Source organism: Lithobates pipiens, unplaced genomic scaffold (assembly GCF_037356315.1).
Source record: "Lithobates pipiens isolate NorthernLeopardFrog02 unplaced genomic scaffold, aLitPip1_a1.2 Scaffold_13, whole genome shotgun sequence".
Classification (NCBI taxonomy): Eukaryota; Metazoa; Chordata; class Amphibia; order Anura; family Ranidae; genus Lithobates; species Lithobates pipiens.
In genome coordinates, this window is record NW_027507718.1 from 178,081,265 (window position 1) to 178,225,443 (window position 144,179).

Genomic DNA, 144,179 nt, shown 5'->3' on the forward strand with positions numbered 1-144,179 from the left:
CCCACCACCTCAGAATCCTTTGTTTAGTTTCCTTGCCCCGGGCTAGCCAGCCCCGAGACATTAAAGTCGGGTGGATCCGCACCCAGGCCATAGCCTTCCTGGGGGCTGATCAGGAGGACCAGGACCATGAAATCAGCACCTCATTCTGGAACCCCGAACCACGTGACGGCCGCATCTTAAATACCCTCTCCCAGAAAGCACAGCAAGAGCGCCACTCCCACTGGCCGGGCTCCGAGAGAGAGTAACTTAAACACCTAACCAGACCATAATTCCATGCCTGCCAGAAGAGACAGTGCCCCCTGTGGCCAGGCTGAACATCTCACAGTCCAGTCAGACTGATTCTGAGGCCCAATTTAGATAATTGTACCCAAATCAAACTGCAGTTTAGGCAACTTTAACTTTAAAGCATAGCGCGTGCTCGTCAGGAGCCGCTGCTACATATGTATTTGTATAATTCTCCTTTAATGGGGAGTGGCAGGGTGTGTGTCTTATGCCTACATAATTTTGCTAATAGGTGTCCCTCGTCCCCATCTCAAAAAGTTGGGAGGTATGCATTACTACAAGTTTAGATAAGGAGCTCCCTAGATTCAGGGTTCAGATACAAAGACATTTGGTGATTGATTTACTAAATCCGGAGAGTGCAAAATCTGATGTGGCTGTGCATGGTAGTCAGCTTCTAATGCTGTGTACACATGACCAGTTTTCCCATCGGAATAAACTCTGAAGGTTTTTCCAATTTAGTTCCGACGGAATTCCGCTGAAACTGTCTTGTATACACACGATCACACCCAAGTCCGACCGTCAAGAACGTGGTGACGTACAACACGTACGACAGGACTAGAAAAAGGAATTTCAAGACCCAGTGCACCACTTTGGGCTCCTTCTGGTAATCTCATGTTTATCTTGTGTTAGTAGAAGTTTGGTTAGAGACAATTCACACTTTTCAGACTCTCGTTTTTCAGATCTTTCGAACTGCTGTTCAGTTGTGCTTGTGGGTTTGTATCTGTTCTTCAGTGCATGCAGTCAGTTCGTATCTGTTTTTCAGTGCGTTCTTGTCCACTCGTTGCTGATTTTCAGCTCGCTCTTCACAGGCCTTGCTGTTCTTCAGTGCATTCTGTTTAGTTCATTCTGACCAGCCAACCATTTTGAAATCATGTTGCGGTTACATACTCGTACAGTTTGTGCTGTGTGGGGGCTTGGTGTTGGGGTTCATACTTTGACCTAAGCCTAGTCCATGAAAAGGGGCAAGGAGGAGTTCATGGACCAAGAATTGGTTACTCCAGTGTGACCAATTCTCTCATATGCCTCTGCTGCGTGAGATCCAGGAGAATAATCCTGATGATTTCAGGAATTTTCTCCAGATGACGGACCCCGTTTTTCACCATCTGTTGGCTTTGCTTACCCCTTATATTACGAAGCAGGACACCTGCATTCGGCAAGCCATCACTCCGGAGGAGAGGCTCGTAGTCACATTTCGGTACTTGGCGACTGGGAGAAGTCTACAGGGCCTCAAATTCTCGACACGGCATCCCCCTGAGGCTCTGGGGATCATTATTCCAGAGACCTGTTCTGCCACCCTTCAGGTCCTGCAGAAGGACTATATTAGGGTAAGTTTTATCCTTTAACATCACATTATATGTATTTAATGTTTGGTAATGTATTGTATTTATTTCATTGTTCTCTAATTACCATGATTGGAATATACTGTGAATGTCCCTTTTATCCTCATGCATGCCGTAAGCTTTTAAAATGCTCCTTTTCTGGCCTACATGCATATTTGCCTTCACTAACCTCCCCAGCATGCTATCCTGGGCCCATATACACCTATAGCCTAGTGCCTTAACAATGTATTTTGTCAGCTCCGTTGTAGTGCTTTACCCAAAACACCCCTTAAAATGTATACAAATGTTATGTGTGTCCTCAAATTCAGACAGAGTGCCAAAGGCTTTTTTTGGGTCCCAAACACAGCTCAACCCCCCCCCCTAAAATTTTTACAATGGGCCATCAGAGGGGGTGAGGAATCTGATAAGTGGACCTTAGATTTTTGTCTTGAAATACTCATTAAAATAAATGTTATACTGATGTCGACCAAGTTTGTGTCTAATCTGCTTGCAATGTTATGTGCAAAGGTACGTATCTTTTTTTTTCTGTTTTGACTCCACAGTTTCCTTCAATGCTACAGGAATTGCAGACTGTGGCATCCCATTTTGCCGACCGTTGGGACTTTCCCAACTGTGGAGGGGCTATAGATGGGAAGCACGTCTACATCGTGCCACCATCCCATTCGGGGTCTTACTATTATAACTATAAGGGGTTTAATAGTGTAGTATTAATGGCGGTGGTGTCGGCACAATATGAGTTCCTCTATGTGGACGTGGGGAAGAATGGCCGGATGTCGGAATGGAGGAGTCTTTGCCCAGACGGAGTTTTACCAACATCTCCAGACTGGTGGCCTGGCATTGCCACCTGATCTGGACAACATGTAAGGACTGCCGTTCGTATTTATTGCTGATGAAGTGTTCGGTCTGGGAATCACCTGATGAGGCCATTTCCCCAAAGGACCCTCACCCCAGAGAGGAGGGTTTTTAACTACCGGCTGGCCAGAGCGAGGGCAGTCGTTGAGAATACATTTGGGATAATGGCCAGCCGGTTCCGCCTGTTTCTGACAGCAATCCATATGGTGGAGTACAAAATCAACCACATCATCTTATCCTGCTGCATATTGCTTAATTTTTTTAAGGAAAAATGCCCAAAATTATATTGCCTCAGTTGGGCCTGAGGCAGGACTTCCTGACAATCCCCTGATGGGCCTGGATACTGGCTAGAAATATGTAAATTATTTTACGAGTAGGGGGGCCATTGCTATGCCAGACAATGTGTAAATATTTTTTTCATTGAAAAAAAAAAAAATTGATAAAATCTTGAATTTTCTTTATTGCTTGTGTTTGTTTTTGGCTGTCTCCTAGGTTCTCCTAGTGCACTTGTAGTGCCAAATGGATTTTCATTTAGTAAATAAGCCCCATTGTCACTGTAAACACAAAATTACTTCAAAAACTGGTATTGATTATTGAAAGAAGAAGCCACACATTGTTGATTAGCAAAGTTTTTACTCACTTACTAGAATTTTGAATTAAAATATTTTTTTTTCTCAAGTTTTTTTACAACTTTTTTTTTTTTTGGTATAAACATGCATGTTTAGAAACATAACATACAAAACTCTGGAACTTACAAAGTTCAACGTAGAAAAACTGAAGGCAATATCAGACATTATAGTGTCAAAAATGTCTTGATATTGCCTTCATCAGATGGGGTGATGTCACCACTGTAAAAGCCAAATTTTGAAGATGCACACAATTTGGGAGTCAAAATGGGTCTTTCCCTCCTGATCCCATGCCTTATGTCAAAATGTGCTATCTCCCATCATTGGGGGATCAATGGACGTGTTTTGGGGGTGCAACCCCTTCCTCTCACTTACTAGAGTTACTAGGAAGTGGTTGCACCCTCAAAACGTGTACATTGATATCCCCTGATGGCAGATAGCACATGTTGACACGCTGTGTGCATCTTCAAAATGTGGCTTTTAAAATTTAAAAAAAAAGTTTTAGGAAAGTCCACATAAAGTAAAAATGGTGGCATTTGGAAGAAATTCAGATTCTACCCAACACATCAATCATGTTCTTCATTTGTTGTTCCATAACATCGAGTTTCTTCCTTATGCTGTCAATTTCCCGATTCGACACCATGATGTCATTGATTAGCCTTTGTGTACTTGCACTTTTGAAATGTTCAGCTTGCTCTTCAACAACCAGCACATGTAAAACCCCTAAAAATGTATGTAAAAACATGTATTTAGAAATATGCAGGCATACATATTATAGTAGTACCTGAAGCTGGGGTGTCAGACACTCACCTGTTGTGGTGACAATCTCACCGACTTCCTCCACCTCTCCTTCCTCCAGATCCTCGGGGTGTGTTTTTTTTTCGGAGTTCCCCTTCTTTCTCATGTGGGGGGTTCCTGGTGTCCTCTGAGTGGTGTCCTCCGAGTATTTTCTCTCCTATGAGAATGAAACAAAAGGTATACTTAGCACACAGATACTTGAGTCCAGAAATATGAAACATTGCTGGGAAGTGGGGTACAATTGTCTGTTTTGGGTAGAGTTCCAAGCTGAAGACCTGTTGTTTTTACCTTACCCCAGCTGGAATACTTACCTTTTTCTGTCAATTTTCACAGATGGAGACACCACAGTTATCCACTGGAGCACCTGTGTGGGATGCCTTCAAAAGTTTGTTCTTGTGTCCCACACTAGTGCTCCTGAGTCCAGATGTGTAAACTGTTGAGTGTCCTCTCCTTGCATTACACTGAATCAAGCTTGCATTTCATTCAAGTTACAAACACATCTACACATCAATGTCCCAAACTTATTTTTAGACAAATAGGTATGACCAAATGTATTTAACCTGTATCTGCCCAAAACATTGTCATTAATGAATGAACAATGTTTCCTAAGAGCGATTAATGTGCCCACGAACATGAAAGTCACCATTTTAAACTGTACAACAGTAACGAAAATAACATGGCGCAGCATGCAAGTAATAATAATAATCAGAACACATGACAACTACTTACTTTTTAGAAGAACTTTCTTGATCCTTCTATACTGATCCTGCTCCCTCAGTTTCAGGTCTGACCATCATTTCCTTATTTGCTCCTTTGATCGTTGTACCCCAAAATTTGTGTGCAGACTCTTCACAACTTTCGTCATGATTTTGTCCTTTCTCACATCCGGGTTGGTATACAGTTCTTGCCATCATAGTCATTGCTCCTCAAGATTTCCACCACCTCAAGAAAGGCCATATTTGAAGCCTTAAATCTTCGTCTCCAGGATCAGGTGGGTCCAGGGCCTCTCTCCATTGGGTATGGGTTGTAAGAGGCCCACTGGAAGGTGTCATGGAGTCTTAGGCCGCGTACACACGGGCGGACTGTCTGTCCAACTTAGTCCGCTGAAACGTGTTTCAGCGGACAATCCGCTCGTGTGTGGGCTTCAGCGGACTTTTTCAGCGGACAGTCTGGCGGACTAAGTCTTTCGGAATTTCCGTAATACAGTCCGTCCAAACTTGGTTTCAGCGGACAGTCCGCTCGTGAGTAGGCAAGTTGGACGGACTAAGTATGGCGCATGCTCAGAAAGGATTTACACGGCCGAAGGTTGCATTGCAGTGTATTGGACGTCGTATTTCTAGTCCCGTCGTACGTGCTGTACACGTCATCGCGCAAGCTTTCAGCGGACTGTCTGTTCATCGTGTGTGGTCAAGTCTGTTCATTCAAAAGTAGGACGGACTGTCTGTCGGATTGTCTGACGAACTTAGTTGGCCAGACAATCCGCCCGTGTGTACGCGGCCTTACTCTGAGCACACATGGAACGGGCAGATACGTAGGCGGTTACCTCAGCACGTAGACTAGGCCACCAGAATTGCTGGGAAATGGCCCAAAAGAGTTGATTCTTCCCAGGGTGGCCAGCAGCCTTGGTAGAATGGTAAGTTTGGAGCACGGCAGTACAGAGACTCTCTGGGACAAAGCAGCAGTCACAAGGTTTCTCAGGAGGAGCATGGACCTGAGAAGCCAGAATTTTGTCACCCAAAGTAGAAGTGAGACTGATGCGAACTGTAGCCAGAATATGATCAGAAGGAATCACAGGAACCGGAACCGACTCCATCTTGGAAGTGGAGGAAAATCATTGTGAAAAAGCATCAGCCCATACATTATTAGTACTGGGTAAGAATGAAACAATGTAATTGAAACTAGACAAGAAAAGAGCCCATTGCTCCCTTCTGGGAGAGAGTTGTTTAGCCTCAGACAAGAATGTAAGATTCTTATGGTCAGTAAGGCCGCGTACACACGGGCGGACTGTCTGCCCAACTTAGTCCGTTGAACAGTGTTTCAGCGGACAATCCGCTCGTGTGTGGGCTTCAGCGGACTTTTTCAGCGGACAGTCTGACGAACAAAGTCTTACGGAATAGTTGGCAAAGCCAAGAAAACGCTGTGGAGGATGTAAACCCATGATTCGGGGCCACTGTAGGACTGCTGAAAGTTTCTCTGGGTCCATGGAAAAAACAGCAGTGGAAATTACATAACCCAGGAATGTAACTTGTTCACGATGGAATTCACAGTTCTCCAATTTACAATAGAAATTGTTCTCACTTTGTTTCTGAAGCACACGACAGATTTCTGTGTGGTAGCTCTCCAGGGACTTGGAAAATATGAGAATATCGTCGATAAACGACCACACATAACTGCAACAAATCTCGGATTACATTGTTAATAAATTCCTGGAAAACTGCTGGGGCATTACAAAGGCCAAAAGGTATTACAAGGTACGCATAATGGCCTGTTATCCTATTAAATGCAGTTTTCCACTTGTCGCCCTCATTAATCCTCATGAGATTGTATGCCCCTCTTAAATCAAGCTTCATGAAAACCGTTGCTCCCTTGAGGAGGTCAAATAACTCTGTAATCAATAGAATCGGATAGGCATTCTTAATCGTGAAATGATTGAGACCTCTATAATCAATACAAGGTCTCACTTCACCACTCATCTTCACAAAGAAGAAATCAGCACCAGCAGGAGACAAGGATTTGAGGATGAAACCTTGAGAAAGTGCGTCTGCAACATACTCCTCTATGACCTTATCCTCTAAGACCTGCAAAAGGTAATCCCTGCCACGAGAGGGGGTATGGCACCAGGTTGAAGGTCAATTGTGCAATCATACGACCGGTGTGAAGGCAAACTACCTGCTAAAATTGTGGTAATCCTTAGCAGGGAGGAGAGTGAAGAGGTGCACAGGACCTTGGCTACCTTCTGGAAGCATGTCTTACTGCACTGTGGTGACCAGGAGAGAACCTCAGCATGGAGCCAATCAAAGAGGGGTTGTGCCTCTGGAACCAAGGATAACCAATAACCAGTGGAAACTTAGGTAATAAATAAATAAATAAATTGGAATTGGATTATCTCATAGTGAAGAGCCCCTATGGCCATGGACAACGAAACAATTTCATGAGTCACATGGGCAGGCTGTAGAGGTCTTCCGTCAAGAGCCTCAATGGCAAGAGAAGTGTCACGCAGCTGCAGTGGAATCGAGTGCTTCGATACAAAGGCAGCATCAATGAACAGGTCTACAGGCCCAAAACTGATTAGAGCCTGTATCTCAACAGATGACTCAACTCAAGAAAGGGTAACCAAAACCAGGGGCTTATATGAAACAACGCTACCTAAGGTCTGTCCATGTTAGGACCTCAAGGTTCGGGCGTTCCCTGGATGGGTAGGACAAGACTTCAAAAAGTGACCTGCCTGGCCACAATAAAGGCACAATCTCTCCCTCCTCCTAAGGGTTCTCTCATCCGCAGAGAGATGCGTGAAGCCCAAGTGCATGGGTTCATCGTCACAGATCGACTCGGTACCAGGAGGCATGGAAGGTGAAGGAGACAAGGATGGGACTGCAAAGTTCGGAGACAAATGTACAGGAGGGTTCAGCAAGCGCTCCTAAAAGGAAGTCTTTCTCTGAGTCTGGAGGAAAGGGTGGGACTTCAACGTTTTTTTATTTATTTATTTTTCCAAATTTTCAAAATATTTATATAATAAGAAATAAAAAAAAAGTGGTGGTCAAATACCACCAAAAGGAAGCTCTATTTGCATGAAAGAAATTATCTAAAGTTTGGGTACAGCACTGTTTTACTGCACAATTACCAGCTCAGTCTAGGTTCATATCTATGTGGTTGCATTTGATGCATTTTTCAGGAGCGTTTACAGTAAGTTTTTTGTTTTTAAACCCACATTTTTTTTAACAGATAGAAACCTGCATTTTTAATGTGTTTTTGCATGCAGTTTTTATGCATTTTTCTTTTTTTTTCTTTTTATCCACTTCAGCTCCGGAATAATTTACCCACTTCCTGATCAGGCCATAAACATAAACAAAAAAAAGAGCGACAAATTTGAAAAGAAACCAACATTTTTTAATTTCTGCTATAAAACATTTACAATAAAAAAATGTAAAAAAACAAATGTATTCATCAGTTTAAGCCAATATGTATTCTGCTACATATTTTTGGTAAAAAAATATCCCAACAAGCATATATTGATTGGTTTACGCAAAAGTTATCACGTCTACAAAATGGGGAATAGATTTATGGCATTTTTATTATTTTTTTTACTAGTAATGGGGGTGATAATTTTTTACACTTTTTTGGGAACCAGTGACATTATTACAGTAATCAGTGCTAAAAATATGCACTGTTATTGTACTAATGACACTGACAGGGAAGGGGTTAACATCAGGTGTGATCAAGGGGTTAAATATGTTCCCTTCAGGTGTTTTATAACTGTCTGGGGGACTGTGTGACTGGGAAAACACACAGATCCATCTCCCTGCTTAGCAGAAAGACAGGATCTGTGTGATCTCCCCTGTCAGAACGGAGATCTGCTTTGTTTAAACATTGCAGGGAATCATCGCGCTGACCACTGATTGGCTCCCCCTCTGGCCAATAGAAGCGCGGATATGCCCACAAAACCGTGTTTCCAAGTCAACATACACCTACGGGGATTTGTGGGATCCTGCCACCTTGCCACAGTATAATGACGGCGCCTGGTCGGCAAGCACTTAAAAACACTGTATATAGCTGGCTGCGAAGGAGCGGGACAGGAAGCTGGCCAACGCATTCTTTACAACCAATGAGTCATCATCTGTCAGCGAGCCCTGAATGAAAAGAATTGCCGGCAATTTAAAAAAAACTGGTGTGGGGCCCGCCCCTAAATCCACACCAGGCCCTTATCTGAGCTTGCAGCCAACAGGTCAAGAAAAGGAGGGGACGAGCGAGTGCTGAACCATACCAGGCCACATGCCCTCAACATTGGGGGGGCTGATTTGGGGCAGGGGGGCCCCCTGCCCCCACCCCAAAGCACTTTGTCCCAATGTTAATCCCTCCCATGTGAATAAAGTGAATTAAGACAGTAAAAGAGTTTCTGTCAGGTCTTTTATTTAAAACTAAATAAACAATGTGCCCTAATATAGATCCATCATCAATCACGATGAAAAAAAAATCTTTGCTCCCTACAAACGCACCCGCGATCTTCCTGTTTTGCCATGTGACATTTCTTAACCACTTCAGCCCCGGAAGAATTTACCCCCTTCCTGACCAGAGCACTTTTTGCAATTCGGCACTGTGTCATTTTAACTGACAATTGCGTGGTCGTGCAAACAAAATTGACGTCCTTTTTTTTCCCACAAAGAGAGTTTCTTTTGTTGGTATTTGATCACCCCTGCGGTTTTTATTTTTTGCGCTATAAACAAAAAAAAATAGCGACAATTATGAAAAAAACGCATTATTTTTTACTTTTTGCTATAACCAATAACCCCCAAAAATATATAAAAAAAAAATTCTTTCCTCAGTTTAGGCCGATACGTATTCTTCTACGTATCATGACTGTAACATTATGGCAGACACTTCAGACATTTTTGACACATTTTTAGGACCATTGCCATTTATACAGAAATCAGTGCTATACAAATGCATTCCTGTGTAAATGACACTGGCAGTGAAGGGGTTAACCACAAGGTGGCAGTGTAGGGGTTAAGTGTGTCCTGGGGCGTGTTTCTAACTAAGGGGGGGTGGCTGTGTGTGACACATCACTGATCTCTGCTCCGATCACAGGGAGCAGAGATCAGTGACACTGTCACTAGGCAGAACGGGGAGATGCTAATGTAAACAAGCATCTCCCCATTCTTCCACCCCGTGAGGTGATCGCGGGTATCCCGTGACCCCACTCAAGGAGCTAGGCGGCGCGTGTGCTGGTCACCTCTTAAAGGGCAATGTACAGGTATGTGATTCGGGTTGTAGGAGCCCTTCTGCCGACATATATCGGCGTGAGATGTTTGGCAAGCAGTTAAATAGCTAAGGGGCAGGGCAGCCCGGCGACATCACCGGATGGCACCACCCCGTGACCAGTGCATACTGGGCCCTTAATGTCACAGGGGACGGTGCCACCAGGTGACATCGCCCTGCCCCTTAGCTATTTAAGAAATGTCACACGATGGAGCAGGCAGACTATTTTTATTTTTTTACAATACTTTTTTTTTTTTTACATTCAGCTGTCAGTGGGGAATCTTGCTGACAGCTGATGACTCATTGGTTGTTAAGGATGCAGCATCTGGCTTCCCGGCCCGCTCCTTACTAACCAGCTATATACAGTGTTTTTAAAGAAAAGGCAAAACACATTAAAAACGCAACACTTGCATTTTTGGTGTGACTCCATTGAAGTCTATTACACGCAAAATGCAATCTGCTGTGAAAAAAAAAGTCCCTGACCCTTTTTAAAAAATACAGCACTGCATCAACTACATAAAAAGCAAACCATGTTAAATGGACTTTAGTGCATTTCTGCAAAATGCAAAAAGCACCAAAAAGCACATATGTGTGAATGTAGGGTAAAGTAGCGCAATGCTCAATAGCAAAAAATGGACAGGTCATGAAAGGAGTAAAACCTTCTGAAGCTCAAGTAGGGAAAAGAACATACAGTATATATTATTTTTCAACTATGTACAGTGGTGCCATATAATATTGTATACATATGTATACCAGAATAGCACTTCTCCTGTATATGAATGTAAAGCTGTCCATACACCATACAATTTTCTTATTCAGTTTCCTTTAGATTTGCCTTCAACTGTGTAGTACAAGGGTCTGCCTGATTGCATACAAATTGAAAGTGTTTATATTTGACCTCATATTATATGGTTTTGGTAAATCTAAAGGAAATCTATAGATGAAAATTGTATAATATATGGCCAGCCTTAGATTATTCTGAAGTATAACTGCACCATCACAAAAAAAAAAGTACTTGTCCCAGTAGCCCTTTATAACAACATGATAGCACAATGATGGGTTACCTTAAAGGTCATTCCCATTTTTCAGAGCAGGTCTTCTGTTTTCAAACAGCATCCTTTATATTTGAAGTGCTTCTCTTGCACCCAAAAATGGGTACAAATGCATAGTCATGCCATGCTGTTTGAAGCTGTATTTCTCTTAAAGTGGTATTATATGCACGTTGGAATTTATTAGAACAGTCAAACAGGAGCATTCAGGAGCATTCTAAAAAGCATTCTAAAAAAGCTATGCACATTCCACACTGCAAACACTCAACTAAGATTTTAGCAACTTTGCATACAGTGAAAAAAATTGTCCACAGTATTTCTACCATCCCTAGATTTAGTCACATATTCCTTATGTATCATCTTTATGTTTTCCTTTAGATAATTATTAACTGTCACAGAAAACTTTGACCCCTCAGCCTACACTTGCTGATGGTTTTTTGCCATTGTCAGCTCAAACCACAAAGAGCAAAACTTTTTTATTAAGAACTTATTTACTGGATTAACTAAACCCTTGTACACACGGTCGGAAATTCCGACGGAAAACGTCTGATCGGACCGTGTTGTCGGATAATCCGACCATGTGTGGGCTCCATCTGACTTTTTCCGTCGGAAATGTCTGACCAACAAAGTTTGAGAGCTGGATATAAAATTTTCCGACAACATGATCCGATCAGACGAAGTCTGATCGTTTGTATAGAATTCCGATCGGACAAAGTGCCACGCATGCTCAAATCAAATTACGAGACCAAAGATATTAGCTACTAGGCTGAATGTAGTCCCGTCGGAACAAACGAATGCCATCACGTTCCGAACGATCGGATTTTCCGACAACTTTGTCTGACCATGTGTATGCAACACCAGTTTCGGCCAAAATCCGTCGGAAAAATCTGACGCATTTTGTGGTCGGAATCTCCGATTTAATATGAAAAACTTTCGGATATGGAAAAAATGGAGCCAGGCAACACTGGATGGCAAAGAACATTCAAGACAAATTGAACAGGAGATATTGGACTTGGGTACACCAATTTGGGTTAAGCAAAGTACAGTTTCATAAATGGAGTCCATTGCGGATTTGATGTAAAAAGAGCACTGTAACCTCTTCTAGCTAGCGGGAGGGGAGTATTGCAAAGTGGATTGCAGATCAGTGGTAGATGAATTGTGAAAACAACACTATTAGGTATAACTGAAGAGTCTCGAAGTGTCTTTGTGCATTTTGAGATCCATACCCTTTCCTCAGAGTCCTTGCACCCTTGCATCTCATTTTCATAAATACAAGGCAGCAAGGATTGACAAAGAATGGTGAACATTGCCATTACTGTCTGAGCACATTCATCTTTTTACTATCCTTATTCTGGGTTTATTAAAAGGTTAAATAGAAACAACTATATTGTTATAAAGGAAAACTTTTAAATTCACAGTTGCAGATTTCCTTGAACTGCCGTTATGTGCAGATCGAAGGAAAATACTTTCTTTAGCATATATGCACTAACAAATATGTTTGGTGTTATGATACCATTGTGAGTGAAGTTTTCAGCCACTGTTTCCAGGTTTCATTTATACAAGAGTTGCTGTCTGTACTCCCGATACAAAGAGTGGAACCCATTGTCAAACTGAGCCACTCTCCTGGTGCAACTTCTGTAAGAGGCATGTCCAGGGCCCCAGCTGCACCCACTGCCTGGCCTTGGTATAACAGCCTGCTGATATGTTACAAGAGCCTCTTTGAAAATGCTGATGTAACAGAAGAGACTTTAAAACAACATCATGTTTAGATGTTGTGAATATCTGGAATGGCGCAGTGAATACTCATTTGTAGCAACTTATGAGATAGAAGACAATGATAGAGAGCTAAGGAAGGTTGGGGATGTGATATGGCTACATAAGCTACCGTCCTGGATTATGCAAATCTTTGATCATCTTTATTTTGCCACCTCTAGCAATGCTTTTTTGTTTCATGAGATCTAGTTGTTGGCAGGTGGAACTGTGTAAATGTTATCACTCTCTCTGCTTTGGGTAATTTCCTGTGAGCAGACCCCTCCTCTTGCCTACAAAAGGTTTGGGAAAAGTCTATTCCTAGGGAAGCCAGCAGTGTAAGTAGAGGACTGAAGTTGTAGAAAACTGGGCAATGACTAAGGCCTTATAGGCTGAAACGCGTCAACTGATTTTATCTGCGTTTGCACATTGTGTCTTTCCAATGAAATTAAGATTTCTTAAGAGCAACAAAGGGTGTGCGGATCATCTTTTCTACTTTATTCTACTCAGCTAATGACTGTGGATCAAACACCCGGGAGCTCTGTCATTGATTTGCTATATGGATGGTAGCACTGTTTTTTCTTTTTGCACAGAAGACTGAAGTTGCCTCTCAGCGGGATGATTGGGGGGATGCCAGAGGAAGGACCAGTGGAGGCTTATAGTCTTACTAGAATATTGGCAGCATTCCCTGGAAGAGTAAGTACACTACAGCACTCCTCTTAGACTGTACGAGAATTGTGTAAAGCCTAAAAGAATCATTCAAAACAAGTTGTGCCCCTTGTTTAGCCAATGCCTGAATTTTAACCTTTAGTACCAAAACCTTTGAACCTTGGAACCTTTGACTAAAACTGTGGATGTCTGTAATCTGTTTACTACAAGTTGATGAGGTTCAGGTAAAGAAAAGGAATTCCTGGCCTCATTAGTGTCTCAGTAAAGTGAAGTATTGCATTACAGAAGATGGGAAAGCCATTTTGTATGTTGCCATGGTAAGTAGTTTTGCTCTCTTTTTTTTCAAATATTTTATTTAACCACTTTCAGACCGGACCATTTTGCTGGTCAATGACCAGAGGTCTTTTTACAGTTTGGCACTGCGCTGCTTTAAATGGTAATTGCGCGATCATGCAATGTTGTACCCAAACAAAATTTGCGTCCTTTTTTTCCCACAAATAGAGCTTTCTTTTAAAGGTATTTGACTGACTCTGCGATTTTTATTTTTTGCGATATAAACGTAAAAAGACCGCAAATTTTGAAAAAAAATGATATTTTCTACTTTTTGTTATTAGAAAAATCCAATAAACTCAATTTTAGTCATACATTTAGGCCAAAATGTATTCAGCCACATGTCTTTGGTAAAAAAAAGTCAATAACTGTATATTTATTGGTTTGCGCAAAAGTTGTCACATCTACAAACTAAGGTACATTTTCTGGAATTTTCTCATTTCTTGAGGTGCTAAAATGGCAGGGCAGTACAAAACCCCCCCAAATGACCCCATTTTGGAAAGTAGACACCCTAAGGAAATTGATAAGAGGCATGTTGAGCCCATTGAATATTTTATTTTTTTGCCTCAAGCGATTGAATAATGACAAAAAAATGTATTTATTTTTTTTACACAAAGTTGTCACTAAATGATATATTGCTCACACATGCCATGGTTATATGTGGAATTGTACCCCAAAATACATTCTGCTGCTTCTCCTGAGTACGGGGATACCACATGTGGTCGACTTTTTGTAAGCCTAGCCGCGTACGGGGCCCCGAAAGCCAAGCACCGCCTTCAGGATTTCTAAGGGCATACATTTGTAATTTCACTCTTCACTACCTATCACAGTTTTGAAGGCCATAAAATGCCAAGATGGCACAAAACACCCACAAATGACCCCATTTTAGAAAGTAGACACCCCAAGCTATTTGCTGAGAGGCATGTTGAGTCCATGGAATATTTTATATTTTGCCACAAGTTGCGGGAAAATTACAAACTTTATTTATTTTTCACAAAGTTGTCACTAAATGATGTATTGCTCACACATGCTATGGGCATATGTGAAATGACACAAAATAAATTCTGCTGCTTCTCCTGAGTACAGGGATACCACATGTGTGGGACTTTTTGGGAGCCTAGCCGCGTACGGGGCCCCGAAAACCAAGCAACGCCTTCAGGCTTTCTAAGGGTGTAAATTTTTGATTTCACTCCTCACTACCTATTACAGTTTTGAAGGCCATAAAATGCCAAGATGGCACAAAACCCCCACAATTGACCCCATTTTAGAAAGTAGACACCCCAAGCTATTTACTGAGAGGCATGTTGAGTCCATGGAATATTTTATATTTTGCCACAAGTTGCGGGAAAATTACAAACTTTTATTTATTTATTTATTTTTTCACAAAGTTGTCACTAAATGATATATTGCTCACACATGCCATGGGCATATGTGAAATGACACCCCAAAATAAATTCTGCTGCTTCTCCTGAGTACGGGGATACCACATGTGTGGGACTTTTTGGGAGCCTAGCCACATAAAGGGCCCTGAAAACCAAGCACCGCCTTCAGGATTTCTAAGGGTGTAAATTTCTGATTTCACTCCTCACTACCTATTACAGTTTTGAAGGCCATAAAATGCCAAGATGGCACAAAACCCCCACAAATGACTCCATTTTAGAAAGTAGACACCCCAAGCTATTTGCTGCGAGGCATGTTGAGTCCATGGAATATTTTATATTTTGCCACAAGTTGCGGGAAAATTACAAACTTTTATTTATTTATTTATTTTTTTCACAAAGTTGTCACTAAATGATATATTGCTCACACATGCCATGGGCATATGTGAAATGACACCCCAAAATAAATTCTGCTGCTTCTCCTGAGTACGAGGATACCACATGTGTGGGACTTTTTGGGAGCCTAGCCGCGTACGGGGCCCCGAAATCCAAGCACCGCCTTCAGGATTTCTAAGGGTGTAAATTTTTGATTTCACTCCTCACTACCTATCGCAGTTTTGAAGGCCATAAAATGCCAAAATAACACAAAACCCCCCCAAATGACCCCATTTTGGAAAGTAGACACCCCTAAATTTAGGGGTACACTAGTGAGACTCACAGGTAAAAAAGCACCTAGGCTGTCAGCGACTGTATCAAAACGCTACAAAAAAAACTGTTAGCGATCGCAGGGATCAGGCCTGACTCTGGGAACGCTGCAGTTATGTGTGTTGTGTTTTGATCGATCGATACTGCACTTGGGTGGGCTGGGCTGGGCTGGGCTTGGTGGAGGGGCTAAACGCAGGTGCTAGCAGGTATCTGGGCTGATCCCGCTAACAATGCGTTTTGGGAAACCTAAACTGCTGGCGACGCTAATATAGATCTGATCAGATACTATATTACTAAGGGAGGTGTATGCTTTGCGCGTGGGTGTTAGCGGTACTGGCACTAACCTGCCGCTGCCTGGGGCGACGCAGACCTTATCTGACCCTCAAACTTATATCACCCGCCGGGTGATCAGGGGGTTAAACCTTTATTAGGTAATAAATGGCGGGTGCCCTGAAACTATAAAAAAATAACTAATCAACCAGCGTCACCTGTAACAGTTATATGGTGATCACTGGTGAAAGGGTTAACTAGGGGGCAATCAGGGGGCTTTATGCGGTAGTATATGGGGGTCCCTGGCGCTATAAAAAGCTGCGGCGAACCTAAATACCTACCTGCCTAACTAGCGTCACCTGTGACACTAATACAGCGATCAGAAAAACGATCGCTTATTAGGCTTGGTTCATACTGGAGCGATGTGGGAACGCCGCGAATCCGTGGCGGGTTCCCGCATCGCATGCCTCCCGGCGGCAGTTCACACTGCCCTATGCGAACTGCAGGGAGTGTCAGTGAAATGTTAATGACACCCCCAGATCAGTTCGCATATCGCAGTGCGATCTGCAAACTCGGACAGGAATCGGATCGCATGGTGTGAACACCCATGCGATCCGATTCTGCTGCCGACCAAAAAAAGGGTCCCGTGCGAGTTTGCGGCGGGTGCGATGCAAATTCAGCCATACTATCTGTATGGCTGAACTCGCATCGCACAGAGATTGGATGTGATTTGCACTGCAGTGCAGTGCGAATCACATCCATTCTCATAAACCGCTGCAATGTGAACCCAGCCTTAGTGACACTGGCGACGGGGGGTGATCACGGGGTTAAACCTTTATTGGGGGTTAGGGGGTACCCTAGAGCTAAAGGGGGCTAACCCTAACTGCCCTAACAGTTATTGCAGTCACAAATGACACCAATGCAATAATAAAAAAAATAAAAAATGCAATTGGTGTCACTGTGACTGGGGGTGCAGGGGTGATTGGGGGGGTGATCGGGGGGTGAAGGGGGGGTGAAAGTGTGCCTGGCGTGTTCTACTGTATAGTGTAGTGTTTGTGCAACTCACCGATCCTCTCTCCTCGGTGCCGGAACGAAAAATACCGACACGGAGGAGAGATTACATCACTTCCTCTGCCTGTGTTTACATTACAGGAGAGGAAGTGATGTCATGCTGCAATTCCATTCGTCAGGAGCGATCGCGAGGGGGTGGCCATGAATGAATGGCCGCCCCCTCATCCCAGATCGCTCCTGCACGGAATCCGACCGCCGCTGGCACCGGGGGGGCCCCCCACCCGCGGGTAGGCAGGGACGTACATGTACGCCCATATGCCTGCCCGTGCCATTCTGTCGACGTACATCGTCGTGCGGCGGTCGGCAAGTGGTTAAACCATGAAAGTCAGTTCCAAGATATTACAGCAATAACATTCAATATACAACACGTTCCAATAAATTGCATGTGACATCTCTAAACCGTGAAGTCAAAGAGAACTATAAAGAACAACGACAGAATGTTGTTCCAGTCCAAAATAACACTTTTAACCTCTGAACATAAAAATGAAAGCTGCTTACTTCTATTTGCATTTTCACAGTAAAGAGAGAGTAGAGGAGAAAAAACGAAAGGATTAAAATAGATAAGATGCAAGGAGGGGAAAGGTGGAGGGTTAGAAGAAGGGAAAAAAAAACACAACTAAATCTTGGGAAAATTCACTACCACCAAAGCTAATTATCATGTACCAGACTGGAGGGTGAGGTGACGAAAGGGCTCCCCTTGCAGCTGAGTGCACAGTACCTCTGGAGTTGGTGACAGAAGATGCTATGCCCAGAGATACACGGGTTGCATGCAGATGAAGTTGCCTGATAGTTCCAGATGCGGGAAACCCTGGAGCAGAGAAGGTGGTCACAGCCAATGATTCCCTGGAGAAACTGGCGGATCTTTTTTTTTAATCAATAGTTTTTATTAAAGTTTAAATTTTTATCAAGACAAATGACAGAAATTATGACTAAATAACAGATCAGTCACAGTATTTAGATACATAGATAATAGTATCCAAAAATAGTAAAAAATATAATATAAAGAAACCCATATTAATTATCTCAATTATAATAGGGATAATAAAGATAACGATTGGGAGGTTATTAATACATCCATTGTGGAGACAATACACAAAAGTAATATAAATATTATCTTCATATATTTATATACTGCCAATTCAAGTAATTCAAAGATGATGAACCTAAATATATTCCCGAACACCCCTATGGGTGCTAAACTGTGTTCGGGACAGTAATAGTAACCTGTCATTTAATAGATACAAAACAAAGATTAAAATATTAGAGCGGGGTAAGCAATTTTTTAATTCAAGTTATCTAGGAACAAAGAACTCATGCAATGTTTTGGGGACTAGCCCATTTTAACCATGGCTGCCATATTTTATGAGTATGTTCTTTTTTGTGAGGCCGAAGAGTTTGAAAGACATATTAATATATATCAAAATTAGATGTTACTATAATTCTATATATTCCTAAAAGAATATTCTCTAGTTTCTATAACGCTTAAACTAAATATCTAAGTATTTATTATATGATCAGTTCACAGTTACTACCGTGTTTCCCCGAAAGTAAGACAGTGTCTTACTTTCTTTTTATCCCCAAAAGCCCCACTATGTCTTACTTTCGGGGTATGTCTTATATTGGAAAAAAATTGTCGAATTTTTTGTTTTAACCATAAAATTAACATCCTATGCCTGGCACCCCCCCCCCCCCCCCACCTTAAAATGTAAAAACACCTCACTACAAGTCCCAGCAAGCAAGGCTGCACTGCATTACAGAGGACTACAATTCCCAGAATGCAAGGCTGCACTATGGAGGACTACAAGTCCAAGCATACAAAGCTGCTATGCTCAGCAGAGGAGAACTGTAAGCCCACACAGCCCGGTATGTTGGGACTTGTAGTCCTCCTCAGATGCATCTTGCGGTTACATACCGGTAATACCGTAAGAGTTGCAGAGAATCTCTTCACACCCCCCCTCCCCCTCCCCCTCCTTGGTCTCTCTCTGTATCAGCACTGACCTGTACCGGGAGGACACAGAGCCAGTGACACCTGTCGTCAGTGATCCGGGACCTGGCGCAATAATCCCCTTCTCTGTGGTTGCGTCGCGCCGTTCTGATCAGTCTCGGGCAGCAGCTGTCACTCACAGCCGAGCAGAGTGAAGCCACCTCCCCATCCTCTTGTATGGCTACACAGTGCTGTGTATGGAGGAGGAGGAGGAGGGGGAGGCGGCTTCAGTGAAGCCGCCTCCCCCTCCTTCTCCTTTATGGACAGCACTGTGTAGCCATACAAGAGGAGGGGGAGGCGGCTTCACTCTGCTCGGCTGTGAGTAACAGCTGCTGCCCGAGACTGATCAGAACGGCGCTGTCTCTTCAGTCGGAGGGGGAGGGCGCTGGCCTGGCACCCCCCCCAGGGTGTGGCACCCTGTGCGGCCTGCACCCCCCGTCCCACTCTTAGTACGCCACTGGAGGCAGCAATACCCCCGTGTTTCCCCGAAAGTAAGACATACGTCTTACTTTCGGGGTACGGCTTATATTAGCCGACCCCTCTGAAACTCCCGATACGTCTTACAATCGGGGGTGTCTTACTTTCGGGGAAACACGGTATTAAATCATGCACACAACAATGTAGATTTTTTTTTTTTGCAAACCTATGAAAAAACAAGTTATTACTCTATTAGTAGTTATTTGGCAATATATATAGCAACAGGAAAAAATAAATAAATAAATAAATAAAATTAATAAAAAAAATAAAAAAAAAGGAGAGAAGAAAAAAAATAAAAATAAAAGAGTAAAGAAAAAAAGATTTTCCAAGAGTCAGCAGTAATCCACTCAAAGGTATTGAGCATCAAACCAGACCGTATATGTCAGTAATGCATTTAACAGGCAGGAGTAGTTCATTTGTATTTAATTCTATTTTGTTCACGTTTTTGTCCAAAGTGGAAAAAATTAGGTTTTTCCTTCAAGGCAGGGGTGTTATGTGGAAGATCAACTATAATACCCCATGTTTGGAGTAATTGCATGCCATCTTCAATGGTAGATATAGCAAAATGTTTCCCGTGGTAAGTGGTCAAGATAGTGGCTGGATGTCTCCATTTGTATGTGATCTTATGATTAGATAATGCCTTTGTTACAGTTTTGAGCTGTCTTCTCATTTGTAGTGTAAATTGCGAGAGATTGGCGAATAATTGTATATCTGAGTATGGTGGTGGCAGAGTAGTTAGCTCCCTCGCTTTGGAGAGAATTTGCTCTTTAGCTTGATAAAAATGAATTTGCAGAATAACATTTCTGGGAATTGATTCTTCTAGATGTTTTGGTTTGGGAATTCTATGAATACGATCGATTGTAAGTTCAATCGGCGATAATTCTGGCAATAATGTAGAAAATAGTGTATTTGCATAGTTACGTAAGTCCATAGGTAGAACTGACTCTGGTATTCCTCTCATTTTAATGTTGTTTCGACGTGAGTGGTCCTCGAGATCTGCCAATTTCATCTTGACCCACATGGAATCATCTTTTTGTTCTGTACATGCATCCACTAGCTCATTTACTGTTTCAGTGCATTCCTCCATTTTGTTTTCAACGTATTGCAGTCTATCATCCATATGTTTCATATCAAGAGAATGAATTAATGAATGAATGAAATACTTGTATAGCGCACAATGCGAACTGAATCGCCTCTAGGCGCTGTGGCGAGCTTTGATCATCTGCTAAAAGAGGAAGGTCTTGAGTTTTTTCCTAAAAGCCAGGTGATTTTCTTCCAGGCGAATGTTGATTGGTAGAGCATTCCATAGCCGAGGCCCTTGGACAGCGAATCTCCGATCCCCCTTGGATTTATACCGGGCTTTGGGCACGAGGAGGAGGTTTTTGTTGGCTGATCGAAGACTGCGGTTTGGTGTGTAATGATTTATTTTCTCCACAAGAGAGAATTTATGAAACATGGAGGATAGATTAGCTATAATAGATGATTGTAATGACACAAGCATTTCTTTCAGTGTGGTATCTAGTACTGGCTGACCTGATGTTGGGAAAGCAGCTATAGATGTCTGTAATGAGGACATAGCATTATCACTATGCAGAGCTGTGTTCAAAGTATCAGCTGCCTGACAAGATGAATCCAGCTTCATCCGCGATTTTGCGGGTCCCTGAGATGTTGGAGATAGTTGAGAGGAGCCATTAGAATATGAGGATGATAATTCCTCATCCATTTCAGGTAGATGGCTATCAGAAAGGTTTGTGTGAGTTTTATTATTTTTCCTCACAGCTAGGGCGGCGCCATCTTGGATTTTAGTCAGCTCACTGCTCTGTTTAAATGTAAATGATGACAGCTTTTTTGGTCCCCTTTCTTGTCCTCTTTTGCGAGACATTATTGCCCCTACTGTCCCAGGAGTACTGCAGAATATTTAGGTATGTTTTTAGTGGAAAATACCTGCCTGTTTTTTGCTGTTAAACGGCCGGCTGTGGAGAGCTCTAGGCTTAAGCAGCCATCTTCTTCAGCGCGCAAGCCACGCCCCCTGAAAACTGGCGGATCTTGACAGATGGGTAAGCGGAAAGCAACGCCAGATGCAGGCTGAGGGTCAAACACTGGTAGTCAGTCAGGAGGAGAGGCAGGAAGCGTAGTCGGGATCAAGCCAGGGTCAAACACAGGATGTCAATCTGGAACAGGCAGAAGCAGGTCCGTGAATCAAGCCAAGTTCAGAGCCAGGAGAGAAGCCAGAGCATGTCAGGGGTAGTGATGGCCGAACGGTTCGCCCGGCGGTCGTTTCGCGGCGAATTTCCGACTTTCGCCGTCCGCGGGTTCGAACGCCTTTTTCCGTCGTTCGCCCCGGCGGACTTACGTGTTTAATGTATACAAGAACTTTAACCTTTCGTGACACGTTTATCATGTGTTACAGGACAACCAATTGAGACATGACAGCTCATGGACACTTGGACATTCCCCCTAACCTATAAATACACCCGATCCGGTGGCCATTTTACATTCTTTCTTCTGTCACTGTAGGGAAAGGATCCTGTGTGGAGTAGGGACAGAGAAAACGCTAGCTATTTGGTACACAAAAGTTCTTTTCAGGACTGGTATAGGTGTTAGGTCAGCAGCCTGAGTTTCTTTTGTCAGTTTAGATAAAGGGACAGAGCGCTGTATGCTGCTATTTTAGGGACAGCTCAGCCAGATTAGTCTTTCTTCATCATCATCATCATCATCATCATTAGCTGTTACTATCAGGTCCACAAAAGAGCTGTTCCAGCTAATCGTTCCAGCCTACTCTTTTTTGCCAATTTGTATAGGGACAGGCAGGAAGCAGTGTTGTCAGGCAGTGAGGATAATTTTAAAGACTTGCTGTTACTATTAGTTCCACAAAGGTTCTTTTCAGGACTGGTATCAGTGGTACGGTAATAGGCTTGTACACGTATAATATTCTTTCTTCCAAATATAGAAAGAATATTATACTTGACTGCTGCCCTTCTGCTGCAGTCTGCTAATCATTCACAACTCACTTGTTCCACAAAGCTCTTTATCAGGACTGGTAACTTGGTCTGTCTAGGGTGCTACGGTACATAGGCTTGGGTGCGGTACAGTCTGCTGTTCTGTAAGGACCGCTATCGGTCCACAATAGATAGGGTTGCCGTGCACTACTGCTGACCGCTGCCCTATACTGCAGCAGTCCTTCAGCGGTATAGGGACTGACGCACAGTCTGCTAAACACTAATACACAACCTGCTTGGTCCACAAAAGTTCTTATAAGGACTGGTAACTTGGTATAGGGTGCTACGGTACATAGGCCTGAGTGCGTTACAGTCTGCTGTTCTGTAAGGACCGCTATCGGTCCACAATACATAGGGTTGCCGTGCACTACTGCTGACCGCTGCCCTATACTGCAGCAGTCCTTCATTGGTATAGGGACTGACGTACAGTCTGCTAATCACTAACACACAACCTGCTTGGTCCACAAAAGTTCTTATAAGGACTGGTAACTTGGTATAGGGTGCTACGGTACATAGGCCTGAGTGCAGTACAGTCTGCTGTTCTGTAAGGACCGCTATCGGTCCACAATACATAGGGTTGCCGTGCACTACTGCTGACCGCTGCCCTATACTGCAGCAGTCCTTCATTGGTATAGGGACTGACGTACAGTCTGCTAATCACTAACACACAACCTGCTTGGTCCACAAAAGTTCTTATAAGGACTGGTAACTTGGTATAGGGTGCTACGGTACATAGGCCTGAGTGCGTTACAGTCTGCTGTTCTGTAAGGACCGCTATCGGTCCACAATACATAGGGTTGCCGTGCACTACTGCTGACCGCTGCCCTATACTGCAGCAGTCCTTCATTGGTATAGGGACTGACGTACAGTCTGCTAATCACTAACACACAACCTGCTTGGTCCACAAAAGTTCTTATAAGGACTGGTAACTTGGTATAGGGTGCTACGGTACATAGGCCTGAGTGCAGTACAGTCTGCTGTTCTGTAAGGACCGCTATCGGTCCACAATACATAGGGTTGCCGTGCACTACTGCTGACCGCTGCCCTATACTGCAGCAGTCCTTCAGCGGTATAGGGACTGACGCACAGTCTGCTAATCACTAACACACAACCTGCTTGGTCCACAAAAGTTCTTATAAGGACTGGTAACTTGGTATAGGGTGCTACGGTACATAGGCCTGAGTGCGTTACAGTCTGCTGTTCTGTAAGGACCGCTATCGGTCCACAATACATAGGGTTGCCGTGCACTACTGCTGACCGCTGCCCTATACTGCAGCAGTCCTTCAGCGGTATAGGGACTGACGCACAGTCTGCTAATCACTAACACACAACCTGCTTGGTCCACAAAAGTTCTTATAAGGACTGGTAACTTGGTATAGGGTGCTACGGTACATAGGCCTGAGTGCGTTACAGTCTGCTGTTCTGTAAGGACCGCTATCGGTCCACAATACATAGGGTTGCCGTGCACTACTGCTGACCGCTGCCCTATACTGCAGCAGTCCTTCAGCGGTATAGGGACTGACGCACAGTCTGCTAATCACTAACACACAACCTGCTTGGTCCACAAAAGTTCTTATAAGGACTGGTAACTTGGTATAGGGTGCTACGGTACATAGGCCTGAGTGCAGTACAGTCTGCTGTTCTGTAAGGACCGCTATCGGTCCACAATACATAGGGTTGACGTGCACTACTGCTGACCGCTGCCCTATACTGCAGCAGTCCTTCAGCGGTATAGGGACTGACGCACAGTCTGCTAATCACTAACACACAACCTGCTTGGTCCACAAAAGTTCTTATAAGGACTGGTAACTTGGTATAGGGTGCTACGGTACATAGGCCTGAGTGCGTTACAGTCTGCTGTTCTGTAAGGACCGCTATCGGTCCACAATACATAGGGTTGCCGTGCACTACTGCTGACCGCTGCCCTATACTGCAGCAGTCCTTCATTGGTATAGGGACTGACGTACAGTCTGCTAATCACTAACACACAACCTGCTTGGTCCACAAAAGTTCTTATAAGGACTGGTAACTTGGTATAGGGTGCTACGGTACATAGGCCTGAGTGCGTTACAGTCTGCTGTTCTGTAAGGACCGCTATCGGTCCACAATACATAGGGTTGCCGTGCACTACTGCTGACCGCTGCCCTATACTGCAGCAGTCCTTCATTGGTATAGGGACTGACGTACAGTCTGCTAATCACTAACACACAACCTGCTTGGTCCACAAAAGTTCTTATAAGGACTGGTAACTTGGTATAGGGTGCTACGGTACATAGGCCTGAGTGCAGTACAGTCTGCTGTTCTGTAAGGACCGCTATCGGTCCACAATACATAGGGTTGCCGTGCACTACTGCTGACCGCTGCCCTATACTGCAGCAGTCCTTCAGCGGTATAGGGACTGACGCACAGTCTGCTAATCACTAACACACAACCTGCTTGGTCCACAAAAGTTCTTATAAGGACTGGTAACTTGGTATAGGGTGCTACGGTACATAGGCCTGAGTGCGTTACAGTCTGCTGTTCTGTAAGGACCGCTATCGGTCCACAATACATAGGGTTGCCGTGCACTACTGCTGACCGCTGCCCTATACTGCAGCAGTCCTTCATTGGTATAGGGACTGACGTACAGTCTGCTAATCACTAACACACAACCTGCTTGGTCCACAAAAGTTCTTATAAGGACTGGTAACTTGGTATAGGGTGCTACGGTACATAGGCCTGAGTGCAGTACAGTCTGCTGTTCTGTAAGGACCGCTATCGGTCCACAATACATAGGGTTGACGTGCACTACTGCTGACCGCTGCCCTATACTGCAGCAGTCCTTCAGCGGTATAGGGACTGACGCACAGTCTGCTAATCACTAACACACAACCTGCTTGGTCCACAAAAGTTCTTATAAGGACTGGTAACTTGGTATAGGGTGCTACGGTACATAGGCCTGAGTGCGTTACAGTCTGCTGTTCTGTAAGGACCGCTATCGGTCCACAATACATAGGGTTGCCGTGCACTACTGCTGACCGCTGCCCTATACTGCAGCAGTCCTTCATTGGTATAGGGACTGACGTACAGTCTGCTAATCACTAACACACAACCTGCTTGGTCCACAAAAGTTCTTATAAGGACTGGTAACTTGGTATAGGGTGCTACGGTACATAGGCCTGAGTGCGTTACAGTCTGCTGTTCTGTAAGGACCGCTATCGGTCCACAATACATAGGGTTGCCGTGCACTACTGCTGACCGCTGCCCTATACTGCAGCAGTCCTTCATTGGTATAGGGACTGACGTACAGTCTGCTAATCACTAACACACAACCTGCTTGGTCCACAAAAGTTCTTATAAGGACTGGTAACTTGGTATAGGGTGCTACGGTACATAGGCCTGAGTGCAGTACAGTCTGCTGTTCTGTAAGGACCGCTATCGGTCCACAATACATAGGGTTGACGTGCACTACTGCTGACCGCTGCCCTATACTGCAGCAGTCCTTCAGCGGTATAGGGACTGACGCACAGTCTGCTAATCACTAACACACAACCTGCTTGGTCCACAAAAGTTCTTATAAGGACTGGTAACTTGGTATAGGGTGCTACGGTACATAGGCCTGAGTGCGTTACAGTCTGCTGTTCTGTAAGGACCGCTATCGGTCCACAATACATAGGGTTGCCGTGCACTACTGCTGACCGCTGCCCTATACTGCAGCAGTCCTTCATTGGTATAGGGACTGACGTACAGTCTGCTAATCACTAACACACAACCTGCTTGGTCCACAAAAGTTCTTATAAGGACTGGTAACTTGGTATAGGGTGCTACGGTACATAGGCCTGAGTGCAGTACAGTCTGCTGTTCTGTAAGGACCGCTATTGGTCCACAATACATAGGGTTGACGTGCACTACTGCTGACCGCTGCCCTATACTGCAGCAGTCCTTCAGCGGTATAGGGACTGACGTACAGTCTGCTAATCACTAACACACAACCTGCTTGGTCCACAAAAGTTCTTATAAGGACTGGTAACTTGGTATAGGGTGCTACGGTACATAGGCCTGAGTGCGTTACAGTCTGCTGTTCTGTAAGGACCGCTATCGGTCCACAATACATAGGGTTGCCGTGCACTACTGCTGACCGCTGCCCTATACTGCAGCAGTCCTTCATTGGTATAGGGACTGACGTACAGTCTGCTAATCACTAACACACAACCTGCTTGGTCCACAAAAGTTCTTATAAGGACTGGTAACTTGGTATAGGGTGCTACGGTACATAGGCCTGAGTGCAGTACAGTCTGCTGTTCTGTAAGGACCGCTATCGGTCCACAATACATAGGGTTGACGTGCACTACTGCTGACCGCTGCCCTATACTGCAGCAGTCCTTCAGCGGTATAGGGACTGACGTACAGTCTGCTAATCACTAACACACAACCTGCTTGGTCCACAAAAGTTCTTATAAGGACTGGTAACTTGGTATAGGGTGCTACGGTACATAGGCCTGAGTGCGTTACAGTCTGCTGTTCTGTAAGGACCGCTATCGGTCCACAATACATAGGGTTGCCGTGCACTACTGCTGACCGCTGCCCTATACTGCAGCAGTCCTTCATTGGTATAGGGACTGACGTACAGTCTGCTAATCACTAACACACAACCTGCTTGGTCCACAAAAGTTCTTATAAGGACTGGTAACTTGGTATAGGGTGCTACGGTACATAGGCCTGAGTGCGTTACAGTCTGCTGTTCTGTAAGGACCGCTATCGGTCCACAATACATAGGGTTGCCGTGCACTACTGCTGACCGCTGCCCTATACTGCAGCAGTCCTTCAGCGGTATAGGGACTAAGAGTTTTGTCACAGGGTGATTTAAAAAATGACAGGCAGAGGAAGAGGCAGGCCCTTCCGCAGGGGTGGTAGGGGTAGGGCAGGAGCAACAGCCTTGAGCCAAAGTGGGAAGTTGCAGAAGGTGCGTTCAATTACTTTAAAGGACGCACCAGACTTGGTTGAGTGGCTCACTCAGCCTTATTCTTCTGCACCCTCCTCATCCTCTCGATCTGCACCCTCTTCTTCACTCTCTGCTATGTGCACCCCCAAAGACACTACCACCAACAACACCACCACCACCACATACCTTCCGCTTGAGTGCAAATGGGGGCCTTCATGCTCCAGTGTTTTAATAGGGACCCCCGTATAAAAAGCATGAGGGTCAAGGACCAGTACTGGGTGGCAACGTACTTAGATCCCCGGTACAAACACAAAATGGCGGAAATGTTACCGCCGTCGCAGAGGGCTGTCAGAATGCAGCACTTCCAGGCCTTGCTTCGAGAAATGCTGCATTCTGCTTTTGCGTGCGCTGGCAGAGGAGCAATTCCCACTCCCAGAGAAGGATTTGCGGGTACCAATCCAACAGCGCCTGCAAGAAGAGGCCGGTTTGAAGATGTGTTGGTGACTTCGGATATGAGGTCATTCTTTCAGCCGACCCATCGACAGGTGTCATCCGGATCCAGCATCAGGGAACGCCTAGACCGTCAGGTGTCCGACTACATTGGGTTAACGGCCGATGTGGACGCTCTGAGGAGTGATGAACCCCTAGACTACTGGGTGGGCAGGCTTGACCTCTGGCCAGAGCTTGCCCAATTTGCAATCGAACTGTTGGCTTGCCCCTCATCCAGTGTCCTGTCCGAAAGGACGTTCAGCGCAGCAGGGGGGATTGTGACCGATAAGCGTACTCGCCTAGCTCACCACAGTGTTAACTACCTCACATTTCTAAAAATGAATGAGGCATGGATCTCGGAGGAATTCAACACATGTGATCAGTAGACCATGTATATGTCTATAAACAATTTTTGGAATCAAGCACACAGACCTTCTTAATTCATTTGGCTCACTTCCCTGACCCAAAAAAGCACACCGTACTATATGCCCCTACCCTCCTCTTTGAAGAGGTTGAGCGGTGTCATATTTCTACTGGGGCTGCTTATTATGAGGGGTTCCCACCATCCCTGTGCTGTGCTGACTTCCTCCTGGGTGTTCTTATTATGAGGGGCTCCCACCATCCCTGTGCTGTGCTGACTTCCTCCTGGGGGTTCTTATTATGAGGGGCTCCCACCATCCCTGTGCTGTGCTGACTTCCTCCTGGGGGTTCTTATTATGAGGGGATCACACCATCCCTGTGCTGTGCTGACTTCCTCCAGGGGCTGCTTACGGTGCTGCTGTCAGCGCTGTATGTCACGGAGCTGCTGTCAGCGCTGTATGTCACGGAGCTGCTGTCAGCGCTGTATGTCACGGAGCTGCTGTCAGCGCTGTATGTCACGGAGCTGCTGTCAGCGCTGTATGTCACGGAGCTGCTGTCAGCGCTGTATGTCACGGAGCTGCTGTCAGCGCTGTATGTCACGGAGCTGCTGTCAGCGCTGTATGTCACGGAGCTGCTGTCAGCGCTGTATGTCACGGAGCTGCTGTCAGCGCTGTATGTCACGGTGCTGCTGTCAGCGCTGTATGTCACGGAGCTGCTGTCAGCGCTGTATGTCACGGAGCTGCTGTCAGCGCTGTATGTCACGGTGCTGCTGTCAGCGCTGTATGTCACGGAGCTGCTGTCAGCGCTGTATGTCACGGAGCTGCTGTCAGCGCTGTATGTCACGGAGCTGCTGTCAGCGCTGTATGTCACGGAGCTGCTGTCAGCGCTGTATGTCACGGAGCTGCTGTCAGCGCTGTATGTCACGGTGCTGCTGTCAGCGCTGTATGTCACGGAGCTGCTGTCAGCGCTGTATGTCACGGAGCTGCTGTCAGTGCTGTATGTCACGGAGCTGCTGTCAGCGCTGTATGTCACGGTGCTGCTGTCAGCGCTGTATGTCACGGAGCTGCTGTCAGCGCTGTATGTCACGGAGCTGCTGTCAGCGCTGTATGTCACGGTGCTGCTGTCAGCGCTGTATGTCACGGAGCTGCTGTCAGCGCTGTATGTCACGGAGCTGCTGTCAGCGCTGTATGTCACGGAGCTGCTGTCAGCGCTGTATGTCACGGAGCTGCTGTCAGCGCTGTATGTCACGGAGCTGCTGTCAGCGCTGTATGTCACGGTGCTGCTGTCAGCGCTGTATGTCACGGAGCTGCTGTCAGCGCTGTATGTCACGGAGCTGCTGTCAGTGCTGTATGTCACGGAGCTGCTGTCAGCGCTGTATGTCACGGAGCTGCTGTCAGCGCTGTATGTCACGGAGCTGCTGTCAGCGCTGTATGTCACGGTGCTGCTGTCAGCGCTGTATGTCACGGAGCTGCTGTCAGCGCTGTATGTCACGGAGCTGCTGTCAGTGCTGTATGTCACGGAGCTGCTGTCAGCGCTGTATGTCACGGAGCTGCTGTCAGCGCTGTATGTCACGGAGCTGCTGTCAGCGCTGTATGTCACGGTGCTGCTGTCAGCGCTGTATGTCACGGAGCTACTGTCAGCGCTGTATGTCACGGAGCTGCTGTCAGCGCTGTATGTCACGGAGCTGCTGTCAGCGCTGTATGTCACGGAGCTGCTGTCAGCGCTGTATGTCACGGAGCTGCTGTCAGCGCTGTATGTCACGGTGCTGATGTCAGTGCTCTGTATTACGGTGCTGCTGTCAGTGCTCTGTATCTCCTGCACCCTCTTGTTTGCCTACCCTGGTCCCTGACCTTCCCTCTCCTCCATTGCCTTCATTAGCTCCATAGTCCTGAATTGTCAGAACAATTTCCCAAATAAAAAAAAAATGCTTGTAGTTATCGATCCCAAATTCACCTCATACATGTATTATGCTATTGTCCAGGTGGTGGGACTACGTGCTACCCCCTAATAATTACCCCGTGGCCGCAAATTCGACCTAAAGGTTTGCGAAATTCGCCTCCCATTGAAGTCAATGGAGCCCGCGGCGAACGGTCGTTTTCGCGAACGTTTGTGCCCGTTCGCGTTTCGCGTTCGCGAAACGTCCCGTCGGAAGTTCGTCCATCACTAGTCAGGGGTAAGCCGGGTCGGTAACAGGTAATCAAACAGGAGCACAAGGCACAGGAACACAGGATGCAAGGCTGATAATAATCCAGCAATTTGTGAGAGACACTGGTGTCCTTATATAGGCCAGTATACACGGGTAATTAGCACGCTTTGCGTACGCGCATTCACAGTCGCCTGACGAAGTGCGAATTAGTCTCCACATCTTGGACTACTTTTCGTGTTGGTGCTGTGTAGAGAGTAGATCCTCCATCTTATTTATTTTCTCTACTTTACGTAGCCAGCAGTTGATAGTTGGATCCTGTGGATTCTTACAATTGAGGGGTATGCACGATTTAGCAGCGTTTAGTAGGTGACGTACAATAGTTTTTTTGTGGGATGGACGTAGCATGTAACAAGAAAAAGTTAATTGTTGAATCATTTTCCCAACTTCCTTCTAGAAGTGTGTTTGGGCATGACCAGAAAATCTGTAACATTGTTCCCTCTTCCTGCTGACACTGCCAGCATCGGCCATCCACATTGGGGTAAAGTTTATGTACCAACTGAGAAATACGATACCACCTCGTCAGAATTTTAAAATTGGTTTCTTGCATTTTGGTACAGATGGGTTTTGCTCTCTTTTAAATGTTTTTTTATATATGGGATACTAGATCCCATGAATGTTTATGTTGAGTACAGATCAGCCAGAGCTGGGCAATAGCCTCCTACCACCAGGGTCATAGCTCAAATAGGCAGATTTTTCGATACAACCCATTCCATCTTTACAGTTGCCTGTAAGGGTGTTATCTGTTACAAAATGAAAGTTACTGGTAGAATTGCAGAAACTGAGAATCAAATGTAAGCACAGGAGAGGTATTATTCGAGAGGCCTGTTCCATTTGTATGCATCACTTTGACAATGTTTGCCTGCACCAGTCTTGAACTCTTGTCATAGCCAAGTAATATAAAAGTGGTTCAGAGTTCCATTTCCACAGACCCTGTCTTATTCTTGTGAGAAATAGACACGTGCACGGCCGAAAAATTTGTAAGTTTTCATTTCGTTCGTTTTTTGTGTTTTTTCCGGAAATTCGAAGATTCGGAAATTCGAAAGTTAGAAATCCAAAAATTTGAAAGAACAAAAATCCAAAAAATCTAAATAATAACTAACAATCTAACTAATAATAACTAATTATTAAATTATAGGTATTGGAATTTCCTTTCAAATGTGGCTGGTAGTGAACATAACGAATACACATTTATCTGAAATTACGAATTACCCGAAATAACCAATGCCGCATCTAAAGAAATGGAACATAACGAAATAATAATAAATAATAATACATTTTTATTATTATTATTATTGTTATTTATTATTATTATTAATTTGTTACGTTACATTTGTTTAGATACAGCATTCGTTATTACAGATAATTCATAACTTCAGATATATTCCTATTCATTACATTCACAGCCAAATTTGAAAGGAAATTCCAATACCTATAATTTAATAGTTAGTAATAGTTAAGTAATTATATGTTAGTTATTATTTTAAATTTTCAAATTTTCGGGTTTTTTGAATTTTCTGATTTTCGAATTTCCGAATTTTTGAATGTCGAATTCCTGAATTTTCAAATATTCGGAAACATTCGGAAATTCTAATATTTCCGAATTAACGAATTTGCCAAAACGAATTCGGACCTGATACCAGTGCTGGATCATCTTCAGCTTGTTCCTGAGATTCCTGACCACTGTTGTACCTGTTACCTTGTTCCTGATTACCCAGGCTTGCTTGACTACTCTTCTGAATCATCCCTGCTTACTACTTACCTAGATTTATTATGCTAACCTCGGCTTGGATCTTCCTTCTGTTCCTGTACCTCCTTGCCAGCCAGTTGCCAACCTTGCCTGTTTCTGACGTGCAGTATTCCTACATACCTGCTTGGCTTCCGCTGAACACCTTCGGTGACCAATCTACACTTCGTCCTCCGTGAGGATCCAGTGTCTTCAAGTCTCAATCTTCAACCTGCAGGCACCTGCACACTTTTGCTGCCTCAGCACTCCCTGTCCTCACTTCCAGGGGTGTTGTGACCGGAACCGTGCAAGAGGCCACCCCCAAAGTATATGCCTCTATAGTGTGTACTTGTCTCAATAAAGAGTAAGTGTATAAGTGTAATTTCAGTCTGCTGCTTTATTCCTCTGCTATCAGCATGAATCACTTCAACAAGTTTTCTTGAGACCAAGAGAAAAAAGGTGACAGGGGAGGAAGCTCCAGCTGATTGACAGCTCTGTTCCTGTGTGAAGGGGGTGTGTTCCGTTCCCTCCAATCATCTCTCAGAGCTTTCTTCACTGAGCTCTGCAGTGTGTCATTTCAGCTCTCTTCTCTTTCTGACAGCTCAGACAAGCTTTATATTCTGCACTTTGAATATATGTAGAAAAGTAAGGATTTCTGATGTAGGAGGATTTGTTTCATCTCTGTGTATCACCTGAGGCTAGTCACTTCACTGGGTATTTGTAAGGGTTTACAACCACTTTAAAGTGTTTGTTACCCCATCATTTCATATTCCTGGTATGTGTCTGTTGTACCATATACTTGTATTAAAAAGTATCCTGTTCTTATTACATTGCTTCCTTTGTGTGAAATACCTGGTGATCCTGCTGGTCCCCTTCCCCTAGGCATGAAAGCTCAATTTTCAGCTTTCAGCACTCTTACAGTTTGAATGACAAACTGACCTTTCTAGGCATGGAAGCTCAACCATCCCAGCATGGTCAGTTTTCTGGCTGTCCTGGGAGTTCATCTTGCCTGTCCTCTAATGGCCAAAACTTGTGCTGACACGTCCCCCTGCACAGCGCTTCACTGGGAAAATCAGTCCTGTTCTGTGGAGTACTTGACAGATCTGTAAGATATGCGACTGTGAGACCACGACTTGGATAATATCCCCCTTCTTGGAGGGGATACGTGCCTGCTGGTAGAGCACCTTGTCCTGAGATTCTAGACAGTCTTAATGTCTCAAGATAGCTCGAGCAACAGGGGCCAACTTCTGACACTCTCGGGAAACGGGCCTGTACTTTCCGGGAGAGGTATCACTGTACCTGTATCAGGTCTTCGTCTTTCTGCTGGATCAGTGCCCACTCTTCTCGACTTTAAAGTTCAGCAACCTTGGTTGGTGGGTCCCTGTCTTATTCCTTGATGTCCTCTCGATTACAGTCTGTGTCTTCCCTGGGTGCTCCACCAGGAACTGGGGCAAGGCATAGGCGTGCCCATTAGGCTTCCCTGGCTCCAATATTTTTTTCGCTACCTTCAGCTACAGCATGCTTATCTGTCACAATTTCGTGCCTTGTCAGTCGAGCCTCAATCTTCAGTTTTGGAAAGCTTTCTGCTGGATGACTCACTGTCTAAGTATTGTGCCAAGCGAGAGAATACCCCATACAGATGTTTAAACCTGTTCTTCAAATGTCCTGAAAAAGATGACGATATCATCGAGATAAACTAACACAGTCTCGAAGTCCCCATGTCACGGTCGTTCCACCACCCCGGTCACCCAAGTAAGACTTACCCGCAGGTTCCCGGTATGAGGGGATCGTCGGTGCCTTCGGACGCGGGTTGGCGCTAACGAACGCACGCGAGTGCACATAGTCCCCAACAGGCGCACGCGGGTGCGCGTTGACACGAGCGGGCGCACGCGGGTGCGCGACGAGCCGAACGGGCGTACGCGGGTACGCGGGGTCACGAACGGGAGCACGGTCACCCGCGGGGATACGTAGACGTACCGTGCGACCGTTCTTGGCGCCCAGTTGCCTACTTAAGGGACCTGCTCCTGCTCCTCTGTGCTGTCCCGTCTGCAGCTTTCCCGTGACTCCTGCTATCTGTTCCTGTGTGTGTGTTCCTGATTCTGTACCCGGCCTGTTCCTGGACTTTGCCTGTTTGCCGCCTGCCTCCGACCCTTTTGCCTGATTGACCACGCTTCTGCCTTCTGCCTTGTACCTCTGCTGCCCGATTGTTGCCGACCCAGCTCGTCCCTGACTACTTCTGCCAGTCTGCCTACGCACCTGCTCTGACTACTACTTCCGCAGCTCCTGCCTGCTCACCTGTGCCTGCCGTCCAGCAGTTCCTGTCCGGCATCCTGCGCTGGTTGCACCCTCTGCTCCGGTCCACCATCTGCTCCGGTCTTCTCTACCAGCTGACCAGTCTGGCACTTGTGCCCTCTGGACTCCTGAATCCCTGTTCCCATCTCCAGGGGCTCTCGAGCCGGGGCTTACGAGGCGCCGCTCCCTGCACGCTTGGGCTCTCCAACCAGGTACGGGACAGTACGGGACAGCCATGTCCGAGCCCTCGCAGGGAGCGTCTCCGATGGATGAACTGTGCCACCATCTAGCCGGCCTCACCCAGGCCGTGAAGAACCTGCAAGAGGGTTATGGTCGTTTGGAGGAACGGGTTCAAGCCCTATCTGCTGCAGCTCCAGTTGCCTCGGGATCTCCAGGTCCCCCTTCAGTGGTCATGTTGCCGCCAGAGCCAAGGGTCCCTACACCAGACCGTTTTTCCGGCAACCGGAATAAATTTAGGGCCTTCCGGAATTCCTGCGAGCTCTTCTTCGCCCTTCAGCCCCGGACCTTTTCTCTTGAGGCTACGAAAGTAGGGTTCGTTATCTCCTTACTTACCGACGAACCCCAGGCCTGGGCACATCGCCTCCTTGAACGAAAAGACCCCTGTCTGGACTCCTTAGATGTCTTCTTCCAAGCCATGTCTCGTCTTTATGAGGACCCCCAGCTCGCAGCCACCGCAGAAGCAGCTTTGCATGCACTCCAGCAAGGTCGCAGGCCAGTAGAGGACTATGTGTCTGAGTTCAGGCGCTGGAGCGCCGACACAGAGTGGAACAGCTCAGCTCTCCGTTACCAGTTCCGCATGGGACTCTCGGAGGCTTTGAAGGACGAACTGGCCCGTGTAGGAACTCCTGAGACCCTGGAAGCGCTCATCGACCTCTCTGTCCAGATCGATAGGCGGTTAAGAGAGCGTCGTCTGGAGCGCTCTTCTTCCACCTCGCGCCCAGTCTGGATGATGCCACGGGTTCCAAGTGCCAATCCACCGGTTCTTCCTGATCCTTCTTCTCCGGATTTATCGGAACCCATGCAGCTGGGATTACTACGTTCACCTCTGACCCCCGAAGAGCGCCAACGCCGAAGATCTGGTAACCTGTGCCTCTACTGCGGAGGATCTGGACATTATGTTCGCACTTGCCCCGCCAAGTCGCGTAAGTGCCTGCTTATACCTCCCGCCTCTCCTCCTACTACGCCTAGTACCAGTACCATCTCTCACCTGGCTGTGCCTCTTCTTTTACAGTTCTCCGGCAAGACTATCCGCGTCAACGCGATCATTGACTCTGGGGCCTGTAGCGGTTTTATGGACCTATCCTTCGCCCTGAAGAACAACATTCCCCTTCGGCCCAGGGCCAAGGAACTTCCAATCTATTTGGCCGACGGTTCCTCTCTGAGATCCGGACCTGTAACCCAGGAAACATCTCCCCTTCTTGCCACCATCACGGGGGACCACCAGGAGCACCTGTGTCTGGACATTATCGAGTCTCCCCTCTTTCCCATAATCCTTGGCATACCCTGGTTGAAGGCCCACAATACCCTGATAAACTGGTTCACTGGAAAAATCGAGTTTCCATCTGCCTACTGTCATCAGTATTGCCTTCCAGCCATCAAGACGGACCCTCCTTCCCTGCTCTGCTTGGAGACAGACACCGAAACCCGACTGGCAGTGCCCGAAGTCTATCACCAATTTTTGGATGTTTTTAGTAAGAAGGGCGCAGAGACTCTACCTCCCCACAGACTATATGATTGCCCGATAGACTTGCTTCCGGGAGCGGAGATTCCCTTCGGGAGAATCTTTCCCCTATCTGAGACCGAGCTGGGAGCTCTAAAGACCTACCTGGACGATAATTTAAAGAAGGGCTTTATCCAACCTTCCACTTCCCCGGCAGGTGCAGGGATTTTCTTCGTCCAGAAGAAGGATCACTCCCTACGACCATGCGTAGACTACCGGGCACTCAATAAGGTTACTGTAAAAAACCGCTACCCTCTACCGTTGGTGCCTGAATTGTTCCAGAGACTGGGGTCGGCTAAGGTGTTCTCCAAACTGGATCTGCGGGGCGCCTACAACCTGGTCTGTATCCGCAAAGGCGATGAGTGGAAGACCGCGTTTCGTACCCGCTTCGGGCATTATGAGTATCTCGTCATGCCCTTTGGACTCTGTAATGCCCCTGCTACATTCCAGCATTTCGTCAATGATGTCTTCAGAGAGTACTTAGACCTGTTTGTTGTTATATACCTTGACGATATACTAATCTTTTCTTCCTCCTTAGCCGAACACCGGGAGCATGTGAAGATTGTCCTGGCTCGTCTCCGTCTCCATGGCCTGTACGCCAAACCGGAGAAGTGCGTCTTCGAGCAACAGAGCATTCAATTCTTGGGCTTGATCATTTCCGTAGACGGAATAGAAATGGACCCCCAGAAAGTCTCAGCCATCCTAGTCTGGCCCGCTCCCTCGGACCGGAAAGGGGTCCAACGGTTCGTGGGATTTGCCAATTTCTATAGAAAGTTTATCAGAGGATTTTCATCCATTATCTCCCCCATCACGGAGCTGACCAAACAGGGTCAAAGATTCCTATGGACTCCCAAGGCGCAAGAAGCCTTTGAAACCCTGAAGAAACTATTTGTTTCAGCTTCGATCCTGAGACACCCCGACGCTACGCTGCCCTATATCCTGGAGGTGGATGCCTCGGAAGTAGCCGTTGGGGCGGTATTATCCCAGAGACAGGGGCCTAAGTCACTTTTGTACCCAGTGGCCTTTTTCTCCCGCAAACTCTCAGAAGCTGAGCGGAACTATGACGTCGGAGACCGGGAATTACTGGCAATCAAGGCGGCGTTGGAGGAATGGCGCTACCTCCTTGAAGGTGCTTCCCACCCGATCCTGGTTTATACGGACCACAAGAACCTGGAGTATCTTAAATCTGCCAAACGACTGAAGCCAAGACAGGCCCGGTGGGCACTTTTCTTTTCCAGGTTCGTGTTCCATATCACGTACAGGCCCGGGTCGAAGAACGTGAAGCCTGATGCTCTTTCCCGGATGTACAATGAGCCAGTGTTATCTCCTACGCCAGACACCATTCTTCCCCCAGGAAACTTTCTCCTGCTCCATGAAGATCTCTTGTCCCGAATTAAACAGGCCTCCAGTGATCCGGCTCTATCTTCTGACACCTCTTTAACCCCCAAGGACGGTCTTCTCTGGCACCAGGATAGAATCTTTGTCCCCCAGGAGTTACGTACTGCGGTCCTCAGCTCCTGCCATGACCACCCATTGGCCGGTCACTTTGGAGCATTCAAAACCTTAGACTTACTTCAACGTACGTTTTGGTGGCCCCAGATGAAGAAACACTGCAGGGAATATGTAGAAGCGTGTACAACCTGCATTAGGAATAAGGGGAGTAAGTCGAAGGTTTGGGGCTTGCTGAGACCATTACCCATCCCGGATAGGCCGTGGAGAATGATATCCATGGATTTTATCGTGGAACTGCCCCCCTCTGAAGACTTTTCCTCGATCCTGGTGGTAGTGGACAGATTTACTAAAATGGCTCACTTCTTACCCATGAAGGGGACTCCATCGGCCACAGAGATGGCCAGGACTTTTATTAAAGAAGTAGTAAGGCTCCACGGCATTCCTGCTGACATCACCTCTGACAGGGGTGTTCAATTCACGTCCAGGTTTTGGAAGGCTCTCTGTGGGGCCCTGAAAATCGAGCTTCGCCTATCTTCGGCCTACCACCCTCAAACTAACGGCCAGACCGAGAGAACCAACCAAACGCTGGAGCAGTATCTGCGTTGCTTCTCTTCCTTCTCCCAGGACGATTGGGTATCGCTTCTACCTTTAGCGGAATTCGCATATAATAATTCCGTCCATTTGGCCACCAAACAGTCCCCCTTCTTTGCAAACTTCGGTTTCCACCCACTTTTTCTGCCCAGTAATCTTCCTGAGTGTTCGGTACCGGCGGTCCAGGAGGACCTTAACTTCTTCAGGAATAATAACAGGATTCTTCAAGAAACGCTGGCTAAAACCCAGGAACACTATAAGGAAGTCTTCGATAGGAAGAGAAGGGGCGAACTTAACCTCCAGGTCGGGGACCAGGTCTGGCTGTCTACGTTAAACTTGAAGTTGGCCTGCCCTTCCAGGAAGCTGGGCCCGAAGTTTGTGGGTCCATTCCCCATTCTGAGGAAACTAAATGAAGTAGCCTTTGAGCTGAAACTCCCGGGGTCATTCCGGATCCACCCGTTTTTTCACGTTTCATTACTCAAGCCCGCGGTTCCGGACCCCTTTGCCGACCGGAGTACCAACCCCCCAGAACCCGTGATGATTGATGGGGAATTGGAATTCGAGGTTGAAGCTATCTTGGATTGCAGGAGGAGACGTAACCAGACCCAGTTTCTGGTTAAATGGAGGGGATATGGCCCTGAGGAGAATTCATGGAAACCGGAGTCCAACCTGCATGCCGAAAGACTAATCCAGGCCTTCAAAAGAACTCACCCGGATAAGATGGCACAGTTGGGCATCCGGAGGTTGCCCCTTGGGGGGGGGTAATGTCACGGTCGTTCCACCACCCCGGTCACCCAAGTAAGACTTACCCGCAGGTTCCTGGTACGAGGGGATCGTCGGTGCCTTCGGACGCGGGTTGGCGCTAACGAACGCACGCGAGTGCACATAGTCCCCAACAGGCGCATGCGGGTGCGCGTTGACACGAGCGGGCGCACGCGGGTGCGCGACGAGCCGAACGGGCGTACGCGGGTACGCGGGGTCACGAACGGGAGCACGGTCACCCGCGGGGATACGTAGACGTACCGTGCGACCGTTCTTGGCGCCCAGTTGCCTACTTAAGGGACCTGCTCCTGCTCCTCTGTGCTGTCCCGTCTGCAGCTTTCCCGTGACTCCTGCTATCTGTTCCTGTGTGTGTGTTCCTGATTCTGTACCCGGCCTGTTCCTGGACTTTGCCTGTTTGCCGCCTGCCTCCGACCCTTTTGCCTGATTGACCACGCTTCTGCCTTCTGCCTTGTACCTCTGCTGCCCGATTGTTGCCGACCCAGCTCGTCCCTGACTACTTCTGCCAGTCTGCCTACGGACCTGCTCTGACTACTACTTCCGCAGCTCCTGCCTGCTCACCTGTGCCTGCCGTCCAGCAGTTCCTGTCCAGCATCCTGCGCTGGTTGCACCCTCTGCTCCGGTCCACCATCTGCTCCGGTCTTCTCTACCAGCTGACCAGTCTGGCACTTGTGCCCTCCGGACTCCTGAATCCCTGTTCCCATCTCCAGGGGCTCTCGAGCCGGGGCTTACGAGGCGCCGCTCCCTGCACGCTTGGGCTCTCCAACCAGGTACGTGACACCCCAAGACATCTCTCCATTAAGCGCTGGAAGGCGATAGGGGTGTTACTGAGGCCAAAGGGCATGCAATTAAATTAGAATATTCCCAAGGGTGTGGTGAAGGTGATCTTCTCTCTGTCCTAGTCCTGCACCAGAAGTTGCCAGTAGCCACTGGCCAGATCCAGGGTGGAGAAGAACTTGGCTTGTCCTCAAGGGCCATCAGAGATTCCCTGACCCAAGGAAATGAGTAGGCATTCTGGGGTGCATGCATTTAGCTTACAGTAGTCCACACAGAATCGTAGACTTCTTTCTCACCAGGACAACAGGAGCGACCCATGGACTGTGGCTTTTCTTTGATCACTCCACTCTGAAGCATGTTTTTAAAAAAAAAACTCTTTAACCACCTCAATACAGTGTACTTACACCCCCTTCCTGCCCAGACCAATTTTCAGCTTTCAGCGCTCTTACAGTTTGAATGACAATTACTCAGTCATGCAACACTGTACCCATATTAAACTTGCGTCCTTTTTTTCACACAAATAGAGCTTTCTTTTGGTGGTATTTAATCACTAGTGGGTTTTGATTTTTTGTGCTATAAATAAAAAAAGACCATACATTTTGTGAAAAAATGCTTTTTTCTTTGTTTCTGTCATAAAATTGTGCTAATTAGTAATTTTCCTTCATAAATTTTGGCCAAAATGTATACTGCTACATATCTTTGGTAAAAATAACCCAGATTAGTGCATATTATTTGGTCTTTGTGAACGTTATAGAGTCTACAAACCATGGTGCCAATCACTGAAAATTGATCACATCCAGTGGCGTAACTAGAACCTTCAGGGCCCCCATGCAAGAAACCATGAAGGGCCCCCCTGAACCCCAGCCAGGGCCCTTCCCTCCGAGTCCGGCGGTGGAACTCCAGGGCGTGGTCACATGTATGACCTTTGTGAGCCCTGTAGTTCCACCACTGATATCAGTAGTTTTTATTTAATTTATTTTTTTACATTTTTAGGTGCCCCATTGGGGGACTGTCCTTAGGCAGGATGGGGTCCCCGTCCCCAGAAGAGATGAGGTCCTTTTCTCCAGGGCAGATGAAGTGGAGGGGGGCTGGCAGACAAGCCTGCAGTGTCCTCCGGGGGGCTCTCATAGGGCTGCACTGCATCTGTGTGCTTAAAGTTTGTTTACCCGGGAGAAGTATGCAGTGCAGTGTGGGCCGGTCTCGGGGGGGGGGGGGAGGCGAGACTCTGGCTGGGGAGAACAGACATCGGACTGAGCGGCAATGCATGGAGCAGGAGAGGGGTACTCTCAGGAGCCGGCCGAGGACACAGGTCATGTGGGGAATGCACAACTGAAGAGCAGCCAGTGCTATAGTCGAGCATGGAGCTCTGCTAGTCATCCTCCACCTCCAGCCACCTGTGTGCATGGTGCACTGGTACCCCTAGCTGCCTATGCTGCTCCCCGGCCATATGTAGAGGGAGCTGCATGGGCCCCCTGCATCACAGGGCCCAGTTGCGGTCGCGACTGCTGCACCCCCTATAGTTACGCCCCTGATCACATCTGATCAGGCCTTCAGTACATCAGGGGTATCTCATTTCTTGAGACACTAACAAGTCAAGAAAGTACAAATACCCCCCAAATGACCCCCTTTTAGAAAGTAGACATTCCAAGGTATTAAGTAAGTAGCATGGTGAGTTTTTTTAAGTTGTAATTGTTTCCCATAATTCTTTGCAAAATTAAGATTTTTTTTATTGATTTTTTTTATAAAATTGTCATATTATCAGGTTATTTCTCACACACAGCATATGCATACAACAAATTACACCCCAAAATACATTCTGCTACTCTTCCCGAGTATGGCAATACCACATGTGTGAGACTTTTACACAACCTGGCCACATACAAAGGCCCAAAATTGAAGTGGCACTTTCAGGCGTTCTAGGAGCATAAATTACATCTCATTTCTCAACCACCTATTACACTTTTGAAGGCCCTGAAGCACCAGGACAATGGAATTGCCCACAAAATTACCCCATTTTGGAAAGCAAACACCCCAACGTAATCTATGAGGCAGAATGAGTCTTTTGAACGGTTCATTTTTTTTCTAGAAGTTTTTGGAAAACGTGGAAAAAAATGAAAATGCATTTTTTTTTTACACAAAGTTGTCAATTTATAAGATATTTCCAACAAATAGCATGTATATAGCAAAAATGACACCCCAGAACACGTTCTGCTACTCTTCATGAGTATGGCGATACCACATGTGTTAGACTTTTACACAGCCTGGCCACATACAGAGGATCAACATTGAAGTGGTACCTTCAGGCGTTCTAGGAGCATAAATTACACATCTCATTTCATTCCTACCCATCACACTTTTGAAGGTCCTTGAGCACCAGCCCAGTGGAATTACCCACAAAATGACCCCATTTTGGAAAGCAAACAACCCAATGTATATTCTATGAGGCATGGGCTGCAAATAGGTACTCGGCTACTCTGATGGGCTGGTGACAGGTACTTGGTTACTCTGATGGGCTGGTGGCAGGTACTCGGGTACTCTGATGGGCTGGTGACAGGTACTCGGGTACTCTGATGGGCTGGTGACAGGTACTCGTGTACTCTGATGGGCTGGTGACAAGTACTCGGGTACTCTGATGGCCTATTGACAGGTACTCGGTTACTCTGATGGCCTGGTGACAGGTACTCGGGTACTCTGATTGTGACAGGTCCTCGGGTACTCTGATGGACTGTGACAGGTACTCAGATGAACTGTGACAGATACTTTGATGGGTGGTGACAGGTCCTCTTTGTTGGGGGGGGGGGCAATCGGTGTGTGTTGGCGTACACTGTAGGCGGTAACGAGATGTTACCGCAATCTCCTTCTCACACACGATCAGTGTGTGATGAGGAGAACTCGGTAACATCTCGTTACCGCGGTTTGTTGACATTTAGTGATCGGCTGTGAAAGGATCACAGCCAATCACGTGGTAAACAGCCACCGGCCAATGGCTGTTTACCACCATCGGTGACAAGCAGTGTTTCCGGGAACACGCCTCCATCGACGTACACGCCCAGCACGCTCCCGATCACGCGCATGTGCCGTGCAAAGAGGGGCGGTACCACCTGCGATTGGCTGTGACTTAATCACGGCCAATCATGTGGTAAACAGCCATGCCCAATGACTGTTCACCCCCTTGGTGGCGAGTGGTGTCTTAGTGACACGCAACCACTGAAGGAACAGGGATGCGCTCTCACATTCGCGCGCATTCCCTGTTTAAATGGGAGGCCGTCATATGACACCCTCCCAGAACGAGAGCCACGCCGCCTGTCCGTCATATGACAGCCGATGGACGGCAAGCGGTTAAACTCTTGGTACAGTGCTGGGGAAATCTGATTGTACCGCTCCCAGATGGCTACCCCATGTGCATGGTGTGGTCGATGGCTTCAGTGAACCCACAAGGATTCTTCACAGTGAGGCCGCGTACACACGGGCGGATTGTCTGCCCAACTAAGTTCGTCAGACAATCCGACAGACAGTCCGTCCAAATTTTGAATGAACGGACTTGACCACGCACGATGAACAGACAGTCCGCTGAAAACTTGCGTGATGACGTGTACAGCACGTACGACGGGACTAGAAAAACGACGTCCAATACACTGCAATGCAACCTTCGGCCGTGTAAATCCTTTCTGAGCATGCGCCATACTTAGTCCGTCCAACTTGCCTACACACGAGCGGACTGTCTGCTGAAACCAAGTTTGGACGGACAAAACCAAGTTTGGACGGACAAAATTACGGAAATTCCGAAAGACTAAGTCCGTCAGATTGTCCGCTGAAAAAGTCCGCTGAAGCCCACACACGAGCGGATTGTCCGCTGAAACACGGTTCAGCGGACTAAGTTGGGCAGACAATCCGCCCGTGTGTACGCGGCCTAAGAGCTGTGAAACTGTGGCATAGACTCCCTCCAGAAGTGGTTCTGGCCAGCTCAGTAGATTTCTTTAAAAAAGGCCTGGATTCTTTCCTAAATGTACATAATATAACTGGGTACTAACATTTATAGGTAAAATTGATCCAGGGAATATCCAATTGCCTCTTGGAGGATCAGAAAGGAATTTTTTCCCCGACTGTAGAAAAGTGGATTATGGTTTGCTTGGGTTTTCGGCCTTCCTCTGGGTATAGAATTGTGTATATAAGAATGGATGTTTTTATTTTTTTATTTTATTGATTGAACTAGATAGACTTGTTTCTTTTTTCAACCTGATTAACCATGTAACTATATAATCCTCTGGACTGGTAGCAAAGTGTTTTTCTAGCAGCTTATGGAGCAATCTCTGTTGGGGCAGGGAAAAGGCTTTGAAGGGAATGTCCAGCTGCTCTAGCAGGAGCCTGTACTGGGTTTCGTCCCAGGAGGCCATAATTGCCTGTAGAGGGGCACAGATCGCCTCCACCCCTGGTTGGGCATCAGAGATACGGTGGTGAAGCACTGCGTAGAGATTAGCCTACATGGCATATCTGGGTAGCAATTTTGGTGTAGTTCCTAGGTTGACAAGTTGCACCAAGACTCTTCCTCAATGAATCTTAGATAGAGTACGGCCGACCAGCCACTCTCCTGATGTCACGCGATCCTTGTGGGGTTTGACCATAAAAGTAGCCTGTTGTAAATTTTGGTGGGCCCCAACAGGGAGTGACCAGACCACTTCTTATAAGGGTGCCAAGAGTAGCTTTACTTGTATGGACTAAACCTACTTGCTCCGGTTGCTTCTTGGTTGCCCTGCACATGTCTTCCTAGGTCTGGAGTGCTTGAAACTACATAGCTTAAAGGCTGAAGCCACGCGCTCGCCGAGTGTCAGGGCTGGGCTCAGCCTTTCCTTCTCTAAGCTGGCTGCTCAGCTGTTGGCAATTGCCAGCTCCTATCTCTCCCCAGTGGTTCACCTGTTGATGATATCCTGTTTGTCAGTCCTGCCTACTTAAGCCCCAGCCCAGCCCAGATGATCTCTGACTTCGCCTTGGTCACATCTCTAGAGACACTCTCCTGTGTTCCTGTTAAAAACTTGCTTGGCTGAGATTCCTTCTGGCTCTACTACATTCATCTCTGGCTCCCTGGCGTTTTGACGTGTCTGACTATGCATTCTGGTTCCTGAACTCTGGCTATGTTTTGACTATGTTTACTCTGTTTACCTTTTTTTTATTATTATTAAACAAGTATGATTTAACTGTACTTCTGTCTCAGTCTGATTCATGGTTTCTGACACCGAGTCCAGGTCTTTCAAGACATTCATGCCGAACATGACAGGCAGTACTGGGTTGACTGGGCCAAGGGTCACCACTACCCCTACCTGCGCCACCTGGTTTTCAATTAGAGTCCATACCTAGGTGAAGCCTTGGACCAAGATGGGTAGATTATTGGCTGCTCTGATGGAGAGCCAGCACGGGTCCAACTACTCCAGACCTCTGCACATAGAAATCATACTCCTTGACCTCTGACCCGGTGTCAGCAGGGCATTGGACTTCTTGCCCATTAACTAGGGCAATTACCACTGGGCTCAGTTCAACTATGTCCTCTGACTTGCAGGAACTTTTGGTTGTTCGTCCATCAGGTCGTCCCTCTGCCCGAGGAGTCAGGTGGCCTGGAGGGGTTCCTGAATCCAGACCGCCTACAGTTCTTGGATATATGTCCGTATCGCCAGCATTTCTGGTCCTCTTCAGGGTCCCTGCACAGTGGGTTTTCACTCCTATGGGATTGGGATGAGTCCTTCTTAGAAGAGGTTATCTACTGTTTCAAGGCGGCCACATCCTGAACAAGATTAATCAGAGTGGTTTGCATGGCTGAAAGGGGGGGAGGTGCCAGGGCCCCCTTTTGAAGTATTCAGGTTCAAATATCTTGGTCACTGCTACCGTTGCATCTGTTTTTTCCTGTTCCTGTGCAGCTGCAGTTGCAGCCGCATCCACATTCACCATCCTATTGTGGAAGGAGGTGTATGATTGCGCCTTAACTTTCTCTTGCAGGGCCTGCTATGAACTGATCCCTTAATATGTAGTCTGATTCTCGCCCTTCTGTTGCTTCCATAGGAAGAACCTTAGCCTCAGCTCTGGAAGCGGTATCTTCTCCCCAAACAGGCCCTACAAGTGTGACACAATCTGCTCTAAGGTAGCTCGCTTGTGTTCTGGCAGCGCTATTACCGCATGGCAGGCTTCATCCTCTAGGCGTTAGTAACTAGTTCTGCTACCAGCTGTGCTGGAACCTGATACAGGCACGTGGCACTCTCCAGTTTCTCCTCCCATTCTTCCAAGGGAATTCTAGAGCCATTGAAGTCAGAACCAATCCTAGCAGAGCTAGTACTATGGAGTACTGTGAGTAACTTTTAAGTACTGTGAGCAACTGGTAAGTACTGTGGGTAACTGGTGAGTATTTTGGGTAACTGGTGAAATATTGCGAGTAGCTGGTGAGAATTGTAACTAACTGTGTACTGAGTACTGTGAGTAACCAGAGAATAGCCATTTGCAACTGGATGTTCACTCAAGTTGGACAGTCCTTCTCTCACAAGGCCTAGCAGCCATCAAGGTGCTTACTCAGGAACAAGTCTCAGCCACAGACGTTGTTGTACAACATACAAGATAATGTCTCTGCCACAGATGTTGTTGTAGAACACGTAGGGAAACTAAACTTGAAGAACACTCTTAGGATACCTGGTTCTTTCAGCAAGCTTGGCAATATCCACGAGACCGGATTCTCTTGGGTACCTCAGCCCTTCCAGGCTCTTACTAAGAAACCAACCCGTATGTGGTCTTCTTCTTAAGAGTCCTCTCCTGGAATGCTTGAAGTCACTGGGTCTCTCCCAAACCAGAGATGGCACCCAACCACCTCAGAATCCTCCTTTAGTTTCCTTGCCTCGGGCTAGCCAGCCCCGAGACATCAAAAGCGGGTGGATCCGCACCCCAGGCCATAGCCTTCCTGGGGGCTGGTCAGGAGGACCAGGACCATGAAGTCAGTACATCCTTCTGGACCGGAACCCTGAACCGCGTGACCTCCGCATCTTAAATACCCTCTCCCAGAAAGCACAGCGAGAACGCCCCTCCCCTGGGCGGGCTCAGAGAGAGAGTAACTTAAGCACCTAACCAGACCATAGTTCCATGCCTGCCAGAAGAGACAGTGCCCCTTGTGGCCAGGCTGAACATCTCACAGTCCAGTCAGACTGATGCTGAAGTCTAATTTAGATAATTGTACCCACACCAAACTGCAGTTTAGGTATAACCTTAACTTTGAAAAACACATAGTGCATGCTCTTCAGGAGCTGCCGCTACATATAGGTAAGCTTTATTATAAGCATATCTTCAGGTACAAGTGTACATAGCTCCCAACTGTCCCTGACTTGGATCAATGTCCCTCTTTCCTCCTCATTTGTCCCTCATTTTGGTCTGATCTATATAGATGTATATAAAATGCCCTTTTTATCTATCAAAAAGTGTTTCCCAGTGCTAAACCTTTCATCCAAACTCGAAATCGCTGCATTTGTAAATTTTAAAAGCCAATATAAAGGAATAGTAGTGGTAAAAACAAGCCATTGTGGATTTAATTAACCTTTTTTTGGTTAATTCTCCTTAAAGGGGGTGCGGCAGGAGGCGTGTCCTATGCCTAGTTAGTGTCCCTCATTCCCATCTCAAAATATTGGGAGGTGTGCAAGTGTACACTGGGAGTTCATTACCGCTTTAACATCCCAGTCTGTGGGAAGACGAAAGGCCAATCCGAGCATGTAACTTTATAAGGATACTTATTATTATTGTCAGGTGACACCAGCATGCCTTGCTCCATACCCTGAAGATACAGAGGAGGAGGAGGCAGAGCGCCTCTGTTTGTTTACACTGGAGGTGACAGCTGACGGAGCCGAGTCAGTGGGCGGGACTAGCTGGGATCGCCCAATCTGAATGCAGCACGAGGCAGCCAATGAGACCTCTCTTTACATGGGAAACCAGGAAGTACAGGAAGATTGCCGGTGGCTGCTGCATGGTGGGGAAAAGCAGCTGAAAATGAGCAAGGATGTCCCCGAGTCCCATGGGAGCCAGCCGAACTCGGTAATGTGGTGTGCCTGCTGTGGGGGCGGCGTGTCGGGGCACATACCCTCGGAGCTTCTCATAACACCCCCCCCATTGTAAAATCAGGAAGTGTCTTTCTATAGTCCTGGACAAAGTGTCTCTAAAGGGTTCTTTGTGTCCCTAGGTTCTCCTCATTTACCATAGTCTAAAGTTAAAGTGGCACACTTCTTTGTAAGCCCCTTTTAAAAATAATATACAGGATTTCTATAGTGCCTCCTTGAGGAGATGAGTTTTCAAGGATTGGTGTGAGGAGTTCCAGGGGATGGGAGAGGCTCTTTAGAAGACATGGGGGGGGGGGGAGCTGGAGAGTAGAAAGCTCAGGTGCTCTTCAGAATCAAGGTGGTGAAGGGGTCCAGTCATCTGCGGAGCAGGCATTGCCCTGCAGCCAAACATATCCAAGGTATACAGTAAGATGGCAACCACCCCAATTTAGAACTAGCTTTTGCACATCACCAAAAAAATAAAAAAATTCCCAGCACACTTAGCAGCCAGCATGCAAATGAACCAAACTGAATCCTGTCTAGCAGGGTTTAGTTGCACACATTTTCAAATCCAAGAAGCACATATATGTGCTGGGCAGGGGGTGCCTTGACTGCAGATGAATGGCTTATTAGAGATGACAGCTCAGCTACGCTGATTCTGAAGAGCATCTGAATGCACCTGGGCTCATGTCTACTAGGGGTGCAACGGATCGTCACCGGTGTGATCCGAATGGTCACCCTGTTCGAATTGGAACACCCCGCGAGCCGCTGCCTCGGCCTTAGGAAAGGCTGCGTTGACAGCCATCTTGGTACACCCGGTGGCCGTTTACAATGTGATCGCTCCAATCACTTGTAAACAAGCCGGCGTCATGTCATGATGCCAGTTCCTCTCTCCCCTCTGTGTACTGATCTGTACAGTGGAGGGGAGAGATTGGATGGAAGCAGCACTGTGGGCTGGATCTGTAGTGCCCACAACGCTACTCTGTGACAATTGCAGTCACATCCATCCATGCTCAGCCATAACTCCATACTCTGCCAGTACTCTGCCAGTACTCTGTCAATACCCTGCCAGTACTCTGCCAGTACTCTGTCAATACCCTGCCAGTACTCTGCCAGTACTCTGTCAATACCCTGCCAGTACTCTGCCAGTACTCTGTCAATACCCTGCCAGTACTCTGCCAGTACCCTGCCAATACCCTGCCAATACCCTGCCAGGACTCTGCCATACCCTGCCAGTACTCTGCCATACTCTGCCATACCCAGCCATCTTCAGCCAATATTACAGTGGGGGATATGATACCCTTCCAGTACTCTGCCAATACCCTGCCAGTACTCTGCAATACTCTGCCATACCCAACCATACTCTGCCATACCCAGCCATCTTCAGCCAATATTACAGTGGGGGAGATGACGTGGATATTATAGTGGGGACTATATGGTGGTGGACTTTTCACAGGTTTTTACAAATTAAATTATTATTTGCTGATCCGAAAAATGATCCGATCCGTGACTCTGATCCGAGGAACGATCCGATCTGTGAGTTTTTTTTGATCCGTTGCACCCCTAATGTCTACTAAGGAACAGGCCTTGGGATGAGCAAAGAGGATGATTTGGGTGATAGTTCAAGATGGATGAAATCATTTGAGCATTAATTTCCTGATGTCAGATTAGCTTGTGTTCAGCAAGTCTGTAAGGCTACATTCACACAGCATAACATATGCAGTTCATCTCCTTGTGCCTACTAAAGTGATTTCCAGTTGCCATAGGGTTCCTGCAGGTACGGCACATACATACTTACATTGGTCCAAGCTGGATTAATGTAACTGTAAAAATTGCCATACCTAAACTTCAGCTTTAACCACATAAGCCCCGGACCATTTTGCAGGCCAAAGACCAGAGCACTTTTTGCAATTCGGCACTGCGTTGCTTTAACTGACAATTGTGCAGTAGTTTGTGCCATGGTCGGGGTGCCATTGGAAGTGACGGGGATCGCACGGGCTACTCGCGATTTGGCACGACTTTGAATCACGGGCAGAGTCAAGGCGATTCTGCCCGTGACTTGGATCGCTCAGATGTGAGCAGCCCTGGCTATTTCTAAGCTGCTAAACTGCTTTCTAAACTAAGTTAGGATAGGAACCACTGGAATACCTCGTTTTTAAGATTCCTCATGTTTCCAGGAGTTCTAGCCACTGCAGGTGGGGTGCAGGATTAGCATTCAGACATAGGTGGCAGAGTCTGCACACAGATCAAACTGTCCCTTGTGCCCAATTCCAGCTCAGTCCAAGAACAGCACCCTGCCATTAACCAGAGGAAGTAAATAGTTTGGCAGTCTCTGTACTAGTTTTAGAGAATGAGGGGGTGATAACTAAAGGTTGGCTTCCTTGCCAGTATGTTGCATTTACTCTATATCATATTGTCATGTTTCTAATGGTGGACTTTGTTAATACATTTAGCTTTGCATTGTACTATTGCTGGCATCTGGGGTAACATGAGTTTGTTTTGGCACAAGAGGAGTTTGGTTTGAGTTTTTTTTTTTTTTTTTTTTAATAACCATACTGTGTCTTGTATAAAATATTATAGGCCTTTGCCTTGCCTGTGCATTCATTTTACATCAATGTCAATGGGCCTTCTGCTTCTGCTGATGGTCCTCTCCCAGGTTGAATGACAGCCAGCATCATTCAGTCCACTTCATGAGAGCTTGGCTGTCATGTACACACACTCCCTGGCTGCATCATAACACCAGCCCGGGCTCACAGTACTATTGCATGAACTGTGCCCACATGTCAATTCATTAGCCCCATTGAATACATTACTAACGACCACCCACTGTCATTAGAGGAGAAGAGGAATAACACATAAGATGTGGAGGTTACATGTTCTCCTTGTGCCTGCATGGATTTCCTCCAGGTACTCTGGTTATCTCCCACACTCCAAAGAAATGTTGGTTAACTGGATCATGTCCAAATTGGTCTTATGATGTGTATGTATGAATGTGAGTTAGGGACCTTCGATTGTAAGCTCATTAAGGGCAGAGACTAATGTGAATGTACAATATATATGTAAATTGATGGCGTCATAGATAAGTACCTGTAATAAATAAATGAGGTCGCCAGACCAGCCAGAAGACCTAGATAACAGTATACCTTCATAGTAGATGAGTTTACTTCCTCTTTCATTCCCTGCAAAGGTAAAGCATAATGGACTACTATGCATCGCATAGTAGTCCATTATGTGTCACTTACCTGACACAGGAGCCAGCGATGTCACCGCTGTCCCCTGTAGTCCGGAGCATCCATCTTCTCGGTGGGTCTCGCAGCTCCGCCGCTGTCATTCGGCGAAGCCGCGATGACGTCACTCCCTCCCACGTTATCGAGGATGCCACGCTCAGTGCGCCTCAGCGCCGCTGTCTACGGCGCATGCGCCGTAGACAGCGGTGCCCGTCTTCGGGCAAATATCTCCTAAACCGTATAGGTTTGGGAGATATTTCTTGGACCTACAGGTAAGCCTTAATCTAGGCTTACCTGTAGGTCAAAGTGGTTTGTAAGGGTTTACAACCCCATTAACCACTTCCAGACCTCCTTCCGCACATTTACTGTGGCAAGGTGGCCCGGTTGCGCGAAGCGTCATACCTGTACATCACTTTGGGGGTGCGCACCCTGATTGGACAGAGGGGGAGGCAATCGGTGGGTCCGGCAGATGTGATGTCCACCACGGAATTTTCAGTTAAAGTAACGCGTTGCTGTATCGCAAAAAATGCCCTTCCGGGGCTGAAGTGGTTAACTGTAAACTAAACCTATGCTTTGTCCATACAGGGCAGATCATCAGGTTCATTTTAAAGTCAACCAGTAAGCCATTGTCACCATCCATTTACTGCTCAGCCACCCCATTCAGCCATTGTAAGTAAGGATCAAAAGCCCTGTGGAAAGCCAGATGTCCAGTTGGAGCTTGCATAGGGTTGCCTTTCTCCCTGCTCCTTGTGACAGTGGTTTGAATTTGGGATACAGGTTATTTTAGCAGTAGTTTGAATTACAACACGTTTAGAGAGAATTGCTACCACATTTGTCGTGCTTTTTACACTCTCTGGCTCTAGTATTAAACACTATACTTCCACTTTTTTAAATGAATGTATTCTAATCCAGTCTGAATCCTAAGTACACAAACGCATACATTTTTTACTGCTCAATGCTTCTAGCTCCAGATCACACAGCGATCGCCACTTCCCTAAACTTCATGTTGCATGACTACCAGATCACAAGGGACACGAGTCTCCAGCAGCTGCCCATGTCATGCTTGGAGAAGAGGGGAACAGGAGAGTGACTTGTCCTTGGCTTAAGGGGCTATGTGTTTGTGTTGACATACACAGCCGACATTCATCTCTAGTCCCAGATGGAGGATAGGTGAAGGCAAGGGTGGCTCTGTAAGATCCTGCAAGGGAAAGGAGCCTCTCGAAAAACAGAGAGTGGGGCCAATGCTGAGGGGACCAGCTGAATATGAAGGAAAGGAAAACACTTATCAGCAGGCTAAACTTTTTTTACCCAGACTATAACAAGACCTGAAGGTTTTACTATATTTACATTCATTATTGCTTAAAATCCTGTAAGTAAATTGTATTAAGTTGTGCCCAATTCTTTTCTACTTTTGCAGGCAGATGACCAGGTAATGGAACCAAGTGCTTCAGGGGTATTTTGTAACAGGATTCTCAACATGGTGAATTCAGAGGATGTAAATGCAATTATTCTGGCTCAGAGGCATATGTAAGTCTTAACTCCCATTTTTATTTTTTTATTTCTATTTGTTTCACTTGGCTTCACAGCTTTATCTCCACTCAGATGAGTGGTGATAAAAGTACAATATGCCAAAAACCACTGATATGTGACTTGTGGGGGTTCACTTCAGCCTAACTGTATCTAAAACTTTTTGTTTTGAGTAGGAGAAGATGTTGGAGCCTATACCCGTTTTTATGACCTTTTGTGTAGCTGTTGGGGTGATTTTCTGATAATTTTCTGCCAGAACAGGAAGTGATAAGATCTCTTTAAATAAGTCAAACATTTACATACACCACGTATGCCTTGTCAATTCATATGAGTGCCACAGGGACATGAAGTGCGGGAAAATCAAATGGCAGAAATGTCAAATCTTCCCCAGTCTACCCAAACCTATAAAAAAACAGTTGACTGAAGTTATGGTGGCCATACACACTTTGAATTTTTTAATACAGTCTTTCTGCGATTTCATCAAAACAATTAAATCTGCTGATGGGGCTACAGTGGGAAATGTAGTTTAATTGTATTGCTTTTTGGGGTGTGATGGTTGCTACATAGCGGTGTTTTCTTGAGCTGGGTGCCTGACAAAACTGGGTACCCCCCCCCCCAAATGACATTCAAAATGTAGCATGTCAGGGGGTCACCAGTACATAAAGCGGAAGTTCCATTTTTGGGTGGAACTCCGCTTTTAAACTGTTTGTTTTGTCAAAATTAAATAAAAAACCTGTTTGGTACAGCTGTGTAATGCTTGGGAATTTCCCCATGTTTTGTGGAAAAATATCTGTTGATTATGCTAGAAATCCAGTAAACTCCTAACTTACTAAGTTAGCTCCTATTGTAGGCCTTCCCTTCTCAGTATCACATCTTCGAACTACCATTTTCCTCCACAATGTGTACATGGACTCTTGGAAGTCAAGCCAGCAGCATTATTTTGTGGGAAATAAATCAATTTATGCATATGAAAAGGGACAAGGAAGGGAATAGATGGAGTCTGCAGTCTAGCAGGGGAAAACCCAGTCATGGCTGATAGCATTGGTTGGGATTTCCATGCAGCAGAGGCAACATTTTGGTTAAATGCTTATGTCTTGTGGTGCAAGTATTTCATAATGTGCTAGTATGCGATACAGGTGGTGTGTGTGTGTGTGTGTGTGTGTGTGTTTTTAACCAGCCGTGGCTTGCGTAAATGGTGGTTATGCAGTGGCCTGCACTTATGGCATCATCCCAGTATCATTTTTTTTGCAGAAGTGATCTGAGTGGCTAATTAATCACTTCTGTGTGTGGCAGAAGGGGGTCTCGCCTCCCTCCTGCCACTGGCTTTCCCGGGCTCTCCAGTCCAATTACAGAGGCGGGGAGCGATGAGGCAGGAGAGAGGAACTGACAATGTTACCCTCTCTGTAACCCTAAAAACCAGGAGCGATAAGTAGTCCGTCGCTTCCAGTTCCGGCACTTTGTTTACCGACCGATCTGTTTCTGATCAGCTGCACGGGAGGCAGAGGACCGGTCATGGCCCATGATGTCACAAGGGATGTTGTTCATCCCTTGTGATAGCAATAAAGTTAGTACAAAAAAGTGTAAAAATCGTATTTATTTTATAAAAAAAATAATAATTTTAAAGCGCCCCGTCCCACCGCGCTTACGCGAAAATACGAACGCATACGTTACTCCCGCACGCATATGTAAAGGGTGATCGCACCACACATCTTAGAGCGAGAGCAATGATTCTAGCACCAGACCTCCTGTGCAACTGTTAACCTGTTAAAGGCGATTAAAGCGTCACCTATGGAGAATTTTAAGCAGCATAGTTTACCACCACTCCACGGACCTGCGTAGTTTTAAAGCATGACATGTTAGCTATCTATTTACTCGGCGTAACATCTTTTACATTATACCAGTGATGGTGAACCTTGGCACCCCAGATGTTTTGGAACTACATTTCCCATGATGCTCAGCTACACTGCAGAGTGCATGAGCATCATGGGAAATGTAGTTCCAAAACATCTGGGGTGCCAAGGTTCGCCATCACTGCAGTGTGTGTTTGTATATATGTGTGTGTGTGTATGTATATATATATATATATATATATATATATATATATATATATATATATATATATATATATATATATATATATATAATTTATTTATTTAGAGGTTGGCCGATATTTGCCGGCATTGTACAGATAAAAAGCCAGATTAGAAGTCAATGCAAATTGCCTGAGTCTTCATAGAAGCGACTTTCCTCCTCTCTGGGCAGTCTGCCAAGTAAAGAGATGCAATGTTTACACTTGAATGAATGAACTCAACTCAGTGTGCAGAGTTCTCAGTTTAACCATTTAAAGACTAAATCTTTTCAGACACTTGTTGCTTACAAGTAAAAATCCTGTATTTTCTGCTAGAAAATCACTTGGAACCCCCAAAAATTATATATATTTTTTAGCAGAGATCCTAGGGAATAAAATAGCGGTTGTTGCAATATTTTATGTCACACGGCATTTGTGCAGCGGTCTTTCAAATGCAATTTTTTGGGGAAAAAAAACTAAAACAGTAAAGTTAGCCCTTTAAAAAAAAAAAGGGCTAACTTTACTGTTTTTATTTTTTTTATTTTTTTTTATCTAAATCATACATACAAGTAAACTGATTGGAGGTTTGTTTTGTTTAACCACTTAAGGACCGCCGTATTTCCATTGTACGTCATCACAATGGCACAGGCAGGCACAAGCACGTAGATGTACGTGCCTGCCTTCCAGCGGGTGGGGGGTCCGATCGGACCCCCTCCCGCTGGATACGGCGGTCCGGTTCGCTCCAGGAGCGATCCGTGATGAGGGGATGGCCGTTGGTTTCTGGCCACCCCCTCTGGATCGCTCCTGGCCAATGACAAGCTTTCTCCCACTGTGTATTGTTTACACAGGAAGGAGGAAGTGATGTCATTCTCCTGGGGGCAGTCTTTTTGACCGGACTACGAGGAGAAGACTAAAAGTAAGTGCACCAAAACACTACACTGACACATAGGTACACATAGGTACACAACCCCCCTCCCCCCCCTCAGTCACAGTGTCACTGATTGCATTGATCATTTCTTTACTGATCACTGCATTTAGTGTCAGTTGTAACAGTTAAAACTGTCAGGGCAGTTAGTGTTAGGTTCAGGGTAGCCCCCTATCACCCCCCAATAAAGATTTAACCCCCTGATTGCCCCTAGAGTTAACCCTTTCACCCCCTTTTGCCAGTGTCACTAAGCGATCATTTTTCTGATCGCTGCATCAGTGTCGCTACTGTCGCTAGGTAGCTAGTTATTTTTTTAGGTTCACCGCCAGGTTTTTATATCGCTAGGTACCCCGATATACTACCCAATAATGGTTTTAACCCCCTGATTGCCCCTAGTTAACCTTTTCACCCCCTTGTGCCAGTGTCACTAAGCGATAATTTTTCTGATCGCTGCATTAGTGTCACTAGTGTCGTTAGGTAGCTAGTTTTTTTTTTTAGGTTCACCGCCAGGTTTTTATAGCGTTAGGTACCCCCATATACTACCCAATAATGGTTTTAACCCCCTGATTGCCCCTAGTTAACCCTTTCACCAGCGATCACAGTATAAGTGTCACTGGTGATGCTGGTTAGCCAGTTAGTTATTTAGGTTCCCCGTCAGGTTTTTATATAGCGCCAGGGACCCCCATATACTACCTAATAAAAATTTGAACCCCCTGATTGCCCCTAGTTAACCCTTTCACCACTGATCACCGTATAAGTGTTACGGGTGACTCTGGTTAGTTTGCTTTTTATAGCATCGGGGCACCCACCATTTATTACCCAATAAAGGTTTAACCCCCTGATCACCCGGCAGGTGATATCAATTAGGTTTTAGGGTCAGGGTCTGCGTCGCCCCAGGCAGCGCTAGGTTAGTGCCAGTCTTGCTAACACCCACACGCAAAGCATAAATCTCCTGTAGTGGTATAGAATCTGAACAGATCAATATCTGATCTGATCAGATCTACTCTAGCGTCCTCAGCAGTTCAGGGTTCCAAAAAAACGCATTGTTAGCGGGATCAGCCCAGATACCTGCTAGCACCTGCGTTTTGCCCCTCTGCCCAGCCCACCCAAGTGACAGTGGTTTTCGGGGCCCCGTACGCGGCTAGGCTCCCAAAAAGTCCCACACATGTGGTATCCCTGTACTCAGGAGAAGCAGCAGAATTTATTTTATGTCATTTCACATATGCCCATAGCATGTGTGAGCAATATATCATTTAGTGACAACTTTGTGCAAAAAAAAAAGTTTGTAAAATTCCCGCAACTTGTGGCAAAATATAAAATATTCCATGGACTCAACATGCCTCTTAGTAAATAGCTTGGGGTGTCTACTTTCCAAAATGGGGTCATTTTGGGGGGTTTTGTGCTATTTTGGTATTTTATGGCCTTCGAAACTGTGATAGGTAGTGAGGAGTGAAATCAAAAATTTGCACCCTTACAAAAAAACCTGAAGGTGGTGATTGGTTTTTGGGGTGCCGTGTGCGACTCGACTCCCAAAAAGTCCCACACATGTGGTATCCCCATACTCGGGAGAAGTAGCGGAATATATTTTGGGGTGCAATTCCACATATAACCATGGCATGTGTGAGGAATATATCATTTAGTGACAACTTTTTGTAAAAATTTTTTATTTTTTGTCATTATTCAATCCCTTGGGACAAAAAAAAAAAAAATATTCAATGGTCTCAAAATGGCCCTCAGCAAATAGCTTGGGGTGTCTACTTTCCAAAATGGGGTCATTTGGGGGGGGGGGGGGGTTTGTGCCATCTTGGCATTTTATGGCCTTCAAAACTGTGATAGGTAGTGATAGGTAGTGAGGAGTAAAATAAAAAATGTATACCCTTAGAAATCCTGAAGGCGGTGCTTGGATTTCGGGGTCCCGTACGCGGCTAGGCTCCCAAAAAGTCCCACACATGTGGTATCCCTGTACTCAGGAGAAGCAGCAGAATGTATTTTGGGGTGTCATTTCACATATGCCCATAGCATGTGTGAGCAATATATCATTTAGTGACAACTTTTTGTAAAATGTTTTTTTTTTTTTTTTTTGTCATTATTCAATCCCTTAGGACAAAAAAAAAAAATATTCAATGGGCTCAACATACCCATCAGCAATTTCCTTGGGGTGTCTACTTTCCAAAATGGGGTCATTTGGGGGGGGGTTTGTACTGCCCTGCCATTTTAGCACCTCAAGAAATGAGAAATGTACTCTAGTTTGTAGACGCTATAACTTTTGCGCAAACCAAAAAATATACGCTTATTGAATTTTTTTTTACTAAAGACATGTGGCTGAATAAATTTTGCCCTCAATGTATGACTAAAATTTAGTTTATTCGATTTTTCTTATAACAAAAAGAAGAAAATATCTTTTTTTTTTCAAAATGTTCGCTCTTTTTCCATTTATATCGCAAAAAATAAAAATCGCAGAGGCAATCAAATACCATCAAAAGAAAGCTCTATTTGTGGGAAGAAAAGGATGCAAATTTAGTTTGGGTGCAATATTGCATGACCGCGCAATTACCAGTTAAAGCAGCGCAGTGCGAAATTGGAAAAAGACCTCTGGTCCTTAAGGTGTTTATTGGTCCGGGGCTGTAGTGGTTAATAAATGTTTAAATGTAAGAAATGTTCTGTATCACTTATGAAGGCTGCTTTCACACTGGAGCGGGCAGACGTTGAATGTAAAACACTGCTAGTTTTAGTGGCGCTTTACCATCATTTTAGCGGTGCTGTTCGGCTGCTAGTGGGGCACATATAACCCAGCTAGCGGCCGAGGAAGAGGTTAGATGCGCCCGTGAAGCACCGCTGCCAAATCGCATTGCATACGCTTCGGCAGTGGTGCCCATTCATAATAATGGGCAGAAGTGGTGGAGGAGGGGTATACACCACTCCAAACGTGCTGCTTGCAAGGCTTTTTTTTTTTTTTTAACATCCTGCCAGCGCATCGCCTCAGTGTGAAAGCGCTCTGTCTTTCACTCAGACTGCAGGGGAGCTGTTTTGCAGGCACTATTTTTAGCCCAAAAGCACCTGAAAAACGCCCCAGTGGCAAAGGTGTCTGTTAGATTTTATGAGATGAAGGGGGGGGGGGAGAAAAAAAAAATCGGCCTAACATATCGGCCCCAAAAAAATCGACATCATATATCGGCCGCCATGATTTCTAAATATCGGCATCGGCCAGAGAAAAACCCATATCGGTCGACCTCTAATAAAAAAATATATATATATGTGTGTTTGGGAGTTATAAGTAATTTTCCACTAAAAAAAAAATTCGATTTTTACATTTAGTAATAATGTATTGCACATGTGTGTATTATATTATATTTTATTTTTATTTATTTTTTTAGTTTTTGTTTGCCTAGACATACATATGAACTACTGAGACGAATAATGGTGTTTTTTTTTATTTTATTTTTTTTATTTTTTATTTTTTTATAACTATGGTTGAAACCGTAGTAATTCTCAAAATCCTTATGATTTGACTTTCTCTAGCTAGTAGTCTGTAGTGTACAAAGGTACAAACTTTTGGTTACAGGGCTGCAGTAAGTGTGACTGAACTACAAGTGTGGTGATCACCTGTAGTGCGGTTGCTTTAGCACCATTTTAGTTAAACCATAAAAACAGATGTAACATGGAAGGAAAGGTGAAATTACCCTTTATTATACAGTAGATGATAATGCAAAAATATGACTTATTACTAAACGTTTTACCATGTTTCAAAAAAATTGGGATTTTTTTTTTTTTTTGCTTGATTAAACATGGTGGAAATTGCTACGATTTTTTTTTTTTTTTTATGAACAGGTTCTGCTTCACCCAAACCTCAAACAATTTTAAAGAAGTCTGGCCAAAGCTTTTTTTTTTTTTTTTTTTTTGGCCATACTTCTCCTATGGATCACAGGAGTACAGTTTGTTCTGCACTCCTGTGACCCATTTTCAGCCGGTCCAGGCTAAAGTCCACTGCCTGCTGTTGCTCAGCCGGTCCAGGCCTCAGGAAAGATCCAGACTTTACAGTCGAGCTCCACCCAGATGCCTGAATCTGCATCTGGCTCTCTCAGCTGCTCCGCTGGGGGACTGAGCCAGCCGCTCGTCCCCAGCCCAGTTCTCCAGTGAGAGCTTGAGGAGCAGAGAGCCGCTGACTGACAGTCATGGCTCTCTGCTCGGAGGGGAGAACTGAGTGATCAGCAGTGTTTGATCCCTTAGTTCTCATTGCAGAATTGGCGGGGGACAGATGCAACATGCACCCACCTAGGTGAGTATAAGGTTTGTTTTACTTAAAAACCCCATACTTCTCTTTTTTTTTTTTTTTTATGTCAGCTTTTCCAGTTGAAAGAGTATTCCCTGCTCCTCCCCTATTTGCCATAAGATAAATGAAAAGTCCAGAAAGGATAGGGAGACCCCTGACATAATACCCACAGCAAGTAAGTATAGAGAAAGTGGTTGAGTTTTAAAGTGTGTCTAAACCCAATAAACGTAACATATACAGTATCTCACAAAAGTGAGTACACCCCACACATTTTTGTAAATATTTTATTATATCTTTTCATGTGACAACACTGAAGAAAGGACACTTTGCTACAATGTAAAGTAGTGAGTGTACAGCTTGTATAACAGTGTAAATTTGCTTCCCCCTCAAAATAACTCAACACACAGCCATTAATGGCTAAACCCCTGGCAACAAAAGTGAGTACACCCCTAAGTGAAAATGTCCCAATTGGACCCAAAGTGTCAAGTTCACCAGAGCTTCACAGGTTGCCACTGGAGTCCTCTTCCACTCCTCCATGATGACATCATGGAGCTGGTGGATGTTAGAGACCCTGCGCTCCTCTACCTTCTGTTTTGAGGATGCTCCACAGATGCTCAATAGGGTTTAGGTCTGGAGACATGCTTGGCCAGTCCATCACCTTTACCCTCCAGCTTCTTTAGCAAGGTAGTGGTTGTCTTGGAGGTGTGTTTGGGGTTGTTATCATGTTGGAATACTGCCTTGTGTCCCAATCCCTGAAGGGAGGAGATCATGCTCTGCTTCAGTATGTCACAGTACATGTTGACATTCATGGTTCCCTCAATGAACTGTAGCTCCCCAGTGCTGGCCGCACTCATGCAGCCCCAGACCATGACACTCCCACCACCATGCTTGACTTGTCTTTGTACTCCTCTCCTGGTTGCTACCATACATGCTTGACACCATCTGAACCAAATAAAGTTTATCTTGATCTCATCAGACCATGTCCATGTCGTTAGTCTGCTTGTCTTCAGCAAACTGATGATGCACAAGGCTTCCTTGTGCATCATCTTTAGACGAGGCTTCCTTCTTGGATGGTAGCCATGCAGACCAATTTGATGCAGTGTGCGGCGTATGGTCTGAGCACTGACAGGCTGACTCCTCACCCCTTCAACCTCTGCAGCAATGCTGGCAGCACTCATACATCTATTTCCCAAAGACAACCTCTGGATATGACGCTGAGCACGTGCACACAACTTCTTTGGTTGACCATGGCAAGGCCTGTTCTGAGTGGAACCTGTCCTGTTAAACTGCTGTATGGTCTTGGCCACCGTACTGCAGCTCAGGTTCAGGGTCTTGGCAATCTTATAGCCTAGGCCATCTTTATGTAGAGCAACAATTCTTTTTTTCAGATCATCAGAGAGTTCTTTGCCATGAGATGCCATGTTGAACTTCCAGTAACCAGTATGAGAGAGTGATAAAACCAAATTTCACACCTGCTCCCCATTCACACCTGAGACCTTGTAACGCTAGCGAGTCACATGACAGCGGGGAGGGAAAATGGCTAATTGGGCCCAATTTTGACATTTTCACTTAGGGGTGTACTGACTTTTGTTACCAGCAGTTAAAACATTAATGACTGTGTGTTGTTATTTTGAGGGGACAGAAAATTGACACTGTTATACAAGCTGTACACTTACTACATTGTAGCAAATTGTAATTTCTTCAGTGTTGTCACATAAAAAGATATAATTTAAATATTTACAAAAATGTGAGGGTGTGTACTCACTTTTGTGAAAAACTGTATTTCAGCTTACCAGATTAAGACTCCTTACACACAGGGTAGGCTCTCTTGGAGTCTGCTTACAGGAATCTGTGCGCTGGTCTGTGTCCACTCCGCTTATGGAGAGCAGACACAGCCTTCACTTCTGTATAGGTGGTCGGATGTAAATGGCCCACCTGTCCGTTTTGCACCGGACTGCCATTCGATCCGCTAGATGGAAAGGGAAAAGATCCCCATCCGTCTGTTTTTAGTGGATAGGATCAGATGTCAGCGAGTATAAACAAACACATGTCTATTTAAACCCACCGCTCCATAGAGGATACTGGGGGGGTCCAATTGGGTCCACCTGAAAAACTGATAGGCAGGCAGACCCGATTGGTCCGATAATGTGAAAGGGGCCTAAGTGCTTGCATTAGTTTTACACTTTCTGAACTTCAAACATGTCTGCCTTTGTTTAAACCCTTTAAATGGTGGATTGATGGGAGTCTACTTGCAGAAAATGTTCTTAGTTTTAAAAACGAAAACACATGCAGCTACCAAATTCAAGCACTGGTAAGATACAAAATTTTATATTTATTTTTTCTGGCTTTAGTTATACTTTACTAATGATTTTTTACTGTTAAAACCTTAACTATAAAGAAATAGAACTCTTCATTTCATATTTGTTTTCTTTAGGCTTGACCGCTTCGAGAAAACCAATGAGATGCTCCTAAACTTCAACAGTCTCTCCAGCACCAGACTGCAACAAATGAATGATCGGTTTATGCATCACACAAGGACATTGGTGGAAATGAAGAAAGACTTGGACATAATATTCAGAAGGATTAGGTAAAGAATTATGATTAAACAGCCTTTTACATCTCAGTTAGCTTTACTAGTAATTTACAATAAGCCAGCTATTTGTTTTGTTGCTTTGGTAGACTAAAGCACAACTATTTATCGCCATTGTCACTGACAGATATTGAGTAAAACAAGCTGCAGGTGGGTAGGACCCCTTTGTGTAAGAGCACAGTGGCTTAGAAATGTACGGGCAATTGAAACTGACAACCCCTTTTAGGGTCCGTTCACCCTAGAACATGTGGCAGGTGTTTACTGTGCGCGTTTCTTGCATTGTGCTCAAAAAGCACTGCCTTTGTCAACTGCTGCAGGTGCTGAAATATTCTTATCGATACCCAAATGCAGTTTGCAAGCGCAGTGCATACAATTTGATGTAGCGTGTTTTTTAAAAGTAGTGCATGCACTACTTTTTGTGCGATAATTATTTGGCTGCAAAATCGCACCGTACGGGAATGCACAGGAAACCACGTTTTGAGATGCCCTTAATAATATAGACCGAAATCAAAGCTAAAGTGTAGCTCACTGGTTAAGCCAGTCACTGGTGTCTGAGAGTGCTTAAACTCCACTTACAGTGATTGTAAAGGTTCAGATTATTTTATTTTTTTTCAAACATGTTATACTTACCTGCTCTGTGCAGTGTTTTTAAAAAAAATAAAAAAAACAATTGGAAACCATTTTTCATTTTTCTTCCACTTCACAATTATGTGCCACATTGTGTTGGTCTATCACATAAAATCCCAATAAAATACATTTACGTTTTTGGTTGTAACATGAGAAAATGTGGAAAAGTTCAAGGGGTATGAATACTTTTTCAAGGCACTTTAAGTAATATGTACAGCATTGATACAATGGTATCACATCTGGATTTTTTCTGCACAGGAATCGCAAGAAGGGTATCAGTGTTGGCTACTCTTTCTTATAAAGAGCCATATTATTCACAAGGATAAAGTAGTATTGCGTCTTCATCCTAACTTTTTACCGAAGATAGTATCAGGTTTTTATATAAACCAGGATATTGTTCTACCTTCATTTTTTTTCCAGAACCCTGTTCTATGGAAGAAAAATCACTACATTCTCTTGATGTGGTGAGAGCAGTCAGTCTACTTAAAGGCAACTGATTAGATTCGGAAAACAGATGTTTTGTTTGTGTTGCCTGAAGGTCCTAAAAGAGGACAGGCAGTATCGAAATCTACTATTTCTAAATGGATTCAACAAATAATCGTTCAAGCATATGAGTGGTTGATTCCACCCTCTCAAATCAAAACACACTCCTCTAGGGCTGTTAGTGCTCTGTGGGCAGTGCATCACCAAGCCTCCATGGCTCAAATCTGCAAGGCTGCAACTTGGTCTTCAATCCATACATTCACCAGATTCTATCAAGTGAATGTAAAAAGATATGAGGATATCATCTTTGGGTGTAGTGAGCAGCAGTATCTAGTCTTATGTTGCCCTAATTCTGTTGTGTCTCCCTCCCCTCAGTTGACATTGCTGTGGGACATCCCACATAGTAATTACTATGGCTCTGTGTCCCGTGATGTACAATTAAAGAAAATAGGATTTTTATAACAGCTTACCTGTAAAATCCTTTTCTTTTGAAGTTCATAATGGGACACAGAGGTCCCGTCCTCTTTCAAGTATACACGTGTATTGCTTTGCTACAAAACTGTATGGGAGGAGTTATATAGGGAGGCAACTTCCTGTTTATGGTGTGCCAGTGTCCAGAACTTAATGGTGGCCTATAACCCATATAGTATTTACTATGGCTCTGTGTCCCATGATGTACTTCAAAAGAAAAGGATTTTACAGGTAAACTGTTATAAAAATCCTATTTTATGCATGGAATACAAAAACTGATATGACATCAACATTGTTGTGTGATCTGGGTGCCTAAAAGACACGAATGAAAACTGATGTAAACTTCTCATTTTTTTTCCATCAGTTTTTATACACAGTTGTTGTAAACAAGGCCTAAGATTTTATTATTTGTCTGGAGTCAATAAATCTACAGGATCATTTTGGATTTTACCTGCTATAAGAGGAAAAAAAAGGTAATGTAACACTTGAGGGAAATTTTATCATAACTGGAGCAGTCAGAATCTGGAGCAGCTGTGCATGGCAACCAATAGGCTGTTTTTCATTGTGAAAACATAACTGAACAGCCTGAAGACAGAAGCTAATTGGAGTAGCTGTGCAAAATAACCAGGTTCTCTCTGCTACAGTTTTGATAAACTCCCCTCATTGTGTCCAATGAAAATTTCTACTTTGAGTGTGATAGTGATGAGCTGGTTACTCTTCCTATATTTTCAAAAGTTGGGGTCACACCTGAGCGCTTTCCTGAATGCACATGTTTACAAAACACGTGCAAAGTAGGTGTTGCTCTTGCAGTGCCACTCATTTTGCGACAAAACATGCAACTGTCCACACCCAAAAAGCTACACGAGCTACTTTTGGCATGTTTCTCACACGTATAGCAGACTATTGAATTAGGCTGCCTTATGCGTGTTGCACAAAATCATGGGTTCACAATGCTTGGTGTGAACCCTAACACAATAATAATAATATTATTATATTATAATTTGAATATTGTTTGCTACACAAAAGCTCTCCCTTTTTTATTTTTTTATTTTTATTTTTTTTTCTGCATAATTGAATTCAACATTGAGGCTGTTGGAGATCATTACATAATCATCTAGTTTATTTTCATGCCCTCCCAACAAAAAATAATTTGATTACAGTACCGCTCTGTTACTGGATTTATTACAACTTCTTATTTCTGTTCTCCAGGATGTTAAAAGGGAAATTGGCAAAGCAATATCCAGAATCTTTCAGCAGTAAGTACCTTCATATTTGATTAAAATTAAACAAGTAATTGTTGCCTTGACTATGCATTGTCATCTGGCTTGTGTTTATCAAGACTCTAATGCCCTGTACACACGGTCGGAAATTCCGATGGAAAAGGTCCGTTCGGATTATTTTGTGGGAAAATCCGATCGTGTGTGGGCTCGAAAATTTGAGAGCAGGATCTAAAACTTTCCGACAAAAAAATTTGATCTGACTTTTTCCGATCGTTTGTAGAGAATTCCGACAGACAAAGTGCCACACATGCTCAGATCAAATTACGAGACCAAAGCTATTGACGACTAGCCTCTACGTAGTCCCGTCGTACTCAACAAACATCACCACGACAACTTTGTCTGACCGTGTGTATGCAACACCAGTTTCGGACAAAATCTGTCAGAAAAAAATCTGACGAATTTTGTGGTTGGAATGTCCGACCGTGTGTACAGGCATTAGGCTGACCCATACACTGCAGGCAGAACAAAAAAACTAACAGATTCCCTTATCCACACTATACAGAGAGCATGGATGAATTTCCCTGCTGGGTTATTGTATTCTAACAACCGGAGGCAACATCTGATTGTATGTAGCCTTTGTTCGGCTGACCTTTTTTCCACCCAGCTCCTTTTGATGATTTTTCAGTCGAATCTTGGACGGGAAGGGGTTGACAGGGCTGCCCAGTTCATCAGGAGACAGTGCATGGCCAGCTTAAAATCCAATACTTTTTCAATTCTGTAAGCGCATAAAAATACCTGTTGATCTTGTCAGAAATCCAGTGAGCTTGTAACTTCTGGTGCATGCTGTAGTATTATTTCAAGCATTGTCCTAACTTAATCCCTATCCTAGGGTGACAACACTGCTCATTCATGGATAAAGTACTGTGAGTGAGAATTGTCACACTAGGACAGAAGCATTTTTCAGATGGAAAAGAAAGGAAAAACGCCTTAAAACAGAACTTCACCCAAAAGGGGAAGTTCTGCTTGTTTGGCTCTCCCCTTTAAGTTTTTCACACCTAATTTTTTTTTTATTTTGTTTTTGCCAGGTACCCGCTCCCACTTCCGGTCTGATTGCCATGGTGATCTGAGCGGAACCTTCTCCCTCCGCAGCCTTCTGGGTCATGTCACAGGTCCCAGAAAGCTGCGGGGCGATTCCTAAAATGCAACGGGAAGCTGACTGAAGCTGCAAGCAGTCACAGCTGGCTGCCCAAAGTAAACATGTTGGTGCCTAGACCCAAAGAAGGCTGAGGACTGTACTGGATCCCTGGACAGGTAAGTGTCCTATGATTAAAAGACAGCAGGAACAGTATTTGTAGCTGCTGACTTTTAATTTTTAGTTTAGAGTGAAGAACCACTTTAAAAAAGAAAACCAATGCAGTTACTGCTTCTAAGGACTAGTAAGCTGCAATATATTACAGTTTTCTTTTTGGGTTAAGTACACTTTAACCACTTCCGGATTGCCCACTTTCCTGCGACAGGGTGGCCTGGCTGTGCGAAACAACGTACCTGTACGCTGTCTCTTCTGGGGAGTGCGCACCAGCAACCCACACCTGCTGTGATTGGACACAGCGAGAGCCAATCAACTGGTCCGATCGTTGACAGGAGAGACAGAATGGCGGTCTGCCTATGTAAACAAGGCAGACTGCTGTTCTGTCAGAGAGGAAAATGGAGATCTTGTGTTTCTGTTAAGCAGAAGCACGGATCTCTGTTTTCCTCCAGTTAAGTCATCCCCCACACATTAGCGGTTGTAAACCCTTGTGTTTTTTTTTTTTTTGCATTAAGGTGAAAAAACACCTGGTAGTCACCGGGCCCCCAGCCCTCCCGTTTTACTTACCTGAGCCCCTTTATCTCCTCGGCAGGAATGCACTATCCCTCTCTCCACAGGGTCCCGGCTCTTGATTGGATAGATTGATAGCAGTGCAACCATTGGCTACCACTGCTGTCAAACAAATCCAATGATGCAGGCACCAGGGGGCAGTACAGAGTCCGCCATACGTGTCTTTGGATCCAAATGCTGGACTCGGGAGCTCGTCTGCAAGGTAACCCCCCCCCCCCCCCCCCTGGGAGAGCGCTTCTCCTAGGGGGTTATCTGATGCGGGAAGGAGCCGCGAAAGCTGCTGGGGTACCCCAGAAGATGATGCTCAGGGCCATTATGTGCAAAATGAGCTGCAGATGAATAAATTTTGATATTATTATTTTTTTTTTTTTTTAATACTTTATATAGCAGAACAAAGTAAAAAATATTTTCATTTTTCAAAATCGTCTTTTTTTTTTTTTTTTTTTTTTGTTTGTTTGTTCATAGTGCAGAAAGCTCTAATTGTGGGGAAAAGGGGACATAAATTTTGTTTGGGTACAGCATTGCATAAATGTGCAATTGTCAGTTAAAGCATAGCAGTGGCGTATCGCAAAAAATGGCCTGGTCATGAAGGGGGTGAAACCTTCCGGGGCTGAAGTGCTTAAGTTGGGGGGGGGGGGGGGGGTGGAGATCTGCATGTCCTGACATGCTTTGAAGGCTCTGCTGATTTCCAATCAAGCAAGCATAAATGTTGTTATATTCGATTATTATATTATATAAAATGTTTTATTTTTTTCTATTTTCCTTGCACATGATTAGGTATCCTTTTACCCTTGTTTCACCACAGCGGAAACTAAATTGGTTGTTGCACACAATGGTAGGGAATGTCAATGCTGTCCTAGCTGTTCCTGGCTTCAATAATCTGTGATTTAAAGTGATTGTAAAGTAAGAAGGTTTTTCATCTTAATATATTCTATGCCTTGAAGTGGGTGTAAACCCTCACATATACCCAGTGAAGTGAACAGCCTCAGATAATACACAGAGATGAAGCAAATCCTCCTATATAAGTTTTACATGTATATCTGCTGTCTTCAGCTTTATATACTCTTTAGAATGTGCACATCCTGTTAGGTTTTCTCTTTCTGTTCAGCGCTGTAGTGAAGCCTGGGCGTACAGCCAAGGCAGCTGATTGGAGGAAAGGCACACATCCCCTCTCCTCGTAGGTAGAGACTTTTGGAGCTGATCATTAAATAGTTCAGGGCTCTGCTAATCTATAGCATCCTCCCCAACACAAAACTCAGGCTGCTTTTTTCATATGTGACAGAGAACTTGTCAGGAGTTATCATGCTAACAGAGGAACTAAGCAGGAAAAATATACAGGGACTTGGTGCTTTGAAGAGAAATGACAAAACACTGCAGATATGTGCCCAGCTCAAATTTCATGAATCGGATTTACATTCACCCCCCAAATACTTACCTGAGCCCCATCTCTATCCAGTGATGTCCACAAGTGAATCGGCAGTCCGTGACTCTCTCTCCTGATTAGCGCCATTGGCTTCCGCTGCTGTCAATCAAACTTAATTAGCCAATCAGGAGAGGGGGACCGAGCCACAGCCTCCGTGTCTGAATGGATAGGTGGAGCTGCAGCTTGGCTTGGGTGCCCCCATAGAAAGCTGCTTGCCGTGGGAGCACTCAACCGGAGGAATTCCAGCCAGGGACCCGGGAAGGGGAGGATCAGGGCTGCTTTGTGAAAAACCCCTGCACAGAGCAGGTAAGTATGACATGTTTGTAAAGTTTTTCTTTCTATTAAAATAACAATCACTTCAGTGAAGCTGAAAAATAAACAAGTCAGTTTGATGCCAGAGCTCCTGATGTGCATGCTAGATCCAGAGTTTTTAGATGAAGAGGTTTGTATCGGCACTGGCCTACACATAATTTGATTACAGGTTTCCTTTACAGATATCCATTAGATATTATATATATAAAATGTGTCCTGCGCTACGCTACTGCCATTAAAATCACCATAGGCTTCTCTAAGGATGATGGCTTATTCCAGTACAGGCCAGACTGAAAATGTAACTTAACCACTTCAGCCCCAGAAGATTTGGCTGCTGAATGACCGTGCCATTTTTTGCTATTTGGCACTGCGTCGCCTTAACTGACAATTGCACAATTGTGAAACGCTGTACCCAAACAAAATTTGTTTTTATATTTTCCCCACAAATAGAGCTTTCTTTTGGTGGTATTTGATTGCCTCTGCAGTTTTTATTTTTTGCACTATAAACAAAAAAAAAACACAATGTTTTGTACTTTTTGCTATAATTAATATCCCCATATTTTTTTTTCTCAGTTTAGGCCGATCTGTATTCTTCTACATATTTTTGATAAATTCGCAATAAGCATATGTTGAATGGATTGCACAAAAGTTATAGCGTCTACAAAATAGGGGATACATTATAGCATATTTATAATTTTTTTTTCTTACTAGTAATGGCGGCGATCTGCGATTTTCGTTACTGCGTCATGGCGGACACATTGGACAATTTTGACACATTTTTGGGACCATTGGCATTTATACAACGATCAGTGCTGTAAAATCCATTGATTACTGTAAAAATGTCACTGGCAGTGAAGGGGTTAACAAGATCAATGAATTAACTGTGTTCCCTGGGAGGTGATTCTAACTGAAGGGGTAGGGGATTGACTAGCGGAAGTGACGGCTTGTGGTTCCTAGCTAATAAGAACACATGATCTGTCACGCCTCTCAGAACAGATCGCTCGTGGCCGGTGGTCATCGCGACCACTGGCACCCCCGCTGTGCAGCATGCGTGCGCCTGTTATCTCAATCCCATGACCAACGTATAGCTACGATGGGTCGGGGGATCGTGCCAACCTGCCATAGTAAAATGACGGCGGCTGGTCGACAAGCGGCTAGGCATATAAATGTGCATACCAATAACAAGTTTATTGATTTTCTGTGACTGCTGATATTGTTCACCTAGCCATAGTTTTAAATGAATAAAATACATGTTGAGGTCCTTTATTCAAAACTTGTAGGTCCAAAAGGTTTCTAAACCATTCATACTGTCTATGCAGTGCATATCGGTCATGGTAGAGGTAGCACTAGTACTTTTTTTGACTTTTTTTTTGTTTTTGGAGAATACCCATTGAGGAACTCATGCAGTCCAAGGATACTAATGAATGTGCATATCTATACAACTGTCAAGGAGAAAACAACTTATTTTGACCATTTTCTAAATTCTGTTTGCAATCTAATGTATACTAATGCCAGTTTTTAAAGTAGTTGTGTTTTTTTGTTTTTGTTTTTTTGCTGTCGGTGCATCATTCTAGAGATTTCCTTTAAGTTCCTGTTCCATAGCCAAAACGGAAAGTGAGAGGAAATCCCTGTAACTTACAAGAATTTCTTGGGGACCTCCAGGTCACTAGAACAAGCGTTCTCATTGGAAGATTTACCCTCTCTTACTTTTCTGGGGACAACCCAAAATGTGGGATTTACTTTTAATGATAATCAGGACAATTGGAGGGGATGAATCTCCTAAACAAGGGCACAGACTGCAATAAAAACTGACAGGTGTTGTAATTCCTCTCTACTCTATCCAAAACAGTGGATTTGCCTTTTAGTTCTATGTTAGAGTGTTTAAAAGTACAAAATGTTCACTGGTTCAACAAATCTGTATACATACATGCTGCACATTTGTTAAACTTGACATGCTTAGTAATGTTGTACTTTCAATGTTCTCCAACTTTAGATGTCCATGAGTCTCCTAGTTTGGAAGATGATGATGATTTTGATCAAATCCCAAAGAGTACGGCCACCACCATTGCTACTTCAGAGCAGAGTACAGAATACTGTGATACCAGTCCTTCTATTATTTCGCCCACCATAAGTCAGGACTTTGAAGACTTATCCCAGGCTCCTTCTGAAACACCATCTGCCAACGGGCAGCTTCTGACAGATGATGAGGTTGCTCATGAGGACTAGCAGACTAATGGGATGGTGGGTAATCTAAAAGTGCACATTGTGGAGATGTTAATGCTCTGTCCCCCTGATGCATTTAAAGCCCTTTAAGTTTGAATGAGTGTACTACAAGGCATTCCTGAGATGAGCGCTCTACTTTAAAAGGTAATGTTACCAAGAAATACAAAGCCACGACACTTGGAGACCTGAATTTATACATTCTTTATTTTCTCTTTGCTAGGGCCATTTCTGCAGGCTGCACCTTCTAGATTTTGGTATTATTTATGTAAATAATTGCAAATAATATGAATTGCCATTATGACTTAAATACTGTAATTTTGCTTGTTTAGTTATGTTATGTTAAGTATGATGTTTTGTTTTTTACCATTTGTTTAATTTTTTTGTGTTGCATCTTATCCTGTGTATCCTCTACTTTTTGTGTTTTCAGCAAGACTATATTCCCCATTCCTTTTCCCTCAGTGATACGTACAACGTTTTTAATTGTTCATAATTTTATGTGACCCAAGCATTTTGGTCAGCCATACTTGTTCAATCTGGTTTATCTGAAATACTAAATTAGAAATGGATGCTATAGCTCTGCAAATGGCCATAGCACAACCTTCCACACTTATGTTTGCCATCAAATGTAGTAAATACCAGAGCCCGTTGACTTGCGATGATTTATTGAATAAAAACCTGTGGCATTCTACAGCAACAAGGATGCTAACCCGTTTCCAGGAAACGTGTTCCCGCTCTTGTTGCTCTGTGATGCCACAGATTTTTAATCAAAGCGTTATAAGTTTATAGTCAAGTTGTCATTTTGCTAAATTCAGATTGACTTTTTGGGGGTACAGGGACCCAGCTATTGAAGCAACGTTCCACGGGCCATATTGGTATTGAGATAGAGCTCATCTCTCATTAACCGTGTATGCGAAGGACATTTACAGCTGCCTCTTCAACTCTTTTAACTGTGTATTAAATGTATCTTTAACAGACATACATACTTTCCACATTTACATTTTGAACTAAGTTGTCTTCTTTCTCCTCTTTGCATATTCAGAGTTTAATCATTACATATTGGGATTTAAAAAAATGTCCTACAGATATGGGAGATTTGGGTAAACATCCAATGCCGGTTGAAAACCTCAGTCATGGCATTTGAGCAAAGCACTTATATCTGTTCTTCTGCTGTGTGGAGGGGGTGTGTGCTTTTCCTCCAATCAGCTCTCACACACTGCTACTGCAGTCTCTCCACCCCCTCCTCTGTGCTCCTGACAGATGAAGAAAGATTTTAACACTTTTCTGCCCTTTTGAAGGGGTGTAGAGAGGAGAAGACTGCAGATAAGCAGCTTGATGGCCAACATTACTTTAGCTTACTCACTGCTTAGGTGTATACCTGCAATGGATCTGTTAGTTTTACACTGCACAGGAATCAATAGGATATATGAAATCCCATTGTTGAGTGCAAATGTAACTCTTGCCTGCCATGAATGTAAGAAAAAAACTGCTATTCCTGAGCTTCCAGCCTAAGCAGTCTGGATCACATGTCCTCTGACTATCCTGATAAAACCTGTGTAGTGGGCCTGCAGTGAGATGTATGTGAGGCACAGGAGACGGATAAGAACATCATAGCCTTCAACTATGAGTAATATGCCTGTCCGCCTGTATTTAAATAATTTAAAAAGCAACAAGGATTCTAATACGTTAACACATACTCATAAAGTTGTTGATAGAGCCTACGTTTCAGGCTTGCAGATCAGACAGCAGTGACTGACGGTCACCTGTTCTCTGCTTATGGAGTGCTGAAATCCCATACTTCTCTTTTAACTCTTTTAACTTAATATCAATCTGATGTGTTCTTTTTGCTTTGGTCTCCTTGTGTAGTTGAAATCCTCCTCTGAATTCCCCAAAACTGTAAGATTAAATAAGCAAGGGTTAAGAGAGCCAAGGAGCCTATATGCATTTACACTCATCAAAAATGCAGACAACGCCTGCCCTTAACATCTACCTTCTTTATTCATAGAAGCTGTACTATAGCTTATATGAATAAAAAAATATCAAATATCTTTGCATGGAAAAGGTGGACCTCTTATGCATCCACCCATTCAGAATTTTTTTATTTTTTTTTTCTATAGAGGAAGACAATTTGGGGAATACTAGTTGGCTCCAGCACTGTGTTTTTAAAACTCTTAAGATAAGTGTTTCCTGAGAGGTATCAGGTCTGTCCATTTCTGACATCCTTCTGAAAGTCGCTAGTTTTCTAACTGTTATGCTGACCCACTATGTAACCTAGAAAATGTATACAGATAAGAAAAAGTCAGAAGTGTTTATCTGCCTACTTGTTTTAAAGTAGAAGTAAAAGACACTGAGATCACCTTTTCCAGAAAGGTATTACAATAAAATGAGTGAACATTTAACAAAGCTGCACAGTTTTTATTTTTTCGTTTTGTTTTTTGTTTTTTCTTCAAATGGATTTCTAGGTATGGTGGTTTATTTTTTGTGTGTGTGTGGGTTTTTTTTTTGTTTTTGTTTTGTTTTTGGGGTTTTTTCTGTAATTATTCATATTCTGTACTTGGGGATCCCTGTGGAAGCTGAGAATCCCTGCAGTAGCTACTGCTACTACAGTGATCATCTCCGTCTTTCAGGTCTTCCAAGTGGCTGCCCTGCTGCATAGTAACCACAGGGGGTTACCTGCTCACATGGGTACCACTGAGAGAACGCTTCGCATTTTCTAAGTGGATACAAAGCATTGTCTGATTGGATGAGGTGGAGAGACAAGGCAGTGACATCACGATTTCCACCTTGTGCAATCAGAGAACATCTTGTATTTGAGAAAACAAGCATTCTTTGACACCCATGCCAAGCAGGAGATCCACTGTTAGTATACAGCAGAGCACCGCTTGGCACAGGATCCATGAGGATAACTGTAGTAGTGGTGGTCACTACAGTGATTCTCCCCTTCCACAAAGATCAGCTAAGGGTGGAATATGCATACTTGCAGTGGTCCAAGCTGGACCATTGTAATGTGAAAAAATCATCCAGGGAATTCAGGTTTAATATCTACTGGGCCCCATTGACTGCATAGGCTATTTTCTGCAAAATGTGAACTTATCCCTACTGCTAATAAATATGCTACATGCTATTTGCAATAAATCACAATGTAAATCCCTTTTTTTTTTTTTTTTTCTTCTTTTTTTTTTTTTCAGTTCGCTTGGAGCCATCACTTGATAGCACATCTCCCTCTGCAGTATGTCAGTAATATGTACAATAACGGGGCTGAATTTGCTGAGCCTTTACCCACTGGCTTCCAGTGTGCTATCTGTTGTAAATGGGAGGTAGAGTTCCCTCCAACCAGCCTCTGACTGGCACACAGCAGATAGAATTGTGCAACACATACAGTACTTGCTCTGAAGAAGAAACAAATGTTATTTACACTGATTTATTGCAGCATTTTTATCAGTAGCAGAAGGCAAGACTTTGAACTTTATTTAGTTTTCTACTTTAGGTCAATGCTTTGAAGTAAGAGGACCAGTATGGTAGGTAGACAACTAGAATTTACAGAAGAGATCTGGGAAAACATGGAAGATTCCCCTGTTGAGAACAGGTTTATTTCACACCACTGTGTTACATTAGCAGAAGTGTAAAGCGTGTTGCGTTAATACAAGCTCATTCATTCAGACAGCTGCCTACCACATCAGAAATGGTGCATGTACTGTTTAATTGATTGCAGCTCACCGCATCTCAGAGTAGTTCTTACCATGCTTTGTGATACACTGCAGCGCATGTTGCGTTGAAGGGCACCAAATTGCCCCAAAGCGTGTTAACGCAATGGTGGGAATGTGGTCTTAAAGACAAAGGGCAGTTTATTATAAGGATAGCCGTGACATTCATTATTATATTGGACTTAAACTTTTGTTTGGCAGGTTTTCTTTTTGCTTGGACCTCGTTTTGAAGCTGGTAAATTTCACATCTATAGCTAAAAATCTTTTAAACTACTCTAATTCTTTTTTAACAAACATGATCTTTTTTTGCTACAGAATACCTCTATGCTTCTTTGAATGGTCTCTAATATAAAATACTGTATAATGTGTGTATGTTCAAGCTTTAAATGTAGCTATTCACAAGTTTGTGTGGATGGCATTTTATACATAAGTCACTGTCTCAATATTGGCATATATATTTATAAACGACTAAATAACTTTGTTGTTGCACTTTTCTTGTTCTTATAAAATATCAGTATTCTGACATAATACAAAGTTATTACATGATGTAGTAGCAGAGTAGTGTAAACAAAGTTTTCATTCTACTCAATGAGAACAATAGATACTGTAATATGTTTTTACTGTTATGTAATTTTTGGGCTCTTGAAATATTGTAGGTTTTTGCATATTGTTATGTGTTTTTATTTTTTCTTCTTTGCTAACTGAAGTGATTAAATTTGGTATTTATATATACCTGTCAAAGACCAGCTAGGTATAATTACGGCAGTTACCATACTTACAAAACCTGCTCACCACTGCAGTACTGAGGAGACGGCTTCTTTCTGAACACAAGAAGAAATGAGTCAAAGTTGATGTTCAAAGCTTATCTGGTTTAATACAACTTATATATGCTATTATTAGCCAATCATTGCATAGAACATGGGCTTGGTTAATACAGAGGTGTACATTACATATCATTAATTATGCCATCTGCTTTCATGACTCATAATCATGAGTCCTGCTTCCCTATGTCATGTCTGGGGTGGCCCAGACATATTGAGACAACATTTCTTTATTTAGACAGTACAGAATAAAACTGCTTATGCAAGCTATATGTTCTTATATGTATGCTTTATAGGAAACTGCTACAGTCTGTAAATACAGAACTTTAAACTAACTAGCAGATTAACCCAAATTTATCTTCTATGAACTGATAAAGATGGAGTCACTCCGGTTCAGCCATATCACAACAATCACCTCTTTAAGTCATGAAATCAAATCATGAACATGACTTATTTCTTCTCATTGTGACATACTCATCCTGGTGACCACAGTAAAAGGTAAGATACATTTTATTAGCTGCAGCTGGGTTGGAAGGTCAAGTACCTCGGAAATCATGCACATAATAAACTTGAAACAGGCATATAAAAGTAATACCATAAGCAAAATCAGTTCAACAAACATAGCAATATCCTTAATCCAGGATCCAGCATCGAAACCAAACCCCCCCCCATGTTACCTAGGGGGCTCCCAAGCAATTATTTTGCCTTTTCATCATGTCAATACCCCATTAGGTTCCTGAGGGGGAACCGTGCCCAGGTCATGTTCTTTTCCAGAAACAATGACCCAGCATAACGGTGTCCGAGGGGGCATTTAAGATGAACACTAGCCTTGAGCAAGTGATGTTTCTCACTGTCCCTGAGAATCACCACTATCGGAACCAATGAGGCCAAGTAACACCATCCCCTGGAATCATTCAGAATCCGTGGATGGCATGTTCTTCCACAACAAATGTAAGGGCTGTTGCCCAAGGCCAGTGGCTGTCTGCTTTAGGACCTGTTGGGCGCCTTCAGAGAATCCTGCAAGGGCAAACTGTGAAAGTAGCTTAGCCATCTCAGTATGGGGGTCAGAGGTATGCATGAAGTGTGATGTTAGGCACGATCTAAGGTGTCAAAACGCTGTGGAGTTCCTGTAAACTCTGAATACACATCCCCTCTATGTCCAATGAGTGTTTTATTAGTGGTGTTATTAGGTGGGCCACATCTAACCTTAAGGCTCCCCCTAGAACACAGAGGCTGGTGGATGACATGTGAACCAATACATATATAATGCAGTGCCTATGCCTGCATCCCTTCAAACAGTATATACACTGAAATGGTCGAGCATGTCCTGGGCACACTACAACAACAATCCCAATATACCCCCGACCCTCACCCAGACCACCTTCTAAACATGCAAAAATAGAAAACAACAAACACGTAATCTCAGCTGCATAGAAATTGTCCATGGAATGCAACAGGGAGGAAGGGGCGTGACAGTCCATAGAAACAAGTGGGAGGTGCATGACAGCCTTTAGGCCAAATAAAAATAGTTCCAAAAAAAAGCTCAAAATAAAAGTCTCTTGGATGGCTTCTGAATGTCTATTAAATTTGCAAAAAAGGAAGGAAAAAGAAATGTCCACATTACAACTCTCATTCTGCTCAACTTTTCCCAAAATCTTTCTGTTCAATTCTGTGATCACTCATATGTACAGACATGAGTACTCTACCTCACCACTTCTTTGAAAGGACAGAACTTGATATCCACAGACAGACTGAAACTGATGCGTTGTGCGAGACCGGGGACATTGGGCTGGCACATCTGGATCTCTCTCATGTGGTGCTCACGGGAATTTTGTACCCTGCGTTTGCGTCATCTGGCTCCCCCTCAAGGTGTCATTCGCCGGAACTTTTTCCAGCAGGAGTCCACCTTTAGTCACCTGAGCACCTCCTATGGTATTTAAACAACAAAGATGAACAACGAAGATTTACATGTTAAAGCTGTAGTCATCACTTCATCCAGATAGGGTATAGGGCAGGGTATGAATGAGGTGTAGGGTATGACTGGAGTGGGCATTTCTTTATGTGCATGGGGCAGTGGGTGAATGCAGGCTGGTTGGGGCAGATACTCCTCATCTGACATGAGTAATCACAGAATCTACCTGATCAATTCAGGTCTTAACCATTGGAGGTATTAGAAATAATATTCTTCATTGACTCAAACATAAGTAAAACATGCAGGAATGAAAATGTTTCTCAGCAAGAGTTTTCATTATATAGATTCAATATATTTAACTATACATTTTCCAAATCCAGTATTATAGCAGAACTTCAACAACACTTAAACCCCTTTAGTTTCTTCTATTCCCGGACCCGAGGCACTTGGGACAGAACATTTTGCCCAAACACATATTCTGACTCCGAAGTCTCCCGACTTTGCAAATATGTCTGATCATCAGCAACAACATTGATGGGAATTCAGATGGTAAATATCCAGAATAGTCATTCTGATTGCTTATTTTAAACAAATCCTTCCCATCACATTTTAGTACCCCATGGACTCAATATATGCAGCAATGTATCTTGATCCCAGTCATTTAATTTCAGTAACTTCTTCAAACATTTTTTTTCAAATTTCACCCTTCTGTTACCAATATCCCTTTATCAATTATTTTAATTACATTTAATTTAACCCCAACCTTTTAGGGAAAATATAACATGGGCCTAAACACAATATGAGACAATCTGTTGTGTACAGACACACACTTAAAACACTTTACTAATCAAAATGATACCCTGTGTGTTTGTTAAGCATAATATAACCACTCTCTCATTCCACATTCATTTGTCCATTCCATTCATCCTTCATTTGTCCATAACACTTTCAAACCTTAATATGTTTCTCTCCAGTGTCCGGAATTACACAACACAGTTAATTATCTTTTTTTTTTTTACTAACCACAATTCCTCTGGTATAGCTCCTGGAATATACAACTTCCCTTTGTTTACTTTCGAATTCTGGACTTTTAATTATAATATTCTTAAACTTGTCAAAATCAACATTTTAAAATCCCCAATCATTGTTAATACAACTTAAACACTATTAAAACAATTTGCACAAATATAGCATATTTGCTGTTATCATAAAAAAAACACCTTTTAACTTCAATAATGGAAGGATAGGCAACTACAACCAAAACAGTCCTTAAAGTCAGACTCTAAAAATTTGTCTCTGATCAGATCCCTTAAAAAAAACATTTGATACCAGCGCATACATATAATTTTATCAGTGACATGTCACATTCCCCTTTTAATGTTCCCATTTTACTATGGAGTGGGCAGGGGCCCAACACATTTCATGAATAGACTGACACTAGTTGCAACATTTTAACAATAAACATGTACCTTCATAGATAACTTTTCTGAATCAAATCCTTCTTTAACATTCATTCTCCACCTCAGCAGGTATCGCTGACTATGGAATTCAAATACAGCAGTATGCTCTCCACAAAAGTGGTGGTGAAGGCATGGTTGGTGGTCTGGTCCCCTCTTCCACCCTAAACAAAATAGCAGATCTCTGCGAGACGATATGTACCTCTGTGCATTGTGCTAAACAGTACTTTGGACAGGAGCGATCACTCAAATAGTAATCCGTCTTTGTCCAAATCTACGATTCAATCCTCTTAAAGCACCACACACAGATGAGTACCCTACTCTGTCCCTCTCACCTGCCCACTTTAGCAACGCTCTCTGTCTTGGCAGGATCATAGGACATATATCAACTACCCAACAATTTATCTGCATTCAGAAGACAAAAACAATCTTATACTCTAAATTGGAATTCCAAGACAAGACAAAAATTCACATACACATGAAATTAAGCATTTCACTCCATTAACAACTTTCCTCTACCTAGGTGTCCGTCTTATGAAACTGCGAACAGCGGCGACCCCAAGGATTGCCACTGATCACAGTCCACAAACAGTCCATGAAACAGAGACAGTCATGGGAGAAGTGTTTAACCACTTGGGATCCGCGCTATTGCCAAATGACGGCATTAGCGCGGATCTACTTTTCCGGGACGACGTCTATTGACGTCGTCCCGGGTACGAGCGGCCTGCGCGCGCCCTGAGGGGCGCGCGCGGCGCGCTCTGTGATCGGCGAGTCCGTGAGACTCGCCTGATCACCGATCCGTGTAAGGGGTCGATCCCGACCCCTTATCACGTGATCAGCTGTCAGCCAATGACAGCTGATCATGTGATAGAACGGAGCCGGTAATCGGCTATTATTCCTCCTTGCGCTGACAGCGCGAGGAGAGGAAAAAAAAGCCGATCACCGGTGGCCGTGATCGGGACATCAGTCCCGATCACGGCCAGCAATACAGCTGACCACCTGCCCCCTGCCAGTGCCCACCTGCCCACCGCAGTGCCATCCTGAATAAAAGTAAGTGCCCCCCATCAGTGCCACCCAGCAGTGCCCATAGTGCCCACAGTGCCATCCAGCAGTGCCACCCACAGTGCCCACAATGTGCCTCAAAGGTGCTGCACCCCAGTGCCGCCCATCAGTGCCCAGCAGTGCCGCCCATCAGTGCCCAGCAGTGCCCATCAGTCCCATCTATCAGTGGTACCTATCAGTGCCCATCCGTGCCACCCATCCGTGCCATCTTATCTGTGCCCATCTTTGCCCATCAGTGCCGCCTTATCTGTGCCCATCGGTGCCGCCTTATCTGTGCCTATCAGTGCCCACCAGTGCAGCCTATCAGTGCCCACCAATGCAGCCCATCAGTGCCCACCAATGCAGCCATCAGTGCCGCCTAATCAGCGCACTTCAATGAAGGAGAAAAATTACCCGTTTGCAAAATTTTATAACAAACTATTAAAACATGATTTTTTTTTTTTTTTGCATCTTTTTTTGTTTGTTTAGCAAAAAATAAAACTCCGAGCTGTAACTAAATACCACCAAAAGAAAGCTCTATTTGTGGGAAAAAAATGATAAAAATTTCATTTGGGTACAGTGTTGTATGCCCGCGCAATTGTCATTCAAAGTGCATCACCGCTGAAAGCTGAAAATTGGTCTGGGACTGAGGGGGGTTTAAGTGCCCAGTAAGCAAGTGGTTAAACATGTTCTCCCTCCGATGATCGCTGCACTCTGAGAATCCTCACTGATCGACACAGAAATGGTCAGTCCATGAAGCTGCGACCCTAGCGCCTCACCGGAGATCCGTGTCAGAATTCACACCCCCAAACCCACCAGCTTAGAGGTAGAGAATCGGGTAGCGATGAGGGAATCTGGGGGAATCCGAGGGGGAAGGAGGAAGATTTATAATTTCCCTCTACCTCATTCAGACCCCCCAAAACAGTAACCATGTCCCCCTGTCAGTGCATCCAGCAGCAATTTAACCACTGCCCAATAAACCGACATCTTGGTGTCTCTATGATTCTCTGGTACGGTAATCCCTCAAAAGTCTCACGAGACCCCAGCACCAGGGCTGCTCATTGCACGAGGTGGGTTGCTTTCAACAAGGGATCTAGCCTCCCCACCAACTCTCTCTCTTTTTACCCTTGGTTGAACCTTTTCCTGTGCCTGTTGCCAAACGGTGATCTGCACTGATCTGCACATTCTACCGACTCATTATAACTTCAGCAAACAACAATCAACAAACAAACAGGGTAAGTCTACACAAAAAAAATCCTTATTTTAACAACACCTTTTATCTGATAATTCAAATTAAACCTAGCTGTGACACTCTAAAATCCTTATTTTAAACAAAACTCCTTTTTTTTTTCCCCTTAACTGCTCAAAACTTGACTGTCCTTTAAGATCGTTTCCTCAAAGATACTTCATAATCAATAAATGCATCACCACGAATATCTCCACATTGCTACAGCAAACATGAGAAAAAATCCCTCAAGATCGGTATGCAATGCCGGTAAAATGTCCCCTTTTAAATCTCAAACCAACTCTGACTGCTAACTTCTCGTTTTTAAAAGTACTTTCCTTCAATATTTTTTTCTTTCTCTATGTGTCAGTTTTAAAACAGCCTTGAAATTGTCTTGTATAAAAAGAACAATGCATTGAAAAACCTTGCAAATTGCACACCTTTTTTACATTTTTTATTTAAATTTTTTTATTTATATCAGGAAATGGGTCCACACAGACCAACAGAATACAAACTATCCACATAATTCACAGTTAGCGAGGCAATACATGAAATACAATATCAATACCCTGCTAGCATTATCGCCAAGAAGAATAAACAGCAGTATGTGGAGTTGGGGCTTTACATCATCTTGTGGTCTCACTTCCCAGTTTCTTTTTAACTAACTAGGTATTACTATCGATACCACTTCCAGTGTACAGGGGGGGATAGGGAAGCAATGGAGAAGGAAAAAACAGAGGGGCGAAGAGAAGAAAGGGGGGTAAATCAAGTATGGGGTATAAAGGGGAGAGGGAATGAAAGAAGGGGGGGAGCAAGGTATGCTACCCAATCATGGAGTGCGCACATGACCATTCTGAATTACATATGTGGGGTCCATCTCTGCGGTCCCCAGGCTCAACGTATCCTGGAGGCTGCATACGGTATCACCCGTCTGTGTCCACCCGTCTCAGGGCCTGGCCCTCAGCTGTGTATATTAACGCATTCCAGCCCTGCCAGGTTTTAGTGAAAATCTCCTCTCTATTTTGTGCTGTGAGGATGAGATCCTCCATTTTCCTAATATCCTCCACTTTACGAAGCCAGAGGTCAATAGTCGGCGGGAGGGACGATTTCCAATGGAGTGGTATGCAGGCCTTAGCCGCATCAAGTAGGTGGCGGATCACTGATTTCTGGTATTTCCTGTCAGGTACGTCGGTGGCGTGTAAGAGATAAAGAGCTGGGTCGTCTGTGAGAGGCAGGGCCGTGAATTGTTGGATTGTCTGCACACCTTCTTTTAACCACTTGAGATCCGCGCTATAGTAAAAAGACGTGTATAGCGCGGATCTCAATTTCCGGGACTACGTCTATTGACGTAGTCCCCTTTAAGAGTTCCCCGCGCGCTCCCGGGAGCGCGCATCGGGGAAAATCTGTGTTGGCCGTGTCCGCTGGACACAGCCAATCACAGATCGCTGTAAACGGCCAATCACAGCGGCCGTTTACAGCGCGATCGCCTCCTCCAATGGGTGATGATCTCAAATGTAAACAAATGAGATCATCACCCATTGCCGAACGTGTCTCCTCACACAGCGATAGCGTGTGAGGAGACCGAAGGTGTTTGTGAGTTAAAAAAGTGTCAGTAAAGTGATAAAAAACCCACCTGTGCCCAGATCTACCCTGCCAGTGCCCAGATCTACCCTGCCAGTGCCCTGCCAGTGCCCAGATCTACCCTGCCAGTGCCCACCTGTGCCCACCTGTGGCCACCTGTGCCCACCTGTGCCCACCTGTGCACCGCCAGTGCCCACCTGTGCACCGCCAGTACTCCATCTGTGCACCACCAGTGCCCGCCAGTGCCAATCGGTGCCCATCTGTACCAATCGGTGCCCATCTGTGCCTCAGCAGTGCCCATCTGTGCCGCCTAAGCAGTGCCCATCTGTGCCGCCTCAGCAGTGCCCATCTGTGCCGCCTAAGCAGTGCCCATCTGTGCCGCCTAAGCAGTGCCCATCTGCTGCCTTATCAGTGCACATCCGTGCAATAAATCAGTGCACATCTGTGCCGACCTATCAGTGCCCATCTGCCGACTCAGCAGTGCCCATCTGTGCCGATTCAGCAGTGCCCATCTCTGCCGCCTCAGCAGTGCCCATCTGCCGCCTCAGCAGTGCCCATCTGCCGCCTCAGCAGTGCCCATCTGCCACCTCAGCAGTGCACATCCGTGCAATAAATCAGTGCACATCCGTGCAATAAATCAGTGCACATCTGTGCCGACCCATCAGTGCCCATCTGCCGCCTCAGCAGTGCCCATCTGTGCCGCCTCAGCAGTGCCCATCTGTGCCGCCTCAGCAGTGCCCATCTGTGCCGCCTCAGCAGTGCCCATCTGCCGCCTCAGCAGTGCCCATCTGCCGCCTCATCAGTGCACATCCGTGCAACAAATCTGCACATCTGTGCAATAAATCAGTGCACATCTGTGCCGACCCATCAGTGTCCATTTGTGCCACCTCAAAAGCGCCCATCTGTGCCACCTCAAAAACGCCCATCTGTGCCACCTCATCAGTGCCCATCAGTGCTACAATGGCTAAACGCGTCTTTTCCGCTGAGGAGGCGTACCAAATTATTTCCGCGGCCGACGAGAGCAACGGGGAGCTCTCCTCTTCCGATTCCTTTTCGGATTCGGATTCTGAAGCCGACGTAACTTATGAGCCAGTCCTCAGCAGTGAAACACTGACTGATGAATCCGAGGAGGAAGATATCCGGCCCATCAAGCGAAGGCGTTCAAGTGAGGCAGTGCCGTCCACCAGCACCGCAGTGCCGTCCACCAGCACCGCAATGCCGTCCACCAGCACCGCAGTGCCCCAGCAAGAAAGGCCAAGTACCAGTGGGGTGTCATCTCAGCCCCAAAGGGTTAGGAGCCATGCTGGCCTTCCCTATGCCCTTCAGAACCCCTTGTGGCTTCCTCCTAATTCAGGAGAGGCCAATGTTCCCCCTTTCACCGCCCAGCCAGGAGTCCAGGTGGACACGGAGAATTTTAGCCCCATCGATTTTTTTAATTTAATTTTTACGGAGGACATGTTGGCGTCAATTGTGGCCCAGTGCAACCTGTATGCACAACAATTTATTTTTCAAAATCCGACCTCCTATTATGCCCGTCCCTACGAATGGAGAGACCTAACGGTGGAGGAGTTCAAGCTTTTTTTAGGCCTCACATTTAATATGGGACTCAACAAAAAAAACCAATTACGTACCTACTGGTCAACCCACCCCCTCCACCACTCACCGCTCTTCTCCGCAGTAATGTCCAGAACCAGGTATCAGATGATCCTGAGGTTCTTACATTTCAGTGACAATTCCCAATGCCTTCCACGAAATGATCCAAATTATGACCGCCTTTACAAAATTCGACCAATACTAAATTATTTTTCTGAAATATTCCCCAAATTGTTTACCCCGGACCAACACATATGTGTGGATGAGTCCCTTATTAAATTTAGTGGCAGGCTTAGGATGAAGCAATTTATGCCCAGCAAAAGGGCCCGCTATGGGGTGAAGGTCTACAAATTATGTGACCGAGCCACAGGGTACACATATTCCTTCAAGGTGTACGAAGGGAAGGACACCCAGCTACAGCCCCCTAATTGTCCGGATTATTTGGGATCCAGCGGAAAAATTGTTTGGGACCTCATATACCCCCTACTGGATAAAGGCTACCACCTCTATGTAGACAACTTCTACACATCTCTGCCCCTGTTCCACAACCTTCACCGGAAGAAGACGCCAGCATGTGGCACTGTAAAAAAGAACCGGAAGGGCTTTCCTCAAAGTCTGGTGAACAAGAAGCTGCGGAAAGGAGAAACCGCAAGTCTAAGAAACAAGGAGGTTCTGGCAGTGAAGTGGAGGGACAGAAGAGATGTGTACATGTTATCTTCTATCCACAACGATACCTTCGTAGAAATCCCCAGAAGGAATGGCCCCGTAAAGAAACCCAAATGTATTTCAGAGTATAATTTGTTCATGGGAGGAGTCGACTTCAACGACCAAATGATGGAACCATATCTGGTCTCAAGACGGACATATCATTGGTACAAAAAAGTAGTAATTTATTTTTTTCAATTGGCCATTTACAATTCATATGTAATTTACAGCAACGCCACCCAAAACCCCAAACGTTTCTTTGGCTACCAGGAGGAAGTTTTCACAGCCCTTTTATTCCCAAACGGCCCACCAGAAAATATCCGATCAGACGTTGTAAGTCGACTCTCCGAGCGCCACTTTCCGGATAAAATTCCCCCCACACCAGCAGGCAAAAGACGCCAAAAAAGATGTAAGGCGTGTACCAAAGCAGGAGTCAGAAAAGACACATCTTATTATTGTGCACAATGTCCTTCCCAACCAGGCCTCTGTATAGGCGACTGTTTTCGGCGTTACCATACTTCAATAAATTTTTTGTGAAGTATGGTAAACATAATCCTCAGTTCCTGCCTTCATACACCTTCACACCCCTTATGCCACTGCCTGCTCTGTAACGGACCCTGGCTTGTTATTTGACCACTCTTATGCCTGCCGATTCTGTACATACCGCTGCCTGATCTGGAACTGACCCTGGACTGTTATTCGACCACGCTTCTGCCTAACGATTCTGTACATACCTCTGCCTCATCTGGAACTGACCCTGGACTGTTATTCGACCATGCTTCTGTCTAACGATTCTGTATATATCTCTGCCTGATCTGGAACTGACCTTGGACTGTTTGACCACGATATTTGCCTGCCTCTTGGACTGATCTTGTATTCTGCAACTGGACTAGTGGGATTCAACACGGGGTCTCACATATGTGAGGGGCTCCAGTATAGTTTTTCTGGAAGAAGAAAACAATTTTCTTTGTTTTCTTATTCCTAGATTAGGGTCTGGAGACTCGGAGGCTTCAAAGAGATTTGGGAGGGAGAAGCCTCTACCCCTATCCCCATTCTGTCCTGAACGAGGCTCTACTTTTGTCTGCTGCCTGTAGGACTTACTGCCATCATGCCGCACTGACCACACCACAAGGACCTGCCTACTACCAGGACCAATATTTTTGGCACTGCTGACATCTCTGCACTAACCCTGGACTGTAATATGGACAGTATCCCTGCCTGCTGCCTGAAAAACTGTGTTCGCTGTTGCTGACCAAGTCCCTGCCTGCTGCCTGGACCAGTGATATCCTCCTGTGGACAACTGCGCTTCTAAAACCACAGGTAATCTTTTCTTTACCCTTTGCTCAGCATAATGTATTTGGGGGTGTAATTCTTGGTATGTGCAGGCTATGTGTCCCTGGAACGCCGACGGTGTTTCTTGCATGTTGCGCCTCTGTATTTGGTCAGGCTGTGTAAAAGTCTCACACATGTGGTATCGTTATACTCAGGAGGAGTAGTAGAACGTATTTTGGGGTGTTATTTTTGCTATGTAAATGCTATGCGTTGGAAATATCTTATAAACGGACAACTTTGTGTAAAAAAAAATGCGTTTTCATTTTTTTCCACATTTTCCGAAAACTTCTGGAAAAAAATGAACCATTGAAAAGACTCATTATGCCTCATAGATTATACGTTGGGGTGTTAGCTTTCCAAAATGGGGTCATTTTCTGGACGTTTCCATTGCCCTGGTGTTCCAGGGCCTTCAAAACTGTAATAGGTGGTTGAGAAATGAAATGTGTAATTTATGCTCCTAGAATGCCTGAAGGTGCTACTTCAAAATTAGGCCTCTGTATGTGGTCAGGCTGTGTAAAAGTCTCACACATTTGGTATCGTTATACTCAGGAGGAGTAGTAGAACGTATTTTGGGGTGTTATTTTTGCTATGTAAATGCTATGCGTTGGAAATATCTTATAAACGGACAACTTTGTGTAAAAAAAAATGCGTTTTCATTTTTTTCCACATTTTCCGAAAACTTCTGGAAAAAAATGAACCATTGAAAAGACTCATTATGCCTCATAGATTATACGTTGGGGTGTTAGCTTTCCAAAATGGGGTCATTTTCTGGACGTTTCCATTGCCCTGGTGTTCCAGGGCCTTCAAAACTGTAATAGGTGATTGAGAAATGAAATGTGTAATTTATGCTCTTAGAATGCCTGAAGGTGCTACTTCAAAATTAGGCCTCTGTATGTGGTCAGGCTGTGTAAAAGTCTCACACATGTGGTATCGTTATACTCAGGAGGAGTAGTAGAACGTATTTTGGGGTGTTATTTTTGCTATGTAAATGCTATGCGTTGGAAATATCTTATAAACGGACAACTTTGTGTAAAAAAAAATGCGTTTTCATTTTTTTCCACATTTTCCAAAAACTTCTGGAAAAAAATGAACCATTGAAAAGACTCATTATGCCTCATAGATTATACGTTGGGGTGTTAGCTTTCCAAAATGGGGTCATTTTCTGGACGTTTCCATTGCCCTGGTGTTCCAGGGCCTTCAAAACTGTAATAGGTGATTGAGAAATGAAATGTGTAATTTATGCTCTTAGAATGCCTGAAGGTGCTACTTCAAAATTAGGCCTCTGTATGTGGTCAGGCTGTGTAAAAGTCTCACACATTTGGTATCGTTATACTCAGGAGGAGTAGTAGAACGTATTTTGGGGTGTTATTTTTGCTATGTAAATGCTATGCGTTGGAAATATCTTATAAACGGACAACTTTGTGTAAAAAAAAATGCGTTTTCATTTTTTTCCACATTTTCCGAAAACTTCTGGAAAAAAATGAACCATTGAAAAGACTCATTATGCCTCATAGATTATACGTTGGGGTGTTAGCTTTCCAAAATGGGGTCATTTTCTGGACGTTTCCATTGCCCTGGTGTTCCAGGGCCTTCAAAACTGTAATAGGTGATTGAGAAATGAAATGTGTAATTTATGCTCTTAGAATGCCTGAAGGTGCTACTTCAAAATTAGGCCTCTGTATGTGGTCAGGCTGTGTAAAAGTCTCACACATTTAGTATCGTTATACTCAGGAGGAGTAGTAGAACGTATTTTGGGGTGTTATTTTTGCTATGTAAATGCTATGCGTTGGAAATATCTTATAAACGTACAACTTTGTGTAAAAAAAAATGCGTTTTCATTTTTTTCCACATTTTCCGAAAACTTCTGGAAAAAAATGAACCATTGAAAAGACTCATTATGCCTCATAGATTATACGTTGGGGTGTTAGCTTTCCAAAATGGGGTCATTTTCTGGACGTTTCCATTGCCCTGGTGTTCCAGGGCCTTCAAAACTGTAATAGGTGGTTGAGAAATGAAATGTGTAATTTATGCTCCTAGAATGCCTGAAGGTGCTACTTCAAAATTAGGCCTCTGTATGTGGTCAGGCTGTGTAAAAGTCTCACACATTTGGTATCGTTATACTCAGGAGGAGTAGTAGAACGTATTTTGGGGTGTTATTTGTGGTATGCACATTCCGTGTGGGAGAAATAAGCTATTACAATGAAAATTTTGTGAAAAAAAAAAAAAAAAAAAAAAATCGTAATTTTGCAAAGAATTATGGGAAAAAATGACAACTTAAAATAACTAACCATGCCTCTTACTAAATACATTGGAATGTCTACTTTCCAAAAAGGGGTCATTTGGGGGGCATTTGTACTTTCCTGGCTTGTTAGGGTCTCAAGAATGGAGATAGGCCTTAGTACATCAGATGTGATCTTTTTTTGCAAATCTTTATGATTTGCACCATAGCTTGTAGACTCTATAAATTTCACACAGATCATATAATATGCAAAAATTTGGGTTATTTTTACCAAAGATGTGTAGTAGTATAAATTGTGGCCAAAATTTATGAAGAAAAATTGCTAATTTGCTAAATTTTGTCACAGAAACGAAGAAAAATTCATTTTTTTTCAAAATTTTCGGTCTTTTTTCATTTATAGCGCAGAAAATAAAAAACCGAGAGGTGATCAAATACCACCAAAAGAAAGCTCTATTGGTATGAAGAAAAGGACAAAAAAATCATTTGGTTACAGTGTTGCATGACTGAGTAATTGTCATTCAAAATGTGAGAGCACTGAAAGCTGAAAATTGGTCTGGGACTGAGGGGGGTTTAAGTGCCCAGTAAGCAAGTGGTTAATAAATAACTCAAATCTCTCTTTTACCTTTTTACCTAATTCACCTTACCCTCAACAATGTAGGATGTTCTTATTAACACCTTTACTAATCACTTACTAATCTCAAACCGCTATTTTAGGGCATTTTCCGAAACACCCACTTACCTTTTCACAAGCCCCCTCCCATCTAAACACATTTCTTCTATAAACTTCAAAAAATACCATTCCAAGAGTTACCAAAACACATGTTAACCACCTCAATACAGTGCACTTACACCCCCTTCCTGACCAGACCAATTTTCAGCTTTCAGCGCTCTCACAGTTTGAATGACAATTACTCAGTCATGCAACACTGTACCCATATGAAACTTGCATCCTTTTTTCCACACAAATAGAGCTTTCTTTTGGTGGTATTTAATCACTAGTGGGTTTTTTATTTTTTGTGCTATAAATAAAATAAAACTTAAATTTTGTGAAAAAAATGCCTTTTTCTTTGTTTCTGTCATACATTTTTGCTAATTAGTAATTTTTCTTCATACATTTTGGCCAAAATTTATACTGCTACATATCTTTGGTAAAAATAACCCACATTAGTGTATATTATTTGGTCTTTGTGAAAGTTATAGAGTCTACAAACTATGGTGCCAATCGCTGAAAATTGATCACATCTGATCAGGCCTTCAGTACATCAGGTCTAAGCAAACACCCCAACGTATATTCTATGAGGCATGGGCTGCAAATAGGTACTCGGGTACTCTGATGGGCTGGAGATAGGTTCTCTGGTACTCTGATGGCCTGGTGACAGGTACTCGGGTACTCTGATGGCCTGGTGACAGGTACTCTGATGGCTTGGTGACTGGTATTTGGGTACTCTGAAGGGCGGTGACAGGTACTCATATGGACTGTGACAGGTACTCGGGTACTAAGATGAACTGTGACAGGTACTCAGATGAACTGTGACAGGTACTCAGATGGACTGGGACAGGTACTCAGATGAACTGGGACAAGTACTCGGGTACTCAGATGGACTGGGACAGGTACTTGGGTACTCAGATGGGCTGTGCCAGGTACTCTGGTACTCAGATGGGCTGTGCAGGTACTCTGTGTGACAGTGGGGTCACTTTGGACACAGGGTGAATAAAAGAAACCCCCGATATGGTCTGTGATAGCCATATTCAAGGCTGTATAATACATTGTATACTGTATGTGGGGGTTAAGTGTCATTGTTGTGAAGAATTAAGTTGTTTTGCATTTCTATTGTTCATTTAAGTCTATCCTTGTGTGTAGTGTAAAGTGCCAGACAGACTGGCTGCTAACCCTTTGTGAAAAGATGTGTATTGGGTGGGATCGTTTGAAGCATAGCAGATGTCTTGGGATGTGTGGGTGGAGCTGGGCTCTTGTTCATGTTAAAGCATGTGCCTTGAAGGGTGTATAAAAATACAATGTTGGTTTTTAATAAAGTCATTCCTACTACAGCAGAGACAGAGTGCGTCTCGTCTTTTTGCCAGAGGGATCGGCTCCTATAGGAAAGGGTCGTTTAACTGTGGATATTGGTACCGATTGGATGTGTGTCTCGGAGAGGGAACATCGCAAACGGCGTTAACCCCCTTTATATTAGGGGAGCCGTTACACTCCGGTACCCTGATGGGCTGTGACAGGTACCCGGGTACTCGGATGAACCGTGACAGGTACTCGGATGAACCGTGACAGGTACTTGGGTACTTTGATGGGCTGTGACAGCTACTTGGGTACTCGGATGAACCGTGACAGCTACTCGGATGAACCGTGACAGGTACTTGGGTACTCTGATGGACCGTGACAGATACTCGGGTACTCTGATGGACCGTGACAGATACTCGGGTACCATGATGGACCGTGACAGGTACTCTGGTACCCTGATGGACCGTGCCAGTACTCGGGTACTCTGATGGACTGTGACAGGTACTCGGGTACCCTGATGGACCGTGACAGGTACTCGGGTACTCTGATGGACCGTGACAGGTACTCGGGTACTCTAATGGACCGTGACAGGTATTCGTGTACTCTGATGGGCCGTGACAGGTACTCGGGTACTCTGATGTGCCGTGACAGGTACTCGGGTACTCTAATGGGCTGTGACAGGTACTCGGGTACTCTGATGAACTGTGACAGGTACTCGGGTAAGCAGATGAACTGTGACAGGTACTTGGGTACTCAGATGGACTGGGATAGGTTCTCGGGTACTCTGATGGGCTGTGACAAGTACTCAAATACTCTGATGGACTGTGACAGGTACTCTGATGGACTGTGATTGACAGGTACTATGAGGGGTGGTGACAGGTCCTCTTTATTGGGGGGGGGCAATCAGTGTGATTGGTGTACAATGTAGGTGGTAACGAGATGTTACTGATGAGATAAAACAGAAAGGCTCCCATAGCGTAACTCCATATAAAACTTTTATTTAAACACAATAAAACGAACATTGCAAACTCACAATTTCAGCCGCATACAAGCGTGTATATAGTAACGAGCCGGCCGGCTCTCTCTTGCTTACACTGCCCTTCCTAGACCATGGGGAATGGCGGTGACGTCAGCACGCAGCTCAACCCTACGTCGTTTTGTCAAAGCTGACTTCTTCCTGGGGTACGGGCGGCGCGCTGATCCACCGCCTTAAGTATACACTGGCCGAAATTGGAACCACCCACTTCCGAGCTCCTGGTTACCGCTCCTAATCTGCCATTTTAGAATGGGGCAATATTGATAACTTGCCCTTACCATTAGTCATATACTATAAACTGTGGCAGCAGCTGTTTACCCACGTGATCGGCTGTGATCCTTTTATTGTGTTTAAATAAAAGTTTTATATGGAGTTACGCTATGGGAGCCTTTCTGTTTTATCTCATTAAATGATTGTAGTGAAACGGGAGCCGCTCTGAGGAGGGGATACACGAGTTGGAGATATCAGCAGTGTCCTTTAACCACCTCAATACAGTGCAGTTACACCCCCTTCCTGACCAGACCAATTTTCAGCTTTCAGCGCTCTCACAGTTTGAATGACAATTAATCCTACACTGTATCCATATGAAACTTGCGTCCTTTTTTCCACACAAATAGAGCTTTCTTTTAGTGGTATTTAATCACTAGTGGGTTTTTTATTTTTTGTGCTATACATAAAATAAAACGTACATTTTGTGAAAAAAATGCCTTTTTCTTAGTTTCTGTCATAAATTTTTGCTAATTAGTAATTTTTCTTCATAAATTTTGGCCAAAATTTATACTGCTACATATCTTTGGTAAAAATAACCCACATTAGTATATATTATTTGGTCTTTGTGAAAGTTATAGAGTCTACAAACTATGGTGCCAATCACTGAAAATTGATCACTTCTGATCAGGCCTTCAGTACATCAGGTGTACCTCATTTCTTGAGACACTAACAAGTCAGGAAAGTACAAATACCCCCCAAATGACCCCTTTTTACAAAGTAGACATCCCAAGGTATTAAGTAAGTAGCATGGTGAGTTTTTTTAAGTTGTCATTTTTTCCCACAATTCTTTGCAAAATGAAGATTTTTTATTTTTTTTTTTATTTTTTTTACTAAATTGTCATATTATCAGGTTATTTCTCACACACAGCATATGCATACAACAAATTACACCCCAAAATACATTCTGCTACTCTTCCCGTGTACGGCGATATCACATGTGTAGGACTTTTACACAGCCTGGCCACATACAGAGCACTAACATTGATGTAGTACCTTCAGACGTTCTACGAGCAAAAATTACGCATATCATTTCTCAACCACCTATTACACTTTTGAAGGCCCTGGAGTACCAGGACAATGGAATTTCCCATAAAATTACCCCATTTTGGAAAGCAAACACCCCAACGTATAATCTGTGAGGCATAATGAGTCTTTTGAACGGTTCATTTTTTTCCAGAAGTTTTTGGAATATGTGGAAAAAAATTAAAACGCATTTTTTTTTTTACACAAAATTGTCAATTTATAAGATATTTCTAACACATAGCATGTATATAGCAAAAATTACACCCCAAAATACATTCTGCTACTCCTCCCGAGTATGGCGATACCACATGTGTAGGACTTTTACACAGCCTGGCCACATAGAGAGGCCGAACATTGAAGTAGTACGTTCAGGCGTTCTAGGAGCATAAATGACACATCTCATTTCATTCCTACCCATCACACTTTTGAAGGTCCTGGACCACCAGGACAGTGAAATTACCCACAAAATGACCCCATTTTGGAAAGCAAACACCCCAACGTATATTCTATGAGACATGGGCTGGAGATAGGTACTCGGGTACTCTGATGGCCTGGTGACAGGTTCTCGGGTACTCTGATGGCCTGGTGACAGGTACTCGGGTACTCTGATGGCCTGGTGACAGGTACTCGGGTACTCTGATGGTCTGGTGACAGGTACTCGGGTACTCTGATGGTCTGGTGACAGGTACACGGGTACTCTGATGGTCTGGTGGCAGGCACTCGGGTACTCTGATGGCCTGGTGGCAGGTACTCGGGTACTCTGATGGCCTGGTGGCAGGTACTCGGGTACTCTGATGGCCTGGTGACAGGTACTCGGATACTCTGATGGCCTGGTGACAGGTACTCGGGTACTCTGATGGCCTGGTGACAGGTACTCGGGTACTCTGATGGCCTGGTGAAAGGTACTCGGGTACTCTGATGGCCTGGTGACAGGTACTCGGGTACTCTGATGGCCTGGTGACAGGTACTCGGGTACTCTGATGGCCTGGTGACAGGTACTTTGATGGTTTGGTGACTGGTATTTGGGTACTCTGAAGGGCGGTGACAGGTACTCATATGGACTGTGACAGGTACTCGGGTACTCAGATGGACTGTGACAGGTACTCTGGTACACAGATGGACTGGAACAGGTACTCGGGTACTCAGATGGGCTGTGACAGGTACTCGGGTACACTGATGGACTGTGACAGGTACTCGGTACTCTAATGGACTGTGACAGGTACTCGGGTACTCTAATGGACTGTGACAGGTACTCGGGTACTCTAATGGACTGTGACAGGTACTCGGTACTCTAATGGACTGTGACAGGTACTCGGTACTCTAATGGACTGTGACAGGTACTCGGGTACCCTGATGGACTGTGACAGGTACTCGGTACTCTAATGGACTGTGACAGGTACTCGGTACTCTAATGGACTGTGACAGGTACTCGGGTACCCTGATGGGCCGTGACAGGTACTCGGGTACCCTGATGGGCCGTGACAGGTACTCGGGTACCCTGATGGGCCGTGACAGGTACTCGGGTACCCTGATGTGCCGTGACAGGTACTCTGGTACTCTGATGTGCCGTGACAGGTACTCGGGTACTCTGATGTGCCGTGACAGGTACTCGGGTACTCTGATGTGCCGTGACAGGTACTCGGGTACTCTGATGTGCCGTGACAGGTACTCGGGTACTCTGATGGGCTGTGACAGGTACTCGGGTACTCTGATGGGCTGTGACAGGTACTCGGGTACTCAGATGAACTGTGACAGGTACTCGGGTACTCTGATGGGCTGACAGGTACTCTGATGTGCTGTGACAGGTACTCAAATACTCTGATGGACTGTGACAGGTACTCTGATGGACTGTGATTGACAGGTACTATGAGGGGTGGTGACAGGTCCTCTTTATTGGGGGGGGGGGCAATCACTATGATTGGTGTACACTGTATGCGGTAACGAGATGTTACCGCAATCTCTTCCTCACACACGATCGGTGTGTGAGGAGGAGAACCCGGTAACATCCCGTTACCGCAGTTTGTTTACATTTTTGTGATCGGCTGTGAAAGGATCTCAGCCGATCACGTGGGTAAACAGCCGGCCAATGGCTGTTTACCAGCGTCGGTGACGAGCAGTGTTCCCGGGGAACACGCCGCCACCGACGTGCACGCGCAGCGCGCTCTCGATCGCGCGCATGCGCCGTGCACGTTCGGGGTGTGACCATCTGTGATCGGCCGTGACTTCATCACGGCCGATCACGTGGTAAACAGCCATAACGAATGGCTGTTCACCCCCTTCGGTGGCGAGCGGTGTCTCCGTGACACGCCGCCACCGAAGAAACAGGGATGCGCGCGAACAATCGCGCGCATTCCCTGTTTAAACGGGAGGCCGTCATATGACGGCCTCCCGCCGCAATAGGTGCGCCGCCTGGCCGTCATTTGACGGCCGGCGGTCAGCAACTAGTTAAAGGAACCGGATTGATGGTTTTGTTTGCGAGCGCGTATGATCTCCCTAAAAAGAGATCTTGTCAGCTGGTAAGCCTCACTGAATCTAGTGGTGGAGGAATTCCTTTCTCTGGGTGCACTTGCTACATACTTGGAGGGTGTTTTGTACAGAGTCACCTAAATGGACTGAAGCCTCATCTTCTTGTCTCTCTCCCCTTTTTTTTGGACTGTTCACGCTTTTAATCAGTTTATGTTTTTACTTGTATTACTTGTGGTTATATCAATTTTTTTGCACACAGGATAAATTATGTTATGATGGTAATGATATAATTTTGCACTATTAGATTTCTAGCGCAGCTTTCTTTTTGAAATATCACAACACTAACAAATCCCTGAACTAGGAAAAGACTAGATAGTTGCTACTATTTGCACACATGTATTCACTCCAGTAACATTAAAGTGGAATGTAAGGTTATACCTAACTAATCTTCAAATGCTCCCTTCCCTCTTCTAACATCTGTGCTAACTAACCTGTGTAGGAAAGGATGTATATATTTATCTATTTTCTGGCCGCATTGGTCCAGTTATGTGATTTGGCTCCCCTGTGTCAGCCAGCGGTGGCTGTAGGGAAGGGGAAATTAGCGCTGAGAACAGATGGGCCAAAACCATCCATGGGTGATGTCACCTCTCCCAGGCATTTTATCAGCCATTGTTGAGTGCTCTTTCCTCTCCCCTGCAGCCACTGCTGGCTGACTCAGGGGGACACCATGTGAGCTGCCTGAAAAAGAGGTAAGTATATACATCTTTCTTACATAGGTTAGTAAGCATAGGAGGGAGAAAGAAGCCCCAAGCAATACACATACTGTAGCTGCTGACTTAATATTATGAGACTTGCCTGTCCTGGAATACAGCAATGTCGGCACCCCAGCCGATGTTTCCATCGGGTCTCGGGTGCTGCTGCCGCCATTCGTAGTAAGGGAATCTGGCAGTGAAGCCTTTTGGCTTTCCCCACTGCACATGCGCGAAGTGAGCTGCACTTTCTGAATGGCCCGGTGGTGGGGAAGGAGGAGCGGGGCCATGGCGAGATCTCTAGGAAGTGGTGGACGACAGGCACCTGTCAAAGACTGGTACCCTCTCCCTCATCCCCCCTGAATGGTGCCAAATGTGGCACCAGAGGGGGGAGGAGGCAGATTAACTGAGCTTCTGCTTTTTGGGTGTAACGCTGCTTTAATATTCGTTTTATCATGGAATTACACTTAATGATTCTCTGCAGTACACAAGTATTTATAACCCATACACTACAAGATTCTTTTAAACAATGTTTGTTACATCTGTAAAAATATTTGCTCATGCAGAGCCAGAAATAATGCTTTATTAGATCTTCCCGCCAACTTGAAATGTAAGAGCATTATTACATTTACTGAATGCGTTAAATAATCTGGTATGTCATACTTATTATGTTAACCCTGAATAAGAAAATTGTGCTATTAGAATATTTCTTGCAGCACAAGGAACCGTTCAGCTTTTAGCTACTTTTCAGTCAAGGTTAAAATAATAAATCATTGATTCCGACTGTTGCCATGTCAGTATAAGAGTGTAAAATGTGTAATATGTTCATTTCATCTCTCTTTTCAGCTTCGTTGTTGTCTTTCAGCCATGTGAAAAAAGATTTTGTATTGATAGCTGCACATAATACATCCGCATATGCAGAAAACCTTAACACTATTACTAATGCTTACCTAAACTATACATAATCTTTTAATGTCATATTCACAGGAAACCCTGTGATTCAGTGAGACAGTGAGATCTGCGAACCGCTGGGCTTGTCAATGTAAAGTTAATGACGCCCCCAGATTGGATCACAGTGCGAACTGTCAAATGGTGCAGGAAATGGATCTAATGGGTGTGAACACCCATACAATCCGATTCCAGGGTTGACCAAAAAAGGGTCCTGCATTATTTTGGTGAGATTGTGATGCGATCTCAGCCATACAGTTTACTTGGCTGAATTTGCATCGCACAGACATCACATGCACAGCAATGCAGTGCGAATCACATGCGATATTTGTAATCGTACTAGTGGGAACCCAGCCTTAATACTGTCCTACATAAAAAAATACAAAAAAACTCTTCCACAATGTACAATGCAGGGTGTAGCCAGAAGGATCTTGTGCTCTTGGCCACAAGTTTTGTGTGCTTTTAATAACCCATTTGACAGTTTAAAAAATGCTGCTGAATGTTTACAACTTTTTTTTTTCACTAAGATTGTTTGTGTTCTGTGGCATACTAAGTGATGGCAGGCCCGCAGAGCTTACAGTCAAAATACCTACTTAGAAAACCACGCCGCTGCATGTAGCATGTTTATTATGCAAACCAACAGCAAGCTTACCTGGCAGTTTATTGTTAAGATTATAACTCAGCAATGATTGCACTTAAAATGAACCTGATAGTGGGGATACCAAAAGTACATAAATATGCCTTCCTGTGTGAAAACTTCTGTGACATGCACAGGGTGAGCTGGGAGCCTTAAAGTGGTTGTAAAGGCTGAAGGTTTTTTTACCTTCGTAAAAAAAATAAAAAATAACTCTTTCCATGTAGATAGCCCCCTCTTGTTTCAGCGATGTGCATGGGAGCCTTGGCTGTCTCTAGTCTCTTACTCCTAATTGGCTGAGACACCAGTGGGAGCCATTGGCTCCCGCTGCTGTCATTCATAGCCAATGGGGAGAGAGTGGGGCCAAGCCACGGCTCTGTGTCTTATGGAGACACCTTATGCATATAGTGGGGCTAGGGAGCAAGCACACATCAGCGCCCCCATAGCAAGCGGCATGCTATTAAGGGGCACTGGTCGGGGGGAGGAGCCAGGAGCGCCAATGGGGGACCCAAGAAGCAGCCAAAACCTTTGCACAGAATAGGTAAACATGACTAATGTTGTAAAGCGCTGCGTAAACTGTTGGCGCTATATAAATCCTCTATAATAATAATAATGACATGTTCGTTGTTTAAAAAGAAAAATATGCTTTAATTTCACTTTAATGTGATTGTAAAGCTTATAAAAGACATAATAAAAAACATGTCATACTTACCTACAAAACCATTGTACAGAGCAGCCCTGATCCTCCTCTTCTGGGGTCCTCTGCCACGCTCCTGGCTTCTCCTCTTCGACGAGTGCCCACATAGTAAGCTGTTTTCTATGGAGACACTCGTGTGGGCTGCATCTTATGACACAGACAGCGCGGCTTGGTCTTGGGGGGGCCCCATCACAGAATATGATTGACAGCAGCGGGAGTCAATGACTCCCGCTGCTATCAATCTGCTCTGTAAGGAGGGAGGGTGAGGAGAGAGCCACTGCTGTCATGCACAGTGCTGGGTTGAGAATGGGCCCAGGTAAGCATAAGGGAGATGAGGGTGGGATCCTGTGACACAGAAGGCTTGTTACCTTAATGCAGGGGTAGGGAATCTTGGCTCTCCAGCTGTTTTGAAACTACAAATCCCATCATACCTCTGCCTCTAGAAGTCATGCCTGTGATTGTTAGGGTCTTGCAATGTCTCATGGGACTTGTAGTTTCATAACAGCTGGAGAGCCGAGGTTCCCTACCCCTGCCTTAATGCATTGGAATAATGCATTATGGCAAGAAAACCTTTCTCTTGCGTTCATTGACTGACACAGCTCCAGTAATCTTGACCGTAGGGTTATTATGCCACCATCAAGAGAGGACTAGGTAGAACATGTAATAAATGTGAAAAACAACAGAACTTTACAGTTTCGCCCAGGGGGTGGTCCCTCTGGTAATAGCCCCTCAGCCTGCTTCCTGCAGCTCAGTTTTTTTCTGCCTAGTGAAGGAGAAGGACATAGACTCCCTGCGGGACCATCTGTCCTGGGAATTTTTCTAAATTTTTTGCCTTTTGCACAAGATTTTAAGATCCTGTGATCTGCTACCAACAGCCGGGTGACAGGATGGATAATCTAGATCCTTGTAGTCTTCCCAGCCTGGCCATGGAGCGTGTGCAGACCCTAGCTGCGCTCTGGGTCGACCAAGACATGCTCCTCAGGCTCCAGGGGAGGCCGGTGAGCACAACGCTCCAGGGCACACATATGACCAGAATACCGATGTCTTTGTCACAGTGTGCCGTGGCCAGCAGCTACCCCGTACTGCTCGGGAGTGGGTCTGTGATGGGATGTCCCCAGCTCATCCGGATAGTAAGTATACAGGGCGGCCATTTTGTTGTAGCTTAGCTCGGTTTTTATCCTCAGCGCTGGTCCCAGTAGCTCAGGACAGCACATTTTTTTTGTTCTGGACACCTGGGAGCTGACACTGGACACAGGCACCTGTAACAGAATGGCGCAGCAATCGGTCGGCGTGGTGGGTCCTGCGGTGGGGGCCTCTCAGTCTGCCCTCGGTGGGGGCCTCTCATATGCTTCCCTTGCTCTCCAGGGCTTCAGTGTCAGCAGTGGTGCTGCGGCGCCTGATTTGGCTAAAATGCTGGTCTGCGGACCAGGCATCCAAAAAAGCCTTGACTGATCCACCCTTCCTTGGTGAGCAGCTATTGGTAGCCTCGTTGGATGACATTATTAAGAATGGCACCTTGCTCCCACAGGCCAGGAAGAGTAAGGAGCCACGCTGCAGGCAAGGGCCCAAGCGACTTTCGTCCGCCCGGGACTTCGGCTAAACGCTCCCAGTCCAGCAGGGTGACTGCTGAGGGACAGACGTGTCCCTAGACTCGCATGTCAGCAAGCAAAAATGCCTCTGCATGAAGGTTTTCCCCCACCCGTCACTTGGGCGGGGGGTTACCTTCGGGAGTTTGCAGCCCGGTTGGCCTCTCGGCTGTCTGACCAATGGGTCTGAAAACTGATTTCATCACGCTACAAGATGGTTTCTCTCTTGGCCATCAAACAGATTCTTCCCCTCCAGCATACCCTTACTCCCGGCTCGCTGGAAGGCCTTGTTGGGGGCAGTAAGGGACCTGCTAAGCCGCAGGGTGATAGTGGCTGTTCTGGAATCGGAAAGGTTTCAGGGCTTCTATTCCAATCTGTTTGTAGTCCCCAAAAAGGAAGGGGTATGTCCAATCTTGGACCTGAAAGCCCTCAATTGCTTTGTAAAAGTACAAAGGTTCAGAATGGAATCAGTTCGCTCAGTTGTCGCTGCACTCCATCAGGGGGACTCCCTGGCGTCTTTGGACACCCAGGGCGCATACCTGCACATACCCATATGCCTCAGGCATCAGAGGTTTCTGCAATTTGCAGTAGGGGAAGCCCACTACCAGTTTGTGGCTTTCCCCTTTGGCTTGCTTTCAGCACCCCGAGTCTTTGCCAAGGTATTGGCTCCAATTTTGGCATTGTTGCAACAACACAGGATCACAATCGTGGGTTACCTAGATGATCTCCTCCTGAGAGCAGCTTCCGCTTCAGAATTAGAGGATGTGACGATCACCATGCAAACCCTGCAGGCATTTGGGTGGCTGTTGAACCTCAAAAAGTCGGTGCTTATACGACTCAGTCCCTGGAGTACCTAGGCTTACTGCTGGACTCCATGGAAGCGAGAGTGTTTCTCCCTTCAGACAAACTGCAGACTCTCAGAGCCGCGGTGAAGCTGTTGCTGAACCGCAGGTGGTCGTCGTTGCGCTTCTGCATGCGAGTCCTGGGTCTCATGGTGGCCTCCTTCGAGGTGGTACTGTATGCCCAATTTCACACCAGAGTCTTGCAGAAGGAGATATTGACAAAATGGAACAAATCTCTGTTATCCCTGGATCTGCAGATTCGGGTGAGTCAGTCAGTTAGGGTGTTAGGACCTGGACTTGAACCCAGGACCTCAGCTGTGTCTGGCAATGAATCTTCTCTCTGAGCTATCTGAGATGCTGGACAGTACCTTGTCAGATCCTTTAGACAACCCTGCCTTGTACCTTGATTTCAGTTAAATAAGCCATGTCTCTGCACTTCCTCCTTGCCAGAATATTGTGCTATCTCCAGCCTGTATCTCGCTCCTGTCTTCCCTGCTGCCGTTATTATATTTGCTACTGCTCGTTATCGACCCTTGGCTTGTTCCACTACTACACTTCTGCCTGATCCCAACCTGCAACAACTCGTTACGGACCTTTTGGCTTGCTTACTGACCACGCTTCTGTTTGATCTTTACCGGCTCATCCGCTACTGAACTCCGGCTTGCTCACCTCCTGGTGGGGCGATCCTGAGGACCACGACCTGGTACTAACACGCAGCTAAAGCCATCTCCACCATCTGGAGCTCTGGTGAAAACCGGTTAGTACTTAGACTCCGCACCTCAGGTGAACCTGTGTCATCTGCCAGGGTGACTGCCTGTGTTCCTATCCTGCTGGTTAGTGGTAGTCCTGCAACTGCTATAGCAATTGGTCTTCGAGCCTGACCCCTGATCGTGACACAGGGACTACCTGCTCTGGTGGCTGAGATCCCTGGCACTTCGGTCCGGGAAGTCATTCCTATCCTAACTCTACATTGGACAGTGATCACAACGGACGCCAGCCTGACCGGCTGGGGTTGGAGTACTGGGAGTACAGTCAACCCATGGCCTCTGGTCGGGGGAGGAATCCAAGTTGCCAATCAATGTGCCCAAGCTCCGAGCGATCAGGCTATGCCTCTCCACATGGTCGATTGAGATCAAGAGGGCGCCGATCAGAATCCAGTCAGACAACGCTATGTCAGTGGCATATGTCAACCATCAAGGAGGAACAAGAAGCTTGGCTGCAGCATGGGAGGTCACTCACATCCTTCGGTGGGCAGAGTGACATGTACCGGCCCTGTCGGCCATTTACATCCCCGGAGTAGAAAACGGGCAAGCGGACTATCTAAGTCGCCCGATGCTGGACCCAGGAGAATGGTCGTTGCATCCGGAGGTGTTCAGGCTTCTGTGCCTGCGGAGGGGCACACCAGACTAGGATCTCCTGGCCCCCTGACTCAATCGGAAGGTACTGATGTTCGTATCCAGGACAAGAGATCATTGGGTGGATGCGTCAGACGCGTTGGTGGCTCCATGGGCTCAGTACCAACTGAGCTACGCCTTCCCTCCGCTAAAACTGTCACCACATCTGCTTCGCAGAGTGGACGCCGAGGGGATTCCAGTGATACTGATTGCCCCAGATTGGCCTTGGCGTCCCTGGTATGCCGACCTAGTACGCCTGGTTGAGGACACTCCCTGGCGGCTACCCGTTCGAGAAGACCTTCTGGCTCAAGGTCCGATTCTCCATCCTGCTTTACCATCTCTGGTTTTAATGGCATGGCTTTTGAGAGCCAGGTGATAAGGAACCAAGGCCTGTCTGACTCAGTGATTTCAACTATGTTGAGGGCACGGAAGTCTTCTTCTAGGAAGATATACCTTTGTACTTGGAAGGCTTATATTTCCATGTGTGAGGAGATGGGGTGGCGTCCGCGCACCTATTCCGTTTCCAAGATCCTGCTGTTCCTACAGCAAGGAGTAGACCAGAAACTGTCTTTAAGTACCATCAAGAGACAGATATCAGCATTGGCTGTCTTTTTTCAAGGACCCTCACTCTCTAGTAAGCACCTTTTGTACAAGGGGTCCGGCACGTAGTCCCTCCGGTGCATCCACCCTTGCCTCCGTGGGATCTGAACCTGGTGCTACCGCTGTTTGAGAGCATCAGGGAAATTCCCTTGTTGATTCTTTCTCAGAAAGTGGTCTTCCTAGTGGCCATTACATCGGCCAGGAGGGTTTCACAACTGGCGGCCTTGTGTTGCAACTCGCCCTATCTTGTTATCCACAAGGATAAGGTGGCGTTGCATCCGTAAACTTTCTTTTGTACCAAAGGTGGTTTCGGCTTTTCCCCTCAATGAAGACATTGTGTTACAATCTCTGTGTCCTAAACCGACACATCCTAAGGAGGCGGTCCTCCATTCCCTGGACGTGGTCCGGGCTTTAAGGGCATACTGTCTGCCACGGCTCCCTTTCTGGAGGTCCGACTCTGTTTGTTTCGGTAGCTGGATCGAAAAAAGGATTGGCGGTCTTGTCGTCCACCATTTCCAGGTGGATCAGACAGATTGTGGTCCAGGCTTACACCTTGAAGGGACAGGTGCCCCTTTCCTGTTATGGCCCATTCCACCAGGGCAATTGGGACCTCTTGGGCCTTCTGACATCAAGCGTCAGTCTCTCAAGTGTGTAAGGCAGCGACTTGGTCGTTTGTTCACACTTTTACAAAGTTCTACAAAGTGGATGTAAGCGCATCGTCTGATACCTGCACTTGAGAAAGGAGCGCGCATGCCCGAACGAGGCTTGCGCAAGCTCAGAAACGCGTTGTGCTTTTGGGTACCCCCCCGGCTGACGTCACACGCTGTCTACGAGCCAGTCTGAGTCTCTGTGCATCACAGAACACAGCAGAGCTTCCCCTAGCGCGCTGTGGAGGAGGATTCATCCAGTAACAGCACCAGCAAAAGGGAACAGTGATTTGACTATCAAACGGAGGACAATAATAATTATGGATGTAAGTGAGACTTTTATTAATTGTATAAAATAAATGCACTTTTTACTGATTTGGCGCTCTTCTATATATTCCTTTAATGTTCAGCACAAGATTCTGAGAAATGTTGCCGGTCTCTCAGGCTTCATACACAGATAATTTTGCTTTTTGGGACATTCCACCCACATTTCTGATAACAATGATACTGTTATTAAAATGATTGCATATGACATCACTATTGCATGGCATCATCAAGGGGGAAAAATGAAATAGGAATTCAATACAATTTTTTTTTTATTCTACAAAAAGTATCACCTTTGAAAATAATATGAAGTACAGCTCTAAGCATATATAATATAGAACAGTGATGGGCAACCTTTTTGGCGTGGTGTGTCAAAAATCTGCAAAAAATCGAGCATAACTCGCGTGGTGTGTCACTTCCACAAAAAAACATAATTTTGCGCAATTTATAGTTTAAGCTACAAAAATGTATAATTGCAATATATAATTGTATTTAATAAACCAAAAACAAATTATTTAACATACCTGCTTAGTAACTTCTTTGTTCATCAGTCGATTTCGTATGTTGCCCTTGATATTATTGAACTTGTTTGGGGTGCCGTGAACCAGGGCTGTGGAGTCGGCTGCTTCCAGCTCCACATCCTTATCAACATGCCGCTCCAGCCCGCCCCTGCTATGAATATTCCTAGTGACGCGAGGGCGAAGATGATCTGCCATTTTTTTCTATAATGCCATACATCTCGCTCCATGTCTCTTGAAAGGGTCGGCCACTGCTACTACCACTCCCTTTACTTAACCTTTGTTTTTTATTTTTTGGGTGCTCCATCAGTGGGCCAGTGACAGCAGATAGAATTATAGATAGCTTGTTAGGCTAGTTAAACCCTAATTGGCTAACACAACCTCCCCCTCACTTATCTCAGTTATTGTGGGCAATTACAAGTCCATGGCACCCCAATAGTTGCTGCTAATGGCGCTCGCAGTTCCACCCGGCACTCCGCTGTTCCCTGCTGTGGTGCAGTCATAACCGGAAGTCCCAGGAGTAGACTCTCTGTGCTGGAGTTTAGGCCTACAGACAAAAGGGGTTGAAACTTTTATTACTACATGACTACAACTCCCAGCATGCCTGTATACAGCCTATGGCTCTGCAGCTACGCCAAATCTAAAGTTCCCAGCATGTTGCACTTGACTATATAGTAGTATAGGTTATGGTGCAACATGCTTGGAGTTGTAGTTTTGGCTCAGCTGCACTGCTGCAGAGCCATAGGCTGTATGAGGGCATGCTGGGCATTGTAGTTACTAACTGCACCTCCCAGCATGCCCTCATACAGCCTATGGCTCTGCAGCAGTGCAGCTGAGCCAAAACTACAATGCCCAGCATGCTCTTATACAGCCTATGGCTCTGCAGCAGTTCAGCTGAGCCAAAAGTACAACGCCCAGCATGCCCTGATAGGTTTGGGGTCTGCTGCAGACCCCAAACCTAAATAGCATTATTGCTAATAATGATAATCTTTCCCCACTTTCCTTCCCCTGCTTACTGTGAAGGTCAGTCTGGCAGCGACTGCATTGCGGCCTGACTGGAGAGAGGCACGCACTGTTCCCGCGCTCCTCTCCTGCGGGTCCTCCCTAACGTCCTTGACGGGCTGATGACGTGTGTGCGCACAGCACGCATGCTTTACCAGCAGCCCCTGCGCTCAGAAAGGGGCTGTGCTTCACTGTCAGGCGGCGGCGATACAGTAAGTGAGTGTGGGTGGGGGAGATCACACGTCCCGCCACCGCCTCCCCCCCCCCCCGTTCCTCCAGGACAGATTCCTTCACCCTCGGCGGCCGTGCAGGAGCCGAGGATGGATCGCATGAAATCCTGCGCGTGTCACCCCAAATGGCTACGTGTGTCATAGGTTCGCCATCACTGATATAGAATTATACTCTATCCTTATTCTATCCTCAGTTTTTTTTTTTTTTTTTTTTTTGCTGTGGCTTGAAATCAAGTTGAACATGTCCATGAAAGATTTATTTTTTTTTTATTTTTTTTATGAGGCATGTATTTTTGTTTACGTGAAATGAGTGGTACAATCACATCATTCAAGCTCTCAATAATATAATATAATATAACAAACATATATATATATATATATATATATATATATATATATATATATATATATATATATATATAAAATATGATATAATCTAAAGTAGTATTAGTTCTTAATATGTATGATTTAAAGTGCTCTTGCCACAAAAACATAACATTTCGCGATTCCTAATTTTAAATAAAAGATTAAATGACAATGTTACATATTTTAAAATAAAAGCAAGCTTTTAGAAAAAAAAAGTCTTGTTTTTCTTAAGTTAAATGTTGAAAATTACAAAATAATATTTTGTGCAAATCCCCTGTCACACTAACTACAATCCCATAAACGTGTATAGGGCCTTCTCCAGGTTGAGCCCCATGGAACTCTATAGGGCTGTACTGTGCAGATGAGAGGATAGACGGAGCCTTTCACCACTGGGTGTAAACAGACAATGTAGGCCCCAGCTATCGGATCTCGGTAAATTTGGTCATACATAAATAGATTTGCGAACAAACATTTTCATACAAAAATTCTCAGCACATTTAATAACTTATAAAATATCATTTAAAAGCACTTCATAAATTTGATTTTAACATTTGATTTGGAAATAAATGTGGTTTCCCAAATGAAAACCACACTCACTATTTGACATTTGTTTGAGGAAAAATTATCTATCCTACTCCTTTGAGTTTTCTCATCACTGCACTCAAAAATGAGCATTGCTTTGACCCCACTAATGATTTAGACAATTGAACTTTATCGAAACAAAATATTTCAAACAAAATATTACTCGTGTAGGACCAGCTTAAAGTGGAACTTCATCTAAAAAAGGAGTTTCTTTTTTATGTCCTTCTCCCCCTCCTTCCACTTTTGGTAATTTTTTTTTTTTTGGAAGCGAGTATCTAGTATTATCAGTTACCTGATCCCACTTCTGCTGAAATTGCATCCGGTGATTCCATTGGAAGATCTCCTAGCCCTCCCGTCCACAACCTCCTGGGACACAGAAGGGTGTGGGTCATTTCACAAAGTACAGCGGGGCGACAGCCAGCTTCCCACGGTAAACATGCCGACGCCAGGAACCCAAAGACCGATAAAGAACCGGCCTGGGTGAGGACAGTGCTGGATCCCTGGACAGGTAAGTGACACCGAGCAGATGTGGTGTTATGCTTTTTAGAAACACATATTAAAGAGGAAGTAAACCCTGATGGGTTTACTTCCTCTTTCATTCCCTGCAAAGGTAAAGCATAATGGACTACTATGTATCGCATAGTAGCCCATTATGTGTCACTTACCTGACACAGGAGCCAGCGAAGTCACCGCTGTCCCCTGTAGTCCGGCGCATCCATCTTCTCGGTGGGTCTCGCCGCTCCGCCGCTGTCATTCGGCGAAGCCGCGATGACGTTACTACCGTGCATGCGCACGGGAGCCGCCACGCGCGGCATATTCGCCGTTGGCGGTGCCGCGCTCAGTGCGCCTGCACGCCGCTGTCTACGGCGCATGCGCCATAGACAGCGGTGCCTGTCTTTTGGCAAATATCTCCTAAACCGTGTAGGTTTAGGAGATATTAATTGGACCTACAGGTAAGCCTTAATCTAGGCTTACCTGTAGGTCAAAGTGTGTTGCAAGGGTTTACAACCACTTTAAGGGCTCATTTTTTAACCTCTATGATTCGGTACATTGCCTAAATGCACACCAGAATGGACTAGGAGACAGACATGCACCATTTTTAGCAATGCAGCACACTGTGTACAGTAGTGCTTTGTTGCGGTGAACTGCATTGCAACACTTGTGCAGTCCCTTAATATGTTGAGGCATCATCAATAATATTATCACTGAAATGCGCTAACACGTGCTACCCACCGGCATCTGTGAACTTTCTGGAGTTTCACTTTAATGACCATTAAAGATTTTTTTTTTTTTAAAGCTTTCTTTTTTAAGTTAATCTTTGAAAGAGCAAAAAATTAGGATTTTGGGTTTATTTGTAAAATCCTTTGCTTGTAGTTATTATTCATGACAACAGGAGTTATGCTGCCAACTTTAGGTGAATGGACACTGGTGGCCAAAATAGGCAGGAATCAATGCCCAAGCATAACTACCACCAGCTCCACTGATCTGTAGCAAGCAATGAGGCTCAGGTAAGAGGGGAGGGATCTCTGTGTTCTATGATGCACTCCAGAAAAAGATTTTACATGCAAACCATAATTTCTAATTTCTTAATCGTACATCACAGGGAAAAGTTGTTAATATTCATGACTACATAGGATGTCCCAAAAGTTAGAAAATGTCTGAAGAGAAGACCAGGTAGTAGCCTTAAAAACACGAACAACAGAACATTGAAGCTGAATAGCCTAGAAGGCACTTACATACTTGATGGGATGGGCCTTAACTGGAAAAGGAGGAACTCTGCCCTTAATCCCATAGACCTAAGAGATGAGCTGATGTATTTGGCTCAAAATAATGGATAAAAAAGCAGCCTGACTCTTGTGAGGTCCCTCAGGTAGAGCAAACAGAATTAAACTGTAAACGAAGCTGCAGACTTTGGATAAACTCAAGCAGCTCGAACAACATCAAAGAGTGAGGAGCCTTCTTCCTATGATGCTTAGGATTCGATCATTAAAATTATAACACAATGGCATGAAGTAGGTGAAACAAAGAAACAACCTTGTGCAAGAAAGAGGACTGAGGCCTCAATTCTACATTGTTTTGGTGAAGAACCAGGAAGGATTTCTTGCGGGAAAGCACATCCAACTCTGAGACCCTGCAAACCAATGTAATGTCAATTGAAAATACCTCTTTTCGTGTAAGGAGTGACAGAATCTCCCAGAGGGTTTAATGTTATGAAGCGCCACCCCAGCAGGCACAAGACTGCAAAACAGAAAAGGCCAGGTTTAAGTCCCACGGGAACAAGGAGGGCTGCATAGGCAAAGCAATCCTTGTGACACTTTGAAAAAGGGCTTTTAATGAGATGCCATAGTTCTCTGGAAAATAATTGCTGTAGCTGATCACTGTCTCTTGTTGATACCTAAAACCAGAGACATCTGTACACCAGACTGGAGAAAGGCCAAAACATGCCACAAGACTTACTGATGGGAATTAAACTTACCAGCCTCACACCAGGCAATGTAAGCCTTTATGTAGGTAGGGTACCCTAATGGAGGGTAGGAATTACAGAAATAGAAAAAACCTTGTCCCTCAGGACATCCATGCTGTCATAGCAAGCGACCATACAATGGCCATATACCGTGCTCTTTTTGGCCAGGCAGATGCTATAAAAATCACCAATTTATTCTGTGCAACAGGCAAGGAAGAAGTTTTAGTGGAGGGAAACCATGAATCAGGGAAAACTGATCGCAGGGAGTCATCAGGGCATGTACCACAAAGGCTCAGGACCTGGATCATCGAGTGTCCCCCACCACTGAAAATTTTCAGCAAACAGAGAAGAGACCATTCTCCTGTACTACTGGAACTGCCGATCGCCGAGAAAATCCACTTGAAAATTTTCCACACTGGAAATGTGCATGGTGGAGAGGGCTGAAATGTGAAGTTCTGCCCAAGATAAGATCAGGTCAGCTTCTTCTGAACAGAGTGACTTCTTGTACCTCCTTAATAGTTGATGTATGCCACTTCCCGAATGCATTCTGATGGGAAGCCCCTCTAGGCATATGGACCAATGAAAGAGAGCTATCCAAGTAGCCCAAAGTTCAGGTCCAAATCAAGGGACTTTCTTAAAACCTCAGAGACTCTAGCTGGGTTTGAGGAGATAGGCATTTCTCATGCAGAAGCACCACCTTTGCCTGTGCCATGTTGAGTACTAAGTCCAAGTGCTCCAGACGAGGTGTCGGAACCAAGGCTGACTGAAGTTTTAGCACCCAGCTGAACTTCTCCAAGACTTGTACCATGTGCTGGACCATGGATGGTCCAAAAAACGGTTCGTTCTTAAAGGGAAGCCTCTCTGTTTGCTTCTTGCAGAGAAACTCCGCTGACCATCATTTGAGCCATAAGATTCTTCTACTATGGACTGGCATAATGGCCACCTGTAAAAATGCATAGGTGTGAATCCAGCCTAAGAGCTGCTTTATGGAATCCTCTTGAAAAGTCTTCCTGGAGCTGGAAAATAGCAGGATATTTTGGGTTTCATTCTCTGGAATGGAGCATATGCTTCAGTCAGAGTCTAAGGCTGGATTCACACCTATGCAATTTTAGTGCTTTTTGCATTTTGCAGATTTGCACTAGAGTCCATTTAACATGGTTTCCTATGGAACACGATCTGTAGTGCAAATCTGCAAATTACAAAATGCACAAAAAATGCATAGGTGTGAATCCAGCCTAAGGCTGGATTCACACCTATGCATTTTTAGTGCTTTTTGCATTTTGCAGATTTGCACTACAGAATGTGTTCCATAGAAAACCATGGTGAATGAACTGTAGTGCAAATCTGCAAAATGCAAAAAGAACTAAAAATGCATAGGTGTAAATCCAGCCTAAGAGCTTGGTATATTCCCATTGCAGGCACCGCTGTCTCCATAGCTGAGCTTACTACATCCACCTGGACTGTCAGGATCTTATGAAAGTATTAAATAGCAGGGTCAACAGTGGGAACCAATGTTTGCAGAATTCCTCCTCCATGGGGGACTTTGGTGGTGAAAGTGACGGTGCACTAGAAAGGACTTCATATTGCCCCAAACTCAAGAAAAAGTGCATTAGCTTCTTTGCGGTATAGCCAATTGTTTTGACCCTTTTAAACTTCAGTGGGATTTCTTGTCTCTCTTCCTCCTAATAACTAACTTCCCACCGGTTAAAACAAATATGCTCAAGTATGAAAATTGCATGTACAAATGCACACAAAAGCACACCAAAATCGCCCGAAATGGTCAAGTGTGAATGAAAATAAGTGATAAAATAATCGCTCTACTGGTATCACTAATATGTTATGGGGGAACGGCAGTATTAAAGCCAAGTGCAGCCAAAATAACAAACAAAAAAATTAGCACGAGTGACATAACTTACAGTCAGTAGGTTGTATCCCTTTTACCGATTCCTCTTCTGTTAGTGGTTAACCTCTGGCCAGCTGCCGTAATAGTCAAGTGCAGCAGGAGGTTAATATAATTAGAGGCCGGCCATAACCATGGGTTGCAGGAAAGAAATTCACTTGATTCCCCGATTAACACAGTGTTGATGCAGAAAGCCCTCCTGCCAAGCCATTGTCTTCTCCTGGCTGGAGGGCAGGGAAAGCCGTCCCTGCCAGGAGAAGACAATGATTACTGCTAGCAGCTATAGCAGCCACTAGCGATAATCGCAGGTAAAACCCAGCATGCTGGTTGTACCCAAGTTGATCGATTGTTCAACTTGGTACATCCAGCCTGCCCATACATGGTTCGAATCGTCTAGGGCCTTCCTAAGGGACTGACAGGAGCTATCAATCATTTGTTCCTCCTCTATTCTTAGATCCTGTTTCTAATGGCTTCAATGAAAAGAGCAGTTGGCCAGAAAGGGCTCCGCATAGTTGGGCCCTCTTGATGGGAGCCTGTGATGGCCCCTGAGTTGTATTAACTCCTGTTGCACTGGAAGCATACGGCTGTGGGAGTGGGGGCATGATGTAGGAGGATTACAACTAACAGGAGAAATCGGCACAAGAAACACATACTAATGACTTATTTTGCTGTTTTTGATTTTGGCTGCATTTTAATGATAGTGACAGATGGCATCACATCATGGTCATGTACATAACATGTAGGGGAGTGTTATATGGTGACAGAAATGTAAAATATGTCTGCAGGTCTGTATTAAAGTCGGTATAAACTCCTTTTGTTGTTATGTACTTACAGGTAAGCCTATGATAAGGTACATTAATTACCATGCGATTCTGTGCATGCAAATGCACTGCCTTTGTGACCTGCATTTGGGGTGTCGTTAACTTTCTAACAACAGCAGCTGCAGATTGCAATTGGAGTGTGTTTTGGAATGCGGTCTGAATCGCTCTTGTGTGATTAACATGCGGGCACGGTGTAAACCGGTCGTGTTTCATGCATGGGAGTGACCTCATCTCAGCTTGGTTATTCAAATGGCTGAGGCCCGCAAACCCGGAAAAGAAGACCGGATGAAGGTGAATACCCTGTCAGCAGTGACAGTGTGCCACTGAGGGGATACATTTTTTTAGGTAAGTTTGTTATAATGTGCTAATATGTGGGGCATACTAGCACATTATGACATTACCCTGCTGGGGGACCAGTTTCTTTTTTAAACTCGGTTTTCTACCGATTTAAGCTTTGTCTGCCTGTTTTCATTTATGGCAGTAGATATCTGTGGGAACTGTAAAAGTGGTCCCCAAAATGATACAGGAAGGGTTAACACAAGCATAGATTAGTTTGTATTCTACAATTTTACAGATGTCTCTTCTAACTAAACTTAAGGGATCTCCAAACTACGGCCCTCCAGCTGTTTTTTCAATACACTTCTACATTTCCCATGGGGCACTGTAAAACTCTGACATCCATAGATATGAATCGGCATGATGGGAATTGTAGTTCCTGAACAACTGGAGGGTCGTACTTTGGAGAACCCTGGGCCATGTTCTAAAACTGTAGTCATCATTGCCATTTTTCTGAGTTTGGCATGATGTTCTTTCATCAAGATGTGGTGGAACTATTTTTCATTTATAAAGCAAAATGTTCGTTTTTAGTCTACCCTTATAAAAACATAATCCAGCTTGTAATTTTATACTTGCCTGCTCTGTGCAATGTTTTTGCACAGAGCAGCCCTGATCCTCCTTCTTGGCTCCCCCCTGCTGAGTGTCCCCCAATAGCAAGCAGCTCCCGAGCTGGCTATGAGTGTCCATAGACACACAAAGCGCGACCCAGTCCCACCCCCCACTCCCTCCTCACTGGCTGTGGTTGATATCAGCTCAGATTTGGGAGAGAGCAGAGAGTGCCACTGCGCTCAGGTAAGTATAAGGGGTGGGCTGGGGGGAGCTGCACTTTTTTTTTTATGCAGAGAATGCATTTGGATGAAAAACCTCCAGCCTTTAGAACCACTTTAAAAGGCTGGTGTTTGTGACTTGTTTTTTTCTGTTTCAATATGTTTATTGTGAATTTTTGAAAAAACAGTAATAAACAAAAGAGTACAATCAACTCCTTGTGAGCCCTCGCAGGGGCCACTAATCATGAATATAAATCCAAAGGGCTAACCATCACAATATATTTCTAATGAACTCAGGATAAGGAAGGGAGATGAGCAAAAGGTGGAATCTAGACTGATTCAGTGTCAAACAACTCGTTCCTTAATCATGTTCTGCGAGTAAGCCCTGTTCCTGCCACCCCCGTCCATGGGAGGAAGCAGTTTTTAATTAGCAATGGGAGAGATTACTAATGAGAGAGAAGAGAGATAGGGAACAGAAGAAAGAAGGGTAGGGAGAAAAAAAAGGGGGGGGGAGAAAAGGAAGGGGGGAAAGCTCGGGCTCGGACGCCCCGCCAGGAGAATTCAGACCACGCCCAGGCATGCCGCCTGGAGCGTGGGGAACTCATAAGAGATCCACGGCTCCCAGATCCTTAGAAATTTAGCATGAGAATCTTGAACAATACTGGACATACGTTCTTGAAGTAGCATAGCAGTCATGCATGTCTTAACCCCTTGAAAATCTACCCGTTGTGACTTCCAGGCTTGGGCAATGGTCCGCTTGGCCGCTATAAACAGATAGGTAGCCAGCTTCTGTTGAGGGCCGCGCAGGCCAGGAACCGGGCAATGTAGGAGAGCTAGCCTAGCGTCCCTTCGAATCGTTAGATGAAAAAGTGTCTGCAGTAAACCAAAGATCCTAGACCAGAACCCCACCAACCTTGGGCAAGCCCACCATGTGTGCATGACATCACCTCGTTGACCACAGTTGCGGAAGCATCTGTCAGTACTCCCAGGGAATGCCCGAGCCGTGCGGGCAGGTACCCAATACCATCGGAACATTACTTTATAGGCGGCCTCTAAGGTATTTGTGTTGAACGAGCATTTGGCGACCGTGTGCCAGGCTCTGTTCCAATCCTCTGGGTCTACTGGGGCCTGAAGGTCCTTTTCCCATTGAGTCACATAAGAGAGGGGTGCCGATGGCGGGCGACCATTCAGGGAGGCATAAATGGCCGAGATGAGGCCCGGGGACCCTGGGGAGTGATGGCATGTATGTTCAAAAAAAGTTTTTTGGAAGGGATAGGTGGACGTGCGGCGCAATGCTACAATCCAGTGCTTTAATTGGATAAAGTGATAATGCTCCGTGACCGGCGCCCCCTGCGCTTCCCTAATACTCTCCCAGGAGGGGAATGAACGTGAAGATAGAAAATTTTGGACTTGTGGGTAGCCATGCGAAGACCACCAGGAGAATGCCTGGGGCTCCACATGACCGGGAAGGAAAAGAGGGTTATGGGTGATGGGGAGTAGGGGTAAGAAGGGGGACATCAAATTGTTAACCGATCGAACTGAGTCCCACACCTGCAGACCATGAAGCAGCATGGGGCTTAGAGAGGGATGGCGTAGATTCCTGGGGAGCCAGAGGAGTGCCTGAAGTGAACACGGGTCAGAACCAGGTACCTCCAGGAGCACCCACAGAGGAACATCCGTGGTTGCATGAAGCATGGTCAATGGGGAGATCTGGGTTGCTACATAGTATTTAGAGATATTGGGGACCCCCAGGCCTCCCCGGAGCCTGTGGGTGTAAAGGGTCGCTCTAGGTACCCTAGGGCGTTTGCGCGCCCATATAAATTGGAGGATCCTATTCTGCAGGAGTCGAAGGAAAAAAGCGGGTACCCGGACAGGCAGAGTGCGAAAATAATAAAGGAATTTGGGAAGTATCGTCATCTTTGCCGCCGAGATCCTCCCTACCCAGGAGAGTGAGGGAAATTGCCAGGCTTGCATAAGGGTTGACACCATGCGTAACAGGGGATAATAATTGGCAGAGAATAGGGAGGAGTAAGCTGGAGTCAATTTGACACCTAAATAGTCAATCGAGTGAGATGCCCAACGATAAGGAAAATGGTCCTGAAGTCGCTGTACTAGTTCCAGAGGGAGGTTAACATTCAGCGCTGTGGTTTTGGAGGGGTTAATTTGAAGACCTGAGAAGGCTGAAAATTGATCTAATACAAGTTGCAGGTTGGGCAGGGAGATGAGCGGGTTTGAAATGGTCAAGAGGGCGTCGTCCGCAAATAGGTTCACTTTGTATTGAGTGCCCGCGTAAGGAATTCCCGCGATATCACTATTGGCCCTGATCGCCGCCGCCAGCGGCTCCAAGGCCAGGATAAACAGTGCCGGGGGCAGCCCTGTCTAGTTCCCCGGAGTATCGGGAAAGGGTCAGAAAGGAAGCCCGCGTATTTTACTGATGCCGACGGTGCGGAATATAGGGCTTGGATCCATCGCAGGAAATGTGGGCCAAATCCCCATTTGGTTAGAACAAAATAAAGGTAATCCCACGAGAGCGAATCAAACGCTTTATATATGTCTAGGGAAAGCAAGAGTCCTGGTATTTTGCGCTGATTAAGTATATGGAGGAGATGGACCACCTTGCGGACATTATCCCCCGCCTGGCGACCGGGCACAAAGCCCACCTGATCCCTGTGAATGAGGGCCTGAAGATATCTGTTGACCCGCGCACTTAGGACCTTGCCCAGTACCTTCAGGTCAACATTCAACAGGGAAATGGGACGAAAGGACTGTGGGTCCGTGGCCTCCTCAGGCGACTTAGGTATCATAGAGATATGGGCTGTCAGCGAGTCCGGCGAGGGTCTCGCACCGTCCCGCCAGGCGTTGAAATAAGATGTGAGATGGGGCGTGAGCAGGGGTGCAAATGTCTTATAATATAGACCGGTATAGCCGTCCGGACCCGGAGCCTTGGAAGGCTTAAGGGACTTTAGGGCTTGGGCGACCTCCATTTCCGTTATAGGAGCATTCAAATTATCTCGTGCCGCCAAGGACAATGTAGGAAGGTCAATCGATTGGAAGAATTTCTCAGCCCTGTCTCGGTCGAAGGCTGCCGGTCTATTATATAGGGATGAGAGGAAGGAGGCAAAGCCTGCCACTACTTTAGATGGATTTGACGTAAATCCCCCTCCCGTCACCTGTAGTCGAACTGGCCTGCCCGGACGTCCCACCGAATTAAGTTTCCTAGCCAACATAGGACCAGGTTTGTTCAAGCAACTATAAAACGTATATTTGGACCAACGCAGGGCCTTTTCCGCCTGAGCAGAGGCGAGCAGGTCCAACTCAGTGGCCAATTTGTCACGTGTCCGCCTATGGGTTACCGTAGGGTGCGCCTTCCATGTCGCGTCCGCCGCCTCTAATAAGGAGGTCAATTCCCGTATCCACTGCTCCCTGGCCCGTTTTGTACGGGAAGCGATCTGGATCAAATGTCTCCTGACCGTCGCCTTGTGGGCTTCCCATAAGGCGACGGGAGAGCCGACTGAGCCCACATTTTCCGCAAAATAAGTTTGAATATGAGTTTCTATCTGAGAGGATGTAGCTTTCGTACTCAGGAGGGTTTCGTTAATCCGCCAAAGGTAGGCCGGGCGGGAGAATCCCGTCAAAGTGATTCCAAAGATCAGGGGATCGTGGTCGGACCATGGAGAGGTGGCAATAGTGATCTTTTGTACCAATGGCAGGGAGCTAAGTTGCAGAAACACGTGGTCTATCCTACAAAAACTCTGATGGGGGTTAGAGAAAAAGGTAAAATCCAGAGACAATGGATGCTGCTCACGCCACACGTCCACCATGCCATAAGATTGGAAAAGATCATGCAATAGTTGTTCCTGAGAGGCATCATGGGACGGAGGCACTTCCCTGAGACTACGCCTGTCCAAAGAGGAGTTAAAAACAGAGTTGGAGTCTCCCATCATAATCAGAAGGCCTTTTTGGTGCCTGGTGATCACTTGGAGTAGGTGGGAGAAAAACTTCTGCTGAAATGAATTAGGAGCGTAGTATCCAACCAAAGTGACCTCCTGGTCCCACAGGGTGCCCTGCAGGATCAAATATCTACCCGTAGGGTCTGCTATTTCTTTAGAACAGATAAATTGGAGGTTACGCCGAAAAGCCATCAGCACCCCTCTTTGCTTCTCAGAGGCGGAGGCCGTAAAAAACGTTGGATAATGGGGGGACAAATAATTGGGGGATGAGGATTGGGAGAACCTGGTCTACTGCAGACACACCACATCAATAGATTGTGATTTTAAATGTCGGAAGACCTTCGATCTCTTGGGGGAATTGAACCCATGAATGTTCTGCGAGAATATTTTCAACACATTTTGAGCCATCTGGGGGGTAAAGGAAGGTACATACAATGATATCGCAGCCAGCAAGGTACGTACTTACCCTAATCCCATGGGGAGGCAGTCCGAGTCCGAGTAGGGGAGCGGAAGGGAGGAAAACACAGAGGAGAAGAGGAAGAAAGAGAAGAGGAAACATTGAATAGACATGTGACACACATTAACACCACAATGGGTGGGCTTAGCATCCCGTTACCGGACACTAATATAGGTGGCTGCACCACCAACCACAAGGCTAACGAATAGTAAAACATAACAACAGTAGGAACAATAATACTTCAATTTTCTAGAGCATTACTACCTTATTATCCTATTACCGCCCCTGCACAGGGCTACGAGAACTAAACCAAAAACAGATGAGACGAGCCAGGCCCATCTCGTAGAACCGCTACCGGGTGGCAGTGATAAGAACTGGCCCCGGGACTATAGGTTCTCCCCACCGGGCGCCACCCCGCAGGGAGCGCCCGAGGAGAGGACGCAACCACGGTCCCCAAACGTGACCCTCGCGTTGGTTCGCCGCCAGGCCCCCTGGAGTCAAAAAGGGTATAAGAGGGAGGGAGAGGCAAGGGAAGGGAGGGAGTTAAGTGGAGAGGGGGGAAGGGGAGCAAGAGGGGAAGCAGGAAGGGGGGAAATAGAGGAGCAGGGTAAGGGGAGTAGGGGAATTGATGGGGAAACAGGGAGGGGCCATGGATAAGGGGAGGGGGGGGTGGGGACGAGGGGGGAGGAAGGGTAAAAATATACAAAATAAAATACAAGGGGAAGAAAAATGCAAAATTGAAGCCCCAGATGGTTCCTAGGGTCCAGAGGGCAACCTGCATACACATTAAGTAGATAATACATACAGTACTCCCGGAACCAGCCTCCCAAACTGCCCCCATCCCACCAGGACTATAGTCCCATTTCCCTGACTTTTCCCTTTCTTTTCCTTCCACTTCCCTCCCCTCCCTAAAAGGAAGAAGGAAAAATACAAAAATTAATTTAAAATTATAAATAACATAAAATTTTTGTCCTGATATAGGACCCTCAGGTTAGCTGAGTGGTCTGGGCAAAATTAGGCAGTCCAAGTAGGGCCGGATCACTGGCAGAAGCCCAAAGTCATAAAGGAAGGTGCATAGGGCCTCTGGGTTGAACAAAAAACCAAAGTAGAACCAACCAAAAATTTGGAAATAAGAACAAGGAGGGGGGGAGGAGGTATGAACAAGGAGCACTTGGGCACATCATCCGGTAGAAAACAAAGTCCCGCACCAGGAAGAGGCAAAGAATCATGTACGGGCACATCCGTGCAGTCGTCATCCTGGATCTGAATAGGGGGATCGCACATGCTGCTGGGCATCCGGTGGGGGTCGTTTCCTGTTGCTGACCGGCTCCCATACACGGCCCAAGCGCCGAGGAGCGGGTTTAGGACCTGGGGCCCCCTCACGGATGCTGGGGTCATCCGGGGGGGGGGAGCAAATGTAATGCCTCAAAAGTTGCTTGAGCTTCTTCCGCGTTGCGCACAGTGTAGCCCCGACCTTGGTAGGTGAAAGCGAGGCGAAAAGGAAAGCCCCATGTGTATTTAATGTGGCGTTCCACCAAAGCTGAGGTGTAAGGCTTTAGTTGACGTTTCTTTAGCACCGTGGTGGGGGCCAGGTCAGTAAAGAGCTGGTATTTGTGACCTTGGAAGCGGAGATCAGGTTTGTCCCCTGCTGCTCTAAGGAGTGTTTCCTTCTTACAGTAGTACGTGAACTTGATGATAATGTCCCGAGGGGGGCCCCCCCTCCCTCCTCGGCCGTGGAAGTTAAGCCCTCAATAGTTTCGGGAAGTCCCCTAAGCCTAAGGTTCCCACGTCTAGACCTGTTCTCATAGTCCTCTAATTTTAGAAGAGCTGCGTCCAGGTCCCTGCGGAGGTCTTGTAAGTCCTGCTCATGGTGATCAATGACCGTTGCTGCAGCCTCCATTCTATCTTCCAACGCATTCATACGGTTGCCAAGTTCACTAATTTCCTTCGTGAGATGCGTGGCCAGTTTAGAGGTGGCTGCTGACAGTTCCCCCTGCAGCATGGTTTTAAAGCGAGATAGCAGGTCAGCGTCCCGCAATGAAGGCGCTACACGTGGTTGTTGGGTACCAGGTATACTTTCTGCATCTGAGCAAGCTTCAGGCTCACCAGTCAGCAGCGGAGGGGTAGAGTCCATGTCCGAGGCCTGCGAATTCAGCGGACCGTCCGGTGGAAAGGCCTCGAGGCTCGCACTTACAGCTTGTCTCCTCGAGGTGCTCCGCGCTGTGCCTGATTTGCGTCCCATAATGTCAGCTTCAGTTGCGGGGTATATCGAGCCCGAATTAATGTGCAGGAGCGGCGATTTCACTGTCAGTGTGGTCGGTGGTGGAGAAGCGCCATTAGTTTGCGACCATCTTGGTTCTCAGTTCATGAGTACCCTCAGTATATAGTAATTTTAGGTAATGGCAAAGAATTACAGTCTCTACCCACACCAACAGGCTATGGAAGGAAAAACTTTAGGGTGCTGGGTGTAGCAAGATGGCCGCCGTCATCCAGAGCAGGCCGAAGCCAGGGCCTTTCCTAGGAAAAGGGGCTGCTGCTGAGTAACCCGCGGCCTTGGTTCAGGGGGGGTTATGAGGGCCCGTCCTAATTCAGTCCCCTCACAGCCCAGAAAGATGAAACACGCCCGGCTGGGTTAGAATGGCCTGGGGATAGGATGCAGCCCGCCCTGCGACTCACCAGGCCCAGAGAAATCCGTGGAGGGGATCAAGCGATGACTCCCGTTTTCAGGGTCCGGCGACCAGGAGGGTCCTTACCTGGCGACCTCCCGCTGCCGATGCGTGGATTCCCGGCCGAAATGTCAGGCGAGAGCGGCGATCCCGGAGGCCGAGATAGCTGCAAGATGGCGGCCGGCGCGCCGCTGGTGGGGTCCGCGGCGGGCCGAATCGTTCAGCCCGAGGGTCGAGAAATGCTGCCAAACCTGAATGGGGCTGTGCGGGAGTGCCCAGGCTAGCAGGTAAGTCCTTTTTGGGGTGAAAAGAGGTTTCCACAGTGGAGGATGGCTGTGGATTCAGAACCGGCCGGCGGAGCTCTGCCTCAACACGTCCTGTCGCCTCGCCGTCCGGCCACGCCCCCGTGCCTTGTTTTTTAACACATTTTTTGTCTGTGTGATAAGTGTGTGTACTGTTTTGTAGTTGTCTGTTTTCTTATTCAAAACAATAAAAATAATTTTCCAAAAAAAAAGGGCTGGTGTCACTGGAGCTCAATTGGCCTATATTGGGTGATTTTTTTTGTGTGTCTATTCCTGAGTATTCCACTGACATGTTGGTAAAGCACACAGAGAAAGGTAAGCACGAATTTCCTAATAGAGGGGTGCACTGACTTTGGACTTGATAAAACACAGTGGACCAACACCAGCAGATGACATGGCTCCCCAAATCATCACGGACTGTGGAAAATTTTGCATTTCATTTGGAAATCAAGGTCCCAGAGTCTGGAGGGAGAGCGGAGAGAGGTACAGAATCCAGGTTACATGAGATCCAGTGTGAAGTTTCCACAGTCAGTGATGCTTTGGGGAGCCATGTCATCTACTGTTGGTCCACTGTGTTTTATCAAGCCCAAAGTCAGCGCAGCCCTCTCGCAGGAAATTCTAGAGCACTTCATTCTTCCCTCTGATGACCAGCTTTATAGAGATATTGATTTCATTTTCCAGCAGGACATGGCACCTTCCCATACTGCCAAAAGTACCAATGCCTGGTTTAATGATCTTGGTATCACTGTGCTTGATTGGCCAGCAAACTCGCCTGACCTAAACTCCATAGAGAATCTGTGAGTTATTGTCAAGAGGAAGAGGAGAGGCACCAGACCCAAAAATGCAGATGAGCTCAAGGCCTCTATCAAAGCGACCTGGGCTTCCATCACACATCAGCAGTAGCACGAGCTGATCCCTCCATGCCACACCACATTGATGCAGTAATCCATGCAAAAGGAGCCCCGACCAAGTATTGAGTGCATAGTATACTGTGCATGGACATACTTCTCAGTAAGCCAACATTTCTGTATTGATTTTTTTTTTTTTTTTTATTGGTCTTATGTAATATTCAAATTTTCAGAGATACAGAATTTTGGGTTTTCACTAGCTGTAAGCCATAATCATTAAAATTAAAAGAAAGAAAGAAATGCTTGAAATATATTAATATTATTTCTTTGCATATTTCTCACACTTAAATTATTCTGATTATCAAGCAAATTTTGGTATTACACAAAGATAACCCAAATAAATCCAAGATGCAGTTTTTAAATTATAATTTCATTTATTAAGGGAAGAAAGCTGTTCAAACCTGCCAAGAGTTTTAGGCAAATATTCTGTTGACTGATGAAATGAAAATGTTACTTTTTGGAAGGTGTGCGTTCCGTTACACCTGGCGTAAAACTAATACAGCATTTCATAACAAGAACATCATACCAACAGTAAGACATGGTGTAGGTAGCATGATGATCTGGGGCTGCTTTGCAATTCAGGACTTGTACGACTTACAATAATTGATGGAACCATGAGTTCTGAGCTCTCCCAGAAAATCCTGTGTGTCCGGCCATCAGTTTGTGACCTAAAGCTCAAGTGCACTTTGGTTATGCAGCAGGACAATGATCCAAAACACAACAGCAAGTCCACCTCCAAATGGTTCAAACAACGTAAAATGTAGGTTTTGGAGTGGCCTAGTCAAAGCCTGGACTTAAAACCAATTAAGATGCTGTATCATGACCTTACACAGACCGTTCATGCAGGAAAACCCTCCAATGTGGCTGTATTAAAACAATTCTGCAAAGACGAGTGGGCCAAAATTGCTCCATACCAATGTGAAAGGCTCATTGCCAGTTATCACAAATGCTTGATTGCAGTTGTTTCCGCCAAGGGTGGCACAACCAGTTATTAGGGGGGCAATTACATTTTCACATAAAGCCTGGCACGTTTGGACAGATTTTTTGCCTTAATAAATGAAACCATCACTTAACTGCATTTTGAATTTACTCGGTTTATTTTTGTGTAATAATAAAAAATTTTGATGATTTGAGTCAAGTGTGACAAATATGCAAAAAAAAAATAAAAAAAATCAGAAAGGGGGCAAATACTTTTTCACAGCACTGTATAAAGTACACAGTGTCAAATCTAAGTATAACATTAAAGTGCACATTGCCCAATTCAAACATACAAATAAATAATACTAAACCCAAGATAATATTTGTGCACTTGCAAAAACACTGTAAACCTTAGTGCCAAAAATACCAAGTAAAACAAATACAATAAAAACTGAATTAGATCAAACAGACAGCAGCATCTAAATCACCAATTCGAGTAACAATAATTAAAAGTGCAATGTCCTTGTGCTAGGTATGTTATTAAATCACATAAGAGACACAATGCAAATGTGAGACTCATATCCTCAGAAGATGCTGGTTACAGAGAAACGCTCTGGAATGGGCCTGACACGTGACGTTATTCTGCAAATCAGCCTGACCACTTGGACCTGCTGGTTGTTTATAACACATAGTGGGAAATGTACTAAAGCTGGTGCACACAGAATCTGGTTCAGTTGTGCATAGTAACCAATCCGCTTCTAACTTCAGCTTGTTCATTTCAGTATGACTTTTCACCCTGGGACGGTGCGCTTGCAGGGCATTAGGAAAAGCCTTGTAAGCAGCATCTTTGGGGCTGTTTGGGAGCGCTGTGCCCTGCCCCATGCAATGAATGGCTAGCGCTTCCAAAGCAGCTGAAAAGCACTTTGGAGGCGTCGCAACACGGGTGCTTTTAACCCCTTTTTCGGCTGCTAACAGGGGTTAGAAGCACCCCATCAGTGGCTGAAAGGTGCTCTTAAAACGAACTGCGCTTTACTGCTAATGCACGATGGCCCCAGTGTGAAAGGGGTCTGATTCCTTCAAACTTGTTAGTGTGATTTTATCATTTTATTCAAATTTTGGTGAAATACTACACTATGTGAAGTTTCCTCTGTAACTTCCTCCATAGACTCTATGGGGGTTATTTAAGAAAGGCAAATCCACTTTGCACTACAAGTGCAAAGTGTACTTGAAATTGCACTGAAAGTGCACTTGGAAGTGCAGTCGCTGTAAATCTGAGGGGTAGATCTGAAATGGGGGAAGCTCTGCTGATTTTATTATTCAATCATGTGCAAGCTAAAATGCTGTTGTTTATTTTCCTTGCATGACACCCTCGAATCTACAGCGACAGCACTTCCAAGTGCAATTTCAAGTGCACTTTGCACTTGTAGTTTGCAGTTGTATTGCAAAGTGGAGTTGCCTTTAGTAAATAACCCCTTATGTCTATCTTGTTTTAGGACAGTGGTTCTCCACTCCTGTCCTCAGGACTCAATAACAGGCCAGATTTTAAATATTACCTTGGGGAGATGCAGACTAGAATACTGCAATCACTGAGCAGAAAATTATATCACCTTTGATGTATTTCAGGTATCTTGCAAACCTGGCCTGTTAGTGGGTCCTGAGGACAGGAGTTGAGAACGACTGGCTTAGGAGATCATGGAACCTTTGCATGCAAGCTTGTATATATGACTGCTATGCAGCAAGGCATCTGATGGTCTCCTTGTGGGATCAGAGCAGCTGGAAAGGAGCTAATTTTTCTTTAATTGTACATCATGGGACACAGAGCCATAGTAATTACTATGTGGGTTATAGTCCACCTTCAGTTGCTGGACACTGGCACACCCTAAACAGGAAGTTGCCTCTCTATATAACCCCTCCTATAATGGGAGTATCTCAGTTTTTTCTCCAGTGTCTAAGGTGTTGGTCACGAGTGAAGATGTGCTGTGCTGAGCTCCACTGGAGCAGTCCTTGCTGGTGCTAGCTATTTAGCTGGAACCATTCAAAGTGTCTTTTAGGCCAAACTGAATGGTGCCTCGTGTCCGAAGAAACAAGGTTTTGCCTGTAAACGCTTCTCTTAGAGAGCTGGACCCCCAGGATCCAGTTCTTTTGGTTTTAAGGCCATAAAGTTTTACTGGTGAAGATGCTATTACAGGTCCAGGATTGTGGGTTTCCCCAAGGATCACTGGCTCCAGCAGCAGACCTCTGGTAAGTTTGGGGGGGGGGGGTTCTCGTCACTAGACACCCCCACTTGTACTGTATTCTCCCCCTCTTCACGAGGAAGAGCGTCAGGAGAAAAACAGAAAAAAAATTGATTCCAGGCTCTCTCCAGTCTCTCTCCTTGCCTTTCCCCCTCACACAACAGTCATGTAGGATCAGAGGCCCACGCTTGCTCAGGAAAGTTCTTTTTTTTTTTTAAAAGCAGGAGGGGGGAGAAGGCGACAAAGGGGGCGGGGCTTAGTGCATTTTGGCATTCTCCAACGTCCAGCATGGGAATGTGTTTTTTAAAGCACCATTATTACTGATGATGGTTGACGGAGGGAAACAAGAGCATAGAGGGGCATTAAAGAGGTTTGGTGACACAAGCATTCCTTTTGACACATTTATCAGGCTGAGCATTAATGGCAGGGCTGGACTATTGCTCAAACAATGGATGCGATTTCTTCTGGTAGTACCTCTGCTATTTGCATTGGACTATGGTCAGAAGTGGGGTAGAAACACCCCCAAAAGAGGAGATAAAAGGGTCTCCCTCAAGCTCTGGAAAGCCTACTCTACAAATGGCATCCTGCCCTGAGAGTGTGTGGCTGGTCAGAGTGAGATTGGGGCCATGAAATGTTTTCAACTGTTTTCAACACTGAGGCCACTGTTCATTTTACTAAAGATCTCTTTTACCTCAGCCATGGTAGGTTTTAAAAGAAAAAAAAAAAGTTTAGCGACTTTAATCTCATCCCAGTGTGGTCAAGATGTGACAGGTTCTCTTCCATTTTCCTAGGACCCTCAAACTGAGGAACAAGGAGCAGGAGAAGACCATTTCCCTCAGTGGACTGTGGTGAGGCTGATGACTCCTCTTCTGAGGTGTCGAATGCGGGAGAGTCGGCTTTCACAATCTGTAAGATTGATGGTACAATTTCTTGCTGAATGATCCGCTCCATATTTATGTACCCTTAACTGAGTGTTTGGGTTCGCTAAAGCCTTCTCAAGCTGTGCATGCCTTTTCCCATCCATTCATTGTTGGAAAAGCTTTTTTGCATCTGGAGGATCACCCAGACAAGCATTATTTTCCTTTCTAAAAAGTTTTCACATGTTATCCTATGGTAGAGAAAATTCACTAAGTAGGGTATACCAGCAATTAACGCTACTATATCCTTTGTGAATACGTCTGACTTGTCCGGCAGACAATACTCAAATACTTAGGGATCCAACGGATAAAATGTTGGAATTCCTATAAAAAAAAACTTTTTTTCTGGTAGATTGAGTGTCTCAGCCTGCGCTGACAGTAATTGGTTAACTTTGAGAGACCAGTTTAAACAGGTGTTCAAGGTTAACGGAAACCTGCGTTACATCAGAGGGGGGCAGGGTCACCCGTACATCACTGGGGAAGCCCAGCTTTCCCCTTGCGTCAGAGGGGGTGGGGTCAGGTGACGGATGGCCCCGCCCTCCTCAGATAAGAAGTGTCAGGCTGCCGGGATTCCCGCAGTGTCTCCGATGGAGACAGAGGATGAATGCGCTGCGCTGGAGGGAGAGATCACCTATCGCTGGATCAGATCAGCCATCGCTGGACCCCGGAGAGATGATCATCCGTCGCTGGATAGCAAGAGTGGATTACCACTGCTGGAATCTTTTTTTTATTTTTAGGACTTTTGGACGGTGTGTGTGTCTTTTTAACTATTTTTTACACTTTCTTTGTGAAATGGGAGGGGTACTTTTGTACCCCCTTACCATTTCAAACAGGGGGGCAGGATCTGGGGGTCCCCTTGTTAAAAGGGGCTTCCAGATTTTGATAAGCCCCCCCGCCCACAGACCCCCACAACCACCGGCCAGGGTTGTGGGGATGAGGCCCTTGTCCTCATCAACATGGGGACAAGGTGCTTTTGGGGGGGACTCCAAAGCATCCTCCCAATGTTGAGGGCATGTAGCCTGGTACGGTTCAGGTGGGGGGCCGTTCTCTTGTTCCCCCCTCTTTTCCTGCGACCTGCCAGGTTGCGTGCTCGGATAAAGGGTCTGGTATGGATTTTTAGGGGGAACTCCGCGACATTTTTTTTTTCATTTGGCGTAGAGTTCCCCTTAAAATCCATACCAGACTTGAAGGGTCTGGTATGGATAGTTGGGGGGAACCGCACGTCATTTAAAAAAAAAAATGAACTCGGGGTTCCCCTTAATATCCATACCAGACCTCAAGGGCCTGGTAATTGATTTTTTTTCCTGCAGAAATTACACTTTGTGCAGGGACAGTTATAAGCATGGGAAACATGCGCCCCTTCACAGGCATACTATAGACACCCCCCAGGTATGAAATTTAAAGGAATATTACACTTTTATTGTTTCACTTTAAGCATTATTAAAATCACTGCTCCCGAAAAAATGGCCATTTCTAAAACTTTTTTTTGCACTGATACATATCCCCTGGTGCAGGACCCAGGTCCCCAAACACTTTTTATGACAATAACTTGCATATTAGCCTTTAAAATTAGCACTTTTGATTTTGAATGTTCCAGTCCCATAGACTTTAATAGGGTTCTAAAGTTCACATGAAGTTTAGGTCTGTTTGCAGGTTCTTGTGCGAACCGAAAAGGGGGGTGTTCAGCTCATCCTTAATGCTGAGTATGGATGGGTATAATGAGCATGGATGGCTGAGTATGGATGGATGGCTGGAATGGGCACATATCAGCGCTGCGGGTGCTACACATCCATCCCACAGCACTGCTGACACTGATCTCTCCCCTTTCCGCTCACACTGTACAGATCTGTACAGAGAGGTGAGAGAGGAACCGGACGTGACGCCGGTTTGTTTACAAGTGATTGCTCCGTCATTTGACTGAGCGATCACAGGGTAAACGGCCCCTATCAGTGGCCATTTACCATGATCTGTGATGCGCCGGCTCTTCTGGACCCGGCGGTCACATATATTATGGGTGCGCGCCCCAGGGGGCACGCGAGAGCGGGATTCTGGGAGGACGTCAATGTTATCGAGTTATCGAGCCAAACCAGTTTAAAAAAGAAAAACTGTAGGGAAAAAATCAGTTCATAAACATACCTTTCCCCTGGCTTTGATACTGCACAAGGTGATGTCACAAGCTTGGTACCCACCATCTTACAGGAAGGAGCTGCACCACAGTGGGAACACCTGGAGCCCTACTGCCACTCTACGTTGTTTATAATTGCCATGAATTATGTGGGACACAGACACTGTGAATCAGTGTCCTAAATCCTGGGACTGTTCTGTAGGGTGCAGGGTTGTTAGCACCTATGGCAGGGATATGCAATTAGCGGACCTCCAGCTGTTGCAAAACTACAAGTCCCATTATGCTCTGCCTCTGGGTGTCATGTTTGTGGTTATCAGAGTCTTGCTATGCCTCATGGGACTTGTAGTTCTGCAACAACTGGAGGTCCACTAATTGCACAACCCTGACCTATGGTATAGTGGCAGCTAAAGTTAGCAGATTGCATTCATGGCCATGGACCCTTTGTGCCCAAATGGGAAAACATTTGCTACAGTATCTCACAAAAGTGAGTACACCCCTCACATCATTGTAAATATTTTATTCTTTCTTTTCATGTGACAACACTGAAGAAATTACACTTTGCTACAATGTAAAGTAGTGAGTGTACAGCTTGTATAACAGTGTAAATTTGCTGTCCCCTCAAAATAACTCAACACACAGCCGTTAATGTCTAAACCGCTGGCAACAAAAGTGAGTACACCCCTAAGTGAAAATGTCCAAATTGGGCCCAAAGTGTCAATATTTTGTGTGGCCACCATTATTTTCCAGCACTGCCTTAACCCTTTTGGGCATGAAGTTCACCAGAACTTCACAGGTTGCCACTGGAGTCCTCTTTCACTCCTCCATGATGACATCACAGAGCTGGTGGATGTTAGAGACCTTGCTCTCCTCCACCTTCCGTTTGAGGATGCTCCACAGATGCTCAATAGGGCTTAAGTCTGGAGACATGCTTGGCCAGTCCATCACCTTTACCCTCAGCTTCTTTAGTAAGGCAGTGATTATCTTTGAGTTGTGCTGGGGTGGTTATCGTGTTGGAATTTAATGTAAATAAGCCTTAGTGCTGATATTACAAATATGTAGAGACAAAAATGAATAGAAAAAACCTAAATGACTAGGCTGCAACCATGTCAGTGTTCTCTCACTTTAAAATGATTGTTATATCTAATGGTGCGCTCAGGACAACTTTCTAATTCAGTGTCTGCACACAGACTATAAGCCTACAATATCTGAGGCTACTATAACAATAGGTGTCAAGCTTTGTTAAAGCGGTTCTGCACCTTTAAAAAAAATATTAAAAGCCAGCAGCTACAAATATTGCAGCTGCTGACTTTTAATAAATTCACACTTACCTGTCCCAGGGTCCAGCGATGTGGGCGGCAGATGACGAGCGATCGCTCGTCTCTCTGCTGCCCCCGCCGCCATCCTCTGTCAGGGAATCGGGAAGTGAAGCGTTGCGGCTTCACTGCCGGGTTCCCTACTGCGCATGCGCGAGTCACGCTACGCGTCTCTGCTGGTCCCCGCTGTGTCCTGGGAACTGTGTGTTTACCGGAACACAACGGGGGGGCATCTGCGGCGGCCTGCGGGGGTCTTGTCCCAGAAGTGGGTGCAGATACCTGGATTATCCAGGTAACTGCACCCCCCTCCCCCCTGAAAGGTGCTGATTGTGGCACCGGAGGGGGGGAGGGATCAGATGAGCGGAACTTTCACTTCAGGGTGGAGAACCGCTTTAATCACTGTGCAAATATGCACTATAATGTGCAAGAGATATGTAAACAAATATCAAGGTGCAAAAGTGCAGTGCAAATAATGCAAAATTATGTGCAAGTGCTGTGCAAAAAATGCAAAAATATGTGCAATCACTAATATCTGTTGAAGAAAAACCCCCGCCCCGCACTAACTGAATGCCAAACTTTACATCTAATTAAAGTGCAAATGTGCTTATTATCATTCAACCCGCCTGCTAAACGCCGTTTAACTTCCAAAAAACACTAAATCCCATAGGTGTGCATATAGCAAAAAAATATACATCATTATTCATGTGAGAGCAGCTCTAATAATGTGCTATGTGCAGAATATTAATTAGTAACCACAAAATAATCACATAAAAATGAATAAATAGATAATATGTCTGTAAAAAACACTATAGCAATGTGCTAAACCCAAGAAAAAATGAATAGTCACAGATAGTGTATATAATAGTCACTTCATCCATCAGGGGTGTTAACTCTTCCCTATGCTATCCAAAAAAATGTAAAAATTGTTTTTTTGGCTGGAGCAACACTTAACAAATTTATTTGTTCTGACTTTCATACAAATTCAACTTAAGAACAAACCTACAGACCCTATCTTGTTTGTAACCCAGGGACTACCTGTAAAGAACTATGCTACATGTTAGGTTAAAATGGAACTAATCTTAACAGCTAAGGCCCCTTTAACATGGGGCGGATCCACTCAGCGGACTCCGCTAGTTCAGCAGGGGGGCTCCCTCTGTTGATCCCCTCTGAGCAGGCGGATGACAGGTCTGTGTCTGCTCACTGTGCGGGATGGACCTGTCAGAGCCCCGCTGTTCTCTATGGTAAGATCACATGAAAACGGACAGCCTTTTTTGCTATTCGGCACTGAGTTGCTTTAAATGACAATTGCGCGGACGTGCGAAGCTGTACCCAAAGAAAATTGATGTCTTTTTTTCCCGACATATAGAGCTTTCTTTTGGTGGTATTTGATCACCTTTGCGGTTTTTATATTTTGCGCTATAAACAAAAAAAAAGTGACAATTTTGAAAAAAAAGCTATATTTTTTAGTTTTTGCTATAATAAATATCCCCAAAAAATATATATAAAAAAATGATTTCTTCCTCAGTTTAGGCCGATATGTATTCTTCTACATATTTTTGGTAAAATAAGTGTATATTAATTGGTTTGCACAAAAGTTTTAGCATCTACAAAATAAGGGATAGATTTATGTAATTTTTATTATTCTTTTTTTTTTTAACTAGTAATGGCAGTGATCTGCAATTTTTGATCGGGACTGCAACATTGCGGCGGACAGATTGGACACTTTTGACACTATTTTGGGACCACTGACATGTATACAGCGATCAGAGCTAAAAATAGCCACTGATAACTGTATAAATGTCACTGGCAGGGAAGGGGTTAACACTAGGGGCGATCAAGGGGTTAAATGTGAGTTCCCTAGGTGTGTTCTAAATGTAGGGGGGATGGGCTACCTAGGACATGACAGAGATCATTGTTCCTGATGACATGTCTGTCATGTCACTAGGCAGAACAGGGAACTGCCTTGTTTACATAGGCATTTCCCCGTTCTGCCTGTCCTCGGCGCGATTGTAGGCCACTGGAGGACACACGAGTCCGCCCGCTAGCCAGCTCTGAAGGAGGGACGTATCGGTACGCCCATTTTCCCACCCGTGCCATTGTGCCGACGTAAAGCGGTGTGTGGCGGTTGGAAAGTGATTATTTGTAATGTGCCTATGTACACAGGCGCTTAAGCAACCGGCGTGCTTGCTTACACGCATTTTTGGTCAGTAATTTATACCTCATGTGTGTGATTGCAAACAAATATGCGCAAATAGCCATTTACATATTGTGCAGAACAAGAACGTGAGAATAGATTTTCCTGCATTTGCGTGAACATTTGCATGAAATTGCATGAACGCATATGCGCAAAAATACACGCAAATACATACAAAAAAAAGTCTGAAAAAATAGATGTTAAAATAGGATTATCATGTGCAAGAGGCCTAAATGGGCCAGCTGCAGGGGAAGGAGGAGGGTCAAACTTCCAGCTGAGTTCGCTGTGCCAAACTCAGCTGGAAGTAGGATTGGGGACCGTTCAAAACCAGGTACCCGCTCCCCCACAAAAGACGCCAAATGTGGCAATGGGGGGGGGGGGGGGGGGGGGTCAGACAAGTGTGGCTTCACCTTTTGGGTGGGGTTTCCATCAAGAAAACTGTGCCAAGGCTTTCCAATATTAGGTGTAGCACTTTTTAAATGCCCTGCAAAGTGCTACAAATGCTTTATTGAAGTCCCCCAAAGTGTGTCCTAGAAGGCCTGGTGCTATAAGATATGTGAATAAAAATTTTTTTTTTTTTTATTGAACTTTTAGCATCAAGACAGAACATAAAGCAGTATACATAGCTGAACCGAGCCTTGTATATACAGGTTTACCTCACCCTTAACGTACACCTCCCAACTTTTTGAGATGAGAATATATATATAAATCAGACCAAAATGAGGGACAAATGAGGAAGAAAGAGGGACAGAGGGACATTGCTCCAAATCAGATACAGTCCCTCAAAATCAGGGACAGCTGGGAGATATGCTTAACGTCTCAATGTAAATATTGGAAAAACAGGGTTATTGCATTAGTCACGCATCAGGACGATGCTGAAAGTGACCTTGGGAAGAAATATCACAGGATAACACTAATACAAAGTAATGGTTGCAATCCCTTTTGCCCATAACAAAAATGGCCGATGAGGAGTTGGTGACGCAGCTCACACTCTAATGACCCGCCCTAAGGATCTGGTGTGATAACGTCAGCGCACTTCCGTTCAGTCCTTTCCTCTTTTACTCCGGCTGCCGTGCGGGTAGGTGTGAGGAGAGCGGGGTGGCGGAGCGGGGATCACGGCCGCTGTGTGCGCCCTGTACTGGGTGGCCTGATTGGCTGAGCCGTCTAGTAGTGGCCGGGGGGAAGTGAGATCTCCGGAGAGGAGGCCGATCTGTTCTCAGTACTGGCGGAACATAGGGCCTCATCCCCGCACATGGCGCCGGCCTGCTTCATACTGCATCCAGGGGGTGCCTGGCCTGTACGTGCCATTAGAGGCAGTGTGCCTGTCACCATTGTAACTTTACTTACTACAACCTTCTATGTTATGGGAGTGAAGCAGCGACTCTGCTGGTTGAGGTGACAGAGGCACCACTTGTGCACCGAACTCAATGGGACCCCATGACACAACCTCCAGGTCAAAGCGCGCTGCATCGTGCTGTGGGTCGCTTTTCAAAGGCTGTCCCAAGTGAACCTCACTGCATGGCAAGCAGCTGGGGGAATACCCGAGCTGATGTAAATATTTATATCTTACAGCAGCTGCAAAAAAATAGTGTGTGTGTTAGAGCTGCACCACTCTGGGCAAAGTGAGAATCGTTTTTTTTTTTTTTGCTTAGAATAAAAAAAAAAATCCCAGTTCTTGTGTCTTTCACTTTATACAAAAAATTGGCCAAACTTTTCTGGGTGGAGTGTGGGTTTTTTTCCCCCAAAAAATTGCATTTCAACGACTGCTGCGCAAATAGTGCGACAAAATATTGCAACAGCCACTATTTTTAGTCTCTAGGATCTCTACAAAAATTATATATATTTTGGGGGTTCCAAGTAATTTTCGACTTGATACTAACAAATATCACAAAATGTTTAGTGTTTGAATGGTTAAACATCCCTAATTTTCACACCAAAGTGTATTCCTTTGATCTAAAGGACAAATTGTTAGTGTTTATACCCAAGTCCCACTGCTAAAGAATTTGTGAATCTTGGCAGACTGCCTGTGTGTTTTTTTTTTTTTTATTTTTTTCCCCCTTTCTTTCTTTTTGATGGCTGTCAGCTTGAGCAGAGAGAATTCTCTGCATAGCAAGAATCAGGGAATGCTTTTTTTTTTTTTCCAAGATCACAATGGGAAAAAATCACGATAACAATTAATTGTGCATATATCTATTTATATTTTATTTTCTCCTGGAGGGTAGGGACTGATGTGAATGTGCAATGTTTATGTAAAGCGCTGCGTAAAATTGCCGGCCCTATAGAAGTACCATAAGTAAATTTTTTATTTTTTTTTGTCACCAGTCACTTTGACAATTGATAGCCAACGAGTACCATTCATCTGTGTCACTTCAAGTCAGTCCCTGTACTACTTTGGTTTAACTTTGAGGTCCAACTTTTAACCACTTGCTGACCGACTCCTTTAAATATACGTTGGCGCTTTGAAGAGGGATATCTCGGTAACTGCAGCAGCTGCTATCGCAACCAATATATTCATCTTTTCAGGAGCCGGTACTCTTCACGATAATGGTGGTCTCTGTGGAGGATCCGCCACGAGATCACCGTTATTGGTGGCGGGAGAGGTGCCACTCCGCTTACCGGTGGCGGCGGAGGCGATCGGGTCCTTTCATGTCCTGGGTATGGAGATGAGTGAGGCTAAGATGGTCGCCACTCGTATCTATACCATAGGAGGGCGATAGTGACGTCAAAACATCACTTCCGCCCATACATCTTAAAGCGGGATTCCACCCTAAAGTGGAACCTCCGCAGATCGGATCCCTCCCCCCCTCCGGTGTCACAATTGACACCTTTCAGGGGGTGGAGATACCTGTCAAAGACAGGTATTTACACCCACTTCCGGGCATAGACTCCCACGGGAGTCTACGCCATTTCCTGTCCTGACGCGCTGTCTGCTGGGAGACACACGGGTCCCAGTGACAGCGCGGAGATTTCCTATTGCGCTGCGCGAGTCGCGCATGCGCAGTAGGGAACCGGGAAGTGACGCCGATTCGCTTCACTTCCTGATTCCCTCACCTAGAATGGTGGCGGCAGCAGCCAAGGGCCGAGCGATCGATCGGCCTCGGCTGCCGGCATCGCTGGAACCCGGGACAGGTGAGTGTCCATTTATTAAAAGTCAGCAGCTGTAGTATTTATAGCTGCTGGCTTTTAATATTTATTTTTTTGGTGGAATCCCTCTTTAAAATATTTTTCTGTTGTCATTTTTGCAAATGTCAATTTTTTTTTTTGCATATTAGTCCAAATATGAGATGAGGACTTTTTGACCCCAGATATTATATTTAAGAGGTCCTGTCATGCTTTTTTTTCTATTACAAGGGATATTTACATTCCTTGTAATAGGAATAAAAGTGACCCCCCCCCCCTTTTTTTTTTTTTTTTTTTTTTATATAAAGTAAAATAGAGAATTTTTTTAAAGCGTCCTGTCCCAACGAGCTTGCGCGCAGAAGCGAATGTATACGTGAGTAGTGCCTGCATATGAACAGTGGTCCTTAAGTGGTTAATTAGTGACAGTGTGAAAGGGACATTACCACTAGACCTCTGGAGGTATGTTGTATCTGGCACCAAGCTGTTAGTAGCGGGTCCTTTCAGCCCATCAATCCCACAAGGGCATGTTTGGAAATCAGCTGAACCCTTCTGAGGGCAGCTCCGCTCCCTCTTGTTTACCTTAGCCCCCCGCCCCGGCTTTGGCTTGAGGGTTGGTATCCTTATAATGTTTTATGCTTTTTTACGTGAACTTCTATCTTATGTTTCATGTCTATATCCCTTGCGTGGTAATTTATCTGGTTTCCTCCTTTCTTAAATATCAAAAATGTACCAGAAACCAGCTGAAGTCTCTCAATTTCAAACTGGCATTTCAGTGCACGTTCAGGGGGTGTTTTGAGTAGAGGTCGACCGATAGATCGGCTGATATTTGTCATTTTTTAATTAATCGTCATCGGGCGGTTGTGCTGATAAAAAGCAGATTACATGTTCAGCAGGACTTGCAAAAGACTTCTGTAATAGAAGTCAATGTAAGTTGCCTGAAGACATCAGTGAAGGACTTTCCTCCTCTCTGGGCAGGCTGCCAAGAAAAGATTAAAGTGATACAATGTTTTTTTTCTTCAATGGGCTGAACTCCCTGTGTAGAAGTTCTCAGTTTAACTATTTTAAAGACTAAATCTTTTCTGACACTTGTTGCTTACAAGTAAAAATCCTCTATTTTCTGCTAGAAAATCACTCAGAAGCCCCAAAAATTATATATATATTTTTTAGCAGAGACCCTAGGGAATAAAATAGCGGTTATTGCAGGGTGAGGTTTCTGACCTAGGTTGGGCCCCACTACCTCCTGGGATCGCTGTGATATAGTAGTGTTACTAAGCCACAACTTTGTTGGTGTGCATGCACGTTGAGTGCTGCTGGGAGGTATACTGGCAGCATATGTGTGCTGTCGGCCTCTGCCAGGTCCTAGCTACCAGATGGTGCATCTGTGCATGCGCTGAAGTTTTAAAGATGGCAGCACTGAAAAGGGGCAGGGTGAAGGTGTTTAGGCATGATCTTACTGTGCTAATAAAATGTTTGACGTTAATCTTTATGAAGGAAACCACTTGTGCAGTGTTAGCCCAATATTGTGATGCAGGTTAAGTGGTCTTATTACTACATAAGTCTTTAATGTGCCTTTTTTTTTTTTTTTTTCTTATCTAGGAAAGCAAGAAGGCGCCAACATGCAGATCTTTGTAAAAACCCTTACTGGGAAAACAATCACACTAGAGGTTGAACCCAGCGACACTATTGAAAATGTTAAGGCAAAAATCCAGGACAAGGAAGGTAAGCAGCATGACTGAAGTGTTAACTTGTGCAATGTTCACAGTCGTAGTTTTCGTCTTTAATATTCCTTAACAGTACGTTGAACTGCTTGATGGAATGAGACACTTGTTCTTGGCTCATTTACACTTGCACTAGTGGATTTCTTTTCAGCTTCATTTCAGTGGCTGTGTTCACCTTGTTAAGTTGGCAAATGTGACGGCGCACCAATGCTTTGTGGCAGAAATTATATATACCCTACGTGTAGAACCCCTCAACCCCCCCCCCCCCCCCTACAGCTTCCATATTAGAGGGAGGGGTAATATGCCCCTAGACATATTTCATTTGCAATTAACTCTCTTGATCTACAAGAAGTTTTTACTTTTCCCTTTGAGCTGTGATCATCTTTAAGTCTGGTTCCTCTATCACTGGACCAGTGTTTGCTTGTGGTCTGTCTACCCAATCTATTTTTGTAATCTTCCTCTTTGGTATTCCCACCCAGCACCCCAGTCTATGCCAGTCACCTGCTTTTGTTTTGTTTTCCCCAATAGTGTATAATTCCACTGATCCCTATATTCCATGATCGGTCTCCACTTTTCTCCATTGTAAATGATCAGTTTCTTCTGTCTCTAGCATAGGCTCAGCTGCTTCTACCCCTCCCATTCACCTCCACCTCTGTTCTCACAGTTTAATTGGCTCCCCCTCCCAGTGCCTAATTTCCTCATGCTCCACACGTCCATTTTCCACATTAGCTGAGTAAGTATGACATTTAGGCCTACATGTGTGAAAATGTATTTCTGTATGGGCACTAATCTTAAGATCCTTAAAGTGGGTGTAAACCTAGTTACACCAATTGTACCTACAATAAGGCTTACCTGTAGGTACTGTAAATATCTCCTAAACCTGCACTGTTTAGGAGCTATTTACCATATATGTTTGTGCCGATATCATCTGCACCTGCGTAGTGGAGAAACTTGCCGTTTCTTCAGCAGCCGTGCCATGACCAGCAGCTCCCGTACGCATGCACAGGAGCAATGTCATCGCGGCTTCGGCCAGTCATAGCACCGGAGCCCTTGAAATGACTCCCGGAGACGTCACTGGTCACTGCGGTGTGAGTGGACTGCTGCAACAGCTTTGATCTAAGGTAATTATTTCATAATGAGCTGGTATGCGATGCATACTAGCTCATTATGCCTTTGTCTTTCAGGGGTTTTTTATTTTTTTTACAACCACTTTTAAATGGTATGCTTTTTTGTGTGAACCTGTACAAGACGTGTAGTGTTGCCTTACATCTTATTAGTTGCCCAGCTGTATAGAAGTACGTAAGACATGTCTAATTTAAAGGTTTACATTTCAGGTATTCCTCCTGACCAGCAGCGTCTGATCTTTGCTGGCAAACAGCTTGAAGATGGGCGTACACTGTCGGACTACAATATCCAGAAGGGTGAGATTGAGTTTTATACTGACTTATATTTCAGTTTTTATTACTTCTATCTGATCAAAATATGTTAACATTTTAGAGTCCACCTTGCATTTGGTGTTGCGTCTTCGTGGTGGTATAATTGAGCCTTCCCTCAGGCAGCTTGCCCAGAAGTACAACTGTGACAAGATGATTTGCCGCAAGTAAGTCATTTTCAAGACCTATGTAGATTAAACTGCATTGCTGAAGGAGACGTGTTTAAATGGGTTGTAAAGGTTTGCGTTTTTTCTCACCTTAAGGCATCCTATGCATTAAGTTTAAAAAAACATCCGACAATACTGCCCCCCAGCCCCCCTGGTTTTACTTACCTGAGCTTGTTCACCTGCTGCGGTCACCCCCGATGTCCTCTTCGCTGCTCAGCCTTGCCTTTGATTGGCTAGAGTGGATGGATTGAAAGCAGTGCAGCCATTGGCTCGTGCTGCTGTCAATCACATCCAATGACACAGGGGCTGGGCTGAGTGATACAGTGAGTGACTATAGCCACCGGCCATATCACGGAAAAGTGCCCGCAAGAACTAACCACCATGTGAGAGATCTTTTGTGAGGGTGGTTAGTTCTTGCGGGGAGGAGCGGAGACAGCCGCCGAGGGGACCCCAGAAGACCAGGTTCAGACCAGAGGGGCCACTGTGCGAAACGAGCTGCACAGTGGAGGTAAGTATTACATGTTAAAAAGAAAAAAAAAAAAAATTGTCTTTACAACCCCTTTAACTTTTACCTGCCCTCATGATGTCAGGACTTTGTAGATTTCAAATTGCTATATCTGGATGATGCCTGCAGCCCACATGTGTAAACTGTATTTGCATCACATATGTGAGGTATCGTCATGAACGTTCTAGCAAGAGCAATAATTCTAGTACTAGAAATGCTCTAACTCTAAACTGGTAACCTGTAAACCTTTTTAAAGCGTTGCTTGTGGAGGTTAAGTACCATAGTTTGGCGCCATTCCGCGTTTGTGCGCAACGTTAAAGCGTGACATGTTGGGTATCTACTCAGCATAACCTAATCTTTTATCCATCCATTTTATGCATGTTTTATCGCACGTTGATTTGCATTTTAGCACACTTGTTAAATGCAAGTCAGTAGGCCCTCGGGGCACCCCTATCCACTGACACCCTCCATGTGTACAATGCTGCATGCATGGGGGGTATGTCTCAAAATAGAAAAATACCCTCTATGGGCAATCTCACCCAATGCCCCTCTTTGGCTAAACCAACTCTGGAGCACATCTACAAATTGCCCGAGCCCCATGCCTGGACCAAATTCAATATCAAAATGGTGACACAGATTGTCTCCGGCTAATCCCTAGTCCCGCTTTCCAAACTGAACTCTTGATTTTAACATCCCACTGTCCTATTTTATTTTTTTTCCACCGTATTCTTCAACTCTCCCATGCCTTTGGTTGCCAATTCTCCAATTCCCCTCATCAACTGATCCAGTCTTCACTAAAGGACCAGGACCTCATTAGGTCAGATTGTGCAAAAAAAAAAAAAAAAAATACACTTCCCAACTATAGTAACACTTGATTATCACCTCTCTCCCGACTTTAGAAAAGCTAAGATCTAAATGGTCCCATGACATCCCTGATTTCAACAATGATGATTGGGATCACATATGGGATTTTCCGCTTGGCTCCCTGGTCTCTGAGAGATAGTCCACCGGGCATATTTCACCCCTCATAAATTACACAAACTAGCTTCCAAGTAGGTGCTGAGTGTACACAATGAGCCCATAATGTGTTACCATATCATATTCAACTGTAAATTGCAATATCTCGTGACCCAGCAAACTATTCTGATGCAAATATAATGTATACAGCCCCTCCCCCTTGTCCGGGGGACTTTGATAGACGGATCACCCGTCCCAGGATTTGGACGGATAATCTGTCTATCAAAGTGCCTGGACAAGGGAGGGGCTGTATGTGACGGCGTGGCCGGGAACACAGCTATTGAAATGAAAGTTGTGATTGTTCCTGGCGCTGTGATCAAACAGGCGGTGGAGGTGGATCTTCCCTTCACAGGCTGGCTGCAATGGGGGACTCTGGCTGGCTGCCTGCCTCTGACGGGCACTGGTGAGGCTGCATTGATCTCTTGTATCATATGTGCAGTCGTTGACCGCCTCCTGTATACAAATATTTTTTTTTTTTTAAATATGCTTCGGTATCGGTGCTGTTTCGGTTTTTGGCCTAGTGTATTTTTCATTTTCGGCACCAAAAACCCATTTGGTGCACCCCTAAAAAAAAAAAAGCAAGTCAGTGTATATGTGCATGTAACATGGACAAAGTCTGCTTTCCTGTATGGCAGGTCGAATGGAAACGGACCACCTGTCCATTTCCAACCAACTGTCATCCAATCCGTCAGACTGATGGGGAACGGATCCCTATCTGGCTTTATTGGATGCAGGTGTAAGTTGACCCATGCCCATTTACATTTTCCTTCCCATAGAGAACAATGAGTGGTCCAATTGGGTCTGCCTGAAAAAACGACAGGCGGACCCAATTGGTATGATCATGGGAAAGGGGCCTTACTGTTATCTTCAGGGCATGTCTTGATTTCCTAGCCCCACTCCCATTTCCCCCCTCCCCAACTATGTACTTAATCTTCATGTTTGAGTGATTGTGGGATGATCTCAGTATAGGAGTTATACTTAACCACTTTCCACTGGCCGTACACATAAAATATGCGGCCTCTCGGTGGGCGGGATTTAATGCCGACCAGCTGCATATTTGCAGTCCTGTGTAAACGACTTGCTGTGCTGAGCGGACTGCCAGCATGGTAACTGATAGGTACTGGTAGGCTCCCAATGCATACTTACGATCAGGAGCTTTCTGATCGAAGTGACAGCCAATTGCCGCCTCCTGGCATTTAAAACCTCTTAAAGGGCCTGGAGGTGGCTGAGAGAAGGGGTTAATCGAACACTATATTGGGGTCCTGGCTACTATTCATTAATGTTACCTCCCAGTTTATTTTTATTTTTTTAAACCAACCAGATGCACATATGTACTATTATACATGTCTTTACTTTGTTTAAAACATAATAAAAATGATTAAAAGAGAAGAGCAGGCGAATAACAGATCCGCTTCACTTATGCAGAGTGGATGTGGACACTGCATACTTTCCTCTATGGGCGGACCATCTAACCATGATCTGATCTGCCCATCCTTGTGTTTTTGGCAGATCAGATGTTGGCGGCGTCAAGACACATGTCCATTGACATCTGTCCCTTTTTTTTTTTTTTTTTTTTTTTTTTTATATTTCCCACCCCTACCAAATGCAAAAAAAATGGATGCAAACCATACTGTCTTTTTTTTTTTTTTTTTTTTTTTTTTTTTTTTTTTTTTTACATCTGTTTTTCCATCTTTGGTGGTATTTTTTCTTTTTTTTTTCTTTCTGGAGAAAAATGGGGCTTTGATCCATTCCAAAAAATGTATGTTGACTGAGGGGGTTGTAAATAGACTACATCATCCATTTTCCATGGGGATGCATTGATGTGTTTTTCATCCATTAATGGATAGATGAGAAAATGGACAAATGGAACACCCATATGAAAGAGGCCTTTGCATTGAACATGGCTTTGAAATTGTGCGACTTCATCTGAAATCGCACGATTGCAAACCACATTGTCAGGTCCAACTCGATCAACATCTGTGTGGCTTCATGCACGGATGTCTATTCAATTCACACCCAAAATCTGCAAAAGTAGTGGAGCAAGTACTTTTGCAAATCGGTGCGGTGCTACAAATTCAGCGTCTCACTGATTGGAATGGTGCCATTGCCGGGAATTGGCTGTGACTTGTCATGCATTTTGATGTGTCAGATTGCTGCAATGTGAACAAGGGCTTAGTGTTGGACTGGCCTGATTGGGTGCTTAAACCACCTACAAAGTGCAGTGTGCATCAGTATTTCTGTATTTTTATCACCATGCAGTTAGTATCTGGATGACTGACCAGGGGGTTGGTGCTTTGTTTCGGATCAGCATGACGGGCATCTTCATATGTCCACAATGGTACTATTTTGGTGCATGTCATGTAATTCAATTACCTTAGTTTTGTATTTAGCTGTTAAAAAGCATTCTAATACCATTGCCCATTATCTAGTGTTCTGGTTATTTTAGGATTTATGATTTTTGGTTGGTTTTAGTATGCCATTAAAATGTCTTAATTGCATCATGCACTGACCCAGCCACACACAATATTGCATAACTGGTTCAGCTGCAGCCAGAGTACAGAATTGAATAATCTATTGGAGATTGGTGGTCTCCTTTGTACAAGCATTGGTGAGCACATTTACAGAACCTAGTAGCTCTGCTAGTAATTATGCATTCTTTAAAAAAATTTGTAACAGTTACTCATGTGTGTTGATGTGACATAAGTTTTTTTATTTATTTATTTTCTCTTTTTAGATGCTATGCTAGGCTCCATCCTCGTGCTGTAAACTGTCGCAAGAAGAAGTGTGGACACACAAACAATCTGCGTCCCAAGAAGAAGCTCAAATAAACTTATCAACTAGTATTGATTTTTGAGAAATAAAAATATTAAATTTGAAAGGCTCTAGTTGCGTTCATTAAACTATCGGTAGAATGTGCAAACTTCTAGCATAATGCAGTCCAGGTGGTTAGAGTAACATTTTAAAGAAAGCTATGAATGGGCCTTTGTAAGAATCTGAATCTCCTTTTTAATGGTGCAGGCCTTCACCTCGGACTTGGGTGTGTGCTGTTACAGTATTTTTTTCACTGTTAAAACTGAATGTCAAGCTAGCTGTAAGGCTATAATAAGCTGGCCTTTGCGGTCTACGGTATACTTCAAAAGACAAGAACATATTGCACTCAACATACACTTGATTTTCATTTCTCATCGATTTATCAAAGGAGATAACTCCTCTAAAGCCTACTAGTTTTTTTTATTTATTTTTTTATTTTTTTCTCATTCAACCCAGCAGTGCTGAATGGGGAAAAAAAAAAAAAAACTGACAGCTCAGGATGCGATGTTGGTACAGCAATCACCCCTGCTGTTTTGTTGTGATCTGACAGATGACATTTTTCAGGCATGCTGTCTGACAGCTCTTGTTGGACTGGCTAAAGGACACACGGGCCGAGTGTCAGCCGGTTTCTAGTGAACCAGATGATGCTGTCCAACATTTGGCCTGTATACTAGTGTTTAGCCTTTTAGAACTATCAGGTCTGAGAAGGTGCAGCTGTTCCACATGTCTGTCCACTTATTGATAGTAATACTCCAGTGTATTCCCAACCTTGTTTTTCTCAGCAGGGTTCTAGGAAGCTGGTTATCACAGGTCTTATTCTAGTGAAACTTGTGACAGATTCATGTGCTGGCAAAGTGTAAATGAATGGAGCTCTTGCTTTCCTAGTGATAGTGTTTTTTTTGTTTTGTTTTTTGTTTTTTTATAGTTTTATAGAAACAAGACAGCCACCTTTCACATAATTGTGCTGATCAGGTCTGCCTGATGGTTTTTCAGGCAGACCTGATCGGAAGGTCCATCCATCCCTATGAACAGGCGAGTTAACATCAGGTCTGCTAAGTTCTCTCTCTCTTGTTTTAGATGGAGGGGATTGGTGGTAGTCGGGTATAAACAGACATTGAAGCCGGTTTACTCCTGGCCTGCCCATTGAGTAGAGCTGGCTCTGTCCGTTCTGGAGAAACTGAGTGGTCATGCCTGCTTCAGCTGCCTGCTTTGTTCTTATCTGCATATCTAGCTAATCCACTGCTAATCAGAATTAAATCTGCTCAGCGTGAACAGGGAGCTTTTGGCAAGCTTTAAAGCTTTTGAAAAAAAGCTTGTGCATTTGCAACGTCGTACAAAAGGTGAACTTTTTAGAGCTCTTTCACACTGAGGCAAAAGGGAGGGGGAGAGATTGACCTGAGTGTAGTATTAAAATAATGACTTTAATAGGATAAGATTAAAAACGCAAGATGATAAAAGATGCATGCTCATCAAGTGCAGTCCTGGCATTCCACATGGCTGTGGGTTCCCTCTGCTGTTCCAGATAGCTGGAAAGGATTGGGCAGCTGGCTGGAATGGATCAGTGTTTCTTTCCTGAAAACTGCCTCCCATGCCACCCAAATTTGAAAACCTGTGTGCTTTCACACTGGGGCGGTGCACTTGTAGGATGTTAGAAAAAGTCCTGCAAGCAGCATCTTTGGGGCGGTTTGGGAGCACTGTATACACCACTCCCAAAACGCCCCTGCCAATTGCAATGAATGGGCAGCGCTTCGGAAATGCCACTAAAACGAGCGGTGGTTTAGCGCTACCACATGGGCAGCTCCAGTGTGAAAGGGTTCTAAAGGAGGACTAAACCCATCTGTCAAACCATTAAATGGCTGCTGTCATAACTGATTACATGTGGAGCACCATGGCAGTTGCAGATCAAACAGAATCTAAGATGGCAGCTTTCTTGGATGAGGATTTAGTCCTGCTTTAAGACTAGGCTCACACAGCTCTGAAAAACTGTGGATCGATTTTCAGAGTACTTGGTGTTACTAAATCCAGTAATATGAAAATAGTTCATTCCCCCCCCCCCCCCCCCCCATCTGTATACCACAGTTACATGATAAACTGCAGCTTCTCCAGTGCTGAGATTTCCACTACATATGTATACATGCCCACTTTTATGATGTCAATATCATGTGACCTGTCTAGCTTTGAGAACAAGTAAATATTCTCTCCAGCATAAAACACACCTGGCCTTCCCCCCAGATACAGTGCAGGAGGGGAGGATCCATGCATACAGGATCAAGCAGCCTTTTTACACAATGCAGAGGATTAACCCCCTAAGTTCCACAGTGTGTATAACAAGCATGCTTTACTGCATATACAAAGTGATTTTACTGTTTTTGGGTTTAATAACACGAACAGCCACTGTTGGATGTTCAGGAGGTGATTCAGCG

The 144,179-nt window shown here is 45.0% G+C and overlaps 2 protein-coding genes across 4 annotated transcripts; both read left to right on the top strand.

Moving 5' to 3' along the window:
* The first annotated feature begins 13,632 nt into the window (after positions 1-13,632).
* On the top strand, positions 13,633-75,356 carry KXD1 (KxDL motif containing 1). 3 transcript variants are annotated; one of them, XM_077475922.1, is made up of 5 exons: positions 13,633-13,655; positions 52,581-52,690; positions 62,388-62,540; positions 65,334-65,380; positions 70,949-75,356. In XM_077475922.1, the coding sequence occupies exons 1-5, from the start codon at positions 13,653-13,655 to the stop codon at positions 71,179-71,181; spliced, it is 546 nt and encodes a 181-aa protein (XP_077332048.1). In that variant the 5' UTR covers positions 13,633-13,652; the 3' UTR covers positions 71,182-75,356. The 3 variants fall into 3 exon arrangements, with proteins under 3 accessions (XP_077332048.1, XP_077332047.1, XP_077332049.1); XM_077475921.1 differs by lacking the exon at positions 13,633-13,655 and adding an exon at positions 47,773-47,934; XM_077475923.1 differs by lacking the exon at positions 13,633-13,655 and adding an exon at positions 52,314-52,494.
* A 60,310-nt stretch (positions 75,357-135,666) lies between these two features.
* On the top strand, positions 135,667-141,830 carry UBA52 (ubiquitin A-52 residue ribosomal protein fusion product 1). Its single transcript, XM_077475925.1, has 4 exons — positions 135,667-135,824; positions 137,158-137,244; positions 137,321-137,423; positions 141,680-141,830. The coding sequence occupies exons 1-4, from the start codon at positions 135,722-135,724 to the stop codon at positions 141,771-141,773; spliced, it is 387 nt and encodes a 128-aa protein (XP_077332051.1). The 5' UTR covers positions 135,667-135,721; the 3' UTR covers positions 141,774-141,830.
* Positions 141,831-144,179: the final 2,349 nt, after the last annotated feature.

Bases quoted from the DNA above. Each gene is read 5' to 3' on its own strand.
- KXD1 (XM_077475921.1), top strand. From the start codon at position 47,788: ATGCAGCACGAGGCAGCCAATGAGACCTCTCTTTACATGGGAAACCAG. The intron at 52,691-62,387 runs GTAAGTCTTAAC...TGTTTTCTTTAG, and splicing joins ATTCTGGCTCAGAGGCATAT to GCTTGACCGCTTCGAGAAAA. The intron at 62,541-65,333 runs GTAAAGAATTAT...TCTGTTCTCCAG, and splicing joins ATAATATTCAGAAGGATTAG to GATGTTAAAAGGGAAATTGG.
- UBA52 (XM_077475925.1), top strand. From the start codon at position 135,722: ATGCAGATCTTTGTAAAAACCCTTACTGGGAAAACAATCACACTAGAG. The intron at 137,245-137,320 runs GTGAGATTGAGT...TTAACATTTTAG, and splicing joins GGACTACAATATCCAGAAGG to AGTCCACCTTGCATTTGGTG. The intron at 137,424-141,679 runs GTAAGTCATTTT...TTCTCTTTTTAG, and splicing joins GACAAGATGATTTGCCGCAA to ATGCTATGCTAGGCTCCATC.